This window comes from Tasmannia lanceolata, unplaced genomic scaffold (genome assembly GCF_043159265.1).
Source record: "Tasmannia lanceolata isolate RefF3 unplaced genomic scaffold, GAP_Taslan_0.1 ptg000002l, whole genome shotgun sequence".
Taxonomy (NCBI): domain Eukaryota; kingdom Viridiplantae; phylum Streptophyta; class Magnoliopsida; order Canellales; family Winteraceae; genus Tasmannia; species Tasmannia lanceolata.
Genome location: NW_027518679.1, coordinates 58,779,605 through 58,900,907, shown reverse-complemented (window position 1 = coordinate 58,900,907; position 121,303 = coordinate 58,779,605). Strand labels below are relative to the sequence as shown.

The 121,303-nt window shown below is 38.9% G+C and overlaps 8 protein-coding genes across 18 annotated transcripts; 2 read left to right on the top strand and 6 right to left on the bottom strand.

Moving 5' to 3' along the window:
• Positions 1 to 7,256: 7,256 nt before the first annotated feature.
• On the top strand, positions 7,257 to 26,448 carry LOC143881670 (protein STRICTOSIDINE SYNTHASE-LIKE 3-like). 4 transcript variants are annotated; one of them, XM_077384907.1, is made up of 6 exons: positions 7,257 to 8,005; positions 8,170 to 8,445; positions 9,788 to 9,955; positions 18,695 to 19,093; positions 24,238 to 24,271; positions 24,471 to 24,782. In XM_077384907.1, the coding sequence occupies exons 1-6, from the start codon at positions 7,674 to 7,676 to the stop codon at positions 24,486 to 24,488; spliced, it is 1,227 nt and encodes a 408-aa protein (XP_077241022.1). In that variant the 5' UTR covers positions 7,257 to 7,673; the 3' UTR covers positions 24,489 to 24,782. The 4 variants fall into 4 exon arrangements, with proteins under 4 accessions (XP_077241022.1, XP_077241029.1, XP_077241039.1 ...); XM_077384914.1 differs by lacking the exons at positions 24,238 to 24,271; positions 24,471 to 24,782 and adding an exon at positions 26,391 to 26,448 and having other exon boundaries at positions 7,258 to 8,005; XM_077384924.1 differs by lacking the exons at positions 24,238 to 24,271; positions 24,471 to 24,782 and adding an exon at positions 25,456 to 25,489 and having other exon boundaries at positions 7,259 to 8,005.
• Positions 26,449 to 28,225: 1,777 nt separating this feature from the next.
• LOC143881660 (fasciclin-like arabinogalactan protein 17) lies at positions 28,226 to 32,769 on the bottom strand. Of its 2 annotated transcripts, none has more exons than XM_077384894.1 (3): positions 31,340 to 32,769; positions 30,036 to 30,128; positions 28,226 to 28,850 (listed from the first exon to the last, which is right to left on the bottom strand). In XM_077384894.1, the coding sequence occupies exons 1-2, from the start codon at positions 32,667 to 32,669 to the stop codon at positions 30,046 to 30,048; spliced, it is 1,413 nt and encodes a 470-aa protein (XP_077241009.1). In that variant the 5' UTR covers positions 32,670 to 32,769; the 3' UTR covers positions 28,226 to 28,850; positions 30,036 to 30,045. The 2 variants fall into 2 exon arrangements, with proteins under 2 accessions (XP_077241009.1, XP_077241001.1); XM_077384886.1 differs by having other exon boundaries at positions 28,226 to 28,835.
• A 5,949-nt stretch (positions 32,770 to 38,718) lies between these two features.
• On the bottom strand, positions 38,719 to 43,649 carry LOC143887614 (uncharacterized). The gene is made up of 2 exons (XM_077391720.1): positions 43,341 to 43,649; positions 38,719 to 39,047 (listed from the first exon to the last, which is right to left on the bottom strand). Exons 1-2 carry the CDS (start codon positions 43,465 to 43,467, stop codon positions 38,899 to 38,901), a joined length of 276 nt encoding a protein of 91 aa, XP_077247835.1. The 5' UTR covers positions 43,468 to 43,649; the 3' UTR covers positions 38,719 to 38,898.
• Positions 43,650 to 45,637: 1,988 nt separating this feature from the next.
• LOC143881646 (outer envelope protein 61-like) lies at positions 45,638 to 61,222 on the bottom strand. 2 transcript variants are annotated; one of them, XM_077384865.1, is made up of 11 exons: positions 60,763 to 61,222; positions 55,706 to 55,936; positions 55,149 to 55,205; positions 54,869 to 54,997; positions 53,886 to 53,963; positions 53,630 to 53,700; positions 53,379 to 53,431; positions 53,023 to 53,221; positions 50,976 to 51,519; positions 50,712 to 50,855; positions 45,638 to 46,459 (listed from the first exon to the last, which is right to left on the bottom strand). In XM_077384865.1, the coding sequence occupies exons 1-11, from the start codon at positions 60,856 to 60,858 to the stop codon at positions 46,313 to 46,315; spliced, it is 1,749 nt and encodes a 582-aa protein (XP_077240980.1). In that variant the 5' UTR covers positions 60,859 to 61,222; the 3' UTR covers positions 45,638 to 46,312. The 2 variants fall into 2 exon arrangements, with proteins under 2 accessions (XP_077240980.1, XP_077240989.1); XM_077384874.1 differs by lacking the exon at positions 60,763 to 61,222 and adding an exon at positions 57,671 to 57,869.
• A 983-nt stretch (positions 61,223 to 62,205) lies between these two features.
• Positions 62,206 to 74,988, bottom strand: ABCG22 (ABC-2 type transporter family protein). 5 transcript variants are annotated; one of them, XM_077384844.1, is made up of 12 exons: positions 74,427 to 74,882; positions 73,368 to 73,708; positions 69,072 to 69,142; positions 68,083 to 68,318; positions 67,175 to 67,330; positions 66,493 to 66,676; positions 64,940 to 65,018; positions 64,710 to 64,843; positions 63,973 to 64,260; positions 63,373 to 63,657; positions 63,156 to 63,263; positions 62,206 to 62,719 (listed from the first exon to the last, which is right to left on the bottom strand). In XM_077384844.1, coding segments are annotated over exons 1-12 (2,100 nt in total). In that variant the 5' UTR covers positions 74,429 to 74,882; the 3' UTR covers positions 62,206 to 62,503. The 5 variants fall into 5 exon arrangements, with proteins under 5 accessions (XP_077240959.1, XP_077240943.1, XP_077240935.1 ...); XM_077384828.1 differs by lacking the exon at positions 74,427 to 74,882 and adding an exon at positions 74,898 to 74,988 and having other exon boundaries at positions 64,710 to 65,018; XM_077384820.1 differs by having other exon boundaries at positions 64,710 to 65,018; positions 74,427 to 74,881.
• A 9,236-nt stretch (positions 74,989 to 84,224) lies between these two features.
• LOC143881607 (Pentatricopeptide repeat (PPR) superfamily protein) lies at positions 84,225 to 87,791 on the bottom strand. The gene has a single exon (XM_077384793.1). The coding sequence runs from the start codon at positions 86,164 to 86,166 to the stop codon at positions 84,301 to 84,303; it is 1,866 nt and encodes a 621-aa protein (XP_077240908.1). The 5' UTR covers positions 86,167 to 87,791; the 3' UTR covers positions 84,225 to 84,300.
• Positions 87,792 to 88,066: 275 nt separating this feature from the next.
• Positions 88,067 to 91,407, bottom strand: LOC143881615 (myosin-binding protein 7-like). The gene is made up of 4 exons (XM_077384807.1): positions 91,146 to 91,407; positions 89,441 to 90,995; positions 88,379 to 88,425; positions 88,067 to 88,286 (listed from the first exon to the last, which is right to left on the bottom strand). The coding sequence occupies exons 2-4, from the start codon at positions 90,827 to 90,829 to the stop codon at positions 88,184 to 88,186; spliced, it is 1,539 nt and encodes a 512-aa protein (XP_077240922.1). The 5' UTR covers positions 90,830 to 90,995; positions 91,146 to 91,407; the 3' UTR covers positions 88,067 to 88,183.
• Positions 91,408 to 95,516: 4,109 nt separating this feature from the next.
• LOC143881594 (ubiquitin C-terminal hydrolase 12-like) lies at positions 95,517 to 121,030 on the top strand. Of its 2 annotated transcripts, none has more exons than XM_077384781.1 (32): positions 95,517 to 95,830; positions 96,080 to 96,143; positions 96,321 to 96,468; positions 96,616 to 96,773; positions 97,118 to 97,383; positions 97,481 to 97,699; positions 97,786 to 97,894; positions 97,996 to 98,111; positions 98,450 to 98,548; positions 101,665 to 101,774; positions 106,593 to 106,667; positions 107,477 to 107,555; positions 107,660 to 107,806; positions 107,928 to 108,008; positions 108,112 to 108,231; positions 110,081 to 110,203; positions 112,109 to 112,186; positions 112,345 to 112,433; positions 112,519 to 112,627; positions 112,806 to 112,874; positions 112,966 to 113,076; positions 116,232 to 116,287; positions 116,396 to 116,573; positions 116,838 to 116,939; positions 117,024 to 117,095; positions 117,286 to 117,351; positions 117,755 to 117,820; positions 118,776 to 118,862; positions 118,986 to 119,102; positions 120,168 to 120,242; positions 120,342 to 120,428; positions 120,607 to 121,030. In XM_077384781.1, the coding sequence occupies exons 1-32, from the start codon at positions 95,798 to 95,800 to the stop codon at positions 120,646 to 120,648; spliced, it is 3,351 nt and encodes a 1,116-aa protein (XP_077240896.1). In that variant the 5' UTR covers positions 95,517 to 95,797; the 3' UTR covers positions 120,649 to 121,030. The 2 variants fall into 2 exon arrangements, with proteins under 2 accessions (XP_077240896.1, XP_077240888.1); XM_077384773.1 differs by having other exon boundaries at positions 96,318 to 96,468.
• The last annotated feature ends 273 nt before the right edge of the window (positions 121,031 to 121,303 follow it).

Sequence of the window (121,303 nt, the reverse complement as noted above, 5' to 3'; positions counted from 1 at the left end):
GCCGGGGAATTGACTGGGAATCACGGTTCTAAAAATTGAGAACCGAGGTTCCCATAAAGTGGGAATCGAGGTTCCCATAAATTGGGAATCGGGCTTCCGACAAATCCGAACCTCGATTCTCAATTTCGGAGATTCGAACCGATTCCCGAATCGGATCCGCGTCCTGGGGAATCGCACAGTCCAGGGAATGAATCCTGCTTCCTTGGTTTAGAGCTCCCTCTTCACCCAGGCCCAACCCAACCAACCGACGAATTTGGACTTCATCGAAGATCCGGAAGAAGAAGAAACGGAGGTAATCTTTACGGATGAGGTTGTTTCAAGAGCGGAACAGAGGTAGGAAAATGCTCTAGTTGGGTATTTTCCGAGAAAACGTCCTTACTATGTGGCCCTAAGAGCTCATCTATCTCGAGTTTGGAAAACCAAAGGTGACTTTCAACTTATTGCTCTTCATGGAAGATTCTTCCTCTTTAAATTCCATGCTGCGGAAGATTGTGATTGCATTCGGGAAAGCAATACCTCGTATAATGGAAGACCTTTGGTTCTGCGGCGGTGGACACCAGACATATCTCTCGGAAAATTGTCGCTCTCAAGTATTCCAATCTGGATCCGGCTTCCAGAACTTCATCTGAAAGTTTGGACCCAAGAAGGTGTTAGCAAGATTGCAAGTAAAATCGGTAAGCCACAGTACATGGATGCCCAAACTGTGGAAGGGTCTTGATTAAGCTATGCTCGTTTTTGTGTTGAAACTGAAGCTGGGTCAAGTCTTCCAGAAAATTGGACTTCCTCGGATGTCACTCCTCAAAGGGTGATATACGAGTGGAGACTGCCATTGTGTAAAAAGTGCAAGACTTTTAACCATACAGATGCGAATTGCCCCACGAAGAATAAAAAAAATGGAAACTAAATCAGAATGGAGGCCAATCCAAAGGAGACACTATTCAGGAAAAGCCCAGTCCTAATAAAGTCCAATCGAGCATTGGGAGCAAGCTGGAGGAGATCAACCCAGAGAAAGAAATAGCTGGAAATGGTCGAGTTTCTGAAATGGCGGACTCAATCATTCTACCCATTTCCAAAAATCCTTATGAAATTCTTGAAGATCTTTGTGATGAAACAAATACTAGTGAGATTGACCCCAATGTTGCTTGTTTTGAGTCGGAACAGGAAGTGGATGAAGTACACCCCCCAACAGAAGAAAATAGAGCTCCTCCTTCAAAGAAAAACAGAATCCCCATAGTTTCAGAAGTTGAGGAAGAGTCAGAGCAAGAAAGTTTAGCTAGAAGATGGAAGATACCGTCCAATAGGGTCTTAATTTGGAGACTCTCTCTCTAGAGATCACGTGTATTCTCTCTCCTCTTGCTTGTTTTTGAGTTTTGCTTTTAAGGGCAGCATGTCCTTGGTTGTTCTGCCCCTTCCTTAGACTTTGTCCTAAGGATTGGGGTGTGTCTTTGTTTCTTTTTTTTGTATCATCTTTAATTAATATTCTGGTACGGGGTCCGCCTAACCCCATCTACCGATAAAAAAAAATGGAAGAGGCTGAGTTGGGTGTATACTTTCCCAGCCCATGGCCAACATTCTTGTAGAACTTGGAATGGAGTGGGAGTTACATGATGAGACAAAAAAGTGATTCAAAGTCTCAAGGAAGTGATTCAAAGTCTCAAGGAAGGGAATTCTGTTGTTCCATACTATACTTGGAATGATGGATAGCTCTGCTATAAGAACCAGTTAATTCTTACACCAGACTCGAGTTAGAAAACAGAGCTTTCTGTGAGCACCACAACACACCTGCAACAGTTGTTCATGTTACCTTAGAGCCTTTGAGGGGTATTTCTAGAGGTTTGTATTGGAAAGGAATGAAAAAGGACATTCGCCAATGAGTTGTTGAGTGTGAGATTTGTCAATAAAATAAGTGTCTTTGGCTGGTCTTTTACAACCTTACCCATCCATAATCAGGTGTGGGCTGTTGTGTCAATGGATTTTGATGGGTTGCCGAAATCACGTGGATATACTAAATCAAAACAATGGGGCTGCTGATATCATTATATGATCTCTTAATTTTGATTTTTTAAAGACAAAAGAATTAAAAGAAACCCTAGTTTCTTACTTTCTGAGTTTCTTCATCTACTTTGCAAAGTTGCAAACCCCACTCGTCTGCCTCACTGCCTCAACGCCTCCACTCATCCGCAAATCCGGCCGTTAAGAAGAAGGAGAAGAACTCCAAAGTTATAGCCATTTTTTTATTTTTTTTTGGCAATGATGTTTAATTTTAATAATGTTTGAATGAGATCCTAATGACCTTTTAATATTGGGCCTAATGAGAGAGTAGTTGAGTTACATTGAGGCCAACCAAACAATGCCCTTTTTGGTCATTTTACCACTAAAACTCCGTTTTGGGGCATTTGCAACCAAACACACAATACCTCCGTTTGCCGTTTAAAATGTCGTTTTGATCTGACGAACCAAACATGAAAACGCCGTTTGGCAAAATGCCGTTTTGAACCAAAACACCGTTTTGCAAAACGCTATTTCAAACGGTACGCCAAACACACGCTTAATAGATGTTTGGAGACGTATTTACAATGTTTCAGTGGAACTCAACCACAGTAACAGTCTGAGTGGTGGAGCCCGCTTCTCCTAAGATCTCAACATGTGCTGGAAGGATATATGCTCCGGATCATATAGGGTGGAGCCCGCTTCTCCTAGATGCATTGACCCTGGGCTAGCAGGTATGGAGAAGGGTTGCTTAGAGAAGAGGAGGGAGCAACGAGATGGGCTTTTTCGGGCCCTATTGGGGTCAAAGATTCTAATGAGACAGGTGAGAGCAGTTTTGGGTTTTGGGATTTTTTTTATAATAGTCTCTTGGATAGGCTAATTGTGGAGGGAGATTCCTTAAACACATCAGATGGTTGGACAAGTCTCACCCGTGGAGATTCACATAGTTGTTTGATGAGTTCTGAGACTCTGGATGAGCATTTGATTCGATTTCAGCATGTTTGTCGTTCGGTCAATATTGAGGCAGACCGTCTTGCCAGAGTTGAACCAAGTGAGTCTGAAATTATTTTATTATCTTTACTCTTGAGGTTTGCTTCTTCATTGTCATTTTTCATTTCTTTTTGCCTTTTTTGTTGTTGACCTCTGTAGTCTTGGGTTTCCCCCTACCTATTAATATAATTTGCGCCATTTCATAAAAAAAATGGTTTAACTGAATGGTGTTACAATACTACCTCCACTCTTCCATCAAAATGATAATCTTCAAGTTGGTATACGGGAGAGCACTACTAATTATATGAGCTTATCTAAACAAACATTGAGCAATTAGATCAAGAATTGCGGGCAAGAGATAAAATTGTAGCTTTACTTAAGGAAAATCTACGAGTTGCCCAAAATTGAATGCTTATATGAGGAGCGAGTTTTCGAGTTGGGAGATTGGGTATGCCTACGCCTACAGCCTTACCGCCAATCCATAATTGTTATGAGAACCAACTCGAAACTTAGTCCAAAGTATTAGGGCCCTTTTCAGATTGTGTACGAGGTTGGTCCTATGGCTTACAAGCTGAACTAGTCAGAAAATGCCAAAATGCACCCTGTCTTTCATGTTGTTAAAGTATAAAAGATTAAATAACGCCTTCTCCAGCAGCTTGAGCTTTTGGAGTAACTGGTTGTTTCACATGGTATCAGAGCAGAGGTCCTGAGTCCAAACCTCCCGGATTGCAAAAATCCACATTCAATGGCCAAACCCAAAAGAGGGAACACATGTGCCATGTGTAGGCCAACCCTAGAAAGAGTGGCCACACGTGAAGGTGTGTGTTAAAGTATGAAAGATTAAATAGCATCTTCTCCAACAGCTTAAGCTTTTGGAGTAACTGGTTGTTTCACACGTCTCATGCTTCAATAGGAAGGTGGGTGCAACAGTGTAGAGGCATCTCTCCCACCAATTTCTGATGGAGTATTGCGGTCAAAACCTCAAGAAATCTTAGAGCATCACATGGTCAAGAGGAATACTGAGGCCTTAACGAAGGTCCCAGTTCAATGGTCAGCTTTGCCTCTTGAAGCTGCTACACTGGATAATTCTGGTCAGTTACAGGAATGGTCAACCTTCAGCCTTTGAGGGCAAGGTAGTTTTCAAAAGTAGGTGAGAGTTAAGAGCCCCTGTTTCGTAGGAGTCTCAGTAGGCTGGGTCGTGGTTTAGGTTTGAATTATTTAATTTTAGTTGTTTTATTTATTTGCTGGGTTGTTTGCGAGTGCTACTACTGAGTTTGGGAGTTTGCTGGGTTGTTATTGAGTCCCACCATGTTAGAAGTCTGAAGTTGTAGATACTGAGGTGGTGAGAGGATAAGGCAAGCAGAAGTTTACTCGCACAGGAGGATTGGCTCACCTCAACGACAACGACCCCTTAACAATCAGTTTTATATTTCTTAGGCCCTTTTTGTTTTGGGTTTCCAATCGGTTATTAAAATCCAAAACAAACAGAGCCTTAGCCTCTTTCCAGATAAGACTCGAAAATTAGTAGTGTTTCATGGGCAGGAAGTTGGAAGATTCCTGTAGATGACTGGTTTATTAAATGTTGTAGCGTTAAAAGAGATTGGTATGGGTTTGTTGTCCTTCTGGACACTAGTGAGTCGTTCCAGAAAAAAATTGAACCAACTAAATTTTTCCGTTGTCATCGTGTATTTTCGAGGTAGGGATTTTGACTGAGTGGCCCAGTGAACATGTGGTAGGTTATTATTATTATTTTTTTTGTCCTAGGTAAGGCAGTTGAATATTTATTGAAAAAGGGTGATAAGAATTTCTCGCTCTGTGGAAATTCTTTCTTCTGATAAAGTCACATTATCATTTCAAAAAATAATTGCAGAGGTGGGTGGGGAGGGGCTATATGAAAAAAGGTGAGAAGAGATGCAGTTAAAGTTTCAGCAAATCAGAATGGATCGAGGGTAAATGTTCTTACATGCAAGCAATAAAATGGTATATTGAGTTAGAGAGGTTAACATTTGAGCAAAGGGAAATGAAATTCACCCCCCCCCTGAGGGAAAAAATCCCCCCAGTTAAGGTTAGGTTTTAACGGTAAAGTCCTCAAGCAGTGAAAGGTGTGATGTTGAAATAAGGAAGTGGATAAGCGAGAGGGTGTGAGAGGAATAAGCTACAATTTAGAGAAATCCAATGGGCAAATCTGGTCCGATCGCATGCAAGAAAATATCAAGATACCTTGAGCCTTGAGTTGAGGGTGGGTAAATCATTATGGGTTTTGAAGCATTAAAAGCTCTCTTTTTTACTCGTTTTTAGTTGGCAGCCCCTCTTTTCCCACGTTTCATTAAATGCCCGCTACTTTTGTCAATATCAAGAAAAGATTGAAGCTTTAGAGGGATGTCTATATCAAAAACAGCTTTCTATTATCAGCATAGTTAAATAGTAAGAATAGTTGCTTTCATATCGGCACTCCTCAAAAGCATCTCTTTTCTCACCCCTACCTATAATAGAGTTAGTATAGGAAAAGACAAACAAAAGGGTGGAAATTCAAGGAAAGGGGTAGAAGAGAAATCATGTGATGGGTGCCCATACACACCCGTATTTTTCAAAATGTACGGTTTGGCCCACTCCATAGGATGTTCCACACCATCCATTTGTTGGGCCACAATGTAAATAGGTTGTGCCCCAAAAATCATGTCCATAGGCTGATCATAACTCTCCGATCCATAGGATGATCCTGAACCTTCAATCTATTGAAGTTTGCTATGGATCGGAGGGATATGATCATCCTACGGAAATTATTTTTGGGGCGCAACCTATTTACGTTGTGGCCCAATAAATGGATGGTTTGGATCATCCTATGGAGTGGGCCGCATCGTACATTTTGAAAATTACGGGTTTGTACTGCCACCCATCAGCCCATCACAACTAGAAAAAATGGAAAATAATGACGATAGATTTTTGGTCCATTTTTTTACTTTTTCAGCCCCGTCCAGTGCATTTATGACTCATCTTTTACACTAAAGTGGGCTGTCCCAAGTAATAAAAGGGTTGAATATGTCTTCCCCTATATTTGAAACCGGAAACTTCTCGTTTAGGCACAAAAACCGCATCCTCTTATTTTGTAGAACGAATGGGACATTGGGACCTAGACCTGGCAAATACGACCTGTGCCCGCGGGTAGACCCAACCCACCCGCAAATTTGCGGGCACGGATCGGGGTTTTAGTGACCCGCCAAAACCGATCCGCGGGTGACCCAACCCGCAAAAACACGGGTCGGGTCGGGTCAACTCGCGGGCACCTGCGATTTTTTGGATTTTTTTAACATTTCTTATTTTAAAATAGAAAATGAGATCAAGGGCTAAGAGCATCTCAATTTTTGAGCTGGAATAGTGCACTTGTGTTTGGAAATCAGCCCTTCTAACATCATCTCACTTTTTGAGGACTCCCGACTTTCAGTAGCTCATGAGCATTACTAATTTACTATGCATGAATACACTCCCTATTTTTCAAAATGGATGATTGAAGGTACAGCCTACATCATAGGATGATCCAAACCGTGCATTTGATGGGCCATAATGTAAATAGGTTGTGCCCAAAAAATCATGAGGATAGGATGATTCTAACCCTCCGATCTATAGAGGGACTAAAAATATGGAAACTTCTATAGATCGAACGGTTGAGATCATCCTATGCCATTATTTTTGGGGCACGATCTATTTACGTTGTGACCCATCAATGGACGGTTTGGATCATCCTATGGTGTAGGCTGTACCGTCTATTTTGAAAATTAGGGGGTGAATTCATACATAGAAGGGGGTGAATTTATCACCGCCTAATAAAAACTCTGTTTTGGAAAAACATGCGGGTAACCCGCGGGTCGACCCGACCCACCCGCACTAGGTATGGGTCACCTGGTTGCTGACCCGTAGGAATGCGGGTCATTTTGACCCGCAACCGCATGACCCGCACCCGCATGACCCGCGGGTCGACCTGACCCGACCCACCTGTTTGCGAGGTCTATTGGGACCAAAAGCCCTCCCACTAAGCCACTAAGCCGCTAACTTTTCATTCCGGCAAAAATCGAAGAGGGGGGGTCAAGTGCCCCCTCTAGGGGCTCCGTCCCTGGACTCACCTTTCACTCACGTAGAATATGATCCAGCTATATATATGGGAGACCCACTTTTGTTTTGATACGGGCACTCCTCTCTTTAATAGGTAGGGGTAAGAAAAGAGAGGCTTTTGAGGAGTGTCGACACCCCTCTAAAGCTTCAGTCTTTTTTTGATGCTGAGAAAAGTAGCGGGCATTTAATAAAACGTGGAAAAAGAGGGGCTGCCATCTAAAAACGAGTGAAAAATAGAGCTTTTAATGCTCCTTAACCCAATCATTATTCATGCAAAATGGTTGAGCCTCTCGAGCAGAGCAGAGGCGAGGCCTCCAATTTCAATATTGTCGTCCTGTTGACATTTTTCATTGAAAAATGGGGGCGAACCACCAAACTGACTGCTACCTCGGTCTAGTTAGTACTCTCAATTTTGCCTTTCTCGTACAGCTACAATTTCAAGACACCTACTTTTCAAAAGGGGGCAGGTAAATCATTCCTTCAATCACTATGAGAAATTATTAACAGGGTGGAGAAGAGAAATAGAGAGAAAGAGTGTAGGTGGGTATTCTCTATTCTGTCCTCCTCCTCCTCCTCCTCCTCTCTCAATGTCGTTGGGCAGGATTGTAGTAGCAGGGATATTTCTGTTGTTAGCCCTCTACTGCGGACTCGATCCTCTCAAGCACAGCGCTGTCTCAAATTTCCCCGATTTCGAAGCCTACAAGGTCGATTTCCCGCCCTGGTCCGAGTTGCCAGCGGTGAGCGACGAGGAGAATCGGTTGCAGAAATCGGAGATTAGGTTTTTGAACCAGATCCAAGGACCCGAGAGTGTCGCCTTCGATCCCCTCGGACGTGGACCCTACACCGGAGTAGCCGACGGTCGGATTCTCTTCTGGAACGCCCACTCTTGGCTTGATTTCGCCTACACTTCTCCCAACAGGTACCTCAATTTCTTTCTTTCTTTCTTCCTTTTTTAAAAATTTATATATATGTAACTCAAGTTTTTCTTTTTAATAAGCTCTTGGACTCTCATGAACCTAACAACTAGTGTTTAACAATTTTCTGATTATGTGCTTTTCTTGTTTTATGTTTTGATTGATGTAGATCAGAGCTGTGTGACCCCAAGCCTTCACCTTTGAGTTATTTGAAGAATGAGCATGTGTGCGGCCGCCCACTTGGGCTTCGATTTGACAAGAGGACAGGAGAACTGTATATTGCTGATGCCTATTTTGGGTTGATGAAAGTTGGTCCAGAAGGTGGTTTGGCGATGCCCCTTGTGACTGAGGCAGAAGGGGTGCCATTGGGCTTCACCAATGATTTAGACATTGATAATGAAGGGAATATTTATTTTACAGATAGCAGCACCAAGTACCAGAGAAGGTAGGCCCTTTCAGATCATCTTTTTACCACGTATCTAGTATGTTACTATAGTTTTAGCCGCTTCAGAAAACATTGATTTTTTTTTTTCTAAATCATCATGAGTTACCAAAAGTGTCACTCAGGGATTAAGAGTGGCAAGAAAAAGCAGATTTTTTTTCCTTTTTAAGATCTTGAAATGTATAGGGATATTTATATTAAGATTTGAAGTGGGAGAATATTCATATATCTATTTAACCATGCTGTCTAGGCTAATCAAATTGTGACCAACCTCTGTACCCTTTTCTAGTTCTACTTTCAGTAACAGGCCATGTATGATGAAGATCATAGAATTCGATCTTGCTGTTCAAGTCTGTTTCTGCTCCTTTTAGGCATTTCTGAAAAGCCATATGCATGGGTTAGTTAATTACCAATTTTTATTGTTTATGTATATCATATAAGAATCTGTAAATAGATAGCTTAAAAATGTGGTGTCTGCTCAAATGTGCTCGATCACTCCTTTTAGCTGCATCTTAGTGAGCTGCAACTAAGGCTGAGGATGTGGACGGGCTGATGGAGAACTTCTGGTGTTATTCAGTTAATGCTCCTTGAATAATCGCACCAACCATCATCCAAAGAGAGCGAATCAGTTTCCACCTTGGGTGTAATTTAAGCTCAGAAGGTTTGTAGTATATGCTTGTTGAGGAGAATGCACTTTGAAGAAAGATTAATGGACTGTGATAGTCTTCCTTTTAGTAAGAGTGCACCTTTCTTAGATCTGGAGTCATGATCTACATCAGTTGGTGTGGTACCTCAATTCTGATTTTATATTTTTTCCATTTTTGAATGGTATCGGATTTTTTAATTCAGCCCAGCAGGCCAGTTCGGTCGATTTTGTACAACTGTTGGGTTTTCATTGTCTCAGCTTATTGTTACATGGAAATTGAGAGATAGTTTCTAGAGCTGATTCCAAGTTCTGCCCAAAATTTGACATGTTGAATTTGCGCTATTGAGATTCAATTCCTCAATGGGCTTGCTTCCCCTGTAAAGAGCCTATAGCAATTCTGAGATCAACTGTTCTCATTCTCTACTGTTTTTTTTGACATGATGTCTGTAATCTGTATATTACTATATTTCAATCTATGATCGATGGCTACCAATTAAGCTTTATTGTCTCTTGTCATATGAATCTAGCTCTTTGGTGGGTCTCACTGATGGATTTACAATGTTGTGCTTTTTCACCTGTTATTGGAACATTGTTGTTATTACTAAATTTGTGTGTGCTGAACATGATGCTTATCTAGTTTATTTTATTTTCCTCGTAGATCTATATATAAGGCATTTCTAACTTTGTTCATGCTTTTAGGAACTTCATGCAGCTGGTTTTCGCTGCAGAGGATTCCGGGAGGCTATTGAAGTACAACACTATCACAAAGGAAACCACTGTCCTTCGGCGGAACCTCCAATTTCCTAATGGTGTATCCATGAGTAAGGATGGGTCTTTCTTTGTCTTCTGCGAAGGATCCCTTGGCAGGTGAGTGTCTGAATCACTGTTCTGTATGTATATCCCATAGAAATCACTGACGACTTGACTTATTTTCTCTTAGTTGCTGATTTTTAGCTCATTTCACTGAATTCGAATAATGATTATTGGATCTGCTCTCTTAGTGGTTAGTCTTCATTTCATCTGATCATTTCTGTCCTCTTTACTTATATTGTGGACATAACCCGTGTTTTTCATTTTCTTTTTGAGCGGTTTAAATAAGTCATGTTGTTGGGGTATGTTGTTTCTCCAAATTACATTTCAGATGGACCAAGACTTTCAGTTATGAATCAAATTTCATTTGCATACTGTGTATTTTTTCTTAATTTTTCTATTTTCATCCTGTAACTGGGAATTGATGGATGAGGTTCAAGTATGGAAGGTTTTTTGCTGAAAGAAACCTTTGAGGAGGAGAGTCCAGGTGTCTTTATCCTATCCCTTTATAGAGAGAGCAGAAGAAATGATGTTAGTATAGTCGTATCCAAGGTTTCAGGTTTCCGTTTCAGTTGTGATGGAAATTTTATAAAATCACAGAAATGTATTGAAACATGCTCAAATGATGGACATTTAAGATGAAACTTTAGGAAGTGCTATAATAAGTATAAATATTAACACATAATTTATATACTGTACCACAATTCACTGGAAATTCATATAAATATAATTGTGTAACATTTACTTGTATAGCCCTCTGCAAAGCAGGGGTAAGGCTGGTGGTCTCAGGTTCGAGTCATGGAAACAGCCTCTCTGCAAAGCAGGGGTAAGGTTGCGTACATCTAGCCCTCCCCAGACCCCGCAATGGCGGGAGCCTCGTGCACTGGGCCGCCCTTTTACTGGTATAGTATACCAGTAATAAAGGTACGGTTTTTGTTTTGGTTTGCTTTACGGTGGGGATGGAAATGGGAACGTTTCAGTCGTTTCGTATCGATTTCAATGTAAATTTAAAACCATGGTCGTGTCTCCTTTGGTCAAGATGTGGATGTCATGCTTGTTGGATAAATGGGAATGCTAACGATAGCTGCTTGTCAAGGAGATTTCAAGCAGTTTCTCTAAGGAGCAATATGAAAGACGGGCTTTTGGTCAATAAACATCATATTTCCTAGAAGGTGGGGGTACTGTCTTTGCTCTATCAGAACCCCTAAATCTGAAGGCAAGTAAATCCATTCAACAAGCGCAGAACAAGGGTTATCAGTTGTGTCATTGAAGTTGTATCTTGCAGGGAGGTCACTCGCCTTCCTAGGTGTTTGGTGGAAGGCTTTCCTTGAAAGGAGCCTCAAGGAGGGTGTTTGAGGGAGTGCACAAGGATAAAATGAGATAAAGGAGAATTTTTTTTTTTTTTGAAAGTTGACATATTTCATTAATTCTCAGAAAAGCATTCGGGACCAGAGGTCCAAGCCTGCATTAGAAGAGAAAAAACATGAATATTGGCCTAGGTATACCTGTAACCAATAAAGTATACACATCGAACAAAAAGTCAAGATTATCCCTTTCCTCCCTTTATCCTATCTTTCTGATATTATCCATTACGTATTTAAAGATATTCATCCCACAACCTTTTCCGAACCTCATTTCCTTGATTGGGTAATGATGAAGATTCCAGACCAGAATGCCTCCATTTAGCGAAAGACCATAATCTCTCAAGCTAACATGAGACTACCACTTTCTATTAGCGCAACTAGAATATTGAATTACGATCTCAGAGAACGACCCTTTCAAGGATTCTTCCTAACAATTGTCATACCTTCGACCTATGGGACTGAAACCATCAGCACAAATTTCCACATTCTTGGTTCCAACTTCCGATTTTCCAACAACCATTGTCTTCCCAACCTGTCTGTGTATTTTTAGATAATTTTGAAACATTATGTCTAAGAAGACTGAATTCAGAAGACCTATGTACTACCCCACAACTTGCAATTTCTCCTTAACTGAAATCTTTGGAAAACAACCCAAACTCCCTAAAACCTACATCTCTTCACCTCTCAAAGTGCGTCCTTTATCTAGTAATCCAACTTTTGGTTCAGCCTCTTTAACTCTTTCTATTGGATCGTCTGCAGCTCTTGCTTGCATTGCTCGGAAAATTTCTCTAGTCTTTCCTAGATTTTCCTGATAGGAGATCCCAAATACATAGCCCATTGATAGAAAATCATTAAAGCCTTCCAATTCTGGGTGCTCAAGTTCTTCCTCAGCATTCAATACCAAAACTCCCTTTCCTTTATCTAGCCTACCTAATTCACTAGACTGCCCTAACTAACCATGTTCCACCTCAGGGCTACCTGGCCCTAATCCCTGCACATCTTCATCCAAGGTTGCACGCTTAGCTTCCAAATTTGCAATCGCCAGATGTTTTTCCTCCTTCCATAAGGCGTTCGCCTTTATTTTTCTAGAATCTTGTTGAAGATGGGCAAGTTACTGAGGGGCATATGAAGCTCCTCCTCATTATTCAGGGTGACCTGGGAAGGGACACACCCACGCTTTGAATTGCTGCCCGCTCTTTCAGCCATTGCTTCTTAAGGGGAGAAATTAACTCCCCACTAGGAGTGGGAGATTCCTTCCTTGCCAATTTTTCATTGTATTTAAGAGTTTTTAAGAGAGCCAAGTCTCCGTCCACCATGGCAATTTCTCCCCTCCTTATGCTACTAGTGTCTTCAAAACATGCTTTTCCAGTCATACTCGAAGCAGGTGAGGTTTGCAAGATTCTCAGTTCATGGAGACTTTCCAAATGAGGCTTTTTCTTCCTAATCCCCTTTTTATGATACGCACATTTAATTTTCCTGCCCATAGTTGAAAGGCCTCCGTGGGTAGCCAAGAGGCGAGCGTTCGGTCCGGGGCCTCTTCTGAGATTGCATTTTCGTGCACGTGTAGTCTTCACATCAGGGCTCAAATTCGCTCTAAAAAACCTGTTTTTTAATTTTATGGCCTTCCGTTCCTTGGCCGATTTAAACTGAAAAAATCCACAATATCCTTTCTACCTGCCTTGACGAGACAGTGACAAGATCTGGGGGACCAAGAGGGTAGGTGGGAATTTCGAAATTTGAAAGGGGGGCCACTGGCTCCGATTCGCGCCCAGTGGCCTCTACCACCTTTTCCGGTGGGCAGACCACCGCCGGTGAACCTTTATCAGTGAGAGACTCATCTGGATTCCCAAAAAGAGGAAAATTGTCTTTACCGCTGGATTCTCGCACAACCGACAAAGCTAAAGAATTTATACTATCTTCGGACACAACCTTAATTCCCACCGAGTAAATGGTGGAATCTACCCTTAAATAAATTGAATGAGGGATGGATTTCCAAAGAGGGGATATAACCAGGGCAGAGGCAAAAGTCAAACAATGAGAGTGATTACCAAAGAGTTGGGTCTCAAGGACCTGACCCAGATGCGTTCCAAGAATCTCTACCGTGGCAGAGGACCAAGCATGAAGTGGAATATTATAAAACCGTAACCGAACAATTTTAGCTCCTTTATTATACGTCGGGAACCATGGCTGAAGGGAGGAGAGGAATCCCCCGAAAGCCTCCCCTCCACGCCGGAGAATAGTTGTTGCTTGGGCTTCCGAACCGAAACGGAAAAGGATCTCCACTGTGCTAATAGCGAAGGGTTTTTCCAGATCTAGGAGGCCCCATAATTTTTTGGCCCAATTCCAAATATCCTCTAAGAGCCAAGATCCAGATTTCAAGTTTCCAATAAGATCATTCTTAAGATGTCTTTTTCTTTCTTCCAGTACTGGCACCAGGCTTCGATCCTCTTCACAGGAGGGAACTTGGGCCTTGGGTCTCCATACTAAATTTGGGTTTTCTCTGTTACGAGGATGTAAGCATTTTCTGCACAATTTGCGTGTACCAAAGTTTCTGTAATTACATTTTGAGCATAACCAGTCACTCCCGTTCAAGGAAGGCCTACGAGATGATTCCACAGGTCGCCGACCAGGAACCTCCCTAGCACCAAAATCCAACCTCCTCCCCCTACTATCCCAATCTCCATGCTTCCCAAAGAACCCACGTGCGATCTCGATGGATGCCATTGGGGCTAGGGGTGCAACTCCGGTCGGGTTGGGTCAGGTTGGCCTCAACCCGAACCCATCCCGACCCGAGTTCCAACCCGACGAGGTTCAACCCGATCCTACCCGAGGAACCCTTTTTGCCAACCCAAACCTGACCCGACCCGAGTTCAACCCGACCCAACCTGAGATTTTAAGCTTAAAAAATAAAAAAATTATTAAAAGTATCGGGTTGAACTCGGTCAGGTTGCCCAAGCCCTCAACCCGAACCCGACCCGGACTCAACCCGAACTCGAGCTCGAACCCGACCCAACTCAACCCAACCCGACTTTTTCCTCGGTTGAACCTGATGGGTTCGGGTTGAGCCCGCCCAAGTTGCACCCCTAATTGGGGCCAATGGGGTCTCTCCAAGCTAGTCTCCTGCCCAAATGTAAATAAAAATCTTCTGCAACAAGGATTAAATATCCCAAGTGATTCAAAAACTTCCATAACAGAGTAGCCGCCACCCAGGCAAGACAAATAAGGCTCCGAAATTCGCTCAAGGTTGATTCCACATTCACATAAGAAGCCTGAAGGTTGCTGAAACCCAAGAACTCTCGAAGGGATATTCCTCCGGCTTCTGAAAACGTCCCTAATGGTCATTGTCCATAATCGCTAGGGCTCTTAATATAAAAGTAAAGTGGCTAAGGAGAATTTTTGCATTGTTGTTTTTTGCGGGAAGGATAGCGCTTTCGTGTATGCTGTGATACGGTGGACGAAAAGAAACTAGAAGATGGAGATGCTGGATACATGGAGAGTTGGAAACCATTGGTGACAGTGGGGACTCCTATGGTTGCTCTCTTTCTCAACAAAGGGGTGGCATCTGTCTCATGGCTGCTGTGGAAAAAGGGAGGAACCTTCATTGCTCTAGTAAGAACATTGCGTATGAGATTTTGTTTGGCACAGCTCAGGGTTGCTTTTATACTATGTTGCATCAATATAGATATGAGTGGCGAAATCCAACTGATGGAGACGAGACCCGGATCAAAGAGGGCCGCGAGAGGAGGGAGACTAGGGGAGGCCGCAGATACCACGACTGTTGAAAGGAGGCAGATGATGACGATGATGCCGAGATTTGGAAGATGATGGGTTTTCGTGTATTTTGTTGGAAGAGGAGTGTTGAGAGGAACGAGCGTTTTTTAGATCCCGATAAAGGCAGATTCCTGGACGATTTTCAGCCTTTTCCGCTGATGGGAGGCAAAAAGCTAGGTAATGATTTTGACCTAACACGTAAGACATAATGGATTCCATGTAAGCACAAAATTTTCTCGTAACTATGCAATAGAATAACCATTTTCATCCTTTTCCATAGAAAATGAGGCATTTTCTATTTCCTTTCCCACACAAGTTGCGCACCAGAACGGACCCTAGTAGAATAAGAAGTCAAAGGGGAGGAGATAAGCATTTGATTTTTCTAGAAGAATAGTCGAATAGTGGTAGTGTTTGGTTGCATGGTAGTTGGGGAGTCAAATGGAACTTCAATGCAATATTGGCAACCAAACAAGGAATTGGCATTCATTGGCATTTGAAATTCCAATCAATGCCAAGTGTTTGTGCAACCAAACATACCCTAAGAGTAAGGAGAAAAGAAGAGGAAGAAAGAAAAGGGAAGATGAAGCCATATAAAGAAGGAAGGTGAGAGACAGAGAAAGAGAAGACATGCAATCTGACCGATTTTTTAAGAGATGGATTTCCAAATCTTCCTGATTTTCCACCAGAAATGAGCATGGGCACATCTATATTACGTTTTTTAGTTCATGCTAAGCTACCCTTAATGAAAGGTAGGAGATGGATTCCAAATTGTTGGGAAAGTTGCCTTGTTTCCCACAATGAAGTCGGAAGGCAAAATAGAGATAGTTTTTTTAGGTTTTTCTTAGAAACCCTAAGTATAAAACTCTCCTCTTTGCACCACCACTGTGTGGGTGGCAAGAGGAGGCTTGGGATTGATAGAGGGGGAGAGAGAGTGTGTTAGAAATGATGGGGAAACCAAGAGAAGATAACCACCGATGGGGAAACCATCAGAGACAAGGTTGACGGGAAAACAGTCGCCTAGAGATAAGAAGAAAAGAAAGAGAAAGATAACCAACCAACGATGAGGGAAACCATCGTCTGATGACAAGGTCGACAGCATTAACATCGTCGCCTGAATACAAGAAGAAAATGAGGGAAAAAGATAAACCAACCAACGATGGGGACACCATCGTCTGGAGGCTAGGTCGACGGCATGAACATCGTCTCCTGAAAAGAGCCGACAAATGATGGGGAAAACATCGCCCAGAAAAGAGAGGTCGGCGGGAAAAGATCGTCTCCTGTAAGAGAGCCGACCAACGATGGATATGGAAGCCGCCGCCTGGAAAAGGATGGAGAAGATAACCAACCAACGATGGGGAAACCATCGTCTGAAGACAAGGTCGATGGCATAAACATCGTCACCTGGAAAGGAGCCAACCAATGATGAGGACACCATCATCCGAAAAAGAGAGGTTGACGGGAAAAGACCGTCCCCTGTAAGAGAGTCGACCAACGATGGATATGGAAGCCATCGCCCGGAAAAGAGGGGATAAGGCATAAAGCCGAGAAGACAAAGACTCACTAGGGAGCACAACAACACTCCCTATCGGGCAAAACTACATGAGCTCGAAGATGACGAGACAAGGAGGACAGTATCAAGATAAACAAAGAAATAAGGCATAAAGATGGACAACACGAAGGGACATGAAAACAAGAAGGATGGTAATAATCACCAAGGGGACGAATAGATAACATAAAGAGAAGACGATAACACTCTCCCTCAAGAAAAGACATCATAACAACATAGCAACACTCCCTCAATAAGACAACAACATAACAACACTTTACCAAGAAAAGACACAAAGAACCACATGAGAACAACTTGAGAACATTCCCCCTCAAGTTGAAGGTCAAAATACTTCAACTTGCAACAGAAAAAAAAACAAAGACAAACAAGGCACTACACCTCTCTCGGACATTTCATCGAACACTTGGTGTGCGCCTTGAAGAAGACAAAGAAACCAAGAGAAACAAGGCACTACACCTCTCTTAGACATTTGAGCAAACACTTGGTGTGTGCCTTGAAGAACTACATAAAAGACATGGAAAACAATACATAGAAGACAATGTAAAGAAAGAGATGACATCAACAAAAAATAATAAGAGAACCACAAGAAACAATACAAGACAACAAGAAAAATAATACAAGGCAACACCACCGCCCCTTCTCCTCTCTCAAGTTGAGGCCGAAGACCTTCAACTTGAAATGAAAAGAAGACTTTCAATGCATGAAACCTTTTTGAGACATTTTATCAAATACTTGGTGGGCGCCTTGGAGAGGAAGACAAAAGACATGAAACACAATGAGGATGAAGGACAAGAAGACAACAATCCATACGACAACCCAAACGAGAGAAAGAGAGAGTAAATACGGCTGAGGAAAATGGGTTTGCCGAGAGAGAAACGACGACACAGAAAATACCGAGAGAGATTTTAGGGGTTTGAAACAAAAACAGAGAATTACGAGAGAGACAGTAGGGGAGAGAGATCTTAGGGAAGATTTGGGGAGAAACTATTGGGAGATAAAGAGAGGAAAACGAGATACGAGAGAAAGAGATGATGGCGTGGAGGGAGATAGTCTTCTTCTTTCCTTCTTGAAGGATCAACCCATTGGCTCTGATACCATGTTAGAAATGAGATTAGGGTTAGAAGAGAGGAAGAAGAAGATGAGTGAAGGATGGAGAGTCTCTACTAGGGAGCTCCTCATGTAAATGATGTATATATAGGCCCATCTAGGGCAACATGAGTACAAAGACTATAATACCCTCACTCCTACAAGCAATACCTAAACTAACCTTACATACTCTTCAACAGAGAGAAAGAGGGAAATGGGGAGAAAAGGGTCTTTCTTCTCGAGGTGTTCCTCTTGGGTTTTTCTCGGGTTACTCTCGGGTACGGTCTCGGTTGAGAGGACAAGGAAAAGTGTTATGGGTGTGTGGGTTTCGGGTTGACCCTATTGTAATCCATGTATTTTGTTTTCTCATAGTGGAAGATTGTGTTCTCGCCCGTGGATGCAGGCATCTTCATCTAGGCCGAACCAAGTAAATCTCGTTGTTCATCTTGTGGTTTATGTTTATCTTTTTACTTTTCCGTTTACTAGTGTACGATCGGATCATATTTCCCCACCGGATTTTCTCAACAAGAAACAAGCATGGGCACATTTATATTAAGTTTTTTAGATCATGGTAAGCTACCCTTAATGAAAGGTAGGAGATGGATTTCCAAACCTTATTTATATTCCACAAGAAACATGCATGAGCACATCTATATTAAGTTCTGTAGTTCATGGTCCTGATACTTGTAAAACATGAATATGACTTTTACAGGGGGGGAATTATTGGTAATGATATTATATGGATGCATTACCTGTTCCAAAGTTTTAGGGTATAGCTGATAAGCCTCCTCTCCAGCTCTCCCATGCTGTAATACGCCTCCTGCAAATAGTTCCACTAATGGGGAATTAAGCTTCTCCAGTTCTATATGTAGAACATGACCTGACCCTTGTTATGAGTGTTGGCTGCCTTTGTGAATCTTCTGATTTGCAGTATAAATTAAAATCCTTGGGTTCCATATTTAGAGGAGATTGGCCTTTATACACTTATTCCTGTTTGTGCTAATTCAGGCTAAGCAGATATTGGCTGAAAGGCGAAAAAGCAGGGATGACAGAAATATTTGCCATCCTACCTGGATTCCCAGACAATGTACGAACCAACGAGAAGGGGGATTTCTGGGTGGCAATTCACTGCCGCCGAAGCATGTACACATACATTTGTGGCCTTTATCCCCAACTAAGGAAATTTTTGCTCAAGCTTCCAATTCCAGCCAAGTACCAATATTTGCTGCACATTGGAGGCTGGCCACATGCAGTGATCGTCAAGTACAGCCCAGACGGGAAGATAATGGAAATTTTGGAAGACAAGCAAGGGAAGGTGGTTAGATTAGTTAGTGAAGTGGAGGAGAAGGATGGGAAGCTATGGATTGGATCTGTTCTGATGCCATTTATTGCTGTTTACGGATTGGGGTGAGTTAATCTTTTCTACATTTGAGTTAGATGGTGAAAAACTGTTGCCTATATCTAATATCGTTTTGTTAGGAAAGCACTTGTCTTTTTCCTATTCCAATTAAGAATGTTATGTTCTATTTATTGCATCTATCATGTCATGTTAATATCCATATGATCTTGGGGGATAAAAGATTGTCGTCTGTATCTAATACTTTTTGGTTGCAGAGGCTTGGTCCCAAGGCTTAAATACTCTTTTTTTTCGATTGCGATTCAGAATGCTTTCTTTCAAGTTTTGATTGCAAAAGCTTTGTTCCATTTTGTCTACCATCGAGTTTTTTCAAGTTCAAAATCTGATGTGATTAATCAAGTCTCTGAGTGACTTTATTAGTTTTGTCAGGCTTTAAGAAACCAACACGCACTCTTAACATGTATTGCCTATGTTGTCACTTTCCTATTTTATTGGAAAAAGGCAGAACAGAAACGGCATAGCATAGGGCCTTGGGATGCCAATATGCCATTGTGTGCACCGCAAAATGCCCCGCTACATCTTCGATTAAACATTGTATTCACAATCAGTTTTATGTTAACTCTCAAGGAAAAATCATTATTGATGGTCCAAGACTATAGATATTGATAGACGGACCTGCTTAAATTTATTGGGATGTTATGAAAATTTATGTGGCCTTGCAAGGCAATTGATACTCATTAATCTCATTCTCTTTTACTTTCTTTTTCTTTCTTCTTTTTTTTTACATTTTGAAGGCACGTAGGTGTCAAGAATGTGTGCTGACCTAATTAAGCCTAGATCTGGCCATGGAAAGCACCATGCAGTGGTGACAGGACCATGACACCTATTGATAGAATAGCAACTTCTATATGTGATACTTTGAATATTCTGTTAGGATTTGCTTGAAGAGATCATCACTTACTAAAGATTGTTGATCCTACGTGATTAAGAAAACACTCGGATGTGTATAGGCGCATTTCGGAGATTGGAATATAGAAATCAGCGCTGAAAGGTTTTACATAGATATTTGGATGAATGAAGGGGGAGGAGGGTCCAACAGTTTTCTTCACATATGGAAATAAGGCGTGCTACAGTGTTGGACGATATTGGACTGATTTCTGATGTTCCTTGTGAAAGAGGGGATGCCTGCCCCTATACACCCTATGCACCATTTGGCCCTTCGACATAGGGAGTGTCTTCATTTTCTCTCACTCAATGGTTTACTTTGGACGTGTTCGGTGAGGCTTCTCATTCTTGCCAAATTAAATGGCTGTAGCTTCAGAAAATCCCATTAATCCTCGGTCATTTAGCTTGAAAAAAATAAAATAAGGAAATCATAGAAACAGGCAGAACCAGGCCGGTTGGCAAATGTAATTTCAAAGATTTTCGGGATTTCTCATTGTCACACATAGAGGAATGAGGGTGGAGAAGCGTTACTGAACACGCCCTTGTCTTTTTGAAAAATAAAAAATCACCCATTAACATTTATTTTTGGGTCCAATGATGAGTTTTGGACTCACATTCGATTCTAAAAATCCAAAATAAACAGGGCCTTAAGACAAGAGCCTTGATGGGAAAATTGGGTTGCCAATAAAAAACCCTAATCCAATGTGAAATGAATACCAAAGATGATTTTATTCTGTTTTACACAAATCACAAAAGTGGTTTTGTTTGACAATCTTAAATGAAATGAACTTTCCAGCCAATCTGATTTTAGTGTTATTCAATCCATACAATTCGATTGTGATTTAAACAATTATTTGGGAATCAATTCAGAATTTCACTGAAGCTCTAGCATTGCTTTTCATCATAGAGAAAATGGGACATGCAACCACTAGGGATCTAAACATCCAGCTCTAGCATTGCTGTTCTGAAATCTTGTTTTCGTTCGCTTGGTTTATTTCGTGAAGAAAATGAGTAGCATTCTTTCCAGTGGTCTGTAAGCATATACCTACCCATCTGATTGGTCACATTAGGTGTGTAGTCGCCTTACCAATCACGAATATGAGTGCAGTGCTTATGGTAGGGTTCTAGAGACGAGTAGCTGAGGGAGCAACCTTCGGTGTTGGGATCATTTTCTTCCTCATTGTTTACATTAGGTGTGTGGTCTCCTTGGTTAGCGAAATTTGGAGTTTTAGCCGCAATCTCCACCCTAGGATTAGGGTTTAAGTTTAAGAAACTAACCCTACCAATGAGTTCACAGATGAAATTATACCTCACTTTATCTATCAATCTCCCTCTATAATTTCTACCACTTCGTATACCATTTGAACCTAGGCTTGGATATCAAATATGATGCAAAACTATTAGATGGAAGCACTTTGTTCTTCAACTATGCAAGAATCCTCCTAAATCTAGTCGTATTTTCTAGCCCAAGAGAGCGCGTCTAACGCGAGACGCCACTTAGGATATTTGGGTCTTGTCAAAAACATCCAACACCGATGGCTGTGAGTTTTTTCTTTTTGTTTCTTGTTGCAGTATCGGCGTGTATTGGCCTGACAAAGCTTACCCATCTCTATCCTTCCTTGTTTTGTTTTGGCTAACAACTCTCTCTCTCTCTCTCTCTCTCTCTCTCTCTCGGATTTACTGAAATAAAACTCAAGAAATGAAAAATGTTTTGAGAATATTTCTGGGCAGAAACCTCAGGGATGATTGATAGGTTAAGGGCCTAAGATTATCATATTACTTAAGTTTCAAAGGCCCATAAAAGCACATTCCTTCTAGAATTTTCTAATGTAAAACAAATTTCCTAAATTAGAGAGGTTTTTTTTTTAATATTAGCTGGAAATGATTTGAGTTAGTTAAAAATTTGTAAGATGTATGTGGCCAAATATTTGAGGTAGTTTAGGAGATGCTTCGATGTAGGAAACAATTATGGAAAAAAGTTTTTAATTGTAGGGTCTAGTAGGTTTGTAATTTTCCTTGAAAACTGGGAGAATTTATGATTTTTGAAGAATTTTTCATGGGAAATAAATTTATCAGAATTGGGAGATTCATTTTAGATAGAATAGTTTTTTCTTAAAAAAATTCAAAGCATCAAAACAGAAGCAAAAAACATGAAAGTTCAATTCTGAGAAGCTAAAGAAGTGATTTCAGGAACTCACTTCTTTTTCTCGGTTTTATGAAGAACAAGAATTGCAGCTCCAAATGCTCCTCTCCATATTCCTCCATCTTCGACCTCATTTCCTCCTTTCTACTCTCCATCTTTGCCTTCAAAACAAAACAAAAAAAGAACAACGAAAAAACAGAGAATCAAATTTTCACCTTTAAATCCATCACAATAAATGAATTCCTGGTAAAAAGAATGACGACTGAAAATTTTACCCAAGAATCATGCCAGAAACATGAAGGAGCTTCAGATCATTAAATTCGTCATACGTACAATTAATTTCTCCTCACTGATCGATCTAAGCTTTAAAATCAATAAATATGAAGAAAGCAACAGAGGCTACTAATCTGAGAAAATTTACCTGAATAAAGATTACAGAGGAAACAGAGAGCAATTTTTAGAAGGAAATGTTTCTGAAATTCGTAGGTGGAGAGGACACATTTTCAAATGAAAAAAAAGAGTAAAGCTTACTGGAAAAGGATTTTGAATAAAAAAAGGTGGGAAACTAAAAGCAAAAGCAAACCTTTAAACCAACCTTAAAACCAATTCTTGGGGCTGACAACTTTGAATCCAGGTGTCATTGAAATGACTATTTTGCCCTTCCGTGCTTCTGGGGCTATACACCTTGAATTAATTCTTTTCATCTATTGAGAACTGTTTGTCTGACATGGTTAACCACTCCTGTTTTCCTTTTGCATTTTCTGAAATGACTAAATTTACTCTTGTGATCCACTGTACATGAGCATATGAAGTAGCATTTTCTCCTGAAATGCAGGAGTGACTTCACAACCCATAGATATCCTTGTATCATCAACATATGTGTAATTCATCGCCAAAAAAGTCTCTAATTTGCACTATGAGGCTGTCCATACATCGGATCTTCAGGACATTTAATTTGTTCTCAACTGTCTAGTTTATCACCAATTATGTAAATCATTGATTGAAATGCTGAATCAAAAGTGTTTTTATGTTTGAAACAACCACTTACTCCAAAAGTTTAAGCTGTTGGAGAAGGGGTTCTTTAATCTTTTTTGTACTTTAACAATGTTATTACAGAGAAGGCCAAAGAAGGTGGTTGAACTTTAAAACTCTTTTTTTTTTTTTTTTCGAAACATCAACTTTAAAACTCTCATGATCCTTCTCAACTCAACTCAACAAAGCCTTTGTCCCAAACTAGTTGGGGTTGGCTAAATGAATCCTTTAGAAAAAGAATGTGAAAGGAATCTATCCGGCTCTAATCCTGGCTCTAGTTGGGTTCTTCTACGTGGATCATTTTCTTCCATGATCCTTCTCAAATAAAGAAAATTCAGGGCAGACAGGTTGAGTTCACTTTCAGTTATGGTTTTCTAGAGATTCTTTCCATTTTGGGCCTGAGTTGGCCCTTGATTTTGTTTTGTACTTTAATTGAAGTTGTGTAAGGTCATCATATATATATAAGTAAAGCGGAATCCTCTAAGCCGTGGTGGTGCCACATGTCACCCCTCTCCATAAATATTTCTCCATCCCGTGTATTAAATTCCCCTTATTCCATTTCAAACGTTTCTGTTTGGATTTTATTACTCCTTTAATTTCTTAATTAAACCTTTATTTTAGCAGTTAATTACCCATAATTAGTAGAGTTTGAATAGAATAGGAAAAGCTAAAAGAATCCCTTCCTATTCCAACGCCCCTTCTCTTGCTCCTTAGAAAATAAATTCCTTTAATACTCCTTTATTTGTCATGCTCATCCGCCTATTTATTTGCAAAGAAATCGTATGGTATTCCAAATGGCCGATTCATTTCCTAACGCATACAAATGCTTTTTTTTAGAAGATTTCGTTTTCAAAGATGAGATATGTGTTTTTGTAAGACATGTTGAAACACACTGATGTATATTCTTATGATGAAAGAGATGAGGTCTTTGTTTGGACTAGGTGTGTCACAACTCACAACTCTCTTATTTGCTTTTCTTTCTTTACATACAAAATTATAGTTTCACTTTTTATCTTCATTTTTTTTTGCCTTCATTTATCTTACTGTCATGTGCTCGGTGACAATAAACTGCAGACTTCACACCAAGTCTTGCCATGATCCAAGAAAGGTTAGATCTTGGGTGTTTCTCTTTATTCTCTCCTTCGCTTTGTCTTTTGTTTTATTATGAAAAATAGGATCTTGCTGTATTTGCAGTCTAGAAAGATAGAAAGATAGGCTTTTCCAGTATTCTTTTCTTTCTAATATTTATTAACATGATCATACTCTAAATTCAACTTTAATCAATATGTTTTTCGTCTTCATTCCAGTTTGATTGCATAGGCTGAAGCTGAAGAATCAATTTTAAGATGCACAAGTGAATATCTATGCAAGCAAGTTAAGGATCTACAATCGAGTCGTAGGCTTGATGAAGAAGCTAATAAAATGGAAAATATAAGTAACATTTGGCCCATATTTGAATACATACTTCTACGTCTATGTTGGTTAAATGTAAATCTTTTCTTTCCTCTTTTCATGATAAGGCAACCAAGAGAGATACAGATATCATTACCATTTCCATTTCATTTCTGTTTTTAAAGTTTATATTTATAGGAATTGTGACAGTCCTTTTTCATTTTTTATATGAATGCATATTTTATTCTTTCAAACAGTTTTGAAAGAAGAAAATGGCATATAACATGCCTAGCTCTACATTGGATGCAGACCCTTTAGCCTCATGTCATGTTAGAATATGGTAAAATGGCATGCATCATTTGGTTAATTTTCAGTGGGTCTCAAGTTTGGTAAAATAATACGATGCATGCAATTTATATGATGGAATTGGTAGCTATTTTTCTTCCAAAATTTCTGTTTTCTTGATATATTTGTATTTTGGTTCTCTCCAATTTCACACAGCGCACTGAACATGATTGATGTTATTACCTCTGTCCACATATTATATTGGTTATCTCAAAGAATAATGAAAATAAAAAATGATCTACAAAAAACTATGTGAATAGGACACTTCAAATTCCTGTAAGTTTTGGTTTTAAGGGTGTACGTTAAACATCGTTAAAATTCCATTTATGTTTTACCCATATGACAAGCATTATAATGAAAATATTAGTAAAAGGAAAGACACAAAAAAAAGGTTTTTAAAATTTGTTGTTTACGAAGTATAATGGGGGTAAAGTTGACACAAAAAAAAAAAAGTTTAAAACCGTGGTTTGCTTAGAATGGGCATGATATACTCTTCAAAACACCAAACACAAGGCTGGAGAATAAAGTTTTAACTTAAGATCCGTCTCTAAGCAGCACTATGACAAATCAATGAAGGGATTTGCTTGGGACTATCGCAAAAGGCGTTTTGTGGTTGGGCTGTTGCATGTGAGAGAAGCGACATGGCCATCACATGCTCGGATTTTGTCATATTCATTTAATTATCTAATTTGGTGTGGATATGTTGAAGTAGACTACAAGGGTCTTCAATTGTAATTTTTGAACCTTTGATGTTTATGCAAACAAATTTATTTGCTTATTGTGCTTATGAACAATGATGTCAATGCCAATTTTCTCCTTTAATTTGTTTCATGTTCTCTATTACTTTTATTTTTTCTCATGTTTTATGAATGAAAATGGAAGTTGGTAGCTTAGCTCCCATGCCTCTCCATTTATCCGCTGCTTCGGAAAAGTAAAGAACTAAGGTTTGGAATGGCGGTTTATCTATAAGCAAAGGTGAGCTCTTTTGTTTTTCTTTATTGATGTTTGTATGAGTTGCTTCATTAACTTTTCAATATGCTTCCCACATATTTTTATGAATCATTTTTTGTTTTTGCCGCCCCGTGCAACGCACGGGTCTGCAACTAGTTTACTGAAAAGTCATGAGGTGAATCCAAGTTATGGGCGCTGCCTGGGTTTTATAGATAATTAATGCACATGGACTCTAAAGTGATGTAACAATAAGAGAAATCTTCCTTTGGGATTGAAGTTGCATGTAAAACTAAATTTATCGCTATTTTTTTTATTACTGCAGTATGTAGTGTCGTATATCATATTTTCTTGGATGCATTTTCTCTATGATTCTTATAAGAACTAGGAATATTGGAACGTTGATAAACTAGGTTTGGTACCTAAGACACCTTGCTTAGTATGCTACTGTTCTCGGGGGGTTCTTCCTCTGTTCTTTGCTTTTGTAATTGTGGAGTGATTTCCCTCGTGTGGCTGAGTGAACGGACTTCATATGTTGCCAGGCCAGTTGAATTGGTGGAATCCAAAACGGAGTACACAGGATGATGTCTTGAATGAGATGTTGAAAGGCTCATTACCGTCCTCTGGACTCGAACCCTTTTCTTTCCCTGGGCTCCGTAACGACATGGAAGTTCTTGAACGGAATATGCTTGGTGGCCTCAGTCGTTTCCTCGACGCAGCAGAAGAGATGAAGAATGGATTCTTCCAGGCTATTGGTTCACCCTCTGTTCATCATGACAGGGAGGAGTCATGGTTCAATCGGCAGAAGACATTGGATGGAGCACTCGAGAAAGAAACTTCGAGACAGAGGAATGAATCTGCGTACACTGAATTCTCTGGGCAACTTAGAGATGTTTGAATTCGCTTTTAATTTCTCCCATCACTTTAACAAATAAGAATTTTCTCTATTGTCTAGGTGACGCAGGATGAGCGTGCGATCCATGACGATCGGTTAAAAAATAACAAAACCCTGCTCCCATTACAATTCGTACCTTCTTCTTATAGTCCTTGTACAAGACGTAATAAATAAAAAGAAATAGGCAACAAGACCTTGACTAAAGTAATTTCTAATGTAGAATAAGCCTTGACTAAAGTGATACCTAATATAGAGCCTGAGAATTTATGTGATGGGTGGTCGTGAAAACACGTGAAGTCTAAAAAAGTAGGTACTGCCCACTCCGATCCAAACCGTTCATCTATTTGGGCACATTGTGCCCCAAAAATCATTTCCATAGGATGATCCTAACCTATTTACGTTGTGCCCAAACAGATGAACGGTTTGGATCATCATATGGAGTGGGCCGTACCTACTTTTTTTGACTTCACGTGCTTTCACAGCCACCCATCATATAAATTCTCTATAGAGACCTATGTAAAGAAGCGGTAGCTATTATAGAATATCTAAAAACAAGAAATAAATAACAATAAAAGAAGCATTCTAAAGAAAGGACATTGTGGGATTTCTTAGAATGGAGCTATTCTTGTGAAAAGGTTCTTAGAGATAAAATCTTAGATATTCTTGGACATTTGAGGTTGCCAAAATTGCTACCGGTGGGCCCTCTTAGGATGATCCATCCATGCCATGCCATGCGGGAGATAGATTGATTATCCAGAGCATAAATATAGCACAATAACAACCTCTCTTGGTTGTGTGGTCGGATGAACCAGACTGTTGGTGCATATCATCCAATCGTAGATAAGTCACTCTATTTACCCCTGTTCTTTTTCTTTCTGTTTTTGTTATTGGATTTCAAGAAAAGGGATCGAGTTCTAAACTAATTGTTTTGACTCAAATTAACATTCAGGGCCTTTGTGTTTTGGATTTTGAGAACCGATTGCAAGTCCAAAACTGATTATGGGACTAAAAAAGGGCCAGAGGAACGAAGGGTAGTGTTTTATTTGCAGTATAGTCTCTCCATTCAAGGAGTGTGTTTCTACACCGCTCTGATTGTCATTTTATTGTAATATCCACAAACAGGGAAAGGGTACCCTGGAATACACTTTGTTCCAGTACCCAGTGAGACCAGGTCTCCGATTCTGAACGCAGATCTCATTTGCAGGGTTAAGGCATGCTAAAAATCAACAGCTTAAAGACTTATTTTAACCCTGTTCTTTATTTTTTACCTAGAAATATAGTCATTTACGTCATCTTTGGCAGCCATGAATATGAAAAAAAAGTAAAAAATAATAATACTTTTTTTGTATTGATGGTTGTCAAACATGAATAGGGTCAGAAAGGGAATGCAAATATCATTATCATTTAATTCAATTGAAGCAAAAATAAGCAGTAAATGAGGCACCCGTCGACGCACAGAAGAGAAATTGCAAAGGCAAAACAAGCACCTGAAAAACACACACTTCAGCTGAGAAACAAGAGCGTCTTATCTCTAAATGAAGAAAAGATTGAAGACAATCAATCCCCTGTTCAGTTGACTTGCATGTGTAATTACAAATATGATTATAAACAGAAAAGAATTTTTTATTTACTCAAATACCCTTTATTATAATTCGTGGGCAGCAAGCAACGACCATGTCAAATTGAAATCCCCCCACCACCATCCTCCTCCTCCTCCGCCTCCTCCTCCTCTTTCCCCTTTCTTCACAAGAAAAGAAAAGAAAATAAAAGACAGACAGAAACAGGAAAAAAACCGAATACATCCAAAAGACAGCTACTCTCCTACAGTCCTACGCCACTCCTCCCCCCACCACCAAACACAAAATATAACTATTATTGCTTTCTTATATATACTACTAAATAGTGAACTTTTCTTGGCTTTGGGAATTTCTGCAACGCAATGTTTCACCACACACTCCCCACTTACCAATCACCTCCCACTTTACCTTTCCCCATAGCTGTCTGTAATCAAGACCAAAAACAAACAAAAAAACAAAAAAAAAAAATCAACTTGCTCTTGGCGTCTCCTTCCACAGATTCTTTACAGTTTCACCTGCCAACAAAATATCTATTTATAATAAATACAACGAGTCACTATCATTTTTTTTTAAAAATACAAAGCATCAGTTGATTTTAAATGAAAATTTTCCACTGGTGATTTTTATTGGGAATTTCTCTATGAAATGGCCCTATTTGGATTACAGGGAATTTATAGGAAAGGAAAAATATTTCTAAAATTTCCTACTTTTTTTTTTTTTGTTGTTGATGACAAAAGATATCTTTAACTGTGCGCTGTTCAATTTTTATTCAGAGGGACCTTCTTTTATGATGATATGCCTCCTAATAAATTAACCATAATTATGCCCTTTCCATCTAAATCATGGGAAGACCAAATTTCCCCAAATACAATTTTCTGTCCAGAAATATATTTTTTTCCATGAAAAAAATTTGTTGGAGATTTTGTTCCATAAAAATGAAGGCTACTGATATTCACACCCAGATGTTGGAGCAGAAACATGTTGATACAATCTAATACTTAATATTGATCCACCTTCTCTTGGGAATTGAATTGAGAATTAAAAAAATAATGAAAAAGACAAGTTGAGTTCGGTGCATAATGGAAACATAGTAGTGTTAATTAGTATCAAACTATCAATAGCCAAATTAAAATTTCAAACATTTTTCATGAAAACAAATCCCCCCGCCCCCGCCCCCGCCGGAAACTTTGGATTTTTCCACCTCATGCATCGCAAGGATGGGGCAGACCATTTTATACCATGTTCCGGGAAGTGATATATTACAAATTTTTGTCCCAAGTAAAAAAAAAATGGGTGGAAGAAGAAAAACAGGAGTAGTGAAAATACAACCATTTCTAGGTGGGTAGGGTGGAAATATCAGTTCCCGAAGGAAGGTTAAAGGGATACTTTCCACGCGAACCATCTTTAGGTGGGTGGCGGGGGGAAATATCAGTTCCCGAAGGAAGGAAGGAAGGAAGGAAGGTTAAAGCGATAGTTTCCATGCGAACCTTTTGTTAGGAATGAGAGGATGTGGGATTTGGTCAAGACTTACAACACTGTAACACAAATGATGAGCGTATTAGCTTTGTAGATTTATAAAATTCAAACATGACGAAATTAGCCCTAAGCTTATTTTGGTCCCATTTTTTTATTATTATTCAGATGGTGAGATTTCATTAAACAGAGTTAAGTGTCAATTAACAGCAAAATGGTTAGATTAAGGGAGTCAAAATTACCTTTAAGCACTTAATTTAAGGAGTGGCAGATGGAGAAACGAGAATCGTGTCCGAAGGCCCCAAGCATCCGGCATGTTACTTCCACCAACTTCCCTGCAATTCAATTAAATAAATAAATACCAACCACGATCTCAACGTCTTCAACACCAACAATAAATACAGCTTCCACAAATAAATGTCTACTGATATTTGCACTAACTCATCTTGTCTTTCTTTTTTTTCTTTTTTTCCAGTAGCCAAAAAAATATTAAGGAGAAAAAGGTCAAAAAGACAGAGAAAAGGAGATATTTTAATTTCGAATTGTGATTTATTTTCTATTATTCCAAAAGTACCCCCAACCTAGCACCGACACCACTGTATTTGACCAACTACGGAATTGGTAATGACACACCTAATTTAAGGCATTTTCCATCATGCCAGGTTGTCTTGCTTTTACTTTACTTTTTTTTTTTTTTTTTTCCCCATCTGACGTAGAGGAGAACCACTCCTTGAAGCTTGAAGTTGAAGCTGAAGCAAACCGGCTACCCTATTTATTGAAATGACGAGAACACCCATGGAAGCAAATTTAGTAATCTACACGGATTTACAAGGAAAAAATAATTTCCGTAATTTCCATCTACATACGATGGACAAGCCTGAACGATTATTAAAAAGCGGGAAAACAAACGTTAATAGATCGCAAAATGTCGAGAATACCCCTATCATCTTACGCAGTATTCACCGCACCGCATACAATATTAATCCGGATTATTGAGAGAAACATGAAAAATTAAAACGTTTAATAATGGATTGGATTATTTTGCGAAAGAGAACACACAGCCTGGGTTTGATAACGACACTCTTTTATTATTTTACACTTTTGAGTGCAGGTTGTGGAATCTAGTCACGGTCTGAAGAAGGAAAAAAACAAGAGCATGGAAAATGGAAAATGGAAAAAAAAAAAAAAAAAAGGTAAAGAGCCATGGCACCACCGACAACTAACCCAAAAAGCAAGAACTCCGCCGGGATCTGACGTCTCTCTCATCAGTTACCAAAAACTAGAAATTGGTACCGGCAGCCAAGAATCAGATTTTATTTTTATTTTTTTACGATCTTCATATATGTATATATACGACTTAAAAAGAAGGAAAAAAACAAGAAAAAGGGGTAAATCGAAGGTAGTCCACATTTTGCAAGTAATGTCAAGTTAAATTTCTTGGATAAAAAAATAAAAAATAAAAAAGTTTTGGGAGGAGGCGATGTCTCTCAAATAAAGCGTTGAGATTGAAAGGAAAACCCAAAATTATTAGATTGGGAGAACAGACCTCTTCTTGGTGGTGGCTTAGCAGTGAGCTTGTGCGCAACAGTGGGCTTTTTCTCCAGTGGGCCGGCAGCAGGTTCAGAATCTGGCGGGAATAGCACGGCGTCAATACCTTGCACAGAAATCCTACCATCGGTATAAATGTCGGGATCATAGAGGTAAGCAGCAGCTTCTCCATGGCCGAATTTCACAGATCCATCAGCTTCCCTACCAACCACCTTGTGCGGCACCCTTAATGTATCATAACGCACCTTCCCAAACCGCCGAACCGCATTATACATACTCTCCTCCGTCTGATATTCTGGTATCAGATGATAATACACGATCTGCTCCGGCGCACCCGGCTCGCTCAGCTGATCCGTCGTCAGCTTCCCCATCGCTTCATCGTTGGGTGCTAGAACCGTCAAAACATAACCCTCTGATACTAGACGCCCCATCTCCGTCGCCAGAGACGTCAGATTCACCAAAATATCCGCCAATTCGTTGTATCCTCCGTACAGGACTAACGTCTGGATGAAGTCCTTCACCTGGCTCTCGCCATCGAACCACCGGTGCGCGCCGCCGGGGCCAGGAGCCGGTGCAGGAGCTAGGGATGGGCCAGGAGCCATGGCGTCAAAGATCGGGAGCACTGGAGGAGCACCGGCCGGGACAGGAACCGGTTTCTTCAGCCGGAGAGTTCTCGGATCGACCTCCGGCGCACCTTCCGGCAAGACGGCCGAGATCGAACCGAGATTTCGCCTCCGGTTGAAATCTTCCTGCACGGATCTGGGGATTAGGAGGCGTTCGATGCCGTGGATGACGCCGTCGGGGCGGATGATGGCGTCCGGATGGATGAGAGCAGCGAGACCGACTCTCTTGCCGGAATCCTTGAGTAGAGAAAGGGAGAGATGATCCTTGGAGAGGGTTTGGTGGTCGGATTCCTGCCATTCTCCGGCGGCGATCCGTTTAGGGAGGACGTGGAACATGAGGAGGGTTTGGAGAGAGCGGAGATTACGGGGCTCGAGTAGGAAGCGCTTGAATTCTGGATCGAGATCGCGTTCCAGAGCTTCGTTTTTGGGTGCGAAGATGGTAATGTTGTGTCTGCCGACGGCATCTTCTAGGGTTTCGAGAAGAAGGGCTTTCTCGACGAGTTCAGAGAGTATGGTATAATGCGAGTCGAGGAGGGCGACGAGGACGGAATTGGAGTTGATCTGACCGGAGTTGGACGAAGAAGCTGAGGACTTGTGGTTGGAGCTGGAGTTTTCCACCGGCAATGTGGATGATATTCCGGCAATGGAGGAGAGGAGAAACAAGGCCAGAAACAGCTTGGAGAAGCCATACATCTGGGAATCCATGTAGAAAAATGATGGACACTCTTTTTTCTTTTTCTTCTTCTTCTCCTCCTCAGACTTGTGGCTTTTCTATTTTTGTTTTATCGGTGGGCGGACGTGAAGAAGGGTATTAACTGGGGTTTTGTCAGGTCCATCGATTCCGCTTGGGTGACACGTGGCGTATAGCGGATGCAACGCGGAATTTCTCTTTGAGACAGGCTGGGGGTGGGGACCACCGAGTCGGACGCGCGGCTCCAACTTCACTCCACTCGACTCGTGAGCGAGATCTAACATCTCAGATTTGCTGTTCTTGTTGACTTCACCTGCAAGCTGTGCTTTACTCTGACCTACTCTCTTTTGACCGCCCTTTGAATGAATGACAATTTTACCCTTGTACTTTCTCAATAATACTCCAATTAATTTAGGCCGATCATCTTACTCTTTTTATTAATTACTAGCTTCCCAGCCCAGGTGACAATTTTCTTAAACGTCTGCTCTGCTACGCAATTTTGCAAACCCATTTTTATAAACTGAAGGCCCCTCTAACTAAAAAATGAATACAGACGCTATTTGTTTAAGATTGTGGAAGCCGATTGTGAGCCCCCAACTGATTACTGGACTCAAAATGAAACGTAACAATAATCGGCTAGGGGCTGACAATCAGTCGTCACAGTCTGAAACGAAGAGGGCAATAGTATTAACTATTAATTATTGTTGATCTGGTAGGGAAAATGGAATCTATTTCCCTTTTAAAGGCACGATCTTTCAATTATTGGTGACGTGTACTAAAGAGAAAGAAGGGAGCCATGTTGATCCAGGCTGAATCATGCTTCCAAAAATTAACAAAAATCTATAATTTCCGGAAGAATAATTCATGTATATATAAATGCCGGGCAATGGGTAACGACTAGCAAAAGGCGGTCCCCTAGTTGTCGAAGAATCAATCTAAAATCTACATCAATTCTTAGATCAGTTTTTGTGATACTTTTAGAGATGATGGACTATGTTAAAAAATTTAAGGATAAGTGAATTTTTGTCATTTTTTGTATCATGGATATCAGCACGACCATGTTTTCATAAGCGAAATGATAAATGCACCCATTTTCATCACTTGGGACACCCAGTTGCATTGTACGTGGCAATCATGTCACTTCATTCCTTCAAATGTGAAGTACATCAGCCCCTTTGCAGTCATAGAAACACTCTAGTTGGGTGTCTCAAGTGATGAAAAGTGACGCATTTATCATTGATCCATTTCATAAGTGCACCACTCGGCTTGTCTTTTATTATTTAAACAGACACGGAAGGTTATTACAGTTCCCAAAAAGTTCTCACAAGCCAATTAAACACGACGGGACAAACTTAGTTTGTGCAATTATTAAACATTCGCAGTGCATGCCCATTTCAGTAACCTTGCTTGTATCATCTGCTTTATAAAAATGATCAATTACCAATGGGGGACAAAAATTAGGTGAAATTATCAACATGACCCATGCTTTTCAGAAATTATCAACAGGGGACAAAATATGTCTTGTCATTAAAAGCTGGACGAAAATGCCCTTTTCTTAAGCAACACGTTTTGCCTTTCCACTTTTCCCTCTTCTCCCTTCTTTCCCTCTTTTTTTTCACTTTTTCATTTTCAACTTTGTTTTTTTCTACATTACCAGTCATCTTCTTCATCATTTTAGCCACCATTGGAGGAGGGAAAACTTGAAACATGAGTTCATTTCCATCTCTCTCTATATCTAGGTTTTGTTTTTCATTTGTTGTAGGGTTTTGTATTTCTCCTTCTCCCTTTCAATGGAAGATGAGGAAGATGAATCGTAAAGTAGAAAGAAAAAAACGTGAAAATGAACGAGTGAAGAAAAAAAAACAGGAAGTAAAAATGTGTTCATAAGGGACTTGATAAGCCCATTCGGAATTTGGTAACCCCATTTTGATACTGGATAACCCCAACCCCAGAGACTTGAAAACCTCCTTCCAAAACTCCAGTACCTTTGGGCAATTTTAAGAGACTTGATAAGCCCATTCGTAAATTGGTAACCCCATTTTGATACTAGATAACCCCAATCCCAAATACTTGAAAACCTCCTTCCAAAACTCTAGTACCCTCGGCCAATTTTCAGGGACTTGATAAGCCCATTCTGAAATTGGTAACCCCATTTTGATACCTGATGACCCCAATCCTAGAGACTTGAAAACCCCCTTCCAAAACTCCAGTACCCTCAGTCAATTTTCAGGGACTTGATAAGCTCATTCTGAAATTGGTAACCCCATTTTGATACCTGATAACCCCAATCGTAGAGACTTGAAAACCCCCTTCCAAAGTCAAAACGTGTTGTATATGCCAAAGGGTATTTTCGTCTAGCTTTTACTGACAAGACCTCTTTTGTCCCCCGTTGATAATTTTTGAAAAGCATGAGTCCTGTTGATAATTTTGCCTAATGTTTGTCCCCCATCGGTAATTGGTCCTTATAAAAACCGTAGTGTATTTTAGAGTAATTTTTTTTTAAAACAAAGAGGTCCTTGCAATCAAGGAATAGAGTAATTAGAAAAGGGCATAAAGGTGATCAAAATTTAGAGCTATTGGGTCGGCTTGGGTGAGTCTGAGATAGTACGTGGGACCCACATCCGTCGCGTCGCTTATACTCTACATTTGTAAGGGTAGGCTGTCACTCTCTCACGGAGCCATAAAAAAGCTCCTTTTTGCCAATTATAAGAAAAATACGCCCTTAACGGCGACAATTGACGGTGACGTCGCTCCTGCCGGGGAGACTGTACGTCGCCGTCAGGTTAACTTAATCCGAGGCAGTTAGGTCTTAAAACCTGTGTTAAGAGGGGGGGTGTAGTTAGTAAATTTGGAGGCTCCCCTTTTGTCGGTGCCCTTTCCCATTCCTTTGCCCACCTCTCTATCTTACTTTTGTCTACATTTTCCTCGGTTACATTACGTAGGTAGCCATAGAAAATGTACTAAAAATAAGGAAAACAATTAAAAAACAGACATGAGCCTCTTACTTGTCTTCTTGTACATGTGTCCTAATCACCAGTTCAGTTCTCTTATAATTATTATTATTAGGAGATTGATTAATATACAATTTGATTTAAGAGATGGTGTATCCCCATTCTAAATTAGGAGTCTTATTAGGCCCCACTGACCGGTGACGATTGACTTTAACGATAAACCTTTGGATTCTCACCGACACATTTATCTGTAATCAAGACTGTTGATCTTAGCGTAAGTTATGGGGCAGCCCAATGGTCCCTCCCATGTCCACAAATAATCTAACTTTATTATGCAACCCGTAAGCTCAGCTCATCTTTCGATTGTAAGAAAAACATTTCTGATGAAAATAAATTCTGGGGAAAATTTTCGTTTCCATTATTTATTTATTTGTAGGGAAATTATTTGATTATGGTCAATTTAGAGGGATGTCATCATCAATTGAAGGCCGCTCTAAATAAAAATTTAGAGGGATGTCATCATCTTTCTATCCTGGTGATGAAATTGGTGCACCAAATCTGTTTTGACTTTTGATGCTCTCTTGCAGGCCGCTAGACCTAGCTGGCTTTCCCAAGTGGCAATAAAATTGTGGGCCCCACTCTGCTACTTACACCAGATCTGCACCCTTGATCTACTACTATTCATCGCCTCTAGTTTTGATCCTATGATCAAATGGTCCAGAGTTGTTAATAAAACTATGCATCTTACAACTGAATTTTAACATGTCTTTTTAATATTTTTATTGTTTAACGGCCAAGATCACTAGATCACGATCAGATCAAAGCCTATGGTGGGCTGCTTTGATTTATGAATCCTATGAAGCCTCACCAGCTCAAATGAGCCCTCTGATGCAGAAAGCCCTTCGTTGCTTCATCTCCACTCCAAGCCACGTTGTATACGTAGTGAGATGGAATCCGAACAGGATACCGATTCCGATTCCAATTCCGGCAATCCAAACACACCTACATAAGTTAACAAACCAAAAGAGAATCAAGAGATCGACTGCTCTGTGCGAGTTTTCTAACAAGTCACACGACCAACCGGGCAATGCATCATTAATAAAAAGTCCAGTATTTTTCAAAATGTACAGTGGGGCCCACTTCATAGGATGATCCAAACCGTTCATTTGTCGGCCCACAAATGTAACTAGGTTGTCACCCTCCGATCTATGAAGTGGATACAACCTAGTTACATTTGTGGGCCAACAAATGAACGGTTTGGATCATCATAAGAAGTGGGCCCCACAATTTATTCGATGGACTCTCTAAAACAAAATTTATTTTGGTGAGGCCGTGGATTTGTGAGCCATGCTTCCACAAATCGACAATCCTCTTTTAATATACTCTAGTCCTTCATTTAATTAGAAAAAGTTAAAAGATCCTTTGTTATATGGAATTGTAGGGGTCCATCCGTACCAATACCTAATCTGTGAATACTATGGGTCCCACAACATTCATTCCGTGCACTTATATACTCTATAGATTAAGGGATTTAATTACAGAAAACAAAAAATTAAAAGAAATAATATCCACACTAACTTTTTATAATGGCACCCTAACACTTTATTAAACATATTTTATTGGAGCAGGCGTATCTTTGGGAATGTAACTATCTTTAAAAGCAAAATTATTAAAGTGAAAAAATGTTAACTCCAGTGATATTATCGAAGCAAGAGGGCGCAGATATCAATTGTCAATGAGTCCGTTTGGTTGCCCTCATCTGAGACAGTGGTGGAATAAGAAATAGAATGGTAGTGAGTAACAAAAGTGTTGTTTGGTTGTTCTGAAAATGTCCCGAGAACGCTAAAAAAGAGAAACCTTGTTGCATTTGGTTGCATGAAGATGGCTGGGAGAATATCGGAAAACTTCCAAATCTTCCATTTGGTTTCACGCATAATACTCGTAAAATGTTGAAAAGCATGCGATTATTTTTTGAAAAGATGAAGGTAATGATAGATTATTATATGGCTTTTTGCACACGAAGTCTCCCAATTCGCTGAAAATGAAGAAGAGGATGGAAAAAAATACGTCGTGTTTAACTAGGGGATTCTAGCTTTAAGTGAGGAGTGAAATTACCTCTTAAACCGAAATTTAAAACCTTGGATAAGGGGATAGCATCAGACCATGATATGGACTTTGTTTGGGAAATTATATGATGAAAGGGCCTACATAAACGGAAAGGTGGGAGGTGGTACGACGGAAGTGCCACCCTTGATATTTGATCCAAGAGCATCGAGCTGTTGCTGGATCAAATATCAAGGGCGGTACCACTATTATGTGTCTCTACACCCAATCAACTTATAAAATCTCCTTGTTTCCATTAGTAAGATATGGACCCAATCACAATAAAAGACGACTGTTATGAACTATCGTCCTTTTACATGTCTCCATCCAAAAACCTGCATGTATGATGTATGGAAAGAAACACCCAACATATTTTTAGGGGGAATGATATTTGCCCCCCCCTCCCGTAACGTTATTAGTGAAGTTTTAAAGGCAAAAGAAAGTTAAATGAGGTGAATTTATCCTCAAGCAGTGAACCATTCTCACATAAACCGTTAAAGGGGGAATTTACCCGTTTAGGTGGGGGCGGGGAATATCAGCTCCCTTTTTTTGGAAAATGATACGGTAATCGAGAGTAAGACGGCATGGAAGAGCACATGTGTACAAAAATAGTCACCTATTTGGTGAGTTTCCTAAACCAAACGAAGAGTTGTGTCACTTGTGATGCGGTGGCAAAGACTGATTTGTTCTGTTTTTGCTCGGTTTTAAAACCGGTTTAGCGTCACTGAAGTTTTTTCTAAAATAGGGTTTCTTGAAAAAAAATTGTCAAATAATTGAAAAATCATAACCTTTTAGAAAAATATCATGAATTTCCTCAAGGGGACTAATATCCGCACCGCCATACTTAGATAGAAAGACACATTCGGTGGGGTGTTGATTAGCTCGGTTGGTCTGAACGACAACCATAAGGTCAGCCTAATACGTACTGTTTAAAACACCTTGAACAAACGATCCTAAGCCCTTAATCCTTCAATCCTCAAGCCTCCTTTAGGGTTTCATCAAATAAAATTAAAAATAAATCCTACATTATAAAATAGATGTTTACAATTCTAATTGATTTTTCTTTTTCTTTACAAAAAAAAAAAAAGAAGAAGAAGAAGAAGAAGAACTAGAGCCAATGTACAAAGCTACTGGACATTTAAATCCTGTCTCAAGGATATTATACTCCCAACATTTCTTTGACAGAATCTTAGTTCATAATCTCGACAGTTGATGGAATCCGATTGCTTGTCCCTGAAAATCTAGAACGTCGTTGCCTGTATTCTTTGTTATTCGACGATGGTTCGATCACGTCTTTTGCAAATCGCACCTTCTTCTTAGCCAAATTTCTTTCACCACCTATATATATTTAATTAATAATAAGTAAATTGTTAAACAAAGATCAAAACAAATATTTCTATAAACATAATCTAAAACAGATGAGGTATTAGATAGACAAAAGAGAGAATAAACAAATGATCAAAGAATTCTATAAATGAAAGTGAACGAATGTTTACAAGACAAACACAAACTGATGGCGTTTTGGTATTGCCACCCTTTAGCAATTAGGTAGTCATCCTTAAAATTAGTGAAAAAAAAATTTTGAGACGGGGAAATGATTTCAGCGCAACAATGTTTTGATAAACATGCGCTCCCATGTTTGTCTTGTAGTGTTTAAAGGGTTGTTAGATGAATATTACGGTACTCAAAAAGCTCTTAAAGCCCTTCAAACACTGTAGGACAAACATGGGAGCGCATGTTTATCAAAACGCTGAAATCATTTCCCTTGGGACGTGTCTACATAAATTTAGGATGCGTACAGAACAGATAATACTTCAAATAAGACAAGCTGAAATGAGTGGGAATGCCTAAATTTATGGGTGGTAAATAGGTAGTACTAGAAAAAAAAAAAAAAAGAAGAAGGAGAAGAATGAAAAAAAAAGGGATTTGCTAGCAATTTCGCCCAAAGCCATTTCGCAGCTGGCTTTTGCAATCGGCCACACAGGTTGAACCTTTTGGCAGATTTTGTCCTATTCATTTTATTCATCTGAGGCGGCTGTTCGTACATGCAAAAGCCAGCCGGAAATGGCCTTCCGCCAAATTGGCTAGCAAATCCCATAGGCTCTGTTTGGTTGCAAAAAGTAGGGAAGACGGCTGAGCATTTCTAGGAATATGAAATACCAAATGTTGTTTGGTTGTCATTTTTTAGCTCAAATCCCATTGGACTTCTAGACATGGAAGAGACATAATTATTAGCTTTTGGCTTAGGTGACGCCTATGTGGCGGGATTGTCCCCTCCCCTACTTTTCCAATGCCAAACCTTGTTTTTGGTAAATTTTAGAGGGGAGAAGAGTAGAATATGAAATGCCATGTGTAATCATTACTTTTTTCTCTCTTTCTCTCTTCTACTATTTATTTTGTTAATGACACCCCTCCATTCTCCCACATGCTTTGACATCTAACCAAACACACTACCAAAATTCCCTCTAATCTTCTCAGACAAGTCTACACATATCCCACCCTTGTCACCTCCTTGTTGACTACTACTTCCACTAAAATCTCATATAGACCAGAAACATAACAAAGAATGGAACATTAATTGCACTTAATGAAAGAAAAACCAGATTGAAAGAACTACAAAAGGACTTTATTGAAAAAAAAAATTAGGAGCGAAGGAAAAAAAAATAGTGAATATTAAAAAATTGCAAAGAGTTGCTGAAATTATGAGAAAGAGGTACCTTTCTCTAAATTATGAGAATGAGGTGTCAGGCACTTTCAGGAGTTGTTTTAGACAAGAATAGCCTTCTCTTTTTTCCCTTCACCTTTTTAGGGACGAACCCCGGTGCATCACACCAACCGTTTTTCACCTTTTCACCGTCTTCTTCCCCAAGCCACTGTTATTTAAAGACGGTGAAACTCCATTCGCGTTGATTGCGATTGCCATTTCAGAAAAAACTCTCATTAGCTGTCTTTATTTTATTTTGGGTAGAAAACCTATGCTCTGGTAGGTCCATTGTCATCCATTTCGTTAGGTTTCACTTGCTCTTTGCATTTTATTTCTCTTTAGGGTTTGCACTGATATGGGTTATTTTCAAGATGTCCTTATTTGCTTTACATGTATGCTTTTACCTCTCTCTCTCTCTCTCTCTCTCTCTCTCTCTCTCTCTCTCTCTCTCTCTCTCAGTAGAGGAAAACTGGAAATCCTATCTATTACCATCATAACCATGATCTAAACTCTCACAACAAATTTTTAAACCGCAGAACCACCTGCAGAACATTTTTACAAGACTACTAGAATCCCATCAAACGTCTATGGTTTCCTTCGGATATCCGATGTTGAAGGATTTTTTTACAAAACTACTGAATCCCATCGGAAGTCTGACTAAGTTGATCGGACGCCCGATCCAAAATAGCGGTTCCAAGGTCAAGATAGTGGTTCCAACACAAGACCGATAGTGGTTCGGAAGTTTTGGAGGTCTAACTAGTGGTTCAAACACAGAAATAAATTATCACTGTCCAACATCGATAGTGGCATTGCTTTTTGGACCCTTACATGGAATTGGTTGAATTTAGACCACTATCGGTCTTGTGTTGGAACTAAATAGTGGTTCCACCAAATATACGTCGAACCATAGGAACCGTCCATCTTCGAGGTCCTCATCTTATAAACTATGAACCACATTTACAATGTTACAACCACTTTAGAATGTTATAACCACTATTAATAAACTATAAACCACTATTTAAGGGTCCGATGATACACTCATGATCACTTTTACAACCAATGAAATAATATTATAATGTATGAACCACTATTTGCACTCTTAGAACCATAATTTACACTCTTGGAACCACTATTTAATCAATTGAAACCACTAAATTGTGGTTCCGAGGTCTACATAATGGTTCCAAGTGTATATATACTGATTATGAGTATTTAAACCACTATTAATACACTCATGATCACTTTTACAACTAATGAGATACTATTACAATATATGAATCACTATTTACACTCTTGGAACCATAATTTACATTCTTGAAACCACTATTTAATCAATCAAAACCACTAAATCGTGCTTCCGAAGTCTACATAATGGTTCCAAGTATAGACATGGATGTTCTGAGTGTTTAAATAGAGTATCTGATAGGGTCATGAGAGTATGTACACACTCAAAACAACTATGTCTACTCTAGGAACCACTTTTGATTGGTTTCGAGGAATAAATAGTGGTGGCGGGCTATAAATAGTGGTTCTGAGATGTAAAATTGGTTCTGAGCCCTTCTAACTAGTGGTTCTGATTGTATAAATAGGATTTCCATTTGGTTTTTCCTCTAGAGAGAGAGAGAGAGGTCAAAACAAATATGTAAGTAAACAAAGAGAGCACTATATAAAGAGGATGAAAATAAACCATATCACTGTAAAAGAAAAAACATGCAAATAACATGTAAAATTTAAGCAAATGGAGGACAATGGACCCACCAGAGCATAGGTTTATAACCCAAAGCAAACTAAAGAGAACCAATGGAGTTTTTTTTGCAAATGGCAATGGAGTTTTTTTCTACTTGCAATGGCAATAGAAATGGAGTTTCCACTGTTTGGAAAGGCTTGGGGAAGAAGAAAAGAAAAGGTGAAACGGGTTGGTGAAAGGTCACTGGGATTAGAGTCCTAAAAGGCGGAGGGAAAAGCAAGAAGGGTATTCTTATCTTAAGGGAGCTTAAAAATTACCTTACAGCCCATTTTTTATGATTTCAAAACCTTTACCCTTGATTCATAATTTCAATAAAAGTTTGCATTTTTTTAATAATTTTCTAAAAAAAATAAAAGAGAGATACATCACCGAAGGGAAAAGAAAAGAAAATAATCACCTTGCGGCGAAAATTAACACCCATTTCAAAAATGGAAAAGAAAAAGAACTTGGCTTGTAAAAAACTCAGACCTGCATAAAATTACTGGGGATTTTTTTTTGGGAGGGGGGGGGGGGGAATCCAAGGATCGGATGTAAAAAAATCAGAACCGTTAATATATTCCTAGGAAATTAAAAGGAATGAAAATGGAGTAAAAACCCATTTCCATACGAAAATCAAAGACGCAAAACGGAAAAAACCATGCCCATATCTTTTTTTTTTGTGTGTGGTAAGAAAAACCACAGCCGTCGTATTGAAATTGGAACGATCCTAAGAATCAAAAGTTCACCGAGGGCCCGTTTGGATACCTGATGCATCTGTATTTTGATTTGGATTTGAGTTTTGGATACAAAATACATCCATCATCTTCATGAACATGTTTTAAGAGAGAGAGAAAGGGAGGGAGGGATGTCTCGCTGCTGCCGGAGCAACGTCGAGGAGCAGCGACGGTGAAGGAAGTTGCCACAGATATTGATTTCCAAATAATGTCTCCCAGAACAGATTTAAAAATCGAAATTTTTTGCAAAAAAGGGAAAAAAAAAAAAAACCCACATCGCACCTAATTAAAAAGGGAATAAAAATTCCACACCAAATCAAAATCAACCTTCATTACGAAATCTAAAAGATCTTCTTTGGATAAAAAACAGGGGATGATAAATAAAGGAAAACAGAGCATAAAATTCTGTAGAAGAAAATTCAAGCCATTGCAAAAATAAAAAATAAAAATAAAATAAAGAGCTATACCCAATTCAAATTCGACCTTCTTCATGAAGTCTGATAGGAGTCGCTTATGGAGCTGCATAGCAAGGAACGCAACGCTTCCTGATACTGCGAAAACCGCGATTATTCCGATTCCATTAGAGCTCACCATTTCCCAACACTGAAGATAATAATAATTAAAAAAAAAAAAGCCTTCTTAATTAAGAAAAGCGAAGAGAGGAAGGAAGGCACGAGAAGATCGTTGGAAGAAAATGAGAAAGAAGGGGGGTGGTGTGAACTGTGAAGTAGGAAGGAATCTCATGTGTTGAATGAAGAAGAAGAAAGAGCCAAAATAATAATAATAAGATTTATCTGGGTACCTATCTGTCTAAAGTTAGACCAAACGCCTGCTCAACAAGGACTCGCTTAGTCAAATGACAATAATGCCCTTAGACTGACTTTTTTCTCTTCTTTTGATTTTGAAAGGCTACCCACAATATTAATGTATAAGAAAACCCCTCATTACATTTGATGAATAAAATTGAATGATGAAATTACTAAATTACCCTTATTTGAATGGTTAGGATTGTTTGATTATCTAATAATGGTGTTGAGGCTTTTGAATGGCTAGGATTGTTTGATTATCAAGCCATTTAGGGCCCAATGGATGTCTAATATAGTCTTATATCCTACTGGATGGCTAGGAATAGGATTGTCACAGATGATGGTCATTGGAAAATCCCCAAATGAAGGGTATTTTGGTCATTATGTAAAGGACCTTTTAGTAATTTGTTTCCAAGATTGGGAAAGTTTGGTCATTTGCATTCATAACTAACTTTAAATACCAACGGCCCATGCTTCTAGAAGCCGTTCAACTTTTAATAACGACCATGTAAAAAAGAGCGGGCTGAAAATTTAGACACATGTTGGGAATTCATTTGCCCCAAACGCACTACAACAGAGAATGAAAACTGTGGCCCACGTACCTTAACATGTCATGTTAGCCCCATCCTCTCCGTTGATCTACTACCCCATACTACCATTTATCTCCGGTCCCACATTAGTTGGATGATCCTGGGCCATTGATTTCTCCACAGTAAATGCATAATTTAGATTTTTAAATAGACAGGAAGTGTGATATTGATAGATGCCCTTAAGACTTGGATCTTATAAACTAAAAGCCTTAAACCTAGATTTGATGAGCTAAAAACATGGATTTTACACTAGTCTGAAAAATATACAATCTTGGTTTAGTTTATAAAATCCAGGTTTTATAAAATACTTGTATCCAAACGCCCAATTGAAGTCCTAAATTGTAACTACCTCATATACACACAAGATGCACGTATCATTCCTCTTCCTTAGAACAACCTTGTCCTTGAGGTGGAATTATTTTAGAAAATACTTTATTCCACCAGGGTCATAAATCTTATTAGAAACCATCAAAATGATGGAATGACTGAACAAAATCAATATCAACCTTGACAATATGTTCGACAAAACTATCTTTCTCATCATCAATTCTCGCACTTTCCTCTACTCGAGTATCAACATTTTCAAAATCTAGTCTTTCTTCATTTTTTGTGCATTTCCTTTATCATTATTTTGAATTTGTTCAATCCTATTGCAAATTGTCGTTGTCCTTCCATCATTTTCAAAACAAATGCTTTAATCTTCTAAAAATTATCTCGTATGGAGTCCAAAATCTTCCAAGACTTAGCCATGGGCCCATGGCACACTATCGATCACTCTCATACTGCCTGTTACATGCCTAATTGGCTATCACACTAATTAATAATGAAAAAGGCGGAAAAAGAGAGTAAAAAAGATTGATTCGAGGCAATCGGACTTCCTAACATTTCAATTCGAGAGGAACCATTACTCTCAAGTTTCTTATTTTGCTACAAAATTCTCCATATTTCGTTTGTAATACAACTACTTAAATACAACAAGCACGAAGGTAGTGACATCATTAATCCATTTTCCCAATTACAAGACTTAGCATCAACAAGTAATGCCCACAACCCTATAAAACATAAGCAATGGAAAAAACAAAAACAAAGAACAAAGCCTTAATTTTTGGCTCATACCAATGGAAATATACTTTGCATGTTGAAATAGAATAGAAGTCCACCAAATGCAAGGGGTGCTTATATCAGGGGAAAAAATTCCATGAGAAATAATATTCCATGGTCCGGTAGGTTTGCAACATTCCTTGAAAAATGGAAAAGTTTTCAATTTTGGAAAGCACGTGAAATGAGTATACCAAACACTGGAAATTCCATTTTTCATAGAAAATTTTTCCAAAAAATCGTTTACATGCATCCATACAGGCCCTTAAATCACAACTAAAAAAATCACTGTGTGTGTCTCCATTTCTTTGTTTTTGTCACTACACCGAACACTTCTTTGATCGGCTGCTGAGAGCTTTTTGGGATTGTAAAAGCCTTCAACATCAACATCTAATTACACTAGTGTAAAATAAAGAGAGGAGTGCCATTATTGAAACAAGGGAGTGAGGATATCTTTTTCCCTAAATAAACATCAACAGCCATAGAGAAAAAACACCACAAAGACGGTTTGGAAGGCTATACCAGGATATGCATACATGGTAAGGATGCTGTCAAATAAGAGAACCCAAGCTAATGGGTAGTTATCTCATGGTTATTAAATACACAAGAAGATGCACCTTCCCATGACACTGTTGTTCTCCTTCCACTGCCTTCCCAAGAAGATACAACTTCCCCTGAGGTTGTGATACTGTTTTTCTCCTTCCCATTTCCCTCACAACTGTAAGATTTAAGAGTTCAAGAGATCAAACAAAACAAAATTAAAGTAGACAACATAGAAATGAGAATGGGGGTACCTTCACCCCCTCCTCACACTCATTCGATTCCCATCAGGCATTGATTTCAATCGCCCTTCAGCTTAACTCAGTATCACAACCCAAAGGGAAGTCATCTGTCATAAAACCAAGAACTCAGATCAGACCCCACCCATCACTGCAGGTTTGAGGTTCAACCACCAATGTAGCCCATCAAGTGAAGGATAATGGCTAAAATAAGCATGCATATTGCGAGAACCATGCCAGGTCTTCCCAAGAGCCAGTTCTTCGCTCTCTTTGCACCATCTGCTGCTTTTTGTATCCTGTCTGCCCACCACATCTGACAAAAAAAAAAGGTATCCTCAATGAGAACCTGATCAAGCCACACAACATATTAAATACCTATGTCTACAAACTCCGTGTTATTTTTTATGGGAATAAATCAAGTTTTCAAGTAATTGACTTAATTTTCTCTGATCTCTTTCTTGCCAATTTTTTTTTTTTGAGTTATCCCAAACATAGTGTTGGTCCAGCATAGTGTGTCAACTGTAAGTGTGTGAGCCACAAGATGCTATATAATAAGTTAACTTATGAACAGCAATAGTGAAGGTCTCGACCCCTAGCTGAAACAGATATAGAAAAATAAGCTATTCTACTATGATTTGTGGATACGGCAAACCCCCAAAACTTAGAAACGGGGACACGGCTAAAATAGAAAGTATATATAATCATAATTTGTGGATAAGGATTCATGTGTCGAGTTTCAACATGGATACTAGTCGTCTGACATGGAAGCATCTAAAAATCTAGAAATGGTGACATGTACATACATATAAAATTATTGATTACTATCACAAGTTTTAACAATATAAATAAGGTATTCATTTAACAAACTAATAAATCTTAGAATTAATCAACTATAATCTAAAACAAACATGAGATAATCAAATAACAACATATTCAACAATTTAATCTAGTTCTCTTCCGTCTCCAATATACACCGAGAAAGTGAGACACTGAGATCAATATGATACAATGAATATAGTATATGAATAAAAGTTTGTTTAGGGTTTTAAGTTGAGGGGAGGGGATATAACGACAAGTATTAGTTAAAGAAGAGCTAAAAGAAGAGTTTATAATAAAAGAAGAGTTAATAATAAAAGAGGTAAACACAATATTCTAGGATAAAATAGAATCTCACAATTAACACCGTACAAAAATGTGTTCACATGCCTACATTAAGTCTAACACTTCTAGCAGTACATTTAAAAGTGTCCAAAGGAGTGTCGACAAGTGTGGACACACGTGTCGTGTCGGACACGGCAAGACATGGGTGTCAGCATTAAATTCAAAGCAAAGTGTCGGCTAAATCATTAGCTATTCTACCAGAGGTGTCTGGAATTAACATGATTCTGAAGTAGAGTGGCAACCTAACTGGAAGACTCAGTGCAACGATAGTTGGGAATTCCTTGGCCAGAATGCTTACACAACTCCTCAGACAGGCATTCAGAACACTATGTTTATGTGCCAACCAGTAGGAATAAGCTGCTTGTTCTCCCCAGCTAGGGCTTAATTATAACTTGAAACGACTACTATGTTATATAATCAGGACTAGCCATTTAGAAATTCTAAATATAGAAATACTGAAACTCAAGGGATACATTACACACGGGCTAGATACGCCAGCCAGCCAAAGAAACAAAGACCTAAACGGGAAAGAGCCATTTCGACCACACTCGTTTGTGGCTCCTACTCCGCCTTATATACATATGCGCTGCAAAAAGGAGACCACTGAATCGGCTTCTCTATCAAAGTTTCTTTGGATTCTAATATTAGATACTAAATTACTGTCTTCTCTGGTGGGATTTTATTATTGTTGATTATGAACCTGAATTTCAAACAAAAATCAAGCTCGACTCCTCCAGACATCAATTTTGATCAGATCTGAGATCTATCTTTGGACTTGTTTGCTTACATCACTTACACTTTCTGAACCTTTCCCGTGATTGTGTTTTCTTGCTTTTAACAGAGTTATGAGCCCTTCCTAGGCTCCTTGATTACAAGGTTGTCATCCTTTCAGTCTTTGCCTTCAGAGATAAGTCTTCCACCCTCGCTGTTCTTGCATCGAACATGGATTGCCGCCCTCTATTTCCCATGGAACCCTCTCTGGAATTAATCAAGATCCAACATGATTCTCAAATGCCCCGGTACATGGAATTCGTCTTCCAATGGAGATGAGGGTCATTCGCAGAACACCAGGACATGATTGCCCTTCCTAATGGAGATGATCACCCTTCCTAATGAACAAGATTCTTGAGCAGTCACAATGAAGCATTCTCGAACACGCTGGTCTGAAGCATTCTCGGGAAGTCACCATGAAGGCTTTCGAGATGATCGCCCTTCCTAATGATGCTATCTTCGAAAGACGGGAAGGCTTTGGAGAAACGTAGGAAGCTTCCATTTGTAGAAGAGAATGGATAGCGTTAAGAAGATACTTCTCTTACGCTTAATCTCAGTAAGAAAACTTACCAAATTGTGATACCCCTAATTTTGGTAGAAAGTTTTATTCCGAAATTTAAAAATCTACAATAGAGCAGTTAACCAAACCATAGAAAACTCATTTTTTTAAGAAAACTTTTTTTTCCTGAGAAAACAAAATACCTACATCCAAACATGCCCTATAGGTGACTGTTTCATGGGGAAGTACTGCGAGGAGTGAGTTGGGAAGGGTGGTGCAGAGTTGGATTTTTAGAAAAATCCATAAGAGAAGTGAATCCAGTCTTTCCCTCCTTTGATCCCTTGAAGAGGTTCACATTTCTTTTCTTTTTTTTATTTTTTATGATAGGACCTTTTCAATGAAATTCTTAACCAGTTAAGATGACAGGGAAAGGGTTCACATTTATCGGGGTTCACATTTGTAGAAGAGAATGGATAGTGTTAAGAAGATACTTCTCTTATGCTTAATCTCAGTAAGAACATTTACCAAATATTGATACCCCGATAAATATAACTTCAACTTTCTTGGAAAAGAAACAAAGGCATAAGAGGGCTTTTTACTTTCCCTAATTTTGGTAGAAAGTTTTATCCTGAAAGTTAAAAATCTACAATAGAGCAGTTAACCAAACCATGAAAAACTCATTTTTTTAAGAAAAGTTTTTTTCCTGAGAAAACAAAATACCTACATCCAAACATACCCTATAGGTCACTGTTTCATGGGGAAGCACTGCAAGGAGTGAGTTGGGAAGGGTGGTGCAGAGTTGGATTTTTAGAAGAATCCAGTCTTTCCCTCCTTTGATCCCTTGAAGAGGTTCACATTTCTTTTCTTTTCTTTTTTATGATAGGAAGAGTTGATGTGAAAACACCCAGAGACCTTTTCAATGAAATTCTTAACCAGTTAAGATGTCAGGGAAAGGGTGTTCCACTCACGAGGATGTGGGATGTTCTTGCTCTAATAAGAGTTTTAAGTTTTTTGTTGGACCGTCATTTAAAACGAAATCAGTGAATGTGATATGCTAAAGAGGAAGAAGTTTAAATTGTCTGGAATATGAATCGTGTGTAGAGAAGACAGAAGAGAAATCAACTCAATACTTTTTATTTGCTGTACTTCAAAGTCTAAACATGTGTGAGGTCTTCACAAAAAGAGCTGTGAATCTTCTTGATGGGTGGGCTAGCAGTCCTTTGGGTGAAAAGATCAAATTCTTTGGAGGATTCTCCCATTCTAGTGCTATGGGGAGGATATATAGAATGCAATAAGAGGATCTTTTCTTCACGAGTGGTTCTATTTATGCAAAAAGGGGGTTCTGGGAAAGAACTCAAGAGGAAGGGGGTGGTTGATGGGTGGTCTGCCCCTTTGTGGAATGTCACTAGGTTGAAATTTGATGGGTGCTCTGCCCCTTTGTGGAATGTCACTAGGTTGAAATTTGATGGGTGCTCGCTTGGCAATCTAGGCCTCAATGACACTGGAAGCATGTTTAGGGACAAATCAAGTTGTCTCAGCCAAGTCCCATCCAGACCAGAAAAAAGAGTGAGAATTTGGACTCTGCACTCAGTGCCTAACCAACCAAGGTTGACCCAGCCAAGCTTCAAGTCAACCAGTAGGATTTTTGAACTTTGCGGGTATCGCCAAATTCGACTAATAACAGATAACTCAGACGTGCAAGGTCGAACTCTACAACGAACCTAGCAACAAAGGTTGAAACTTGAAAGGTACAGCAGCACAAGTTGTAGACACAATTACTGAACAAAACCAGATACGCTCCATTTTTCGTATGGTCACATGAAAACACTGGAACATATCTTAGTTCATAATAGTAATAGTAAATAATAAAAGCATAAGATGCAGACAAAAAAAAGAAACAATATCAAAGAAGAGGTTAAAAGCTAGATGATTTGTATATTAAGAAATTTTAAATGATAAGAGAGAATGTCTTAAACTCCTAATAGCTGTGTGAACATGTGCCTTCCCATGCATGTCCAACAGGACCAACATGGCAATCTGCTTAGAAATGGGGTGTCATAGGAACTGGGAAACATTAGTAAACAAAACAAATATCAAAGATTGGCAAAATAATGGTAGAAATGTCAGCAAGTACCATTCTATCCAAGTCCTCCGGCGATAAGGATGACATGGCTTGTTGAGCTTTTGCTGCCTCCTCCCGTGAAAGCTTGACACCAAATTGTTCACTCATGTTTGCCATCATGTCTGGGCTCATATTCTTTATCATACTTGTAAACATCTGCCAGATTATATGAATTTTTATAATAAGAATAAACACCAGGAAGGAAAGAGTTGGGAATTAAATTGGATATAAAGTGCAAGCTAAATTTTCCAGCAGATTCATTGCGTTGCGACCCACCTGCCGCATCGCTGGGTCTTTCATTTGGTTTCTCATTTGTTCTTGCAAATGTGGTGTCGAAGTTGGAAATGACCCACTAGAACTACTTTCACCCACATCACGGTTCTCATGCGTAGCAGGAAGTCCTGCAGCTCCTAAAGATTGAGACAAAAATTTAGATCTGTGGTTGTTAGGATCCGATGCTTCCATTGGAAAAAGAGAGTCCTTCCCATTCAAAGAAGAAGCCATTTGGAACATTTTCTGAAGCTCGTCGGGTGACATCTTGCTAATCATAGTGGAAGCAGTCTTAACCATTTCAGGTGACACTCCGGGAGGATGCAGTCCATTTGTGGGTTTATGTTTGTTAGTATCTGCTGTTCCCACCGGAAAAGTCGGGTCCTTCCCATTCAAAGAAGCAGCCATTTCCAGCATTTTCTGAAGATCCTCTGGGGACATGTTGCTAATCATATCTGAGGCAGTCTTAACCATGTCCGGCGAGATTCCTCCAGCACTTAAAGCAGCCAGTGCATCAGGATTGGTATTTGAGACAAAATTATGTAACGATCTGGAATGCAAACCATTATTGCATAAAATCAGCTCCAACATAAGACTACTCGCATGGACATATATGCTATGATCTACAGCTAACTGAATGAAGATAGTGCAGAAAACATACTCCCAAGGAATTTTAACTTAGACATGGATACATGCTGGTATCAAACGGGAATCCAGGAAAAACACATTGAAAAAAAAACATATAGTTATATAACATTAATACTGCAGATATGTTACTATAAAAGTATATAAAAACTTCCCCAGATGCATAGAAGTACATTTGAAAAGTATTCTAATAGTATAGAAATACCAAAAACAAGATGAAGAAAACAATAATAATGACTTATTCCCAGTAGCCATGCCAATGTCTGTCCAACAAGCAATTCCTTTAAATGTATCCAACAAGGAAATATTGAAAAAATTTAGGAACTCCTTGACAAGCAGCTTTCAAGATATATGTATCACATTGCATGGGTCCATGGGAATCCATCCAACAGGCTTTTCACTCGCTCTGCTTAGAGATTTTAACTTGTAAGCCATAAATATAGCCTGCAAACCTGTAACCTCATGGAGATGTTGCAATCACAAGCTTGTGTCATCCATATTATGTATTTGATGAGATTCTCAATCCACTTTCGAATTTGTTTCCAATCAGGAGACTGATTCAGGGGAGATGCTAAGCTGATAAAGCATAAACTTCAATCAGATGGTAATTGAAACACACCGCCATGGTTTTGGTTGTTTGGGGAGTCAACTGACGCGCTGCTAGTGCTCTCACAAAGGTGTATTTTTCTGACAGTTAACCTTGGGCCCACCTGTGCCACTGTATGATCGAGTCTGTTGATCTGGTGGAGAACCATGAGTCCAACCCATTGCTTCCCCAACCATGATGCGAAGATCCTAGCTCCTTGATCATCAAGGCAACTTTTACGGTTCTACCAAGAGAATATAAACTGTTGAGTTCCATAGAAACATATGCTATGAATAGGATGACTGTCCAGCATGGGACCGGGACGATGGAGGTGGCCAGGCCACATAGTGGCCCACCAAATAAAAAATATACAACCGTCAGCATTATCTGATCAGTGAATTTCTGCATCATATCTCATCCATGACAGGGACCACGAGAGTGACAATCTGATCTTTGATAATGGTATATTATGAAAGTAGGCATTGAACAATTTTAAGTAGTCAAGTCACACGGGTGTAGAACAAGGTGCAAGTGTCAAAGTGAACAGGAGGAGTTAGACACGGTGACCCAAAAAACCTGACAAGCCATGTCCAAACTGACACACATACAAGATACTACCTACTTGTGAATCTGTGTCATTATGTATCAACAATGACAAAAGCCAAGTGGTCTTCTCTTGTTGAAAAGGTTAAGAGTTCATTGAAAGAGAGAGAAAAAATGAGATGAACTGAGCATGAGTGATGAATGAATGTTGGGCTTTAGCCGCGCAAGGCTTCTTTAGAAAATGGAATAAGATTATAGGATGCCAGTGAAGTTAACAACCTGATGGCTTCTGGATTGTCTTTCAATCCCTGCAAACACTCAGCGTCGGTAGTTGGACCCTGAATATCTAACCCACCTTGACTCTGAGAGCACTCGCTAGCTCCACGTGGTTGTACCGCAGAGTAATCTGCGGACGAACCACTGGTATCAGATGGCATGGGCCGAATCTCGTCTTCCACTATTTCTTCAATAACCAACCCTGTACAGGCATAAAACACTTTAAAAAGCTGAAAGGAGTCATAAGTATAAACTAAGTTTTAGCTATTTAAAGATTTTTTAATGGTAAAAAAAGGTTTTTTTTTAGCTATTTGAAGATACAAGTTAATTCCAGAAGAAACCAAAGACTGAGAGCATACGTTGCGACACATGGCGAACTCCACCTTCTTTTGTCAACCTTCCATTTGCATCTCTGCCCCATTTAATAATATTTAATAACATTTAATCAAAAAATTAACAAATAATCTTTTCAATCTTTTTTTTTTTTGGAAGCGTAAACTTTTCAATCACATTTCCTATCAAAAAGCTTCTGGTGCCTTTCAATTCATCTCTTAACCTTTCTTTTTTTTTGAAAGACAGCATCCAGGTGTCGTAGCAACCAAATCCATACCTGAAGACATCTGCAAGAGTGTCATCATCAGGTGAAATTTCATGTGCCTTACTCAAGTCCGAAACTGCAGCCTGATATTCATTCCAGTTACAGAAATGCTATTAGATAACAAAAGTACACAAAATATCGATAATGATATTTTTCAGGAGTACCACTGCTAACAGCGTAGTGAACAGCACCAATAACCAACAATGCTAGTATCAGTTATTGACCCCTTTTCATGTGCAGAAGAGGATACATAGAAGAGAATACTCACTTCCAACTTCCCTAATTCTTTATATGCTTGACCTCTGCGATAAAGAGCTTTGACATTCTTTCCATCATATTCCAACACCTGAAATTAAAAGGAATCTATATAAAGAACTATAGAATTTAAATGACAATATTTATAGTAGTCTATAGTTCCTGAGAGCAGTCCTATGGCCATGATATTGAGAAAGAAAACAGAGCACTCCCAAGGGGGGAATGGTACAGAAAAGGTTACACTTGGTAAATGAGAACTTTACCAATTTAATCAGAAGCACAAGGTTTCAAAAAAAATTGGCACATCCATAGGTTTTTGAAAAATCATCAAGCAGATGATTGACTCGTTAAATACTTGCATACCAAACAGAGTCAACAGTCGATAGTACTATTTTTTTCTGATTTTCACTTTCCTTTTTTTGACTGGGAGGTGTTATCTGAGTAATTCGGGCCACTCACAGATTAAAGCAATGATTGGATACAGCCCACTAACAACAGCAATTTTAAACAACCCTCCAGAACCCCTCCACCAACAACTTAATAATGGCCCGTATCCATTCACGATACTGAAAAGGATTGATTTACTCTATCAATTACCATTCATTCTTGTTACTTTGTAAGTCGATCCCTAAAATTTTCTTTTCAGATAATTAAATATAACACTAACTTAAAATTCTAAAAAGATATATATAACCCTAACCCTACACATCAGCTGGTCTTTCTTCCTACTACAAACAATTCAGCTCTCCATCCATCTCTAACCAGACAACAAAAATGTATCCATTTCTTAAATGCTATCCTATTTCTTTCATGATTTATTTCCATATTTTCATTGAGTTTCACTGATCTCTTGTTGACTCAACAAAGTCGTCAATATTTTCATCACCTTATCCTAGTTGAACTCTGATAGTTGACCAACTTCTGAGTTGATTTCAATTTTGTAACATAGGCAATAACAAATGCATAATAAAAAAGGTAGTAGCTTTCTAGCAATACCTCTGAGCCTTCTATTATGCAGTCTTCATACTGCCTCATTTTCAGGTAACATGACATTAAATTAAGAGAACATGCCAATTGAAGAGTTCTGCCTTTGGAGAGAGGTATTCCCTTCAGATTTTTCTTCGCCTACAAATGAGAAAAGCAAGATGAGAAATTCATAATTCAAGAGATAAATATATTCACCTACCAAAAAAAGTAAATATATTCAAGAAATGGAATCAAGAAATAATTACATTTAGAAAAACAAAATAAAAGAGAGAGAGAGAGAGAGACATACAAGTAAATATTTCTGTGCAGCATCGCTGAACTTTCCTAGGCTGTGAAGATCATTCCCCTGCCAGGATAAAAAAGACACATAAACACATTATTGAAAAATAAAGATAACTAAGAAATAGCACAAAATGTTTATGGACTGCTAATACCATTCATCATTGTGATTTAATTGCCTTTTTATTCGAACACAGATTCAAACATTTGCCATTTGTGACTGCTAACAACATTCACCACTGTGATTGAATACAAGAACCGCCAGTTGTACCAAGCCAAATAAACTTTCTTCTTTTGGCAAAAGATTCATCACTAATGATAATAATGGTGCTAAAACAACAAACACTTATTATCAATATATAAAATAAACATTTAAAAAAAAATCAATATACAAAATAAAAAAATCATCAATAATCCAGAGAATAAACACCTCCATGAGGTATAATCAGAAGTCAAAATATTTCCCCAGGATCTGATCTGGATTCAACTCATAAGTGACTACAGCATCTACCAATATTCCACAATTAAGAAAAATATCTCTACATAGATTAAAAACAAAGGACAAACCTGTTTCTTTAGCATCTGAGCTGCATTCAATTCATAAGTGACTTGGGCATCAACACGTGCACGCATAGCTGTAAGCTCTTCGGGTGTGGCCTTAGCGATTTTCTCACTAATCTCAACCATATCCTCCGTGCGAGCATGCTTCAGTTGTTCTGCGGCATTTCTCATGTCTTCGGGCCTCATGTTCTTCATGCTTTCTGTGGCTAATCGTATCAAGTCGGGATTGGACATCATCTGTAATGTTATGCATTGTCAGTAACCAGTCAAACAATACAACAGAAGGAAAAATATCACTTTTTATTCAATAATTAGCCAAAACAAAGCTAACAGATGAAAGAAGAACCACTAGGTAACACAATTAGATGTGTGTGTGTGTGTGTGTGGAATCAAACATTTGTTATATATATAAATGCTGGTACTCGGTCGAGTAGCTAACGTTACCTACTCTGTCGCTTAACTTAAAGCCAGTTACGTTTTACACCGTAGATTGAATGTAATCTCAGCCATCCAAATAAAAGTCAGTTATGTTTTACAACTAAAGGTGAAAAAACAAAAAAAACCTTGACTCTCTCTCTCCCTTTCGACGGAAATACCAGAGACCTGGGTTTTTGAAATCGCCATCTCCAAGCTTTCGTGGGGCTTGGGTTTTCAACCTAGTAGAAGAAACCCTCACCCTCGACTCTCTCTCTCTCTCTCTCTCTCTCTCTCTCTTTCTCTCTCTCTCTCTCTCTCTCTCTCTCTCTCTCTCTCTCTCTCTCTCTCTCTCTCTCTCATCCCACCGTAGAGAAAAACCAGAGCTACGGTTGCTTCAATGAGAATCTGATTTGAAGGTCGAGGGTTTCAAAGTGTTGGTGTATCTCCTTTGCAAAGGGCTCCTGCGCTCGAGCACAGAAACAGGGGTGGACCACATTGGGTGGGGGGTGGGCCCGGGGGGGGGGGGGGGGGGGGGGGGGCGGTTCCAAAGCATTCATTTGATGGGCCCTTTCATGGATAGGGTGTCCACCAAAAATCAGCTCCATTGGATCACCATAGGGTGTCCATTTGTCGGGTGAAAAATGGGCAGATTTGTGGACAAACAGTATATGTCCATTTTCTCCCCCACAAATGGACAACCTAAGAGGGTCCAATGGAGCTGATTTTTGGTACACCACCCATCCGATGGGGCCTGTCAAATGAATGCTTAGGATCACCCCCCCCCCCCCCCCAAATGTGGCCCCACCCCTGTTTCCAGCACTCGAGCACAGATAAGCTATCTGCGCTCGAGCGCAGGAACCCTTCTCTCTCTCTCTCTCTCTCTCTCTCTCTCTCTATATATATATATATATATATATATATATATATATATATATATACTGGTAAAAAACCCCATGCGATGCACGGGCTGACAAAGAACTGTATGGATCACATCATAGGTTGATCCAAACCGTCCATGTGATGGAACACAACATAAATAGGTTCTGCCCCAAAAATCATTTCCATAGCCTAATCCTAGCTCTCCAATCTATAGAGGTTTCCATAATATGGTGTCCCTCTTAAATCGGATGGTTAAGATCACCCTATAGATTTTTTTATTAAAAAACCATAAAGGAGGGGGTAAGATTGAAATTATGTGGCTTTAATTGGTGCCTTTGTTAAAAAGCATAAAGGAGGGGGTAGGATTGAAAATATGTGGGTTGAATGGGTGCCTTTGTTAAAAAAAGTCAAAAAAAAGTGATGTGTAATTCTCATAGAAATTCAAATAATTCTCTTATTTTCTCTTCTACTATATAGTAGTAGACATATAGAGAGAGAGAGAGAGAGAATATACGGAACCAAAAGTTTGTCCAAAAGAAAATGAAACGAGCACCAGACAAACCAATGTCATCATTACAGATCTTAGTTTTATTCAGTTCCATCCGGTTTTGGGTGAAATTATAAAATAGAACATTCAGGTAAAGAAACCAGAACAAAGCATATACAGGAAGGTACCAGACTGTGGTTCCAGTCTATTCAAGATAGTCCACACTCCAGACTGCTCCGGCTATTCTGTCTTGCTGCAGACTGTTCCCGCCAGCTCTACTTTGTTAATGTCTTTACCGTCTTTCCAAGAAAATCAGACAGCTCTATTTTTTTAACTGCTTTACCGTCTTTCCATGTCTTTTCTAAAATTGAATAGCGAAAAGGGTGCAAAACCAAAACATCCCACTCCAAAATGAAAAATAAAATAAATAAATAAAGGAAAACTCATCAGAACGGAATTGACAACTAAGCCACCAATAATACATAGGGAATTGTTAATATACAACCAATGCAACAACGGTTAAGAAGTCCATGACAAATTTTGAACTTGTTATGCGCATTGGCAAAATCATAAAAAATGGATAGGTCCAGTCCTATTAACCACTTGCCTTTGGAATTATGAAATCTTGCAGAGCTATGCATTTATTTCTCAAAGAGACATGCCCTAAACTGTTAAAAATAACTTGAAAGTTGATAGTAATGATAAGATTGAAGGAGAATGGACAGATGCATGCGGGTTGAAGAATTTGCTTTTGGTTATCATTATACAATACAAGATGACTCATATTGATGCAGGACAGAAAGGAGAGACTCTAGGTATTTGTAGCTCTGATGATGCAGGACAAGTTAATAGAAACAGGAAAAGGGAGGACTGTTGAAACTGCAGGCAGTCCGCTAATTGATGATTAGTGGCATCAAAGTCCTTAATTTCCTAATGAAACACAATAGAAAGTTGCAATCTGTAAGGGTTCACTCGTCTTAAAGGCAGTTCTTCACCCATCCCTTGGTCAAATGCAGATCTGATGGTACCCAATTCATAACACAATCTTTAAAATAACTTGGCTCCTTGCAACATGTCCAAGATATTCTCCAACAATCGATCATTGGATCTGCAAGGATCTGGATGCTTTTCTTCTTGATCTTCTTTTTATTTAACATCTCTTACGCCATGATGTTTCACCTGAACACCATTAATGATGGTGATGGAAATATTTTCTCTTGGGGTGCATCATGTTTTGGAAGATGATGGATGGCAATCACACCTCATCAATAATCACATAGGGATGAGAGAATAGACTTTTGTGTAACCTTTTGTGTATCCTCAAATTACTTTCCCCAGGATTAGGTCCAAAGCCCTCAAACTCGGGTTTTCTTCATCCTCCTCTCCATTTGGACCAAGTGCATTGGAGTTTGTTGCAAAAATCATTGGATCAATCTCCCGATTGATTGCAGTGGTAACACAATCTATTGATTAATGCGATTGGAACCAACTCCACTAGCTCTTGATCCTTCCCAGGCTACAATTTGGCTAGTAAGTGCCCTTGAAAGTATCAACTATCAACTAAGATAGACACGCATGTGGCTTCAGTTTCGCTGCTTAGGTGGTGATGACGGTGCGAAAAGTTCCTCGCTATGACACGAGAATTTTTAGCCTACTCAACTATAATGGTGAATCAATGGGCGCCGCTCATCATATTATAGTCTTTAAGAGCTACTCCTATTGGATGGGCAAAGACAATCAGTTAAAATAACAGACTATAAGTTGCTCTTCCGTTTCTATTATATCTGGATCGTTAGCATATATAGCTTGTCTATGTAATCTCGCATGCTGCTATCACTTGGTCTTAAATTTTGATGGCATTGCTAAAGATCTCGATGCAATGTAACTGGTAGGAATTTTTTGGACTTCTTTTCTCATCTTCTCCCACATCAAAACCTTGTCCATTCCTCATCCTATACAGTTAGTTCAGAGTTTCTTCCCACCATATCAAGGTGTAGCCAGACAATTGATAGAGGAGCTAGAGAATAGATAGCACTAACTTCAACGTTTTGTCATCAGCCATCTCTTTGTATTTGAATTATTCTACCTTTAATAGTCAATCAATAAATCCTTAAATCTGCATGTGCCCACGGAACTCGGGTATCTCCACCCTTATTCTGCGACCTCAATTAAGTTCTGCTGCTTCAAAGAGTATTTCATCATCAAAATCGTTTGTATTCAACACAATGACTAACCGGAGACCCAAGAAAGTGTCGAGGTTTGTTCTGATTATTAATCTCAATGAGACAATCCACATCTAGCGCATCTTGATTCCAAGGTTTCCTCCAACAACTTAATCCAACGTTGTTTCTAAATGATCCAGTTATTGCAGCACCTGTTCTAAAACTTCTTCACTACAATCAATCCATTCATGACAATAGCAAGAAGCTTTCTTGGGTGCCATTGAGTTCACGATCCTCCACAAGAAATCCCACTCGATACAAATATGATGCAAGTATGGGGTTGAATTAAATTAAATTAATTAATTTAATTCTTTCATATCCTATTCTTCCTGAAGTTAAAATTTCACAAAACCAAAATTTTTGCACTTTTGTAGTTTCTGGTTCCAAAACTTCAGAACCTCGAAAATTAACAATGTTCAATCTTGATATAGATGTCAAAAGTTTCCTCTAAAATCACAAATCTCTGAAATTTTAGAACACGCAGAACTTTTGCCTGAAAGGATAAAAACCCTATAATCAGGGATTCTAGGAAAGGCTCGGAAGATTGATAACCACAAAAGAGGACAGTAGCAGGAAAGGAGCAGAGATGTCAGATCTGATTGAACACAACAGAGAACCCCAAAAGTACCATAAAAAAATCGTGATAGGGTTTATAAGCCGGTGTTTCATGATAAACCAACCCTAATCTATCAACCAGAAAAGAAAAAAATAACAAAAGTCAGAGTGTTTCTAACTTCAATCCCAAACAAACACAAATAAAACCATAAACCCATGACTAGTTCCTCAAATTCAACCTCAAAACATAAAATAAAATGTTTAAAATACGATTCAATTCGAAATGAATGAAAATCAACCCAGAAAGGAGAACCTAAGGTTTCTTTCCCAGAATGAATCTACAAATATACCAAAAAAAAACATAAAAATCGAATTTTTGCTGGTTTCCAGCTTCAAATCCAAACGGACCAAGTCAAGCACAAAGAAGAAAATGCAGACAGAAACCCACCCAAGATTTATTTGTCAGATTCAAACTTGAAAAGAAAAAGAAAAAATAAAAAAACCTGTTGTTGGAGGTTGGCGAGATCGGTGGGAGACATTCTACTCATCTGTTGTTGGGCCAACCTTATCATTTCAGGATCCATCATACCGTTATACATTGTAAGATCGGAGGAGAGATAAGGGTTTCTCAGCAAAAATCAACGACAAAATTTTTATGTATAAAAGTGGAAAGGGCCTTTTAGGAGATTAACAATTGACGGACGCAAGAAAGTGGTGATCACGAAAAAATATAGGATTGGTATTTATACCCCATATGTACGGGGAGAGGGCTTCACACAACTTTCCAACGTAAAAACAAGAGAGCAGCAGTCTGGTTGGTTGGTTCGAAGAGGAACTCTCTCTAGGGCGGTGCCTAGTAGACAGTGGTAAGACACGCACGGCCTCTGGTTGGTTATGCATCGTGCCTATTTGGATTACAAGAAAAACATTTCCTATTTCCACTAATTACAGGAGAATGGTCTCTCACTATACTTAATTTAGAGGGATATTATTCTAGAGAAAAATTGAATAGGTTCGGTTCAAGTTATCTTTCAAAAAATAAGAGAAAATTTACAGCTATTTTTCCTTTTCCAAAGAATTTCCTGCAGTCCCAACATGGCTCGGATTTGCCAAGCAATTCTGCATAAACTTATTTTGCAGGAGAGAACAGCCACCTCATACGTATTAAATGAATAAGGCGCTAAAAAGTAAGCCTGTGTCGCTGTTCTCTCCTTCAAAAGTGAGCCGTAAAATAAGGGCTTCATGTGAAATTGCCTGACAAATCCTTATTTGATAATAACATTTGCGCTTTTTGCATTGCCGGAGTTTTTTGGAAAAGTTTGGAAAGGTAAAGATATTTCTAAATGATAAATTATATGATGCCCGACCGTGAATATAAAGGGCGGAGAGAGACAAAAACTAGTGAAGGGCTGTATAATATTTTCTCTGCTCGGTCTGTGGGAAACAAGTTGAAAGGGATGAACAAGGAAACTATTTTCTTAGCTTCCACCGCTTTCTTTTGTTTGGTAGCATAAGGAAAGGAAGTCCAATCCATTCATGAGATATCATGCAATCTCTATATTTGCAGATGGCTTTGGGAAAAAAAATTCCTGCACAAATTTAATGGGTGCATTTGTCATGCTTAATTTTATGCACGGTTGCAACAATACATGCCCAAGGATGTTATTTGGGAATTTACTATTGCTTAGCAAATTATCTTCCATTTGCATTTTGCGATGAGGAGCTTAGATTCAAATTGTAATACCTGTTTTCTTTCATTGAATATCAAGATTTATGTTAAAATAATGAAGCAAATTGCCTTTTAATTTATTTATCACCCATGATATTCTAGATCAGTAGAAACAAGAAACCAGTTGATGTTGTCACAAAAAACTAGGAGAGGCAGATGTCCTCTTTCATCTGGTCAATAATTTCTAGTTTTTACTCAAATATTCACTCGACCCAACTAGTAAAATGTTCATATATTTTCAGTAGTGGTGTCGAGATAGCACCTCATTGCAAAATCGACAAACTAGATTTTCAAGGATTTTCCACATTCAGATAAATTTACAAAATAAGAAATCCCCTTCATTCAAAATTTTCTACTAAGTGGGGTGTTTAACAACTTGAAATCCTGAAAGATTTGGATTTGATTTCCTTACTGCGTCCGTCTTTCTCAGACAGCACTCGAGCATTGAAAAATGGGAGATATTTTCTCAGTTGGGTTTTAATAATTTGCCCTGACTGATTGTAGGTTGTTTAAGCTCAGGATCGGAGCTTCATCCTCCGCAGGGAAATGTATGCCAAGAGGCGGTAACCAAAAGCCATGGCGATCATGGCACCAACTTCCTTCACACCACTGTCGAGATGAATGCCGTTTATAGAGGGAGGGACATGGTCATACTGCACCTTGAGAAGAAGCCTGTAAGTATGGTAGTTGAAAGACATGTAGCGCATCCATGATATAAACACTGGGACTCTCTGCAAAATTACAGCCAATGGTGTTATTAGTTGGCTTTACTTGTATGTGGCAGCACTGAAAAATTGTATCAGGTGATTTGCTGGTCTTTTTTTTCTTTCTTTTTTTTCGCAGGGGGGGGTGTCTGAATTTAAAAGATCTGTAAGCTTCAGGTTGCTAAACTGGCAAATTTGGGAGTTAATATCTGTTTTGCTATATATATGTTCTATGTTGCCTGTACTGTTAGTTTCTGCAGATGCCTTTCCTTATTTTTGCCTAGTAATAATCCACTTTGGTATGAGATATTTGGTCATTTCTAAAAAAGTTTGGGCTATTTTTGTTTTACCATGAACCAATCAAGGCCTTTCCAACATATAGGATCATCTTTCAAATTGATTAAGCAAAGGCTATCTCTTCAATCTCAAAAGAAAATGAAGTCTAGTTTCCTTCCATGCATACCTTGACAAAGAATCCACCAGCCAACATAAAGGTCATGACTGTTACTGATGCCAGTGTTGTTGCCTTCTTTACATCAGTCATTGTAGCACCAATTGCTAATCCAAGTCCCTGGTTGTATATTCTTTGTTTAGAATTCTCAACTAAAAATAAGCTGCCTATGACAAACTCCCTTTTTAAGGGATGATAATGCGCCACAGTTGATGTTTCAGAGACATACCTGTGCAGAAACTATGCTGAGGAATACGATCAGCAAGCTTAGGAAGAAAGCAGTGGCACTCAATCTCAAGCCCGCCATGAAGTAGACAATGAGAAGGAATATAATGGGTAGAAAGAGGTCGAGCGGTAAGTCACTTGTAGTCCTAGCCATAAAGTATGCACTTAGCCTATACATGTCTACTGCTCGCTCCTTATTTAGCATTGCTATTTCTTGAGGAAATGTGAAAATTGCCGTGAAAACTGGAAAGAAGCCCCAGAAAACAGATATGAAGAATAGTAAACCGGCCTGCAATAAGGGGCAGTTAGACCATAAGCTAAACTGACATCCAGAGAAAATAGAATGCTTCAATGTCAAAAAAAATTAATTTACTTTTGGATAATTGTAGATATAGACCATTCACCAGCTAGTTGATATGCTTATACCTTTTCTGTTTCCTTTTTTCGTTCTTTATGAATGGCATATGTTATAGAAATTTGATCACACCTGTTCATCTTTCTGCTTTGCTAGTATTAGTCTGATTTATAGTCTCCACCCTTATTAACTTAGTCATATTTTTCATGCAAGCACCCATTTGCATAGACTGGACTCTAGGTATCATACCTGATCTTGCAATCCTTTGAACGTGGTACTATCGGAGTGCCACCAGAGTAAACCCAGGATAATTGCAGTGGCAAGAACTTGAGTGATTCTCATCCAGCTTAGATAATCATGCCGTCTTTCTTTGAGTCCTCTCCAGAATATAATTGAAAATTGTTCCCACCAACTTGCTCCCCATTCTCGCTTTGATGATGAAATCTTTGCTTTTAACTCTTCATCAATTGGGATTGGAGTTTGTAGCTCCTTCTTCTGTCTGTTTGCAACTCGTGTCTCATATGCTTCCACGAGATACTGTGCCATGAAATAGGCATTTCAATCAGAATGTAATGTTAGTTGTTTATGGCAAAGCTAAACATTAGACTTGCAAGCATAAGTCTAACAGTACTTTAACTACAATTTAATTACAATTCCAATCCTAAAATTTGATACGAGTTCCATAGAAAATTATTCACAATTAAACCTGAATCCTATTGGACAGTCATAATAATTTAATTACAAGCTTTTGTCATTGAACATCACCACATGATTGAAATTTGATTCCTTGCTTGATATTTTTTTGAATCATAATTTACTTGCTTGATAATACAAATCAAAGAGTTTGCAATATCTTTTCTGACAAATCAGTTAGTGATCTGCACAATAGCCATATTTCAAAAATTCTGCCCACAAAGAGAATATCATCCTTCCTTGAAATATTTCCTCTTTTAATAATGAATAAACCAAAAGGAAACAGACCTCACCTCGTGCACGTCTGCTGCAGATGCCTTTCCATTTCTTGATTTGGCTTTGGTATTTTCCGTCTGCACTTTGTCCTCCAATTCGGATGGAATAGAGATATCATTTATGTTCCCATTTGCAAGATCAAGAAGGAATTCTGCTGGGTTCATGGCAATGAGAGGAGAGCATCCAATTGATGAGAAATAGAGCATTGCTTCTGATGCCTTTCCAAAGTAGAGCAAGCTCCCCTTACCAAGAAGGATCAGCTTATCAAATTTGTGGAAAAGTCTGCTAGATGGCTGATGAATCGTAGTTACCACTGTTTTTCCAGCCTATCATAAAACCATAACAATGTTATAACTGTTGGACAAGGACATTCCATTTTAGAAAAAAATAATTACCACTCTGTATATGCATATAGTCAGTCACACACCAGCATGTTTCCTGGCCAAAATCCTCATTTATCATTTTCTTACATTTATTCCAGTTTTATAAATTTAGAGTTTTTTCTTCTGATCTGGATACTCACTTTTTATATTTTATAGTCCTATGAATTATATGCTTAAGCCATTAAAAAATGAACTATACGCATATATTTAGTAGTATATCTGTTAAAGGATAAAATAATAAATAATGTCTTCTCCAACAGATTAAGCTTTTGGAGTAACTGGATGTTTCACATGGTATCAGAGCAAAAGGTCCTGAGTTCAAAGTTCAAACCTCCTTGATGTCAAAAATCCACATGCAATGGTCAACCCAAAAGTGGGGCCTCATGTGCCACGTGTAGGCCAACCCAAAGAAAGAGGGGCCGCATGGGAGGGGAGTGTTAAAGGATAAAGGAATAAATAGCGCCTTCTCCAACAGCTTAAGCTTTTGGAGTAACTGGTTTTTTCACAATATCCATGTGCAAGTGACAATCATAGTCTTAGTAGGTCAGTTGTCAACTTAAATTTCATTCAAAATATTGCATCACAAATTCACAACTATTATTTTTTTAAAGGTCTTTTTTAACATTCTTCAGTCAATGTGAACCTCCGAATTCATTTGTTTGCCTAAGTATTCAAACAGTTAATTTCATGAGATTGTAGCCAGCTATCATAATTATAGTTGAGGAGATCATCTAATTAAGTTGTCACTCGCTCTTTGGAATCATGATTGGAGATGCTTTGGATAATAATATAGCTTATTTCTGCTTGTTGCTGCTCTTCTTCTAATTCTTGCAACATCTGGTGACTAAGATAAGGGTACAATGGCTTTCCTATATGTCTTTTTATAGTTAACTATAGGGATGACAGATTGTTGGGTTTTCAGTCTGAAATCATACTCATTCATGTAAAATTAGCAAAAAAAGAAGAAGTTTAATACAACTGAATTGGTTTGTGATTTTGAGGTTCAAACTTAGAAATGAAGGAATATTCACAATATGGATTACTTAGTTCCTGAATATGTACCTCAATGTTTAAAGGCTTGAAGTTCCAGCCTGATTTGCGCTCTTGAATCGAACACGATGATGCCCAAGTCAGGACTGATTCTAAACTTGGTCCGAATACTTACAAGCTAGTGATGCAAGCTGATTTTCAAGTCTTAATGTCCAAGTCAGCATTGATTTTAAACTTGGTCTTAGTACTTAAGTCTTGAGCTTAGAAGCTAATGATGTAATCTGATTCTTTCACGTTTTTTTAGTACTTTTCAAGGTTATGTTTTGGGGTACAAGAAAACATAGTTACCCACTTAACCAGTCTTTATTGTGTCAGTTGTCTGGTTGAGTGTTTCAAGTACTCAATCAAGTTTTTAAATGCTTCTTACCTCAGCTATATCTTGTAGCATCTGGACTATCCTTAGGGCCGTTGTTGAATCCAAGCCAGAGGTAGGCTCATCGAGGAACAGCAGGGAAGGATTGATTATAATCTCATTGCCAATGCACACTCTTTTCCTTTCACCACCCGAAACTCCTCGTATGAAAGATCCTCCAATCATAGTATCTTGGCACCTATACAACAACATTTCCAAGCAATCAGCTTTCTAGAATAAAATCACAAAAACACAAATCTGAATCATTGACATAGGAATCCCCAGCATTAGATGTTTATATGCATATTAATACACTATTTTCCCTTCACACCCAAAAGTTTCTCTGTACTCGTGTATGAAATATACAAACTTCTCCTAGATAGAGGATGAAAGCAAGCCTTGTGCACAGCAAGATGCATAGGAGTCATTTCTTTGAGGGTTACTACATTGTTGTATCATCACTAAGGTGCATGGATCATTTCAGTTTTCCTAAGAAAGAAGAAGAAAAAAGATGTCACTTTCGTTTCTTGGGTCAGGACATATGCCATGGCTTGCTGTTTCAAATATGAATTTGATGCACCACTTCCTCGAATTGTATATGAGAAATGATATCTCCTAATCTATAGATGATGCTTACTAGTGTTTTCTTTTTTATGCTTGTGTATTGTAACAATAATTTCAGCAGGAAGACTTATACCTCTCGAGACCGAGCTCACAGATGACACTCATTGCTCTTTCTTCCTTCTGCTGTTTTGTCAATGTCCTCGGAAGTCGGAGGAAGGCTGCATATGTCAATGTTTCTCTCACGGTCAGGTGTGGAAACAGGATATCGTCCTGAGTCACAAATCCAATCCTGCATAAATCCATAGAAGAATGTCATATGCTCTGTTGTTTCATTCAATTTATTCATCTTTTTTTTTTTCAAACTTTAGGCTCTGCAGTCATGGAAGCATCTAATCTTCACCTAAGTGTGCCATGGAATTGTCAACTCCGTAGAGCAAATGGTTTTAAGTTGCTCAATCCCACCAGGTGAAATTTGGAACCCATGACACAGAAGAATATCACAACACAAGGCTGACTGAATTGGATTCAAAATCAATATTTTTGTTTCTGAGTTCCAGTCTGCCAAAGTCAGTGAGAACACTTTTTTTTATGAAGATAACAATTTTATTAAATAATAATGGATTACATGTGCAGTTCAGGGAGTAAGGATTGCCCCATATAAAATGATTCGCTAGAAGCTCCTAATTTGGCTAAGCGATAAGTCAAATCATTGGCACTTCAACGGATAAGAGAAAAAGACCAAACACCAAACAAACATATATCTTTTAATTCATCCATAAGATTAGCGAGTCTCCAAGCCAGTTAGAACACTTTCCAATTTAATATAGGATCACTGTTTGCCCAAAGGAAAAACAGTGTAAACTTTACAGAGTCTACCATTGGTTTAGCAGAACCAACTCACTACTCAAAACCAAACAAAACCAGTAGGACTCTTATAATCCATTGTCAATACCCTCAGTGTTCAAGTTGTAGAGGACAAGTTTTGGTCTCTTAACAGAATTCTGATTCAGTTCAGCATGTGTTTGGACATGGGATTTTTACCTGCATTTTAGAAATTTCGAATAAGGCTGATCGTTGTAAGTGATTGTGCCACTGGACATGGGATCGTTTAACCGTCCACTGAGGAGATTAAGAAGGGTGGTTTTTCCGCTGCCCGAAGGTCCCATCAATGCAAGAACTTCTCCTGGATTTACAGAACCTGTAATTCCATGTAGGATGTCTTTCTCAACAGTTGTTGTTACACTTTTCAGAATCACCTTGTATTTCAAGTCTGTAAACTGCATAATTTTAAGTAGGCAAGTAGAATATTTCAGTGCATATGAATCACTTGTATACAATAAATTCTTTTTACTTCCTTCGGATGAAATTTGAACCCTGACCTCAATGCTACAAGTTCCAGGATGTCACCATTGAGGCAAAGATTCAACTTTAATACTGAACAGATGATTTATCTTACATCAATGGAACATTTTTATTTTTATTTTCTTATGAGGTTTAATCCTTAAGGGATGTCTGGATGTATGAAAATTTTATCTTGGGAAATAATTTCAATGAATAATGAGTTTTGTAGCATCTGTCTAGCTCATTTTTCATGGAATTACTTTTTCCAAAGGGTGTGTTCCAGTGAGGTAAATAGGGAGGTGGTGTAAAACATTTCTTTACTCCCAAGCAAAAAGTTGATGTTGTTCCGATAGTCCAAAAGTAAAACGAAATTTGCCCCATGAGTCGCTTCAGCACCCCAGTTCATGTACGCCATTTTGGCAGAAGTCGCAAACCCTTTACACAGTGCATTGACGGAACTTAAATCAAGGGTAAACTAATACTTGCTCGGAAATGGATTACTACCTCGCAATTAGCCTCACTAGAGCAAACAATAAAAAATTCTTCTTGCTTTCTAGGAGAATTGCACCTCTGCTATACCTTGGGAATTTTTTCCCCATGAAATATTTTTCTCCCTATTTGGATTTGATCAAAGGCAACAAGTTAGGAAGAAAAAAATGAAGAACGTATGAAATAGCAAAATTAATTACCTTTAAATAAATTGGTAGAGTGGGCTCTGTAATTATAAGCTTTTTACGCGTACCGGCTTCCAGGTCCTCCTCTGCCGGGCACGAGGTTCATAATTAAATCTCAGAAGAAAATAGTATGCGCAATGGGGGACATTATTCATGCAAAAATTATTTGAATGTTTTTTAATAAATTAGAGCCACAGCTTAAAAATGTAAGAAATTCAATAGTTAGAATGAAATTTAGATACATATGCAATTTCGGGAGATGATATTTTCACCCCCGGGGTACGCATTCACCCCCTTATAACGTGAACAGTGGGCAACTTTAACGCTTTTTTATGTCAAAATCATGCTAAAAGTGGGACGAATGCATACTGCAGGGGGTGAAAATATCATCGCCCACAATGTAATATCTTATACAGAAATTTATATGTAACAGAATGTTGAGGAAGTCTAAACAGAAGGGAGCCCCGGCAAAAAAAAGGGGTGAAAGGGCTCCCCCATTGGATGCACATCACCATCATACTTGACTTTTCAGCCATTAATGCATGATGGTGATGTGTAGCCATGTTTAATAGCTATAAAGAATTTTACCAGTGATTTGCTAGCCAATTTCACAGAAAGCCGGCTGGCTTTTGCATGTGAGAACAGCCGCACAAGTTGACATTTAGCATATTTTGTCTTGTTCATTTAATTCATCTAATGTGGCTGTTCTGTTCTCACATGCAAAAGCCAGTCGTGCAATGGCTTTCCGCGAAATTGGCTAGCAAATCCCATTTTACGTTTATAATATACTTAGGCCCTGCTTAGTTTGCAAGATCTTTTCAGAAAAGTTTGGAAACAAAAAACATTTCTAAAATTTTTTTTACACTCTTACGCTCTGTTTGGTTGCCGGGTTTTTTTTGTTCCTGGGAGTTTTGTGGGAGAGTAAGTTAAATTTTGGTCCCATCCCATGTTTGGTTGCCTTTTAGCACTAGGTTTATTTTAATCCCACTCTTGTAATGATTACTTGTGGGGTGAATTTTTTAATCCCACTTTTGTAATGATTGCCTTTTCATCCCATCCCAAGATAACCCCAGGAACAAAAATAAACTCAGGAATCAAAAATAAGCTTGAGAAGAATTTTTTTATACCCAACAGTTCAAGCAACCAAACAAAGGTTTTTTTTTTCCCATCATATCTCCCAGGGTATTTTTTTCTCCCACATAACCAAACATGGGATTTTTATTTTACCAGGATACTTCCAGGACTTTTTTTTTCCCACCTATCTCCCAGGGTATTTTTTTCTCCCACATAACTCCCGGGAACAAAAAAAACCTGGCAACCATACAGAGCATTAAAGAGAAAATTTGAACCCACGCTATTCAATTTTTACCAACAGAGACCTTCAATTTATGAAAATATCCCTCTAAATTAACCATAATCTAAGTATTTCCCTCTTAATCATAAAAAGAAAACATTTTCCCAAGAAAAACATTTCTGCCGGAACCTAAACAGGGCATTAAGGAAACTTTATATTTTTATAAGGGGAGCTGATATTTACGCCCCTCTTAATTCTGTGGACACCCGTTCTCACCCCACAAAACGAGCTAAAGAAGGCCGCCATATATACCACAAAAGCACTTTTGGAAATACCCATGACAGTGATTCGTATCCCATCCCTCTCCTAACCCTAAAAACCTCCTTCCTCTCACTCTCACACGTCTGTCTCTCGCACAAATCCAGCCACTTCTCGCGCGAAATTGAGCTTACAATGCCCAAATCAATCTCTCTCTAGGGCAGGGCTGGCAATTTCACCCGTGAAACCGGGGATCTGCCCCACCCCGCCCGAACGGTGCGGGGATGGGGACGGGGACGGGGACTTTAAAAAATTGGGATGGAGATGGACCCGCCCCGCCCCGTTTTACTATGCAAGCCATTATCAATATCCTCTTATTTTAGTATTGTTTTAGTGTTTTTTAAGTTAACAGTAAATATTTTTTTTATGCTAGTGATATTGGCACTACCATATTTTGATAAGTGCACAAATACGGCTTGTCTTTTTTCTTTTTTTGGGGGTGTTAAAAGCTTTTTTGAGGTGAGGATTTTTGTGTGAGGTGGGGCGGCAATGGGGATTAGGTATTCCCCACGGGGCGGGAGGGGGATTCCCAGCCATCCCCGAAGCGGGGACGGGGAATGCAACATCCGGCATCGCCCCGCCCCGCTACCAGCCCCTCTCTCTCTCTCTCTCTCTCTCTCTCTCTCTCTCTCTCTCTCTCTCTCTCTCTCTCTCTCCTAGGTTTCATTTCAAGTACTGACGTACTGTAAAACTGGCTACTTTCTTTAACGAGTGAAAAAGGTTTGAAATCGGGTGTCCGCAGAATTAAAAGGGGCGTAAATATCAGCTCCCAATATCTAGCGTAAAACAATAAATGTGTATCAATGGCTGTTTATGAATATACACCATTAAATCAATAGCTCATTTGAGATTGTCGCTAAGAATTACACACTAAGCAGTAAGGCATAGTTTATTCACCCAATTAAAAATATATCAAATCATTAATCATGCATCTAATAAGGAGGGTTGCCCGGATCATTCTAATGTTTTGGAGGATTGCCCGGATCAAGCTTCTCATATGCTTCTCATGTTAAGACTCTTCGTATTATCATCCCCACCATAAGAAAGAGGAGATTTTGCAAAAGAAGTCTTCAACTTTGCTTTATTTGGAAAAACAGCCATCTAGTTTGACCATTAACAAATAGAGTCGTCACATTTGGGGGAATTTTGTAAGTCCGATCATCCCATCAATTTGTGACCAAATTACTCATGCATGGGTGCAAAATAATAGGCCCCACCCTATCAAGACATGAGGTGTAAAATGTGTAGTGTGGGTGTTGGGGGGGGGGGGGGGGGGACACTTATGCTGGGCTTGCGCGGAGTTCATGAGAACATGAGGTAAAATGGTAGGCCCTATACATGGACCAAGATATGGTGACCTGGGATATCTTTAGAGAAACTAAACCTCTCGTATGTTCCAACATGGATTAGACTCCTCGATCTTCATCTAAAATTCTAGACTCCGACGGCTCTGAACAAGATTGCAAGCGGAATAGAAAATCCTCTACACATGGACCAACAGATAGTGGATGCCTCTCAGCTAAACTATGCGAGAATTTGTGTTAAAGTAAATGCCCAAAACCCACTACCGGACTCAATAGAAATTGAAATCCCAACTGGGATCGGCACACAGGCCATTAAATACGACTAGAAGCCTTTAGCTTGCTCTCACTGCAAAGATTTCAGCCACTCTACTACATCATGTGCTAAACAAAATCCTAGAAGACTGCAAAACAAGAAAAGAGAAATGGAATGGAGACCAATTCAAAATCCTAAGGAAACCCAAGAACAGAAACCTCATAAAAACAAAGAAATCCAAAATGAGAAGGGGAGTAAAGATATATATGTGGGTCAGGCCAGTCACAAAAGTAACAACACCAGGGATCAAGCCTCATCAAGCAGTCGAGATAAGGACCAAGCCTAAGTAAGTTGGGAGATTACTGAGGTGGACTCAAACAAACACACAGATATCATCTCGCAAAATCCATACTCTATTTTAGAAGATTTAGAAGAGGCCTCATAGTCTTATGACCAGGAAGCTGAATTGGCGACTTCAGAGGTCGTACAGCTGAAAGGAACCCCAACCCCATTCGTAATTCCATTAATTACTCGTCTATAAAAAACTATGAGATCCAATCTCCCAAAAAGACTAAATATCCCGCTAAAGGTAACGAAATTGAAGTATTGCAGGAGGTGAATAGAAAGAATTACCAGAATTTGTGAAAAACCCAGAGAGCTAGGAGGTTGAGTCAGAGGATGATAGACGCCCTTAATTACTAGTGGTTCTAGAGATATTTTGTGCTTTCACTTTTTCTTAGATATTGCTTTAAAGGATAGGTCTTATCTTTGTTCTCATGGTCTGTATCCATATTCTTGTAATAGGGTTATTATTTTGTATGTTGATTGTAATATCGTTCACATTCTAATAAACCAGTACGGGTCCCCGCCAAACCCAAGCTTACCAATAAAAAAAATGGTAGGGCCCACTTGCATTGGTTTGAGTTGAGTTCTTGGTGCCAACCCTATCAAAAATCTACCGTGGGTATTTTGGTCACAAATTGATGGCATGACCGAGTTTACAAAAGTTCCCCAGATATGAGGACCCTATTTGTTAATTGTTAAACTAGAAGACTGCTTTTGCAAATAAAACAAAGTAGAAGACTTCTTTCACAAAAAGCCGTTTAAAAGGGAAAAAAAAAAGAAAAAGAAAGGAGAAATACCGTTTTCCTCGTCGCTAAATCCTGGGAGATCAGCGATGTCTTCGGGCGGCATGGTGAAACCGGTGAAAGAGAAGGAGAAATCCATGCTGGCGCTTGAGGCTCGGCTCAACGCCGCGCTACTGCTCACCTCATCCAAGTTCAGCTTCATCTGGGCGCTCCTAGACTTTCTTATGTGCTTCTGTCCGGGGGATGCCGCCCTCCACTTCCCGAAGCTCGACTTCCTTGAAAGGCTCATTCCGTTTCCGGCTTCGAACATTGGCGATCGACTCGGTGATTTCCTCGTCGCTAAATCCAACTGGTCCGATTTTGTTCTTGCTATTCCTGATGTCACTGTCTCCATCCTTTTCGCCAATAATAAAATTAAAAAAATAATATAATAATTAGCTCCCTTGAATTATATTGTGGGAAAAACACGAAATAGTTACATTTTGAGTTTGAATTTACGGATGGCTGGTCTTACCAACTCTGTTGTCACTGGAATACTCTCCAAAAGACCATTTTGCCCTCTTCTCTTTTTCTTTATTTTTTTCTTTCTCATCTCCACTTTATTTGTTGCACCACGGACCGCCACTGCAACTCCAAAGTGGAAGAGGAAGAACAACAAGAAGAAGCGGAAGAAAAAGAGGAGTTGTTGAAATTACAAGCCATCCTTAAATTCAAACGCAATATATAATTATTTCGTCATTTTCCTTATATTATATTATATAATACAAAGAGAATTAGGTTCAAGATATATAAAGGAAATAATAACAAATAAAAAAATTTGACTTACACAATAAAAAAATCAAATAATAATATCCATCTGTACACAAGAAAAAAAAACTCCCCTTGCTACAAGGGATTTACTAGCGTCCATCGCAGAAGGCATTTCCCCTGCGATGGACGCTAGCAAATTTGGCTTTTTAATAGTTAAGGGTACTGATATCCGCAGTACCATGTTTTGATAATGAGACAAACTCAACTTGTATGAAAAAAAAGGCTCTAGCATTTCCACCAACAAATTAGATTTTTATAAGAACCCGTTTGGATGCCGAGAAGATTTTGCTTTGGATTTCTCACATTTGCAGCCCATTTCGCGTTGTGATTTGGATCCACCTCAAATTCTTGGATTTCCAAATCAGCGACTGACAGTGAGAAAAATCAGATTTCTAAATATGCCGTGGAAATAAGTAATTGGAAATCCACAGATGTGGCAGTTTCCTTCACCCTCTTTATTCCTCTACCTCTCTCCTGCAGTAGGAAGTACCCCCTTCGCTCTTTGTCTCCCTCAGCATGAGCTGGCGGATCTATTCATTTTGTATTCCAAACTCAATTCCAAATCCAAATACAGAATATGAGGTATCCAAACGGGCCCTAATTGTTTTCTCTTTGACGATACTAAGACAAACACACAAAGACATTGAAGGAAAGAGTCATGAAAACAAAATAAAGGACGAAAATGAAGGTGTCCACATTGAATAGAAGCTGGAAAGAAAATAGCTAGAAGAATTGAAGATGTTACGACATAAGGAGGAAGAGATTATTCAGTACCCTTTTTGGTATTTGAAAAAGATATTGAAGAAAGAAGAAGGCTGTCAGTAGAGAAGGAGATTGGAGCTCTCCTTTTTATGAGGAAACCCGCATCTAAGAAAGTTATCATGTTGCCTCCTTTATCATAGGAGGTAATGCAGTGAAGAGTACAATTACTAAAACAGCCTTTCCTTGTTCCTTAAATTACGAATGAACCCTTTAATTTTTTAAATGAACAAAAGCCGTTTAAAATCTTAAAACAATTAAGAAGACATCCAAGGCTAAAGTTAAACTTGCCCGTTGCTTTATTTTTTTCTTTTTGAATTTTTTTCATCGTAACAGGAGGATGACATGGTATTACGGGTGAAACTTGGGCAGGCTCAACCCGAACCCGACGGGTTCAGCAAGAAAAAAAGTCGGGTTGGGTTGAGTTCGGGTTCGGGTTCGGGTTGAGTTTTCTCAACCCGGGTTGAGGTTCGGGTTGGGTTCGGGTTGAGGGGTTGGGTTCGGGTTGAGGGCTTGGGCAACCCGACCCAAGTCAACCCGACATTTTTAATAAATTTTTTTAATTTTTTAAGCTTAAAATTTCGGGTTGGGTTGGGTTGGGTCGGGTTGAACTCAGGTTGGGTCGGGTTCAGGTTTGCAAAAAGGGTTCTTCGGGTCGGGTCTGGTTGAACCTCGTCGGGTTGGAACTCGGGTCGGGTCGGGTCGAGCAAATGGTTGATCAGGTAGGGTTCGGGTTGGCAATGGTTGATCGGGTAGGGTTCGGGTTGGCCTGAACCCGACCCGAGTTGCACCCCTACATGGTATGGTGTACCCATTTGTTTCGCCATAGGCCCTATTGATAGCCCATTCCGCGTGCAGGAGTTTATCCTCGATCGAAAATTAAAACCAACCTCGTTTCAAAAGCTTTTTAAATCTAAAATCGTGTTTGATTCAACAATGGATCCTTGATTTTGGTTGATTTAGTAACAAGACTGGGTTCAACTCGAGTCCATTTTTGGGAATTCGGGTTGAACTTTTGCATTATAATCGGATCAGGGGTTCCGGTTAATTCAATTGTTTAGACCCAATTTACACCCCTAGTTTTCACACTTTAGAAATTACAATCCTTTTTCTTTCTTTTTTTCTGTTTTTATTTTATTTTATTTTTGGCGTGGAACCGTGGAAGGGTGAGGGGTGGGTATATCGGTCATTGCAGATGGAAAGCTAGTGGGTGCAGTTGAACATAAAAGTGGACACAGGAAGAGTCCAAAAGGAGATATTTGGGGCGCTTGAGAAGGCGCTGTCTGTGCAGTTGGGTGCTGTTGATAGGGTATCCACGTGGTCCCACCGAAAACATGACACGTGGAAACTGATAATCTCTTATTCGACGTTTTCCTTTGTTCGTTCTCGGAGAACGGTTATAAATTAGGAAAGACGAGGACAGCGACCAAATCCTGGTAAAATGTATTAACCTTGTCTCTATGACGAAAATACCCCTCTTAATTGAATGGCAGCAAAAAATGTACAAGGGAGGAATCCACATCCTAGTAAAAACATGGATTAACATTGTTCCACTTCCACCTATTGATAAAGGTTTGATGTCCCCGATAAAGGGAGGAATGCTAATCTCACAGCAGGAGCCCTAACCCGGTCCATCTTTAAATTTCCCAACCCTAACCCTACGCCTCTAACCCAATTTTTTTTTAAATCGAGCCGGATTGGGTTTGGGTTGGCCCGGAGTAAAACCAAAAAAAAATAAAAAAATTGATATTGTGTCCCGGTCGAGTTCAGGTCACAATAAATGATCGCAATAAAATCACAACAAAATTAGGGGAGCGTGATCAGGTTTAGGAGGGGTCCAGCCTAAGGTCTCAGTCCTACGCCTCAAAATTAACTAGGGTTTGATTTCCCCAACCCCAATCAAGGGAAGCCCAACCCAACCTGAGACGAAATTGGGTTAAATCTGTCGCATTCAGGTTGGACTCGACTCAAGTTTCAACCTTATTAGGACCCCATCCAATGAAAAAATATTGGGAATATTTTAAAGAGGAAATGAAGTATGTACAGTTGCACAGATAAGCTATCTGTGCATGGCATGGCTGCACAACTATAGTGGAGGTCACATTTTTTGGGGGATCCAAAGCATTCATTTGGAAGGCCCTTCCATGAATAGGGTGTGTACAAAAAATCAGCCATTTAAGATCATCCTAACCCTGCCATTTGTGAAGGGAAAAAATGGGCAGAAACAACGTCTGTCCATTTTCCTCTCCAACTTTGATTGGGCTAGGATGATCCTATAGGGCTGATTTTTGGTACATACCCTATCCATGGAAGAGCCTTCCAAATGAATGCTTTGGATCCCACAAAAAATGTGGCCCCTACTATGGTTGTGCAGCCATGCACAGATAGCTTATCTGTGCAACTGCACATACTTCATTTCCTCTATTTTAAAATATTCCAGATATATTGTTATATCAAACTCTTGTGATGTAAATATTTGGTGATATATTGGCCCTATATCATGATACGGTAGGGCTCACCTTTTAAAATTATCTGAGTCATTTATTTGTTAGTCCAGATAGTGCGTAGGTTGTGTCCTAAAAATCTCCCACATGATATGATCCTAATCCTCCAGTATATTTGGTGTAAAATGGACTGCTCAAAGGGTATAACGATGGTTTAGAAACCTCCTCACATTGGACGGTTAGGATTATCATATCACGGAACACCTACTGAACGGTACGGATCATTGTACTCTTTTGAGTCTGTGTATTTCCCAGTAATCACAGAATTTGTTACGTTGGGTGAGTTGACATTTTATGAATCTAAGGAAATAGAGGGTAGTTTGGGGAAGTAGAAAACAGGCAAATGAGTTTAAGATCATAGTTTAGGGTTTAAGGAAGCAATTAGTTGGTAAACAACCGTTAACAGAGGCTGTGGCCGACCTGGCAAGGCACTTGACAAGGACGGAGCTTAAAAGAGAAAGCCGTCCGGTTGAGGTCATCTCATCTTATTGGGCCCACACGTGTACGTAATAAAACACGTACCTTCCGACACCTGTACAATAGAATACCCCCCTGTCTCTCTCTCTCTCTCTCATTAACTTACTTTGTCGTGAATGAAACACGTCTTCATAAAGTCATAAACACTTGACCTGGTGAGTTCACCGACTAACTCGGAAGGAATTGATGCTTTAAACTCGGCCGTTCTGACAAGAAAAAAGCTGTAATTCACAGACGTCCGTAGGTTGTCTCATCTGATTGGGTCCACGCACAGTACTTGACATGTGTACAATAGATAAAGGTCCCTCTCTAATTTACGTATTTTGTCGTGACAAAACTCAAAATATACCATCATAAAATCTGACCCTGGTGAGTTCAACACTGACTCGGCGGAGAACTGATGGTTTAGACTCGACTGATTCTGACAAGAAAAATGCTGTCATTGACCATCCCTATTACGATATTTTAGCGCAACTAACCCACGTGATTAGACAATTTTAAGCTTTTGATCTTGTAGAACATAAGGAGCCGACCCATATGGCCTTCCTCCCCACGAACGAGCAGACGCAAAGAAGGGCAAATTTCCTAAACTGGGCTCCAAATCTATAAAGGGAGGGGGGAGGACCAAACTCCAAGGTACCCACTTTATTCTCTACCCTCACACTTTGTTCATCTGCTCTTCTCGCCTTACCTGCTCAATTCATACTTATTGTCTTGTCTGACTTGAGCATAAGAGGGTCCCCAGAGTCCAAACTGTGGGCCTTCCTTATTAGGGGTCTGATTTGGGTCGAGCTCAACCCGAACCCAACCTCTTTCCTCGAATTTTCTCTTTGATTTTCTTTTGGTAATGTTTTTTCTTGCACTTTTCTATTTGGCCCTAGGTGAACCCGAACCCAACCCGACCTGATTTCAAGTTAGATGGGCTGGGTCAGCGTTGAGAGATTTGGAGGCAGGTTGGGTTACGGTTGACCATCCTCAACGCGAGGCTCAGGTTGGGTTGGGTTGGGTTGGGTTGGGTTGGGTTAGGGTTAAGGGAATATATGCTATCTCAAGATGGGCTAAGGTTGGCCTCAACACGATCCAACTCAACCTGTGTTGCACCCTAATGCCTTCTCTGTGCTCGATGGTCGTCCACGACAGTCCAATCTCTGAAAGCCTCAGCTCGGATTTAAGTCACAACAAGTCCAATAATCAATTTTAAACCCAAAATCAATTCCCAAAATATAATTGAACTTGAATTTGTTGGGGTTCCGGACCAAAGCAACGATCCCACATCAGAAAAGAGACTGGATGTGGAAGGGCTTATTATAAGGACTTGGGCACCCTCCCCTTAAACGGCTAACTTTTAAGAGTGAGGTATATCTGGATCCCAACAAGTGGGCATGTAACCCCGGTGTACCCTCGGGGACGGAGAAAATCCCTTTGGAAAAGATCTCACAGTTCTCACGTTTCTTCCGTGTGGAGGGTGCAGAGGGGGTGATTGTTGATGGTTTCACTCAAAAGTAAAGATCCCACATCGGAAAAGTGTATGGTCGTGAAATGACTTAAAAGGACTAGGAAACCTTCCCCTTAACGGGTAGCTTTTAAGGGTGAGTTCTACCCTAGTCCCAACAAAGTGATATCAAAGACGAGGCATGGTAACCCTGGTGTACCCTCAAGGACAAATTAAGAAGATCTCAATAACGCCAGTGTAGCCTCGGAAATGAACAAAAAATCCCTTGGGGAAGATCTCGTAGTTCCCATGTTAATTGTGCGTTGAGGGGAAGATTGTTGGGGTTCCACCCAAAAGCAAATATCCTGGAAAAAGTGAAAGGATGCAGAAGAGCTTATAAGGAGTTGGGCACCCTCCACTTAACGGTTAGCTTTTAAGAGTGAGTTCTACCCGGGTCCCAACAAAGTGATATCAGAGCCACCACCTTCCATTTCTTATCTCCCATTATAAACTTTATAAAATTCATAATAATACAAATTCCTAAATTTTGCCAATAATTTATCAATTTCTCATATAATATTTGAAACCATCAACCACAAGTTAAAAAAAAAAAAATTTGAAATCCCAGGAAGCACATGCACTTAACCATAATTCCATCTTCCATTGTATTATATTCTGAAAAATAAATATACATATATTCTTTTTTTATAGGCAAGGTGGGGTTTGGCAGGAACCCTACCAGTGTATTTATAGAATAACAATCCAAATTAACAATCGGGTATAACAAGTACGACTAAGATCTTTTTGTTACAATTTCTTCAAGAAGAAAGAGGGGGAATATGAATGAGTGAAATGTCGTCTCCTTTGATAGGGCAGTGGGCCTTGGACAAGAAGTCAGCTGCCCCATTGTTCACGCGATATATGTGTAACATCGAGTCCTACTGGATCCAGTCTTTTGTGACTCGATCCAAACTAGATATATTCATAGTATATTCCTATATATATATATATATATGAGAAAACGGTTCCTACACATATGTGTAGATAAGTTATCTACACACTAGCTTAAAATACAGTGGGGGCCACATTATTTGGGTGATCCAAACCATTTATTTTTAAGGCCCTCACATAGATAGGGTGTCCACAAAAAATCAGATCCATAGGATCATCCTAACCATTCGAACTGTGGAGGCAAAAAATAGACTAATTTGTGAAGGTTTAAAGACATCCATTTTACCTCCACAAATCGTAGGGTTGGGATGATCCTATGGATCTGATTTTTTGTAGACACCCTATCTATGTGAGGGCCTTTAGAATGGATGGCTTGGATCACCCAAACAATGTGGGCCCCCACTGTATTTTAAGCTAGTGTGTAGAGAACTCTCTACACATATGTGTAGGAACCGTTTTCTCATATTCTCTCTCTCTCTCTCTCTCTCTCTCTCTCTCTCTCTCTATATATATATATATATATATATATATATATATATATATATATATATATATATATAGAGAGAGAGAACGGTTCCTACACATATGTGTAGATAAGTTATCTACACACTAGCTTAAAATACATTGGGGGCCACATTATTTGGGTGATCCACACCATTCATTTTTAAGGTCCTCACATAGATAGGGTGTCCACAAAAAATCAGATCCATAGGATCATCCTAACCATTCGAACTGTGGAGGCAAAAAATGGACTAATTTGTGAAGGTTTAAAGACATCCATTTTACCTCCACAAATCGTAGGGTTGGGATGATCCTATGGATCTGATTTTTTGTAGACACCCTATCTATGCGAGGGCCTTTAAAATGGATGGCTTGGATCACCCAAACAATGTGGGCCCCCACTGTATTTTAAGCTAGTGTGTAGAGAACTCTCTACACATATGTGTAGGAACCGTTTTCTCATATATATATATACACATTACTTTTATTTAATTTTCCCTTATCTTTTATTTACCAAAATAGAGTTTCATTTGAGTAGCTTTTTTTTTTTTTTTTTTTTTGGAGAATGGATGTCCACAATTTCTTGTTTTAATAATGACACTCCAATCTTTATACTTTTATAATTTGCACTGAAATTTGAAAGGCTGGAAGAACTCCCAATTCCGAAGATGCTAGCCGATCTGAAAAGTGGTTAATGGAGCATGGAATGGCATTGCCAAAACAGGGGTTGTAGATATCATTTCTTCTTCTTTTATGGAAAAGTGGTTTACAAGTTGTAGAAGTGAGGTCTCTTTCTTTCGAAAGGGGATTGAAGATAAAAAGTGGGAAATAAAGGCTTTTGCATGACGAGGTTTTGAAAAAGTATGGCATTATAAAAGTTGGTGGTTTCACTTCACTAAAAAGGTGAGGAATAAGGTTAAGAACACGAGAAAGGAGTATAGAAAACTCTTTGAGAGGAAATGGAAAGATGAAGAGAAAAGAAGTTTTGGACATGGAAAGAAGTTTTTCATCACATAGTTTGGTGTGGTTGGTTTCCCTTCCCTCGTCCACTCTTTGCTTAATTGTTTGCAGAGAAACATGTGCTTCTCACCTTGCAGACGAGCAAGAGCTATCTCCTAAACCAACGTAATTGCTTGAACCTGGTACTCGCGCAATGAAAATGTCTGCTTAAGTTTTTTGAGTTCTGCATAATCTGAATATTTAGTATGTTTTAACTAAGAAATAATTGCCTCGTTAAACTGCTTCCATGTTAAGCTTCCTTAGTTCGTACGCACCCACTAGTACTACTGTACGTCCTCTCTCTAGAAAGCAAATAAACCAACTGCACTCAATGATCCTCGGAAATATGATTGAAGTTAAGAAATTTATCAGCATGGAATATCCAACTTGCAGGATCTTCACCATCAAACCTTGGAAATATCTGGGCTGAATCATAGGATTAGTCATTTCAGCAGGTGTTTGTTGTTGACCCGATGAATCACACCATTAAACTGCACTTCCTTCCCCTGTGTGACCAGATTTACATCCACTTGATACTTATTCTGCAATGATTTCAAATTATTTTCATAATATTCAAGGATCTTACTCTATAACTCTTCATCTCTTGAATCAGTTTGATCTCATCCTCCTTTTGGGAATTAATCGATCTTCATCCTCTGCTTAAGGGACCTAACAGGCCAAGAAGTTGCTTTTACCAATTTGGAATAACCAATAAAGAGAAGAATAAGATAAAGGGCGTTTTGAGAAACACAACAGGCTAAGAAGTTGGTTCTGATACCAACCTATAACGACCAATAAAGAAAAAAAAAAAGATAAAGGGGTTTTGAGAAAAGTTTGGCTCTAATTCGAAGAAAAACCAGGTCCCAATTCGTCAAATGAGAAATATATTGAATCCTCTCCCTCTCGAAGGTTACATTCAGCAAAATATATGAGAAATTGACTCCTAACTTGACACCTATGCACCTTACCTGTAGAGAGAAAGTATCATTGGAAGCTCCTCCAGTTGTTAGGAGTTTCCAGGCTGTGAGTAACCAGGGGAGGAGCAGTGCTATGCTAGCTATGGAATTATTATTTTTTCCTATCAGTGGGGTAAACTGTTAAAGTTTATCCAGAACACCTGACCATTGTGATGCTATAGACAGGAAAGTTAAGCGTCATGAGAGATTCTTTTTATTTTTCTTAAAAAAATTTAAGAATCTCTGGGGTGGAGAGAAGCTGACCCTGAATTGGTGATCAAATTTCTCAAGAAGTAAGCCCGTCCGAGATTTCTTTCTAGATTCAGGGAGATTGAAATTTTTTTGAAGAAGATCAGTATGGATATTTTCGGGGGACTGTCTCCCTTTGAAATGTATTATGTGCTGCCCATATGCATGATATGTTTTGGCTGCACCAACTGGGGCAATCCTCGTTTCCATAATCATACTTGACATCATTTATAAAATTTCACTCTTTCTAAAAGGAAAACTGATAAACACAGTTTACAATGTTAATTGGTGATCAAATCTCTCAAGAACTAAGCTCCTCAGATATTTCTGTCTACATTGAGGGAGATTGAAAGTTTTTTGAAGAAGATCGATACGATTATTTTTGGGGACTCTCCCTTTGAAATGTACTATGTGCTGTCCATATGCATGATTTGTTTTGGTTGTGTTAGGTCTAAAATCGGTAACAGGTTATGGAAGGGCTGATCTGGCGGGGCACAGCTGGAGGGCTGATGGAGTCCTGCGCTGCAAAAGGCACAGACAAGGATACAAAGGGTCAGAAGACCGACCCGGAGTGGTACTCCGGACGGACGCTTCGACACTCAAGTCAGTATGAGCAGGAGTGCAGAGCAATGTCAGAGCAAAACACTAAGGGTCTTAGATTTTTTCAGAACCCTCACCTTAGCACAAATGAAGGCTATTTAAGATTTTTTCAGAACCCTCACCTTAGCACAAATGAAGGCTATTTATAGTGATTCGGAGCCACCTGTCCTTCCACCTGTCCAAGACAGGTGGTAGCCCCTGTATGGACCAGATCTCATACCTAAGAGGTGCAGTTGGAACCTAGGAGGTGCTGGTGGAAGTCCCTGATTGGTCCAGGCAGCATACCTAGCAGAGGACAGGTGTTGGTGGAAGTCCCTGATTGGTCCAGGCAGCATACCTAGCAGAGGACAGGTGTTGGCTTTGCAGTGGCCCCTGTGAGGGCCACGTGTCAACAGCCGGTTGGTCGTATATTTTGGACCCCATCAGGTTGTAACAACTGTGGCAATCCTCTTTTCTGTAATTATACTTTATATCATTTACAAAATCTCAATTTTTCAAAAAGGAAAAAGGGATAAATACAGTTTACATTGTTAGATTTTGTCTGCCTTTGTACCAATAATCTGGGCAAGAACATTCAGCTCCTATAAACTAGCTAATCCAATTTGAGTGTCTGCCGATAATCCAATTTTAGTTACTAGGACATGTTTGAAAACCTTTTATCATTACATGGAGACACAAGTGAAGATGGCTGTTTGTTCTCATTGAATTATAAACAAAATTGTACATTGATGGATGTTCTTTGAGTCTTTTTACCAGTAATCCATACAAGAACAGGTACCTCCTCTAAAATGATGGAACCGATTCCGGTCTCTGACAATCATCTCTCGATCAAACATCTTGGATACTAACTTTGTGGCTGTATGACAGTCCTCACACACGCGCAAGTTCTTCACTATCCGAATTGTTGTGCGAGGGCCTGTTCTCATCAGCCCAAATGCTATAGCAAGCTTCTCACTATGCCTACGCAGCGCAGTCTCCTTCTCCTCCTCATCTATATCAAACAGTACATCTGATGTATTCCCTTCATAACCAACATCTCTTATTTTCTCAACAATCTCTTCCCACATTGCCTCAATCTTTTCGATTTCTGGGTGGGATCTATCTCCAACTATGAAACGATGGACGCTCCCATCCATTTCTATCAGGCTGTAACCCGGCAACTTCTTCACTCCTTTTTCCTTCATCACTTCCCTCAAATCCATAACATCATCCCATCGGTCAGCTCGTGCGTAGATGTTCGACAAGAGCACGTAATACCCGCTGTGGCCTGGCTCCAACTGCATCAAAATCTTCCCCACCCTTTCTCCAATTACTGCATTTTTATGAATTCTACAAGCTCCGAGCAATGCCCCCCAAATTGGTGAGCTAGGCTTAATTGGCATTTCGAGTATAAATCTTTCAGCTTCATCTAACTTCCCCGCGCGGCCTAGAAGATCCACCATGCATCCATAGTGTTCTAACCTTGGATCAATCCCATAATCTTTTCTCATGCTCTCGAAAAGCTCGAAGCCTCTTTCAACCAACCCCCCGCGACTGCAAGCTGATAGAACTGCTGTGAAGGTAATGTCCCTCGGCGTCAGCCCCATTCTCACCATATGTGAGAAGTATTTGAGTGACCTTTCTGCGTAGCCATGCATCGCAAGACCTGTAATTGCAGTCGTCCAGCTCAATACATCCCTCTCGGGCAGTTCTTTGAAAACCCGAATAGCTTTATGAATGTTTCCACATCTAGAATACATGTCCACAAGCGATGTACCAAGAATCATATTTACAGTAAGATTGTTCCTCATAACATAATCATGGGCTCTTTCCCCTTGTTCCAAAACACCCAGATGAGCACATGAAGATATCACAGTAGCCATGACTGTTTCATTAGCCATTACATTATCAGACTGCATAATACGAAACAGATCGACAGCCTTTTCGAAATAGCCTTTTCGAGCGTACCCAATGATCATAGTACTCCATGTCACAATGTTCCTCTCTGGCATTCTGTCAAACATCCGGCGTGCGGATTCGACGTTACCACATTTACTAAACCCGGCAATCATGGATGTCCACGAGACTGCATCCAATTGGGAAATTAGACAGAAAATTCTGCTTGCAGTCCCCATATCACCACATGTTGCATACATGTGAACTAGAGAGTTCTGCACATATATGTCAGGATCGAACCCGAAACGGATAATCTGACAGTGGATTTGCCTCCCCGTTTCGAGGGAAGCGAATTGGGTGCATGATTTTACTAAGAATGGAAATGTTAGATTGTCAGGGATGAGATTTTGGTGCTGTAGTTTGTTGAAGAATTGAAGGGAGTGTTGTGGGTTATTGCTGGTGGAGTATATTCTGATCATGGAGTTGTAAATGAAGAGATTTGGATTTTGAATTTGGGAAAAGATCCGTTGAGCGTAACATAGGGAGTTTGAATTGGGTTCTTCCAGTTTTGTGAAGAAGGTGAGCAGCCTACTGGCAGCAAATACATCGTGGATGAGAGAAGCTCTGATCATGTAAGCATGGATTAGCTTCAGCTGAATGAGGTTTGAGCAGGTTTCTAGAAATAAGAGCTTTGGGTTCTTTGAGCTTAGTGTTCTCGCAACCGAGCTGCTACTGTTCATGGCTTACTTTTAATTTTGAAGAATGATTTTGATTTGAATGGAGGAAAATGGCAGTTGATACTTTGCTTTGAACCTCGTATGACCCAAAAATCACACCACTCAATACAATCTCAACATTTAAAAATGTGTATTTCTTATTTGTGAACCGTTACCTTGTTTGGTTTTTGACCCGTCCATTTCCAAGGACATAAAAACACACATTGTTGGATGTTAGGATTTGACGGTTGGCATGACATTTTGGTCATGGGAGAAACAAAGCAAGACTTGGATGTTAGGATCAACCAAAAGATGCAGTGCATTGGGCATGCCACTCTGTATTACGATGAGGTTGAGCCCAACTGAAGAATTTAGAAATTGTCACATTTTTGGGTCCCACCACTTTTGCACCCCTGATATTCTTCCTTCACAGATCAGTTTAATAACCCGTATGTATTTTCTAAATGGGAAATGATATTTCCACTCACTTTCCAAGCATTTACACGTCTTCTGTTTGTCTATCCTGAAAATGAAGGACAAACAGAGTGATGATATTGGCCTTGAAAGTCGATGATTATTTTTCAAGTGGGTCTCCGTTTCAGTTGTCATTATATTTGCTACCCTCTTTTTTCTTTTTACACCTCTCATTGACTCTTACAATTCTCAACAGCTAATTGCAAAAGTTCAAAATGAAGAGAGAAGGGTTTTCCAATATCAAAACAAGGGAGTACAAAATATCACGCTTCAAACATTCCAATTCTCCTATCCCAGAGTGAAACTCATAATAAGAAACTACCCCCTACCAAAACATTGACCGCTAGTTAAAGGGACTGATATCCACAGTCATGTTTTGATAATGGTACGTACTCACCTTGTTTTACATTGTTTAACCAGCGGTCAAAGGATATTACAATTCCCGAAAAGCTCTCAGCAGCCAATCAGAGAGCTGCAAAACAAAGGGAGTCTTCCCATTATCAAAACACAGCTTTGCTGATCTCAGTAGCCTATATAAAATGTACAGATATAGAGCTTCAATCTTTCAAAAGGCCATATTCACTTTGGATTTTGAGAATCGAGTTTGAGTCCCAAACTGATCATTGGGGAAGCTAACATCAATCTTTCTAAATAGGGCAAGCCCCGTCAAATAACTAATTCCAGGAAATATGTACAGTTATTTGTATGTGAAGATAAAAAAGTTTGGTAGTCCATCATTTTATTCGAAGGAAATGTTATCCTCACATCCAAAAAAGTATAGTTATTTGTATGTGAAGATAAACAAGTTTGGTAGTCCATCATTTTATTCAAAGGAAATGTTATCCTCACATCAAAAAAGTAATCTGAAAGTAAATAAAACTGAGCAAGCTTGAAATGATTCATTTAATCACTACCAACATGAGAAGAACATGACCAACGATGAATGGAGAAGTAGCAGAGATACAACGTGAAGAAACACGACAAACCTTAACATTTTTCGCTGACTGACGATAAGCAGATTATTCAAAAGGTAGCAACCAACCATATAATTAACCCAATTCAATCTCCCGACTTTTCTCAAAATAAAGGTATGAAGCTTTAAAGCTTTGATTCAATTATAACGAATGGTGATAGCAAATCCAATTGGGGAAGCAAACATCAATTTAATATACACGTGTGGATATCATAAGCGCATACCTCTTTTCTTTTTTTCTTGAATGGTAAGCGCACACCTCCTTTTTTTGAATGGTAAGCGCATAAGCACATGCCTCATTTCTTTTTTAATGGTAAGCACATACCTAATTTCATTTCTACAAATCAAATGAGCAACCAAATATAAACTTATCCAAGTTTTACTGATAAAACTCATGTAGAAATCTTCAAGCCGGAGCCGGGAATACGGAAAAAGGAATGCTCAATAGTGTAGAACATTTCAACTCCAAAGTCACACTAAAGCAAGAAAGAATGGATTTCTATAAGCTTGTGATTGATATCCATCTGATGATTTACACAAATGACCATAGGTTTCAGAGATTTTACTCAGATAGTGGGAGGTCAAAAACAACATTCACACTTGCCCTCTTGTAAGACATCTCCACCGCCTCATATATGGGGACTTATCTAAAAGCAATAGTAAGCCCACATTGTTGTTTGATAGCCAAAACATATACCTGATATAAATATTTAGAAAAAGGTCATCATCTTTCAGATTTATACATGCAATGAAAGCATCATGAGCTAAAATGAATGCATGATTACTTACTTGCTTCGATGTGCTTTCTTTCTCCAGAAAACGAATGACACAGCCCACTGGAACAGCAAAAAGAAAGAGAAGAGGGTAAAGTTACTAGAAAAAAGAAGTTATCAACAAAGTGAAGTATGATATGTAGCTGCGCATGGTGCAGAAAATCAGATCGCGGCAAGTCATCATATAAACCACCCAAAGGCATTTCATTATGTACTCAGGGTTAATGCATTTAGATGAACACAACACACAATATATCAACAAATGTACCCATTCCAATATTAAATAGGCCTTTTGCCTGCCAAAAAAAAAAGGTTAGGCCTTTTATCGTGCGATGCATAATCATATGCTCAAGTTCCTAAATTCACACTCAACACTAGATGAACCTTAGTTTTGCTGAGTCCAGCAGCTAAAAAATAATCAACAGAGAGGAGAGAGGTCAAAAACTTTCTATAGAAAAACACATTACATCAAATATCTATAATGTTGAAAGGAAATAAATAACAAGAAGTTTTGTGTTTGTGGAATCAATATAACATTCCAAACGATTATAGCATTAGATAAGGAACTAAGGGCCTGTTTGGAAATGCTTCTCGTTCTCCCCCGGGTAAATGGGGGGAAGTGGGATAATGAAAAACTTCGGAAGCAACTCTAATTTGCTTCGAATAATTTCATTTATTTTTTTTTTGCTGCTCAAATGGCAGAAATCACATAAATGGGCTTTGGGGGTCAGGGTTTCTGAATGGCATCTTCCAGTTTTTTGTTTTTTTTTTAAGTTTTTCTCGTTCACCGCACCAAAAAGTGCAGGTGAATAAAGGTTTCCAAACACAACCTAAATGGTAAAATTAAGCTGCATGAGGTAAGACAGTTACAAGAAACAAAAACTATGTAACTGCAGTAGCTGACTATGATAGGGCGAACGGAAAACGTTGGTGAGCAAGAAATAAACTATATCAAGAGAGAAATGAACCAGTGAGAAACAGCTGCAGAAATTAAAATTCATTGATGAACTGAACAAGAAAATGCAATAGTGACACAGTTGCAAAAATTAACTAGATTATTGGAAAAGCCACAAATTACCTTCAGCACAGACATGAATGAAAGGCTTGCCGACAGAGACGACTTCTTCACGGTCACCATTTCCTCTGGCGACATGTCTTTATACAACTGCTGAGCTATTTCCTTCAGCAATACCAACTGTGCTTTATCAGTCCTCATTGAAATAACAGCCTGCCTCATTGATTCTCTATCTGCCTCAAGTGCCTGAAGCCTCATGTAGAGCTTCTTGATATCTGTTTCCCCTGTATCGAACCTTCCCAATGACTCCCTTGGAGTGGCTACATAATCATCACTGAGGCTGGCAATTACTTTGACTTCGTTGACACCATTGTAAGGCACTGCGTGGACAGAATCAATAGTATAAATTCTGTCACTCATGTCGTCTCCAAAATCGGATGCATTATCCGCCATTCCCGGAAAGGTAAGCATCGTGTCGTCCTCTGTACTCACAAAGTCCTTCATCTTTTTAAGGTTGCTACCAGGTCCTGGAGTTTCAACTTTGCAGTCTTGACCAGCCTCTTTAACCAAACAAGGGAGAGAACTAGAACTATCGATAGAAAATCTTCTCCCATGCCTTGGCCACCTGGGTGACTGTCCGACTACTACCTTTTCTAGAAAGTCCCTCGTACTTGAGAAATCCCCATCCATTTGATTGTGGCTAGGATGTCTTTCCAACTGGTAGATCCTACACTCCAAATTCTCCAACTGTTCCCAAGCACGGGGTGTTTCCCCAAAAGCATATTGCTCTTGATCGACAGGCTCATCATTGCCAAAACCACAATCAGGATAAACTGGTGTCTCATTCGAATTGCATTTCAGAGGAGGGTACTCAAAAGCGGGGAACTCAAATTGGACTTCAGAGTTCTCCCTCGCACTCTGGTTTCGAATGTGACCGCTCGGCACGACCTCAACCTCAGACTCTCCATACCCAAAACTCATCAACCTATGCTTGTACGCCTGAACCTCGCAAGTAAGGGATTGCATGACCTGATCCCTCTTATAAAGCACGTCCTCCAATTCCTGCTGGTCATGCGCCATTCTCTCCTCTGCGAATCTTTTAAATTGACGCATTTCCATCTGAACCTCAGCTTTCTCCCTCTGTACCCGCAATATCATCGACATCGCCTCATTGGCCGCAGACGATGATGCATTCCTCTCCTCTTCCAATTCTATGTACAGCTCCTGAATTGATTGCTGTTGACTACTCACTGTCTCTCGCAAGACAATGCATTCGTTCTCTATCTCCACACGAGCGACCGACAAATCAGAATTGATTGAATCATAAGAGATGTGTTCAGATTTCCTCTTTACAGATCGATGCCATGTGGCCGATGAACTTATCAGGGAGCAACTGCAAGGGCAGCTACAACATTTAACCGAGTTTTTAAGAGGAGACGATTCCGAATCCATGAAATGATACCAGGCATCAAATTGAAACCCTAGAAAACAGATGTTCTTCTTCACAGAGCTTCAAATCCTCTCCAAACTCTAGCTTTGAGGCTCTTAAACCGAATTTCTCCAAGAAAATCTCAATTTACCCTCCTTGCCCTATTCGAACAACCGAGATTCCGTTTTTCTGACAGTGAAATAAATAAATAAATAAATAAATAAACTAGAAACTTTTCATCGAGAGAACAAAAAGAAGACGAAAAAAATATCCTAGCTGCTATTCATTACGGATAAATCAAAAGACATTATCTCTACTTTTGCGTACACGAGAACATACCTGGAATCGTAGCTCTCGGAAGGTATTGAAAAAACGCAAGAATTCGAAGATTTTTCAACGGTTCTTTAAAAAAAAAAAAAATCATCTGAGAATGGCTGTAATGTTTTGCGATCTGCAGACCTGCAAACGATCAGACCTGGATGGATCAGGAGTGGCGTTTGAGGAGAGCAGAATGCGCGAGGGAGAGAGGGAGGTTTCAAACCCTAATTTTTCTTTTCCCTAATTTTTCTCTTCCTCTTGTTCCAACAAAGAGGCTCCGAAAATGCAGTTTTTTTTTTTTAACAAATAATAAAACAGAAAAGTGGTTTTCGTTTCTCTGTCTTTCGATTGGCAGGCGCTTGTCCGACGCGGCATATTGACACTATCATGTTCTGATAATTGCGCTAAATCACCTTGTCTTGTATTTTCGTAACCAGCTGTCAAAGGTCATCACAATTTCCAAAAAACACAAGATGGGTTGGTGCAAATTATCAAAAAATGAAAGAAAAGACAATATGAGTTAGTGTAATTATCAAAATGTAGCAGTGCCAATATCAGTGACCTCAATAAAAGGGAAATTAAAAATAAAATGCTGGCATGCCTGATTTAAACGTTCCGCCCCCGTACTTTTTTGAAAAAAAACACCCTACTTCCACCAAAGTTGGTGGTTCCACCCAAGGTTTCAAATTTCAGTTTTGGAATGCGTTTTGATTCTCATTGAAACTGAAATTGAAATTTTGAAACTGAAATTGAAATTTTGGCCTAAATTTCAAAATTTTGTTCAAAATCCGACGAAATCCTGACAACATATATCTTAGGTCGTACAATAAGATTAAATATTAACAGAAATCTAGATTTTTTGGGGAAATCCCTTAAATTTCAGCTGAAAATTTGGAGATAAACGATTTCAACCTAAATTTTGGTCGAAATAAGTGACCGTTTCGGGTATTCGTGATTTCAGTTTCAGTCTCGAACGAAACCCGAAATTTCCAATTTCATTTAAAACCATGGTTTCCACCTGATAACTTTGTGGGGCAACTTGGGGAAAAGGGAACAGTGGGACCCACCTACTTGGTGATCTAATCCATTCATTCGTTGATCTCCATGTTTAGGGAAGTAAAATCTATGAATGGGGGCGGGATTTTCGATGTCATGTAAACCTTGGGAAAATCATTAGCTTTACGTTGTTTGGATGCAGGTTAACCAGGAGAGAGAGAGAGAGAGATGATGATGATGATTTACTGTGAGATCTTAGCTTTATTGAGATATTTCATATGGAAAAAGAAGTGACGACATGTTACAAGACATGTAATTATTATACCTTTTTGTTGTCTGGTAATCTCTAAGGATTTGAGTGTTACTTTGGAAAACAAACAAATCAAGTAATCCAAAAAGTGCATTTTTTTTGCTTGAGAGTCCCTTCGAATAAGCATCCTACTGGTGAAAAATGGATGGCTCGAAAAGTTTAAAAAATAAAAGTATAGAAACATTGACAAATTGAAGTGTTAGGATCATCCTATGGAGATGAAATTTTCAGGCATGGAATAGGGATCAATGAATGAAGAGATTAGATCATCAGAGTGGTAGGCCAACTATTTTTTCCCAGTGCATGTAGTGAATGTATCTCTATATAATTTCTTGACAATTAGAAACTACCATTTTTTGTGGCTTACCAAAGATGGCCGAGGTTATAAAAGGGAAGTGATATATTTGCCCCCTTTTTGCAAAGTCGCTACACGTAGAATAAAAATTTACAACGATTTTGCCCTAAGCCTAGGAATCCTAGGATCTAGATGATCTGATGGTGATCAATTAAATAAAAAAATAAACATAATTGCCTTGGCAGTACAAGTTTAGAACTCCTATATGTGATCTACTTGAATTTAGTCGCTGATGGAAATCAAGACCAGTGATCATGTATAACTCCACGACACAACCGACATGGTCTAGGTTTCATCCCAAATGAACATCTCAATCGTACGACAATTGATTCCAAAAATCAACGATCTAGGACTTTGTTTATTTAAGACTATGACCAACCGATTTTGGACTCAAAATCGGTTGTCACAATCTTAAATGAACAAGGCCTTAGCTCTTCTTCGCAGAACCCTAAGGCCATGTTTGTTTTGGATTTTGAGAACTGATTGTGAGTCCATAATTGATTATTAGACTCAAATTTACCATTAATTTTGAGTTCTATTACCAATTTTGGACTTAATTAGTAATCAAAATCCAAAACAAACAGGGTCTAAATGTTGCTCGATGAATTAAGCGCCAAGGATCATCAGATTAAGTTCTTCCTCAATGACATTTGACTAGGAGTGCAACTCGGGTCAGGTTGGGTTGGGTCCAACCTGAACCGACCTGAGGAACCCTTTTTTTCCAACCCAAATCCGACCCGGGTCGCCTCAATGACATTTGACTAGGAGTGCAACTTGGGTCGGGTTGGGTTGGGTCCAACCCGAACCGACCTGAGGAACCCTTTTTTTTTTTTTTTTCAAGCCCGACCCGGCCCGAGTTTTTAAGCTTACAAAAAAATAACGATAAAAAAACGTTGGGTTTCACGCAGGGCGGGTTGCCCAAACCCTCAACCCAACCCGACCAGGAGTTGGACCCCATTGGCTGAACATACAGTACATCATTGGGATCAATGGATAATATTACCGAAAATGTAAACAAGGCAGAAGTGGGACCCAATCGGTTTCTTTTAGGAAAGATGGTAAAAGTGACGTTTTTTGTATATTTTTTTTCATAAGTTGTTTAAATAGAATGGTTAGGATCATCCGATCAGAACTCTATATATTAATGGAGTGACGTTCTTTTGTACCTTTTTTCGTAAGTTCTTTATATAGAATGGTTAGGATCATCCGATCATAACTTTTTATACTAATGGCAAATTTAAGATGAGATGGTCCAAATGAATTATGGTGGGGGTCCTCATATTCATATACTTTAGCCACACCATTTAACTTATGTGTGAAGATATTGTATTAAAAAATATGTAAATGATTCTAAAGACCCCAAAGAAGTAACGATACTATGAAACCTCAAGATCTTGTACATGAAAGGTTAAAAGAGAAAAAGGAAGATACCTAAAGGTGGAGAGAGAGAGAGAGTGATAGACCAAGGTATCATCTACATAAGAGATTATGCAACGAGAAACCTTTATGCTCTGTTTGGTTGCCGTGTTTTTTTTGGTCCCGGGAGTTATGTGGGAGAAAAAAATACCCTGGGAGATAGGTGGGAAAAAAAAAGTCCTAGAAGTATCCTGGTAAAATAAAAATCCCATGTTTGGTTATGTGGGAGAAAAAAATACCCTGGGAGATATGGTGGGAGAAAAAAAAACCTTTGTTTGGTTGCTTGAACTGTTGGGTAGAAAAAAAATTCTTCTCAAGCTTATTTTTGGTTCCTGAGTTTATTTTTGTTCCTGGGGTTATCTTGGGATGGGATGAAATGGCAATCATTACAATAGTGGGATTAAAAAATTCACCCCAGAAGTAATCATTACAAGAGTGGGATTAAAATAAACCTAGTGCTAAAAGGCAACCAAACATGGGATGGGACCAAAATTTAACTTACTCTCCCACAAAACTCCCAGGCACAAAAAAAACCCAGCAACCAAACGGAGCATTATAGATCTGAAGGTTAGGATCATCCTGTAGAGATGATTTTAGGGGCACCACTGCCCATGTAAGTCGAGAACCAGCATAAATGGTTCGGATCATCCGATAATGTGGGCGCACGAGAATTTATATGATGGGTGGTCGTGAAAACACGTGAAGTCTAAAAAAGTTGGTACGGCCCACTTTTTTTTATGATCCAAACCGTTCATCTGTCTGGGCACAACGTAAATAGGGTGTGTCCCAAAAATCATTTCCATAGGATGATCCTAACCCTCCGATCTGAACTGATCTGAAAATGGAGATTTCCAAAAATTATTTGTGGAATCTTCTACACATCGGAGGGTTAGGGTCATCCTATGGAAATTATTTTTGGGGCACAACCTATTTAAGTTATGCCCAAACAGATGAACGGTTTGGATCATCGAAAAAAGTGGGCCGTACCTACTTTTTCAGACTTCACGTGTTTTCGCGGCCACCCAACATATACATATTTTGTTGTTTTTTCAAGTACTTGCGGACACTGTATATAAACTCCAATAATACATACGATATAAAAGACAGTATTTTCAGAAAGTACAGTTGGGTCCACTTTGTAGGATGATCGAAACCGTTAATTTTAGGGCCATAACAGGAATAGGATGTACCCATAAATGGTCCCTACGGTCTGGATCATCCTATGAAGTGGGCCCCATGCGCTCTCATCAAATTCTCCCAGCTAGAATATCTAACGCGACTTTACTTAGAAGGCGGCCTACGTTTATCATCCTTTTCCTCCCCTAATCAGTAATCATCCCTCGTCTTTCCGGGCTTTTACCACTGAAATTACGAAATAAAACCCTCGGACCCTTCTTTCTCCAAAAACCGGAACCAAATTTCTTCGGTTTTTTTTTTTTTTTTTCGGGATTTATTTTTCCCGGGGGCGTGCTTCGAATCGTTGCATTGGAAAAGAGTTGGTTCGTTCGTCTCTCCAAAAACCAAAAATCGTTCCTCTCAAACCCTCTCCTCGTTCAGATTCATCGATCCAACGACTCTTCCTCTCGAAATCCATCCATGACCATGATGACTCCTCCTCCTCCCTTAGATGTATAAATTCTCCTCCTCGATTTCTCTCTCTATAACCTAAAAAAAACATATTTCTCTTCTTTTTATCCCTTTCTTTTCAATCTCTTCTGTTCTTCTATTTGTTGTGTTTTGGTTTCTAGGGTTTCGGTGTTTTGATTCGAAGCTTTCCTAATCGCCTCAATTTCAATTCCATTCCCGCTAGGGTTTCTATTGAATCGCCAGGGCTCCCTTTTTCTGGATCTGAACTCTATTTCGTGCTTCGTTTTGCAGCAGGAAGACGACGAGATGCTGGTCCCGCATTCTGATTTCACCGAAGGGCCTCAGCCAATGGAAGGTAAAAAAATGAAATTTTGTACTGCAATTTCATTTCTTGGGTTTCTGTATTTATTTCGCTGTGGAATCGAGCTTTCTTTGGATGCTAATTAAGTTTTTCTTAGAAAGGTACTCGCTTTGTGATGGAATGAGTTCTTAGGGTTTTCAATTTTCACTTTTTTGCTACTTTTTTCAGTAGTGACTCAGACGGAAGCTGTAAGTACGGTGGAGAATCAGCCGGTGGAAGATCCTCCATCGTCAAGGTTCGTGTGGACCATCGATAACTTTTCTAGGTTGAACACCAAGAAACACTATTCTGAGATTTTCTTCGTGGGCGGTTATAAATGGTACATAGATCTCTATCCCATCTCTGTATTTCTACTTGTTTCGAAAGTGGTCTGAGGAATCTAAGGGCTCTTTACTTTTTGTGGCATTTGTTTTCGTGCCATTTGCTAGATTTGCTTTATCGCTAATCCTTGTATTGCACGAGGCAGGCGGGTGTTGATTTTTCCAAAGGGCAACAATGTAGACCACTTATCCATGTACTTAGATGTTGCTGATTCAGCAAGTTTACCATATGGCTGGAGTAGATACGCACAGTTCAGCTTGGGTGTTGTGAATCAAATCCACAACAAGTATACTGTAAGAAAAGGTATATTATCAGCCATCTCCTTATGCCTTAATTATTCTTTCTTCATCATATAGGTGGGATAATTTCAGTTGTGAAATCTCGTTTTACTTAGAGTGACCTGCCACATTGGGAAGATTTTTGTGGTTTTTGTCATTTATTTGATGATGACTTTTTCATATGCTCTCTCCTTAGATACTGCTTGTAATTCAATTTGTTTCTGGGTGTGGGGGGTCGTTCACATCATTGAATTTTGCTTAAGCGGATGTTAGTTTTAGTGCAAAAAGTGCTTACTTAAATAGTTGAAGATTGGATATTGGGCACACTCATGAATTGGGTCATTGTTCCAATGTCTTTCCATCATGCAGACACTCAGCACCAGTTCAATGCGCGGGAGAGTGATTGGGGTTTCACGTCATTCATGCCTCTTAGTGAACTCTATGACCCGACTAGAGGGTATCTTGTGAATGATACATGTGTAATCGAAGCCGAGGTTGCCGTCCGTAGAGTCGTTGACTACTGGACATACGATTCGAAAAAAGAAACAGGTTACGTTGGTCTTAAGAACCAAGGTGCTACCTGTTACATGAACTCTCTTCTTCAGACTTTGTACCATATCCCTTACTTTAGAAAGGTTCGCTTCTTGACAGAAATTTTTATGGTAGTTCAGTGTAGCTTCTGTATTTTATCACAATTTGAAGGTGAAATGTTTATGATTAAATGTATTCCAGGCTGTGTACCATATGCCCACCACTGAAAATGATATGCCATCTGGAAGTATTCCTCTAGCGCTGCAGAGTTTGTTCTACAAGCTTCAATATAGCGACAATAGTGTTGCTACAAAAGAATTGACAAAATCATTTGGATGGGATACTTATGATTCTTTCATGCAGCACGACGTGCAAGAACTGAATAGGGTTCTTTGTGAAAAGCTGGAAGACAAAATGAAGGTAGGGTGTTACAGGGTGGGACTTTTGCTGGTTTATCTTTCCTTTTTTGAGCATTTCAATTCTGATGTCTGATTATATCTGCACAGGGAACTGTTGTGGAGGGTACAATACAGCAGTTATTTGAAGGGCACCATATGAATTACATTGAGTGCATCAATGTAGACTACAAATCCACAAGAAAGGAGTCATTTTATGGTATTTATTTTAGGTTCAAGATTTAATTGTCATAGTGAGGCAGCATTATAAAATCAATACCCTCTGTATGAAGTAGTTGACTATATTTACGTGGTTTACAGACCTTCAACTTGATGTTAAAGGTTGTCGAGATGTTTATGCCTCTTTTGACAAGTATGTGGAAGTTGAACGCCTTGAAGGTGATAACAAGTATCATGCAGAACAACATGGTTTACAGGTGAGTTGATTCCCATTGTAGATGACTTGAGGACAACATATTATGCAGATTTCGGGAAGCTTAGACGTGGCCCTCGCCTCAGGGCCGAACCAGTGGAATTCAACCATTAAGGTTCAGATTGGCTTGATGAGGACTTTGAGTTTTGGCAGAAGTCTTTTAGGCTGGTTTGACTTAACAATTCTTAAAAATGTCTATGAGTTCGAATCACGATCTAAGCCACCGAGCACATTTATTTAATGTTTATATTAACTTTCTGCCTGGGGCCAGTGAAGTTTGAGTGCCATTATTTCCTTTTTATTAGTACTTGGAGAGAACACTGACATTTATGACCATATCAGGATGCTAAGAAGGGTGTCTTGTTCATTGACTTCCCTCCGGTCCTGCAACTTCAGCTCAAACGGTTTGAGTATGATTTCATGCGGGATACAATGGTCAAGGTTGGCATGTTATCAGCACTTGCATCTTATCTGCAATTGATTTTTTTTGAATGGCATCTTATCTGTAATTGACGCACCTTCACTTTTACACTTTGATTAGTTTTTAAAATTCGGAGCACACATTTTGTTGCTTGCACATTCGGCCATCTTAGTCTTGCTTCTTCTTGATGAATGCTAACAATGTATTACACTCATGTATTAATTTGTATTGCACTCATGTACTAATTTCGACAGACTGATAGTGTGCTGTACGAGCATTATCATTCTCTCACATCTTTTTACTGATAAGTGCTAATCATATATAAGACTCATGTGTTAGTGTTGATACAGTAGATAGATTCAGAACTGCACTAGACGCCCTAGAAGGAAGGAGGGAGAAACCATGTGGGAATATATATATATATATATATATATATATATATATATATATATATAAATTTCCACTCTAGTTATCTTGATATTTAAGTAGGCCCTGCATCGTATATGTAATTGATGCATCTTTGCCTTAAATTGTGTATTTGCTTATCATATTGAGAGCACATATTCTGTTGCTTGTGCATTTGATGACCGCTGTCTTTTCTTTCTTATTATGGTAGATAGAGTAGTATAGCGGAATCCTCCAAGTACGGGGGAGACAAATATGGTAAATGTCATGCCCCAAACCGAGTTTCCGGTCTAGGCACATAACAACGCTACATATTCATCAACCACGAATATGTAAGGCATTCATACTGGAATCATGCAATAAACAGAGCTATTAAAACAATAACTAATTAATTAACTATCAGAGTAATCAATGCGGATACTTAATATCTTTGTCCAACAGACTACATCAATTCAAACCAAATTAAATAGCTAAGTGTTCATTCCAACTAAAGCTACTGTCTGAATAACTGAAAATAACAAATCCTAAATTGTCGCCCTTGCTCACTCCCAAGCTCGCGAAATCAAGCATCTAATGTTCTCCACCTGTAACATAGAATGCGTGGAATGAGCTAATGCCCAGTGAAATAAACATGTCTACACTAAAATCATAATACCAATTAATAAAAACAGAATAATTGGCAATATATGTAAATCTGTAACTGGCATAGCAATTTAGCTAGCAAACTGTATAACTAGCATAAACATGCATAACTGTATTTGTAACTCTAAATGTGCCTGATGCCTAGTGTAGTGAGACTAGTACTGCTAGACTACGTAGCCAACGGAACCTGCCTACTAACTCGTAGGAAGCCGAATCCCAACGATCTCGTACGGGATTACACCCTCGAAAATACTGCGTAGGGTGGTACTGCGGCTTGATCTGTGACTTTCCTTCGACGGCCTAGAAAAAATCTCATACACTAGTAATCATGCAAAACACTTAGTCTCTAGAAACGTTAACTATTGCATCCTCACTTGGATAACACCATATCCTAATGCAAAACTGTGATTATAAAAGTCTAACTGGCACATACGTGCATATGGTAGATCCGAACTAGGAGTCAATACCATACTATGAATATTAATCCTCGTGTACACCAACACAGTCAATATTAATCAAGAACATGCACACTTGTATAAGAAATCATATTCAATATTAGAATAACTGTGGTAGAACAAGTCTACTCACCTGTGGTACTTGTTTGATTTGTCCCCCACGAACAAGGTCTTTTAAATCATTGTGTAGTATCATCTACAATTCATATTAACCCTTAATTAATGCCTTGGATTAATATTTAGGTCTTACGGAACAAATCTGTGTCCCAAAACTCGCTGGAAAAGCCTCCCAAAAATTGGCACTTCATAGTGTGTTTGGGCGTCCGTGGCCCCCTTCGGGTGTCCGAACCACCCTCACGGGCGCCCCTGCAATTTTTCCCCTCTTGGGAATTTTCAGTTATGGGTGTTCGGGCGCCCGACCCTTGCCCTTCGGGCGTCCGAAGACCCTTTCGGGCGCCTCCTTTGGGCGTCCGAACCTCGCGATTTGGGCTTTTCCCAAAACCCGCAAGAACACTGTTCCTTCCGGATTTTGTACCCGAAAACCCTTCTTTCTTATTTCTTTAAACATATTAAACATCTTTTTCAGTTATTTATTAATCTCCTCACTTGATTAGAGCATTTAACGCGAAAGAATGCGAAGATCTTCGGGGGAAAACCAATTTCCTCAACCCTAATCAATGGTTCTTCGATCGAAGAACACAAGGCTTGATTTAAATCTATATAGATATGATCTCTTCTTTATTCTCAAGAGATCTAAATCTCTGTAGAGAGTAGAATAAACTAAAATTATATTTACATACCTCTTTAGGAGATGGATTTCCAAGCTTTTCTTCGTTCTCGTCTCCCAAAGCTCCACAAAATTTCTCCTTAGGGTTAAAGTTATAAAATCTGTAGCTTAAGAGTTTATTTATAGACTCTTGTTTTTAAGAGTCCTAATTTAGTAGGCTTTTGGAAACCCTAACTCATTCTGACTAGGAAACTAACTTGTTTCTAATTTTTAATTTAATATTTTATAATTTTATATTTGAGGACAAAAATACCCTCAACGTTTGGGGTATTTCAGTAAATGATTAGACTTTTGGCGAATTTATGGGTCTAAAATTTGAGAACCAAAACTCCCACCATCCTTTTATCATTTTCAAAAAAATAAAATAAAAATAAAAATTGCGAACCAAATATAGAAATCATCAATATTTGAAAGGGCTCCCGTACATGCATTTTTTAATAGTTGATGCATAGTGGATTGTTGATTTTCCTGATTGCTTTATATCAAAGCAAATATCTTGCTTTTATGATGTTAATTTGCTTAGACCATTCTGTATAGAACCACAGCCCCAATGCCATTGATAAGTGATGCTATTTAATCAAATCGTCTTCAGTACTGTTGCAAACTTCCAAAAGATATATATACCGTTGTTCTTTCCATAAATGTTGTGATCTCTAGTTGAGTTATGGAGTTAGTATTATCTATGCCGCGGCATATATTACTTGGCTTACTGAAGTAGTTTCTCTGGCAATTGATTTGGGTCTTGAAGCATAACTTCTTTTCATTGGCCACCATCTTTCTCATTTATAAGTCACATTTAGGCCCTTGAAAGCGGTGCTTTAATTCCTGAACGTGTTTGTTTGTGCAGATAAATGACCGGTATGAATTCCCATTGCAACTTGACCTTGATAGAGATAATCACAAATATCTTTCTCCAGAGGCAGATACAAGGGTTCGCAACCTTTATACACTTCACAGGTAGATACAATTGGTTGTTGATAACGTCACCAGCCTAACATACCTCTTTCTTGTTTAACTGGTGATTGATGGGTTGGCAAGAATCTTTTTTCACCTTAAATGGTAATTTGTCCCGAACAAACTTCTTCGTTATGATTAGTTTTGTGTAGCTAATTTTGCTAAGGCACTTCAGGCGCTAGGCCCCTGGGTTACAACAAGCAACTTTTTCCATTTACTTTATGTATATATAAATATATCATACATTATGAAAATGCTAAGGGCACGCATGCCACAAGATCCTTTTGATTGCTGTCAAATCCCACTGTACATGTTCCGTGTGTGGAGATTGAAGCTGTTTATATGGTGGGCACTAGGAGATTGTGTAGTTCTTGTTGATCCCATGCCAAATGGATAATCCCGGCCATGTAATCATGGACTGCAAAATGCAGTGGTCAGAACCTTTAGGATAACTGAGAAAGCCCTTTTCGGTTGTGGGGATAGGACCATCTTCTTGGCCTGGAACTTGGGAGCATTGTACTGTCCCATGGTGGTCAACCATATCAATGTTCCTGCTCACCACACATGAGGTGGTGCTTGCCAGCAAAAAAGGTAAATGGGGTGCAGTGTCAGTAGCAGCACTCTGCATATTTCTGTTTTTTTTTATTACTTTTAGCTTTATAACTACTTTGACCAATGCGTTTGATTGTACCAGGCTTTAACTTGCTGGTTACCGAAACCTATCTCAACACATTTTACATCCTTATTCATTCATAATTTCATATATGTATGGTGAAGCAAAGTATATTTTTTAGAACTTTTTGGACCAGCCCATTCAAATTAAACTGAAACTTTATTATGTCATAATCAAACAAAATCTATGCATAAAGTTATACAGAGCAACTATGCTTCCATCTATTGGACCATCACATTTATTTCAGATAAATAAGGTCTATGAATAATTTTTTGGAAGTCCGATTCCTTAGGCCCCGTTCAGTTGCATTCCTTAGGTCAGAAAACCTGAGGAAATGATGTGGGAAAAAAGAGAAGAAAACAATAGAAGAACTCGTGTTCAGAGATTCACTGCAAATCTCGCCAGAAAACTCAACTCCGAGCCAATGTCGATTCCTGATTATCCAGAGCAAGAATTTTCCAGCGAAGAAAAGTCTCATTCGCTGGACATTGGTGTTGGCGATAGAGTTTTGTTTTGCAGAGAAAAAATGACGGTCTTCACGAAGCTGGAAGATTCCCCAGTGTTTAAAAGGCAGGTCTGTTTCAGATAACGCTTGTTCAAGGTCTCTTTGATTATTTCGTTTTATCATTTGATCCTAAAAAAATATAAAGAATTACAATTAGTGTTTCAAAACGCGATGCTGGTCAAACTCGGCCAAAGAAAATCCTAGTCGACTCGGCACAACTCGGTCGAGTACTTGGTTGACGTGGCTGAGTATTCGATTGATGCGGTCATAACTCGAGAGAGTTAAAGGACTTTTGATTGACTTTGTAAGGCAAAACACAGATTCGAACAAGAATGTGGCCAAGGTAAAAGGGAGTCGACCTCAGGGGAGTCCACGATGATGCGGGGGTGTTTTGAAACTATGATTGTAGTGACATGTGAAATCTAACAAGATTCAATGATGATTTCCTACTTTTGCTTTTTTATTTCTTTTTTGTGATTTTCGTTTCGATGCTCCAGTGAGAAGAAGTGACTCGTGCCAAGTTGATGGAGTAAAAAGGGGTAGGGGCAGACCAAACACAACTTGGGTAGAAGCAGTGAGGAAAGACTTGATGGTTAGGAATATAACAGAGAACATGACCTTGGATAGGAGAGAGTGGAAGAAAATGATCCATTTAGACGAACCCAACTAGTGTCAGGATTAGACTTAGTCAATTTGAGCCAGGTAGATTTTTTCACCTTATTCATGAAAATTTTCTAAAGGATTCATTAGCTGACCCCAACTAGTTTGGGACAAAGGCTTAGTTGAGTTGAGTTGAGTTTGATTTTTTCTTTCTTCTTTGAACGCTACCAATTGCTTCATAGGTCATTGTGTGTAAATCCGTGCCTTTGGATATCTAGCGGCGAGCAATGTCTGGAGGAGTGGGCACGTGTGAATCCGCTTGAATTTGCAGGGAAAAAAGGGGAAGGAGAAGAAGCGCACAAATTATCGGATAATCATGGCATCCCTTTTTATGGTTACAACGAGAGGGAAGGAGATGGAATTGAACCAAGATCGGCAACATCTTGTTTTCCCGTATAGAAGATATTTTTTCCCATGCTGGGAGATGGAAACAAAAGTGGGGAAATGAGGTCTGACAGAGATTCCACACCGGTCGACATGGAATCCATGTCATCTTTCTCTCTCGGCTAACGAAAACAATTGGATACTGGGTCAACACATTCGACCAAAAAAAACAATGCATATTCTGCCTCTTTTCGCAACAAATGGATCAACTGAACAGAGCCTTAGGATGCATGTGACGTTTCGATAGGAATCCTGACAAAAATCAAGTCCACTCGCAGAAAAAAAGAAGAACAATGGGATTCCTTTAAGATATTTCTAAAAACTGACAAAAAATAAAAAGAAAAACCTGTGATGAAGAATCTTACCTGGATTTCAGCCGAAATTTCATTCTAAAATCAAAATGTTTCTGTTTCGTCGATGACCGAAACTGAAACCAAAACCGAAATTTAAAACCTTGGCTTTGACAGAGCTGGTTGTACACTTGTGCCAATGGCGGAGGAGGACGCAACAATGCTGAGATGCAGAGGTGGAGGATGAAGTGGCCATGGAAATCTCACTAAGAAGGAAATCTCATGAATTTGAGTTTCCAACAATATAAACTTTGGAAGATTTGATCAATTGAATGTTCTTTGCTAGAAGGCCGAGTGATCACAATGGAGACGACAAAGTACTTGAGTCAAATATTATGTTGTGAGTGAAATTGTTCTATCTCATGTTTGTATGTTTGGCGGAGGATGAGATTATTAATATTGTTGTCATTATTGGAACAGTCAACATAATACAGTGTTATTATTAATCAAATGTATATAATGCCGTAGCTGGTTATTAGCTTATTGTAATTTTAGTGTTGGGCCTTTAGCTCAATTAGCTGAGGCTTTGTACCTCAACCTTGAGGTTGTAGGTTCAATCCCAGCTTACCTACTGAATAAAAAAGAGCAAAGCTTATTGAGATTGCAACATTTTGGTTCAATTAGCTGACGCTTTATACCTCAACCTTGAGGTCGTAGATTCAATCCCAGCTTACCTACTGAAAAAAAGAAAAGCTTATTGTGATTGCTACATTGTATGATACGACACAAACAGTATGTAAATATTCCATTCAAATATGTTTATGTTGATTTTAAAAGGGTGATGATATTCCCCCCTCCCCCCCCCTCCCCCCCTCTAACGTGATTTGACATAAAGTTGCCCACTTTTCATCTCCCTTTTAAAATACGTACTGTTTGTGTCATATCATCTCCCTTTTAAAATACTCACACTTAATTAGCACATTTACCATTGCCAACCTTCTTGTGTACTGTTAACTTAGTGAGAGACTAAATTTTCCGATAACATGAAATCTCATTGCCCTTCTACCATTCTTCAGCCGATGGTGAGGATCTCTTTCGTGTGTCAGAAAATATGCATCTGATTACCTATGCAAGAAGTCCCCTTCTCTAATTCTGACATCATCTGATGATTTCTCTAATATATAGTCAAAATGAGTTCTGGCATTTGCCACTTTATGGGCTTGTTAGGGTTTCTACATATATATATATATATATATATATATATATATATATATATATATATATATATATATATATATATATATATATAGAGAGAGAGAGAGAGAGAGAGAGAGAGAGAGAGAGAGAGAGAGAGAGAGAGAGAGTTAAGTGAAGCTACACATACGTGTAGCTAAATTAGCTACACCGACGGCTTAAAATACAGTGGACCCCACATTGTTTGCGTGATCCAAGCCATTCATTTGATACGCCCTCACATTGATAGGGTGTGCCCAAAAAATCAGCTCCATTGGATGATCCCAACCGTTCAAACTGTGGAGGCAAAAATGGACAGATTTGTGAAGGTTTTTACACGTCCATTTTTGCCTCAACAAATCGTAGGGTTGGGATGATCCTATGGAGCTGATTTTTTGGGCACACCCTATCTATGTGAGGGCCCGTCAAATGAATGGTTTACAACACCGAAACAATGTGGGGTCCACTGTATTCTAAGGCGTCGGTGTAGCTAAGTTAGCTACACGTATGTGTAGCTACACTTTTCTCATATGAGTTAAGTGAAGCTACACATACGTGTAGCTAACTTAGCTACACCGACGGCTTAAAATACAGTGGGCCCACATTGTTTGGGTGATCCGAACCATTCATTTGATAGGCCCTCACATTGATAGGGTGTGCTAAAAAAATCAGCTCCATTGGATGATCCCAACCCTTCAAACTGTGGAGGCAAAAATGGACAGATTTGTGAAGGTTTTTACACGTCCATTTTTGCCTCCACAAATCGTAGGGTTGGGATGATCCTATGGAGCTGATTTTTTGGGCACACCCTATCTATGTGAGGGCCCATCAAATGAATGGTTTGCATCACCCAAACAATGTGGGGCCCACTGTATTTTAAGCCGTCGGTGTAGCTAAGTTAGCTACACGTATGTGTAGCTACACTTTTCTCATATATATATATATATATATATATATATATATATATAATTTTTTTTTCTATTATATAAATTTGCTCTAGGATACACATTGATTTTTTTTTGAATAAAACTAGGATACACATTGATTTATAGCTCTTTGTTCTACTTTGTGTGCAGTGTTCTTGTTCACAGTGGTGGGGTGCATGGTGGGCATTATTATGCTTTTATCAGGCCGACCCTATCTGATCAGTGGTATGTGGTTTCTATATCAAGTACACCTACTCATGGGCTTGCCTTCAAAAAATTAATTTATTGCTGATATCAGTTGGTCCATAATGCTGCTCGGAACATTTTTTTTTTTTTTTTGAATGGTATTTGGATGTTTTATAAAGTTTCTAAAATAAGAAACTTTCTATTTCTTCAATCTCCATCCTTCCTTCTCGGAACATTTATTTAGGCAGTCATAAGTCATAACTAGCTGTAATCGCAAAGAAGCTGCATGGACATCCATCAGAATACAGAATTGTGTTCACTTGTTTTTTTATCTGGATGGTGTGTCAACCTCTGTCGTTGTACTTATCCAGCAATTTCATTCGTTCTTATTCTCATTGATGCCATTTGCTTGAGCTCATATTGTTGCAAAAAGTGTTCTTTTCACACTGACATTATTTAAGAGTTCAATTACTGTCTGATTTTGGATTTGTTTTCTTGCTTCCTTTTTGCATGCGTTTGTGCATGTCGATGTTTTCACTCTTACATTATTATGTGTTTTGGATTTTTTTCTTGCTTCCTTTTTGCATGCATTTGTGCATGTGGATGTAACAATGATACACATGCTAGCATAATTGCATGTGCACACTGTCATGCATGCCGTGTGGCCCATGGGTGTGTCCAAGGGTTATTAACCTTTCATTTTCCCCTAGAATAAGCTATAGAATTTCATCCTCATTTATTTTTTATATCCGATACAGCTATATAAACTACATTCTATCATAATGGGAAATCTTGTATGCCTTATTCATTGAGTGACTATTGGTTGATAAAGGGTATTCTGTTTTCAGGTTGAAGTTCGATGATGAACGAGTAACAAAAGAAGATATGAAAAGGGCATTAGAGGAGCAGTATGGTGGTGAGGAAGAGGTGGGGATTTTCCAACCAAGAATACATTTTAGTACTTTAGTCTCCTTGCTTTTGGCTGTTGTTTTAATCGATGTTGTTTTTTATCCTCTGCTTATGTTCAACAGTTACCACAGACAAATCCAGGGTTCAACAACACTCCATTTAAGTTTACAAAATATTCAAATGCATACATGCTTGTGTATATTCGTGATAGTGACAAGGACAAAATAATCTGTAATGTGGATGAGAAGGACATTGCTGAACACCTTAGGGTTCTCTTTCTCTCTCTCTCTCTTCTCTTCTCTTTTATAGAGTACCTTTGATAGATTTAACATATCCATATGGCTGTGGGAAGGCTTGAATGAACTGGGGGTATTCTGTATCTAATTCTAGGAAAGGTTGAAGAAAGAACAGGAAGAAAAAGAGCACAAGAAGAAGGAAAAAGCAGAGGCACACCTTTATACCATTATAAAGGTTTAGCTTTTCAACCTTTCTTCTTTTTCCCTTGCTTCTTGTCAGTTTATTGTTACCCATTTGCCCTCCATTGTTATTCACCGAATTGATTCAATATGCCCAGGTTGCTCGAAATGAGGATCTTGCAGAACAGATTGGAAGGGATATATATTTTGATCTTGTTGATCATGACAAAGTTCGGAGTTTTCGTATTCAGAAACAGATGCCTTTTAACCTTTTCAAGGTACCTTTTTTGAGCAAGTACTTGTATGAATTCTATTTTTAGAGGTGTCTTTTTGGTAAGCTATCAAATCTTATTATGAGAATGATTTTCTTGAGTGTAAGTTGCTGTTGGCTTTTACCTTCTTTTTGATCTTCGAAATCGTTTATCGTGCATTTTGTCTCTTCGGTCCCGCTTTTGATGAACCTTTTATCCTTGAATCTGTTTTTGCTACACATTTTTCTTATTTATGACCTATTTGAGTTGACTTACAGATTGTGTTAGGAAAAATTTGATAACTGCTGGTGCAGTTGAATTTGGAGATATAGATTGTGTACACAGATTCCCCCTGGCCATATTTTATTTGGCACACTTCTTTTGGGTAGAAAAATACCTGTACTTTGTAGCTGTATAATGTATATACATTTCTGCTTCATGAATTATTCATTGTTGGGTTTTCACTGTGTTTGAAAGAAATTACTGTATAGAAACCATAGTTGTAAATAATCTTTACTCAAAATTTGGGGTGGCGAGCTGACTGGATCTCTTTTTTCTAAAATGCATGCACTTATTTTCCTTGTTCTCTTTCCTTTCTGGATTTTTAATTTAAGTCGCGGTACTCTTGTTCTTTCTCCCACTTACTCCTCTTTTTCATGCAAACTCAAACCTCCATAGCATTTCCCATTGTCTTTATTAGACATTTATTTTTTCATGCACTTATATAGACACGCACGCAGCGGTGGTCATAAAAACAGTCACTATAGATCTAATTTATCACTGCTTTTTTATGACTGCCGTAGTTGTGTTTTTTGAACAAGCAGAACACCTTTTTATAAAGCAATTGTCTCTTGAATCAAAGCACCCTTTCTTATATTTATTATAAGGGATTTGCTAGGGACATCGCAGAATGCATTTCGCGGGCCGGCTATTGCATGAGAGAGCAGCCGCATAGACGTGCTTTTCAACAGATTGTCTTTTTCATTTAATTCATCTGAGGAGCCATTGCGAGACTACATTGAAAAAGATTCCTCGTGCTTTTTATTTTTAAATGGCAATGGAACCATATGTTGCATCCCGCGAACGAGAGTAAAAGGATCCGTTACGAGGTCCACGAATGAAACCTTCTCTAAATTATCAGAAAAAAGGAAAGTAAAACAGGATATAGATGAGGAGTATCTATGGTGTATCCTTATGCTTATCCATATCCTATTCCAACATTGGGTACTTATGTTTGTTTGAATTAAATGAGTATTATAGCCAATTTATACTAAAGGTGATTTCTTAATTGGATTTAGATTCGTGGCCGAATGTCAGGAGCAAATATGAGGGGGAGACAGTTGTGAGACATTGTAATTCAAGTATCCGAATAGAGATGTGTTTCATGCTTTGGGGAGAGACCACCGACCATCTTTCTAACCATTGTTTATATTATCAATAAAGTATCATAATGCCTCTCCCCATAGCACACCATTATTTCTTTATTGGTTGCTGTTCTTTAATTTCATCCTAATAGAATCCATTGTCAATAAAGAATTATAATGCCTTACTGGCTTATGCATATATAAATTCCAGAACTTATTTTTACTAGTATTATAGATTGGTGTGTTTTATGCATCAAATCTATTAATCCCTTAGGTTTTTTGTCATGAGATGAATTCTGTTGGATTTTAGATTATCCCTTTTCATTAATGCATATCATATGCATGATATGTCTTGTTGTATACAAAGCTTTTGAAGTGAATTCTCAGTTTGCTCTGTACTTCCATCATTAAATTTTGTTATTACCATTTCTCCATCGTTAAATTTGTTATTACCATTTCTGTATCTTGTCTTATTAATTTGTTGGTTACATTTTTTCGAATATGATTCACAGGAAGAAGTGGCCAAGGAATTTGGTATTCCGGTGCAATTTCAGCGTTTTTGGCTCTGGGCAAAGCGGCAAAACCATACATATCGTCCCAATAGACCATTGACACATCAAGATGAAACACAATCTGTAAATTCTTTCTTCCACTTTTTTTTTCACATGTTTTGCGACGGGCTTGCATGATGTTATCACAATAGTGGAATCAATACAGCATGCAAAATAAGGCAAACCATCAGTATTCTTATGCTGCACCATTTTTTTGTACATGCAAAGCTTCACAAATCACTATGGTTTGTGCAAATGAGCCTTTCTGTCAAACCACAATGTGCTTGTGACCGATATGTTAGATTCTATTGCCATGATGGAAACTAATAAACCACTAACAAACAAAAAGAGAACAATGTTTGGTAAATGCTCCTAACAAGTGAAACAGACACCCATAACAGAGAATATGTTCTGATATTGGAATTGGAAAGAAATATTAAAGAGTTCAACCTGTTTCCATTTTATTGTAAAGTCAAGATGCATGTTAGATGTTCCACTTGATGTGATGCGGTGCCAGGCTATCAGCTTCATGTATTGGGTTTATTTGAATAGAAGGCAGTGAATATTGGCTTTCTTGCCTATGACTTGTTGAAGTTGAATGCTATATATATATATATATTATTTTCCTTAAGTGTTGTCATGCCTTCACATTTTTGTTTTGTTTAGCGTGGAGGGGTAGTTTTTGTTTTTACTTTACACATGGCACATTATACATATTTGAGTCTTCATGTGATGCAAGAAAACCAACTAACGAAGATATTTCTGGAGTTCCTTTTTTTTCTTGCCATTTGGACGTTGATAACACATGCAGGTACCGGACCATATTAAAATTATTTGGAACGGCTGCAGCTTGGTTTATTTTACTTTTATTGCCTTCTGTATTACATTTCCATTTCCCTCTTGTATTTGTAAAATGATAATTTCTATTATTGTCCCTAGTTGCCGAGTTACAGTTGATGCATACATCGATTTTTTTGACAAAGATTAGCAATATTAAATCAAAGGATAATTATGCAAAAGCTTTCACAGAATACATATGATTACTCCTAGCAGTAGCTAGCTAATCAATCCGCAAGCTCATTGGTATTCCTTGGGATATGAACAAAAATGATCTCCTTCCTCCTCTTTAATTCACCAATCCTGCAATGATTCTCTCCAATCTCCACCGTCCGATGCTAACACCTTCTGCCCAAGATGCGACATTAGAAGTCACTTTCCACTTCTAACTTCCGTTTGGATGCATTAATGGAAGGATGAAATCCTTATTTTAGGTGCTTAAAAAATTCATGGATTTCAAAATTATTCCAAGATCAGCTCAAATGAACTAGTTGGAGATGAGCTATAAATGTATATTTTTATTATCGACAATTTGGTCCTGTTGTATTTGAAGTTTTATTAATGTTCCTTTGGGGGCTTTGTGATGTACTTCTATTTATTTGTAGGTTGTCTTGTGTCATTTTTTCATACTTGTTTTAGTTGATAAAGTTCTTTATTATTGCTACAAAAAAACTCATTTCAATTGAGTACGCCTATGCATCTCAATAGCTTTACGTGCTAAATGCTAATACCATAATCAGTTACGATTGGGACAGGAAATGATCACCTTATTCTATTTTCTTGGTGAATATGTTTTTCCCCAGTCAAACTACCGAGGATTTTGACAGGAGTCAATTTGTTGTTTGTTGATTGCTATCTTGTATTACTACTGTCACCGTTTTGATCATGGCCTCATGGGTACTTTCTCTGGTTCATTCTGCCTTTCTGCTGCAGATGCTTGCAAGTATGATTCTTTTTCTTGATTGATGCAACTCTTTTGACCACATCGTAGCTCAACAATCGTTTTTACATGTTTATTTAGTGGTGCCTCTGTTTTGAGTACTTTGGAGCTGTGGCTATTTACCACCGAATGAATAAACTAGGTTTGTAATGGGCATGCTATAATAGCCAACTGGACTGTCAAGCTTATAACCATCTTCTTTTGCATTGTAGGTTGGACACTTGAGGGAGGTATCAAATAAGGCTCACAATGCAGAATTAAAGTTGTTTTTGGAAGTAGAGTTTGGACCAGTACGGTTACTTTAACAACTTAATGCTAATTTGTTGAGCATTAGTATGGTTTCCTGGATTTCAAGTTCCTAGAGATTTGAAACGAACTTACTGGACATGCACCATACCCGCTTTAGATATATCTTCAGCCGCTTAGCATTTTCTGTATGGTAATGCAGGATTTACGACCTCTTCCTCCACCTGACAAGACCAAAGAAGATATACTGCTATTTTTTAAGCTTTATGACGCTGAGAAAGAAGAGCTCCGGTACTCATTGATTTCTTTCCTTGCCTGTGGTTTGCTCAGGTTAGCGTTGCATGTGACTAGTGAAAATTTTATTTTATGATCTTAGGTATGTGGGGAGGCTTCTTGTTAAAGGTGCAGGTAAACCAGCCGAAATCCTGGCCAAATTAAATGAAATGGCTGGTTTCCCTCCAAATGAAGAAATTGAACTTTATGAGGTAGTTCTTTTATCTTAGCCTCTCGATCTATTGCAACATGATTTTATTCTCCCCACCAAATCTTGGTATTTATATGAAGTTACATAAAAACCGTCTTCGAAAAAAAACTCTTTCTTCCATATTCAGAAATGGTAAGTGACATGATTTTCTGAATCTTTTGTACTTATGTAATGTTCAGGAAATAAAGTTTGAGCCAACTGTCATGTGTGAACCAATTGACAAGAAATTCACGTTTCGGGCTAGCCAGGTGCATATATCATATAATGCACGAGTTTACCGTCTTCAGATAGTATATCAAGTTGGATATGGTGCTTGAATTTCTGATTTCCTATGTGCAGCTTGAAGATGGAGACATCATCTGTTTTCAGAGAACTCTACCCAATGAAAATGATGACCAATGTCGCTATCCGGATGTTCCACAGTTTTTGGAATATGTGCATAATCGACAGGTAATCCTTCCATCACATTTTTTGCTTGATAGCGTCACATATTTGCACATAATTTTAAGTATGCCAATCTTATATATATTGTGGAAACTTACCATTTTCTCCAAAAGCTCAAGCTGTTGGAGAAAGGCAATATTTAATCTTTTATACTTTAACACTCCCCCTCACGTGTGACCCACTTGGTAAACACGTGGCACATGTCGACAAACTTCTTGGGTTGACTATTGCATGTGGATTTTTGATAACAAGGAGGTTTGAACTCGAGACCTTTGGCTCTGATACCATGTGAAACTTACCAACTTCTCCAAAAGCTTAAGCTGTTGGAGAAAGGCAGTATTTAATCTTTTACACTTTAACATATGAGGAAAGTGTTCCTGAGCTATAGCTCAAAAACACATGTGGCCCCACATTTTGGGGTGGGTGTGGGGGGGGGGGGGGGGGGATCCAAAGCATTCATTTGGAAGTAGGGGTGCAACTCGGGTCGGGTTGGGTTGGGTTGAGGCCAACCCAACCCAACCCGAGGAACCCATTTTTCCAACCCAACCCGATTTCCAACCCGGCTGGGCTCAACCCGACCCAACCTGATTTGCAATCGGGTCAAACCGACCCAACCCGATTCCCAATTCATGCACATGTTTTTTGTGGGCCCCACTGTTTGTTTTTTGCTCACATTCCTCCACAGGCATCCACCATATAAAAACTCTTTGTAACTGAACTGAAGGATAAATTTATGTTGAAATTTAAGCACATTTCTAGCTTCAATGGGAAATGTGTTAAGTTGAAATTAGGTTTTAAGCACATTTAAGCACATATCGGAATTGGAAATCGGGTTTCGGGTCGGGTCGGGTTGCCCGACACCCCAACCTGTCCCAACTCGATTTCCAAGTTGGGTTGATTTTTTCCCAACCCAACCCAACCCGATTTTAAAAAAAACCCAACCCAAATTCGGGTTCAACCCGACCCGAGTTGCACCCATATTTGGAAGGCCCTTCCATGGATAGGGTGTGTTCCAAAAATCAGCCCTGTATGGTCATCCTAACCCAATCAAAGGTGGAGGGGAAAATGGACAGACAATGTGTGTCCATGTTTCTGCCCATTTTTTCCCTCCACAACTGGCAGGGTTAGGATGATCCTATAGGGGCGATTTTTGGTACACCCTATCCATGGAAGGGCCTTTCAAATGAATGCTTTGGATCCCCCAAAAAATGTGGGGCCACATGTGTTTTTGATATATATATATATATATATATATATATATATATATATATATATAGAAAACTGTTTCTACACACATGTGTAGATAAGTTATCTACACACTAGCTTAAAATACAGTGGAGGCCCACATTCTTTGGGTGATCCAAACCATTCATTTGATTGGCCCTCACATAGATAGGGTGTCCACAAAAAATCAACTCCATAGGATCATCCTAACCCTTCGAACCATAGAGGCAAAAATGGACAAATTTGTAAAGGTTTATACACATCCATTTTACCTCCACAAATCGTAGGGTTGGGATGATCCTATGGAGCTGATTTTTTATGGACACCCTATCTATGGGAGGGCCAATCAAATGAATGGTTTGGATCACCCAAACAATATGCCCTCCACTGTATTTTAAGTTAGTGTGTAGATAACTTATCTACACGTGTGTAGAAACCGTTTTCTCATATATATATATATATATATATATATATATATAGAGTAAAGGGTTCCTGTTCAGCACAGAAACAGCGAGGGCCACATTTTTTTTTTTTTGAGGGGGGGGATCCAAAGCATTCATTTTATGGGCCCTTTCATGGATAGGGTGTCCACCAAAAATCAGCACCATTAGATCACCATAGGGTGTCCATTTGTGGGGTGAAAATGGGCAGATTTGTGGACAAACAGTGTCTGTCCATTTTCTCCCCCACAAATGGACACCATAAGATGGTCCAATGGAGCTGATTTTTGGTACACCCCCGATCCATGATGGGGCCTGCCAAATGAATGCTTAGGATCACCTCCCCCCCCCCCCCAATGTGGCCCCACCCCTATTTCCAGCACTCGAGCGCATGAACCCTTTTCTCATATATATATATATGTGTGTGTGTGTGTGTGTGTGTGTGTGTGATGTAATCAGTATAATTAATTAACTTTTACGTTAAATCTAAGTAAGTTTTATACTATTTTACTTGTACATGCCTTGTGTCTTTTCTCATGGTATCTTTTTTTTTTTGAATGACTTTGCTCATGGTATCTTATATTTGTATTTGTGTTCACGTTCTATATTTTGGATAATTTCTACCCATATATTCTAGTAGAACAAGAATTTGTTGTTAGTAAGCCACGACCTCTCTAGTTCTCTTCAATATCCAGCGGGAAAGAGAGATCAAAAAGCGTACAATGAATATACTATTACTATCCCCGCCTAAACCTAAAACCTTCAAATAGGAATTAAAATGGTAATGGTATTAACTTAATATGACTGACAATGCACGTTTGACACCTGACGCGGTACAAAACATGTCGAGATGGCCACATTAAACACTCCCAGCAGTATGTTTACAAGTGTTGAAAGGTTTGTCAGTATCAAGGGTTTCGGTCACCGCTGAAACCGAAACGTTTTGGTTTCGGGCCGAAATTTCGGCCGAAATCATGTAAAAATATGATTATGATTTCTTTTCTTTTTTTAGTTTCGACCGTAATGTCTAAAATTTTGGTGTAAATTTCGGCTATTTCAGTGGAAATTTTGGCTATTTCGGTGAATATTTCGTGGGAATTATAACATTTTGGGTGCAATTTTTTAAAATTTTGGTGGATCTATTTAAAATTTCAGTATTTTCGCTGAAATCTTGTAAGGAAACGACTTCATGTAAATTTCGTTTCGGCCGAAATTTAAAACCATGTGGTCGCCATGCATCGGCAAAAAATTGAAATATACAAAGCTACAGATAAAGGATGCGTAGGATGATTAATCATGTCTTGTCACCAATGGTATCTAACTATTTATGCTTATGTATGTGAGATAGGCAAGTGCTAATTATTAGAACGACCACACATCTTTCTTGAAACTGAATGCCTGGCTTTGATTTATTTCCTCAGAACGTGTTTCTTCTTGTACTCGTCAGTTAATATGTGTGTCTAAGATTCTACATCCTCATGTACTGTGATGCTATAGGTTGTCCATTTTCGATCTCTGGAGAAACCTAAGGAAGATGATTTCTGTTTAGAGTTGTAAGTCTCTCTCATAACTATATTTTCTTTGTTATATGTTTAGTGGTCTGAGGATATATCTTATCAGTTTTCTGATTGATTCCTTTTTTTTTTCATGTAAATTTTTAGGTCAAAGCTTTTCAGTTATGACGATGCCGTGGAAAGAGTTTCTCGCCAACTTAATTTGGATGATCCATCTAAAATTAGGCTTACATCTCATAACTGTTACTCACAGCAGCCTAAGCCCCAACCCATTAAGTACCGGGGTGTAGAGCGTTTGTCCGACATGCTGGTCCACTACAACCAGGTTTTCGACTCCATCTTGCATCTCCCTCGACTTATCTTTTTTTTTGAAAACTTCCCAAGGTAAAAATAAGGTCGACTTGGGTGATTCAATGGTTGACTCAGTGAAGTTTTAATTGACTGAGGCGACTCAAACAAAATTGTGACACTGGAGGGGAAAACCAAGTCGACTCAAGTCAATGCTTGACCTGGCTAATATTTTGACTTTGTCATTTGTATCGATAATTTGTGAATAATGGGAAAGCTGTAACTAATCCTTCTTTGACAGACTTCTGATATCTTGTACTATGAGGTATTGGACATTCCTTTGCCGGAGTTGCAAGGTTTAAAAACTTTGAAAGTTGCTTTTCATCACTCCACAAAGGATGAAGTGAGTATGCGGATCACAACATTTTATCTTATTTTGCATCGTGTAACCTGTCATGTATCTTATTAAACCTGTGAGTGTTTACAGGTGGTAATTCACAGTATTCGGCTACCCAAACAGAGTACTGTTGGTGATGTTATCAATGACTTGAAAACCAAGGTAATTTTAAACTGTTCATATGCTTCCAATTGATGTAATACTTGTCGCGTCAAGGGAATTTTGGTTCATGAAAACTGTATGCTTGCTGTGTGCTTCTCATTCATACTTGCACTGGGTTCTAGAATTCCACTACTTCCAATTAACTTGGAAAAAATAATATAACTACAATTTGATCTGCATCTTGAAATAGGTTGAGTTGTCTCACCCCAATGCTGAGCTTCGGTTGCTTGAGGTTTTCTATCATAAGATATATAAGGTATGTTTTTGTCTATTTGTTTCTTAATTATTGGCGTTGGTTAAAAAGGTGTTCAATGAGGAATTGAGTCTTTATGACTAGTGATTAAGAACTTTTCTTGGTATTTCCCCAAGTCGAGCTGGACTTGGTCACTTGGTCAGACTTGTTAAATGGCTGCAGTATGGCAACTCGATTCCAGCTTGTTTGCAACTCTGCCTAGTATTTGCAGCTTTACTATCAAAAAGTAAAACTGTTAATCCGGCAAGTTCGAAGAATGAACTAATTAAGTATATAGTGACTCTTCTTATCCATTTGTCCTGTGGGTTGAGCTGCATACCATATTTAGAAGTTTTAAGGACTGTTTTGAGCTTTTCATATTTTTCTTCATTATTATTAGCTGGAAACTTAAAACACTGCCTGGCAGATTTTTCCACCTAGTGAGAAGATCGAGAACATAAACGATCAGTACTGGACATTGCGTGCAGAGGAGGTTAGTCTCTCTTTTGAGTTCCGTCTTGAGTAGATTGTTGCTGCTAGGGTTGGGATTTTGTATGTGTGCTGTCTGTTTTGATGACTTTTGCATATCACATGTGCTTATTTGTTTTGGTTTTTGTAGTAGATAATTTTATGGTGCTATGAATAATATTGAATCTATTTCAGTTTATTTGTTTGGTTGCTATTATTTTGTACCGTAGACCTGATGTTTAATCTATGGTCTTGGGCCATGAATAATATTGTATCTTTCAGCTCTGGAATGATGACTAATCAAATTGAAAACGCAAATAAAAAGTTTTTTTTGTTTTTTATTTTTTAATTAAAAGAATAAAGATTATGGAAAAACTAGATATGTCAACTCACTAGCATATTTTATCACATCAAGGGTTGATGCCATTGCACCATTGGTTAGTGCTCTTTATTTACAAGTATAGTCTGGCTCACATCGAAGGTTTGAGGATGTTGCACAACTGGATCGTGCTCTATATCACAACTGTAAAGATTGCAGGTTCGATCCCAGCTTACCCACCTAAAAATTATAACATTTCACATCAAGTTTTGGTCAATGTGTCTTATCCCATGACTTTTTTATAGCAATTAATGCTAGAGAGCTTCTGACTAATCGACATAAGAAGTCAGTTGCACTTTGTGACTTCCAATGTATACCCTTTTCAATTCCTTAAAATGAAATTAGATTGATTGTAAAACTATCAACAATAACAAAACCTTACTCAAGATTGGGCATGTGTTTCATGTAAGGTTTTCATCGAATGGGATTCAAGTTGAATAACAAATTGTTTTCTGTGGTATCCATATTGAATAATTGTGTTTGAATTGTAAATCCATGATAATTAAAGCAAATGATATTACCTTGACGTCAGATGTATGTAACAGTTGTGTTAGTGATAGTTGAGTGTTAGGTGGTTCTCAGACATGTGTAATGACTACAGATCCCAGAAGAAGAAAAAAACCTTGGTCCTCATGATCGCCTGATTCATGTTTACCACTTCACAAAAGATGCAGCCCAAAATCAAGTGGTAAATATGATTCAAAGTTAATTACTATTTTTTCACTACTTCATCCACAGCAGCTACTATTATTTGTTTGTGAAGGCTATATATAACCCCGCCTCAACTTTCCATCCTGTTTGGTTTCAACAGCAGGTTCAGAATTTTGGGGAGCCCTTCTTCTTAATTATCCATGAAGGCGAGACTTTAGCTGAGGTTAGAGTACGTATCCAGAAGAAATTGCAAGTTCCAGATGAGGAATTTTCCAAGGTATTTGCTCTCATATTTTGCACCCAAAATTACCATGCCAACTTGTTCCCAAACTCAATGGCTATTATAGTCCACATGCTTAGGGCATTTGGCAGTAGTCATTGTGAAAAGTCTTATTTTTTTACCATTTAATTACTATGTTTATGTAGCTTTAATTCACTTTTCTTCACTTGGATGATTTTCCTATATGTTATGCTTTTATCATCTAATATTTATATAGCACTCAGAGTCTCGTGCTATAACCATGCAATTGCACAGTAAGTGCTTGAGTTTGATTGCTTTTCTTGAGTCATACATCTAACACCTCGTATGTGTCGGACTCTAGTGCAGGCACGTGTGTCAAAGTTACATAACTCAACTGGCTTTGTATGTAATTTAATAAAATTGAAGTAAAATTTAACTAGTGTGGCGGACCTTTGCTTTTGAAGCCTTGTGGACCCATATGCGCAGTACACGTCTTAGTTGCTTTAGCTGGTTCCCATCTGTGTGGTCAACTCCCCCGGGCCCTCGTGCATGAATGGTCCTGACCCCTCAATGAAGAAGGGGTTTCAGGTTTTTGGCTTTTGGCTTTTGATGTTGACCTTGCCATTTGCTTGCTAGCCATCATCTTGGGGTTGGGATCATCTTTTGTTGTTGGGCCCATGGGGCTAGACAGGTTGGTGGTGGTCCACCGGCGCAACAATCAAATCACCACTGCAAGGTTCAAATCGGAATGGTTGCGAGGACATTTATAGAACAACGCATAACATGGAGTCTACTCATCCCACATGCAAAAGAAAGAAGCACCCATTGCCCTTGCATACCGAAACAATCAAGTAGTTATTCCTTCTGTACTACCAACTCAACAACTCAACACAACCATAGCCTTTGTCCCAAACTATTCCTTCTGTACTACCATTCAGAAAAAAAGAGTTAATCCTTCTGCACTATGTTTACTAATCATTTACAAACCAGCATGTGTTGCTGATTGCTTATTCCTTCTGTACTATGTTTACTAATCATGTGACATGTGTTGTTGATTGCTTATATTGAAATTTCCCATGTCTTGCTATTGTGTTTGGTCAGTGGAAGTTTGCGTTTCTGTCATTGGGCCGTCCTGAATACCTTCAGAACTCCGACATCGTGTCTAGTCGTTTTCAGGTAAAGTCTATCAGAGTTCCCATTAGGTGCATTCCTGTTTTTTCATTTTAGAAAATCATTAACTCTCTATCTTTCTTTTTTTAATCCATCTGCCTTCAGAGAAGAGATGTCTATGGGGCTTGGGAGCAGTATCTTGGGTTGGAGCACTCTGACAGTGCTCCAAAGAGGCCTTATACAGCAAATCAGGTATAATAGAGCATCTACATTTGATTATTTATTTATTTTTATCTCATGTTTGAGTCCTTTGATTATCACAGGGACTTGGCTCCTTTTCCCCCTAGTCTTAGATCATGGGTTCTTCTGCACAATCATAAAACCCTACAGATTCCATTACTTTCTTGACCATGTATCTTCCCTTTTGCAGAATCGTCACACATTCGAGAAGCCGGTGAAAATCTACAACTAGAAAATGGCAACAAACCTATGAAATGGCGTTGGCCAAACCTACTACTACTACCTTTGATCACCACTGCTGTTCCGGCAATGTGAAATTGGAAGAGCAAGATACCATTGAAGATGAGTAGAAGCTTTTGAGGTGGTTTTTGTTATTGATTTTGTTGCGCTATCATGTATTCTTTTTAGTGTTGGGTGGGGAGAGGACTTTCCATATGACAACACCCCCCCCTTCTCAACCTTTTTTTTTTATCTCCTGTTTTTTTTTTTATGAAGGTCCCCTTGGGTGAACTGTCTCGCCTTTCCTTCATTTCCAGTGTAATTTAGTACATAAGATTTTGGACTAGGGGATGTATACAGGTTATATATATAGTCTGGTGTTTGACATTTTACCATTCTCTTTTTCTTCCCCCTTTTTCTGTAGTCTCTTTTAGTTACTTTAAGCTTTTAGGGGATTGGGGTTGTATAATTTCAGGTGGCACTTATTCTTGAGTTCTTTAGTATCGTGTAATACTGTTAGCCTGGGCTTTGATGGGCCTTTAGTCTCTTATTTATTATGTGGGAATTGCTAGCGTCCATCACATTCGCAGCTGGTCTGTCTCATGTCAGACCAATCACCTCGTGAATGGAGACAAAAGCTATTGTCTTCGTTCACGAGGTGGCTGGTC

Bases quoted from the DNA above. Each gene is read 5' to 3' on its own strand.
- LOC143881660 (XM_077384894.1), bottom strand. From the start codon at position 32,669: ATGGATTCCCAGATGTATGGCTTCTCCAAGCTGTTTCTGGCCTTGTTT. The intron at 30,129-31,339 runs GTCTGTTCTCCC...ATTGAATTGCAG, and splicing joins TAAGCCACCACCAAGAAGAG to GGAAGTTGGTGGAAGTAACA.
- LOC143881607 (XM_077384793.1), bottom strand. From the start codon at position 86,166: ATGAACAGTAGCAGCTCGGTTGCGAGAACACTAAGCTCAAAGAACCCA.
- ABCG22 (XM_077384820.1), bottom strand. The intron at 68,319-69,071 runs GTAATTAATTTT...AAAATTATGCAG, and splicing joins CTCTACCAATTTATTTAAAG to TTTACAGACTTGAAATACAA. The intron at 63,264-63,372 runs GTATGTCTCTGA...ATATACAACCAG, and splicing joins TCAGCATAGTTTCTGCACAG to GGACTTGGATTAGCAATTGG.
- LOC143881646 (XM_077384865.1), bottom strand. From the start codon at position 60,858: ATGTATAACGGTATGATGGATCCTGAAATGATAAGGTTGGCCCAACAA. The intron at 51,520-53,022 runs GTTGTTAACTTC...TTTGCATTCCAG, and splicing joins GACAATCCAGAAGCCATCAG to ATCGTTACATAATTTTGTCT. The intron at 50,856-50,975 runs GTGGGTCGCAAC...ATAATCTGGCAG, and splicing joins AAGACCCAGCGATGCGGCAG to ATGTTTACAAGTATGATAAA.
- LOC143881670 (XM_077384907.1), top strand. From the start codon at position 7,674: ATGTCGTTGGGCAGGATTGTAGTAGCAGGGATATTTCTGTTGTTAGCC. The intron at 8,006-8,169 runs GTACCTCAATTT...TGATTGATGTAG, and splicing joins GCCTACACTTCTCCCAACAG to ATCAGAGCTGTGTGACCCCA. The intron at 19,094-24,237 runs GTGAGTTAATCT...AATAAACTGCAG, and splicing joins ATTGCTGTTTACGGATTGGG to ACTTCACACCAAGTCTTGCC.
- LOC143881594 (XM_077384773.1), top strand. From the start codon at position 95,798: ATGACCATGATGACTCCTCCTCCTCCCTTAGAT. The intron at 96,144-96,317 runs GTAAAAAAATGA...TACTTTTTTCAG, and splicing joins AGGGCCTCAGCCAATGGAAG to TAGTGACTCAGACGGAAGCT. The intron at 118,863-118,985 runs GTAAATATGATT...TGGTTTCAACAG, and splicing joins ATGCAGCCCAAAATCAAGTG to CAGGTTCAGAATTTTGGGGA.
- LOC143887614 (XM_077391720.1), bottom strand. From the start codon at position 43,467: ATGGTGAGCTCTAATGGAATCGGAATAATCGCGGTTTTCGCAGTATCA. The intron at 39,048-43,340 runs GTATAGCTCTTT...AAATATATATAG, and splicing joins GAAGGTCGAATTTGAATTGG to GTGGTGAAAGAAATTTGGCT.
- LOC143881615 (XM_077384807.1), bottom strand. From the start codon at position 90,829: ATGGATTCGGAATCGTCTCCTCTTAAAAACTCGGTTAAATGTTGTAGC. The intron at 88,426-89,440 runs GTAATTTGTGGC...TTGCTGTTCCAG, and splicing joins CATTCATGTCTGTGCTGAAG to TGGGCTGTGTCATTCGTTTT. The intron at 88,287-88,378 runs GTAAGTAATCAT...TATTTATATCAG, and splicing joins AAGAAAGCACATCGAAGCAA to GTATATGTTTTGGCTATCAA.